Raw genomic sequence first — 141,831 nt, forward strand, 5'->3', positions numbered from 1 at the left:
TCTGATCTCAAACAGTATTAAAGCAGCTGAATTGTACTGTCAAGCTTGGGAGAGATTCTGTTTTCAAAAAGAGAGAAGCAAAACTGTGTAGAGCCGCATTCTCTCTTTGGATGTGGAAGAAAGGCCTGTGTTTCCTTGATATTTCATATTTTATAACCAGTTTCCATTCATCATCTTGCTCTTTGGTTGATCATCAATTTGGTCTGCTGAGACCAAGTTGTCACTAACAACTTTTGGGTTGAAGGAGATGAAATACAGGGTAGGCAGATAAACATCATGTAGTGGTAACACAAGCAGCACTAGGGGGCACTCTGACTTTTCTGGTACTGGAAACCGCCGAGTGCCACACAGGGGTGAGTGTGTTCAGCGTCTGTCCACATGCGAGTGTTCGTGTGTGTGTGTGTGTGTTTGTGTGTGTTTGTGTGTGTAAGTCACAGCGACCACAGGGAGTCAAGGCTGTGTGTTTACATGGCTGAAGTTCCCATGACAAATGTGGTCAGAACATCATCTCGATTTGGGAATGTGCACAAAAAAGACGCCTCTTCTGTTAGTCACTTTACGAACATGTGCTTCCAATCACTCAAAACACTCAGCGCTCTCTTTCTTTGCAGTTTTACAATGTCATTACCAAACAATGTTCTTTGTTTTGCACATTAGCTATGAATTAGAGATCCTGCCAATCTTTGTGCCCGTAGAAGATTTTCTGATCTGTGGAGTCGCTCGCTGGGGCCCAGCTTTCCTCCTGTCAGTGCGAGGGTTCTTTCGCTGCTGTTATATTTCAGGCTGTTATTGTTGGCCCTCCAACAGCCCCGGTAAGATCTTTAGTCCTTTTCCCAAGCGATATAACCCCCACACACATCACACAGTATCTGACCCCTGTCTCCATGACACATGACAGGTCCACTGTGGTGCGTGTGTGTGTGTGGGCATGTGAGCAAGGAGCGCTGGGTGTGTGCTTTTATGTGGGTGCGTTGCTTTCATGGAAATGTGTTGTAAATATGTGCGCCCCGCACAGACATGTGTGCAAGTGTACAGAGCATATCTGGCACAGTATGTGAGTACTGAATATGCTAAAACAATGAGGCCACTTGTCACATGTTCAAAGTCGCACAGACATCCCACTGTGATCTCAAGCCACACACACAGATGTTCCTAATGGGGCTAAAGTAGCATTCACATTCCTGTGGATAACCAGCGTGTTTATTTTTCTCTCTAAACCGGAGTGGATTGCCACTTTCTCTGGTGAGAAAAAGGATAGAAGATGATAAAAAAAAAATGTGCAGAGGCTGATGAGAAGGCTCCCGCCAGAGCTCAGACCCCCAAAGCCAACTGTCAGTCCTGCCGCACCAGCAAACCTCCGCGCCGGTGATTTACGGGTGACAGTAATGCACTGTATAATAGAAGCTGATGCCAGTGTGCAAATCCTGTGCAAGTTAAAACCGCCGTTGTCTTAGTGAGCTCGGAGTAATTGTGAAGGGTTATGTTTATGAGTCAGGGTGTTACAGTAAATCCTGTTGCTTAATACATGGGCAAGAAAGCAGTCGCATACACGCAGAGAAACCCACACAGGTAGGCTCAAGTCCTGAGAGCATCTGCTCCTTTACAGCCAGATTGAATTAGCAATTACAGAGAGTAAAAACCAGAACAAAACATCTGGAGCTGTAAGCAGCAGAGGTTATAAATCTGCGAGAGGGGGGTATGAAAATGAGCCAAAGTGAGATTCTCAAGGACAGTGTCTCTGATTGGCCCATTAACATGCCAGGGGTGTCAAAAAGGACCTGAGGCAATGGGAGAAATGGGACAGAGCAGAGGGCTTTAGAGGGCATAAAGAACACCAGTGAACGGAGAGGTACGGCGTACAGGGGAGAGCGCAGCAGAGAGCCACAGAGATACAGTAGCCTTCTGTAGTGGAGTGAAATGCAGTTTTAGTAGATAACATAGCTGAGGAGATATATGTTGTCCCTCCTCGCAGGAAATCACCCAGATAAGCAGCGAGAAAGCTGTGGAAAAGCCGAGGGGAAGTCGGGACAAAAGGCCCAGGGGGTTTTCAGGACAAGATCTAGAGCTGTGTGGGTACAAGAGAATTAAGAAACGGAGGCAGGAGATCGCCACCGTGCCAAACCATAATTAAGTCCGTTTGGACAGTGAAAATGCTGGGTGGGGGTTCACGAATGTACTTTAACGATTATATATCCAGTTTGGTTTAGGTCCATATAAATGCGAGGTTGGAAAGCCGCAGTACCATTACCACATCTGTTTTTGCTATTATTGGCACAATAAATTACGTAGGCAATTTGTTTGCGCTGTTGTTAGAGTAATAGAATCAAATTATCCCATGTTAGGGAAATGATTATGTACGAAGCGGAACCCATCAGGGATTCACAAGGCAATCAGTGAAGTAAGACAGAGCTGAAATGTTGGCGCTCTTCACATCTACTGTTCCAGGTCCGCTACGTCATTTGAAAGAGCTTCTCAACATTTGATAGGAGAAAATTGCACCGGGTTCATACAGAAACACTGTTTTACTCGCTAATCTGTCACTGCCGAGAGTGCTAAGTGAATGCACGACCACATTGTGCATTCACAGTGCACGTGTGAGGTTGTAGTGAATCTCCAGTACAACATCAGTCCAGTGCAGCCGCATGAATAAGCAGTGTGAGATAGGAGGACAGCCATAATTGAAAGAGCCTGACAAAAATGAGAAGGGTTTGGAATGAAGGACAATATCAAATGAGCCTTATCAATTAAAAGCCAGGAGACAGTGTTTACATTCCCTCCATGGCGAAACACTGGGCGGATGTTTCAAATAGGTCAAGGTTGAAGTGAAAACAAAAGTTGGTCGATTAGCAGTCGAGGTGCAACATTCCTAATTTGTATGCTAATCTGGGCGGATCATCATATCATGTAGGTGCTGCCTGCGATTCTACATCTGCACGCGCTCATTTAATTATCCAAACACAATTCACAAAAGTCATTGGAAACAAACCAAACCAAAATAAAATAATTTGCATATATTTAAAAGAGCAGATAAAGTCCCCCGGGGTTGGTTAATATTTCAGAGGCATAATAATAATATGCTAAATCATTCACATTTTATCCAGCACCAAAACAAAGTGGCTTTGTCGATGTAATTAGGGTGTTTTAGAGTTGAATCACCCTGGCAAATGACCATGTTTTTCTCTCTGGGAGACCAGTGTGTGTGAATGTATCTAAGCCGCTCTCTCTCTCTCCTTCCCCATATGTATGTGTTTGTGTGAGTGTTTGCGTTGTATTGTCAGCGTTCCTCCATGTGCGCGCAGTCTTAGAAAAGGATTGATTAAAGGGAGAGTGTCTGTCTCAGAGCAGTTAATGAGGTTTGGTCCCATGAGCTGTGAGGTTTTGGCTGTGTGTGAGTGCACGCGCATGTGTGTTTGCGTGTGTGCGTGTGGACCTAGTGGAAGACGTTGTTAATTGGCTAAGACTTACTTTCAGCAGGGGGATAGTCAAGGGCACAGTGCCTCCACGTTTGTGGAGCGAACGCGATGATACGCTCACTTTCTACATTAAATATTATTTTGAGGGAGTGATGAGTCAGTAACGTGCTGACATAAAGAAATATGACTGCAATTATACTAGAGGAATTTTGTGTATTTGCGTGTGATTTAGATTTTGCGTTTGAAACAGCTGGAGGTTTGTGTTTGAATGATAAAGAAAACAAACTGAATGGGGGGCGGGAGATGATATTTTGCTGTTTGGTGTCACCTGAGCGCATCTGTAGATATGAATGAAATTCCTTCATTTTGCTCTCTGGGGACAAAAAGAAGAAGAAGAAGAAGAAAGATAAATTGAAAGAGGAAGACAGAGGAGGAGAGAAAGAAGAAGAAATAATAAAGGAGAGAAAAGAATGATGCACATAGAGAATGACAGAAGGAGGAAAAGAGCCACAGAGGCAAAGAAATAGAGATATTCCACAAAGGCCTCGATGGATACAATCTCACCTGCTCTGGTCTCCATACAGACCTGTCCGTCTACATGTATATACAGACCTGTATGTTCTTTTGCAGCTCAACACACAGCTCGTCTCAAACAGCAGGAAGCATCGATGCTTTCATGTGGAGCACAGCCCAAAGTAGAGCAAGATCACAATGCGTGTGTTGTGTGTGTGTGTACGTGCGTGCGTGCGTGTGCGTGTGTGTGTGTGAAACCCAGGCTTTTCCCCCCTTGGGACCTGCACAAACACGCTTCCCATCTTTCCTTTGAGTTTCACATTCAAAGGTTCCACTCGTTCAACTGTCAGTCATTCTCTCAGCCAATCAAGTCCCTTCATTCTCAGTCTGTTTATAGATCAAGGGCGGTTTAAGCGTATGTATGTGATGTGACTGGAATTTTTACCATGACTAATACTAATACTGTAAATATTCATATTTTTTCACACATCACCCGTGGTGTCAATCAAAATCAACGCTATTGTGCCGTGCTGCGAGCGGGCTGAAAGTCTGTAACAGTGTTTATGACTGCCGGGGTCCTGGAAACCCACTGTTGGTACTTGAAGCATTTGAGAAAATTCTAAAAGAAATCTGGACCAAGAATAAAAAAAGGTGTAAAAATCGTCTGAATGGAACTAAATAAGTTCATGGATGCATGCAGAAGGGAAGAGGCATTTCTTTAAAAGACTCACAAACGGAGGTTATAAAAAAAAAAAACTGTCTAGTGGCTAGTGTGTTTGTGTGTGTGTGTGTGTGTGTGTGTGTGTGTGTATGTGCACAATATGCATGCACACGTGTTATCAAAACACATCCAGCACTGTATAGAAGCATTAAGTGTTGTGTTACAGGGCTATCGCAACCCAGATATGTCATGCTTAATTTAGTGGCTAAGAGTACAAGAATAAAAGGGAGGAGAGAAAAAAAAAATACAAATTACTGTGAAATGTACAATATATCTGCAAGTATGAGTGCAACACACAGCAACTGGGCTTGTGCTCGAACAAATGATAGAGCTGAGAAGGCAGGAGAGCTACAGTGAAAGAGAACGAGAGAAGCTAACAGACGGAGCATCAGGTGACAGCAGGCGTTATCAGACCTCACCTCTGATTGCCGCCTATTATGACGGAACAATAGTTTCCTGTGGGCCATGCTAACGACCTGTGTGTGTCAGCAACAGGGGAAATTAACCCAAGCCATCCTGAGTCTGTTTTATGCCAGGAGGGAAGCTGACAAAAGGAGACCAGGAGAGAGAAGAATCATTCACACACCTGTTATTTAGTGATAGACAGCTGCCATATGTCCATACCTGCGTTATGTGGGAACCACGGTTGGGGTTGAGTCACCAACAGAGGGCAGCAGAGGGCTTCTGCGCTGACACGTCCCTCAGAGGCCAGGCCACGAAGCTGTGCTCCGGACTGGCGTTGAACCACACCGTCGTCTAGATCTGCATGCCACCTCAAAAAACGTCCACTCAACACTCAGTTTATAAATTATTTAAGTAGCTGCGCTGTTTGCATATGAAGCAGTGATGGCTTCACCTCTGAGCTGTCATGGTGAGACACTTGTTTGTTTTTGTCAACTTTTCCTGTTTTTTTTTTTCAGCTGAAATAAGGCGGGAGTGGGGTTTGAACTGCAGGGCACGGGTAATGGCGGAGCGAGTGTTCTACAGCACGTCTCAGCAAGAAACTAGCTCGATCTATTCACACTACATGCAGAGCCGTGGCCTCCAGGCTTGAGTTCCTGCTTCGGTAATGACTCTGTTCCCCTGTGGAATGTAGAACATTGTCTTTCCTCAAATGAGGGAAGCACACAATCTCTCCTTCTCTCTCTGTCTCTCTCTCTCAGTCTCACACACACACACCTACAAACACACACAAGCATGCACTTCAATATGCATGAAACACACAAGGTTGTAAGCATATACCGACAAAACAGTTCACACTTACACATAAATACACACATACTTGCGCCACACATGCCCACACACACACCCCTCTCCCTCTCTCTCCCCCTCTCTCTCTTTCTCTTACACCCCAGTCTCAGAAACATTGATTGGGCCTCTTCTCTCAGGTTTGCTCGGCTCTCCCATGATCAATCAGCGAGTGTATAGACCACAATGTGTGGCAGCTTGTATTGCTCTTTCTCCCTCTTCGTTACCGATCAGAGAAAATCCCGCTCTATTGCAAGCGCAATGCACATTCATACAATTTTAATGACTCTTAAATTAACCATCATATTTTTGCTCCACTCCTTCACCGACTAAATCGCTTAATATGCATCAACGCTGGCCTCACTTGTGGGTTCGACGTGACATTTTTATAATTCCTTTGCGCAGGCATTGTGTTTATTTATGAGCGTGTAGGCTTTTTTGGCTGATAAATGGCACAATTAAACAGTGCTCAGACACTCGAGCAGGCGTTTCAGGCTGCTGACAGATTTTTAGTGTCCTCTTCCTTGGCTAACGATGAAAGTAAATAATGTCTTAACGAGGTTGCTGGAGCAGTTGTTTGAGGATTCATTTTATCTCTTGCGTTTGCTTTGAGCACCAGCGGTTGAACACAACACAAAAGCAAGGTTCACAGCCTAGATTTTGCTCTTTGAACATAATTTAGTAGCTTGTTAACAAATTCCTTTAAAATCATTACCAAGGTTACAAATGAAACTTGAAATCATTTCTGAATTTTTCAGGATTGTTTTAGCAGTCTAATTGCATTATTCATAACACGTTCCTCCTCTGTTTCTGCACATCCAGCTCATCTTTTTGCAGTATTTTTAGGTTTTAGTTGTCTATTTCTGTCCATTTGTTTTATTTGTGCCACATAGCAGGGTCAAATAAGACAGATAACAGCGGTGCTAAGCTGCAGTCTGCAGAATGCCACGGAACTTGAATCATCTGACTTCCTGTATGCATTATTCAAGGGCCCCTATTGGCTGCTGTGGGTTTAGTGATGAAAGCAGCCTGACGCAATACTCGGCAACAGTGTTTTACAGTATTGTTTTACAAACTATTGTGAGGCAGGGTTAGAACAAGGGAGAGTATTTGCCAGGCCCTGGGAGGAGGGTAGCTTTATGAGCCCTCTGAGGCTGGCTGCGGAGCGCCTGGGCTCCTGTGCATTTAAGCAGTCGGCTACGGCACTACAAGCTGCCCCTACATTTACAGAATGCCCTTGGACGGAGGATGTGTGTGTGAGAGAGAAAGTGTGGGGCATGCATGCTCATGGGCTAATGAGTGCATGTGTTAATGCCCGCGTGTGTGTTTGTGCGCACGTTTGAGTGTGTGCGCGGACGAGATGTTGTTGGGTTGAGTCAGTCTCCAGAGGAAAGGAGAAGGACAAATGCTCCTTAAAAATAGCCCCTGGGCAGCTGGTGTACACAGTCTATCAGCAGTCCGTCCCTGGGGCCAAAGAGGGAGGGAGGGGGGAGATGGAGAGAAAGAGAGAGAGGGAGAGTGTGAGAGAGAGAGCAAGAGAAAGACAGGGGATGGATGTGAGAGAGAGAAATGTGGAAAAAATAGGGTAGAATATGGGTGGAATGCAAAGAGAGAGAAAAAAGACGTGAAACTGTAATAGATATACAGTATGGTATAAAAAAAGCTCACCCGCCTCTCCAGAAAAAGTGAAGAACCAAGAGAAAGAACCAAAAGTCAAAAAGAAAAAGAGAACAAAGTGAGATAGTCAGCGAAAGAGAGACGGCGAATGATGGAGAGTGCCTCCCAGTCCCAGTTGTGAATGCTCCAGAGGTCACGGTGGAGGGATAGGGTTTTAGAGAGAGCAGATTTGTCCCTAGACATCTTCGGTTACTAATATACCAGTGTGTGCTTCGCTAAATCGCTCCCAGTCGGCGGGAGTAGAGATCCTTGAGACCCACTGAGACCCTTTATGGAAATAACTCTACCCCATTTGCTCTCAATAACTGGCTGTAACTGTGCGTATGTACTGTACGTGTGGGTGCTGGGAGGAAGGGGCGGGCTGCGTACATGTGAATTGAAGGTGCTCATTGAGCATTTGCACGCGTAACTTTAATGGACACGCACATAATGGATAGACGGTCTTTACAACTGTTCAATCTTCTGGGAGCAACAAAGTCATCAAGCTATTAGATATTTATGGCATCGGAATGGATTTTTGAGGCCGCGTGTTTTTGTCATACTGAAGTGAGCTCAGGTATGCCATTACCGCATACCAGAAAAATTAGATTAAACCCAGAAATAAGAATAAAAGATTTTCAGGAGGAATATCGGCTGGGATACGGTTCAGTTTGCAGCGCGTGACTGGAAGGGTTTGTGGGTGTATTTCAACTTTAAATGAGATATAAAGAGCTTGAAGACATTCTATGGTTGCCTGAAGGATCCCACACTCTCACAGTATCATCAACACACCAATTAGAGCCACAGACTGGGAAAGGATCAATGCGATTCTGAGTGTGTGTGTACGTGTGTGGGCGGTATGTGTGTGTGTGCATGGATAGATGTGTTTCGTTAGTTCCTCCACTGGGCTAATTGAGCTGTTTCTCCTCAACAGTTGGGAGCTCTTAGGCTGCGGACAGATGCCCTTGGGCACAAGGTGTGTGTGTGTGTGTGTGTGTGTATGTGTATTTGCAACGGTGAGCATGTGTTCCATCCCGCCTTAGTGATTGCGAGAGTTTGTTGTTGGTGCATGCCAAAATGAAAACGTGTGTGTGCGGGTGAATGGCATGCAGGCCGTCGGTCTGTCAGTGGCGTATTTAGCGGTCTCCAGGCGTCATTAGTTCACTGACTGTCACATCGGGCAGTCTTAGTTGAGCTCTTTATAAAGCTTTGTTTAGAATACTCTGGCCACATGTGCGCCGCTGCGACTGATGAGCCCTGAGCGGGTGCTGATGGAGGGTGTGCGCGTGTGAGCGTGGAAGCGGGGTGGTGATGGAGCGAAGCCGTCCTGACAGAGATGTTACCCAGCAGCGGCAGGATCCCGCGCCCCACCCCCCACCCCCCACCAATCCTCTTGGCTCACACACACTTACACATCACCTAACTCAAACAGCCTGCCTCTCAATGTCAACGTTTGGGTCATGTTTAACTTGAGAGAAGAGGATATACTTTGTTTATTTCAGGGAAAGGACAGTTGACCATTCCTCACATACAGGAAATGCAGCAAGTATGCACACTATATGAAACAACAATAGTCATGTTACACGGCAGGAAAAGAATCTGGAGAATGTGTCTGCGATGCTAGAGGACTTTTCTCCACTGTTATTTTTATTTTTATGTCTCTGTATACTTTTATACATGTATTTTACGCATCTACTCATAAACTACCTTGACAGAGAAACAGCTTACTTTTTATTATCAGATTGGACATATGAAACATTTTCTGAGGTCCATTGTTATTAAAATGAATTTACCCAACAGTATACAAAGTTAAAATGTGCTTAACCTTGACCACCCAGAAGCAGGTGAGGGCCTTGGCACTTCTTTCAACATCTAACGGCTTCAATTTAAACACCTTTCTGAAACGGACGACCCGAGCCGCACACGCATGTGGCTGCAGTCGCGGAAGTATAAAAGTAAAGACGACACCTTGAAAGAAAGACGCGCTCTTACCTCTATTTGTACAATCATGTCACCAGCAAAGTCCTGTCTTTGTAGTGTGGCTGTTCAAAATGTGTATAAACTTTTTTTTGCTTTAATTGTTGTCGGAAAATTCATCACTACTTTGTCCTACTTTGCTTCGAGCATAATGGGCCCTTGAAGCTGGCAATATTTTATATTTTGTCTTACTGTCAACAGCTCTCGTGAAAAGGCTCTAGTCTGTCTCTCAATAGTTTCCACTGTAACTTCTCTAATCTGTCTTTGGAAGCTTATTTGTTTATCCCAAACATGTCAATCTTCACCAGACTCACAGCTCGCTAAAATATAATATGACGAGCTGGGCGCTGCAGCTTGCACTGCAGAAGTTGCTCAAATGGGAGTAAATAGTGCATTAATTGAGGACTATTTTCTGCTGCGGATGAATACACATTCAGTGTTATAGACAGTCCCATGAAAAAGTAATGGACATTGATGTCTTTTTTTTTTCTTTTTTTTGACATATTTGGAAAAGCAAACACTTGATCCTCTTTGAGCACAGACAAAGGTGATCTACTTGAACAAGCATGTTTAATAATTTATTCAAAGACATATCAGCAGATGGAATAATAAACCCAGCTTTGTCCCATGTAGCAGAAATAACTTTTTTACATAACTGTCTCCGTATATTGGCTTGCTCAAATCTGTGACTGCTCTTAAATGCAAAATTCCTTCAGCTGTGAGATGTTTGAGGGTTTTCTGGCCTTTCCACCACAAAGCTTCACAGCTGGCGTGAGATTCTTCTCTTGGAAATCCGTCTTCGTTCTGAGCCAAACATGTCTACTGTTACTGTAGCCAGACAATCTATCTTTGATTCATTTGTCCACAGCGCAGTGCTCCAAAAGGCCTGGTCTTTATATGTTCATTGGCAAATTGTAATTTTGCCCTAATGGTCTTTTTGGAAAGCAAAGGCTTTTTCTTGGCACACCTCCCATGCAGGAACCAACAGTTGCAAGAGTTACCTGCAGATCTTGTGATGAAAGTTTTGGGCTTCTTGGAGACTTCTTCTTGCATCAGTTTGCTCTTGTGCTGAATGTCCTGGGTCAGCCAGCCTTCGACAAACTAGCACTGGTTGGAAATCCATGCCACTGTAGATGATTTCTCTTACAGCGAATATGTTTTTATAAATTAAATTACAAAAATAATTACAAATGAATATATCACAGAGACACCGTTTTAAAGAGGATCTTGTTCAAATATGTCCATTGGATATACTGTCTATATGTATTTAGGACTGGCTCAGAATAAATCTAAGTGTCTGTGGTCATAATAATAAAGGAACACGTCATCCAGTGCAACTCTCTTGCTCATTGATGCATTATTGATGAGCTTTGCACCACAGTGGAGTTCTACGGCAGAGAGGAATAAACTTAAGGTGTTGTCTACTATGATCCAGATTAACGTTTAGTTTGGTTTATGAGGAAAATACAGAATCTCTGCAGCCTGATTAAATGCCGCTGTGCTCTATTAACAGTTGTTTAGTGGACTAATGATAAAACTGGTAAATAGCAGTGGCGGACCGTGCATTTTCCGCCTAGGCTTTCAATGACCTCCAACATTATTCAAAACACCTCTTAATACGATCGTTATGACGCCACTGCTATAGAAACCATCAACAACATAGGATACGCAATAAAACAGTCAACCCAATAAAATGGCAAAAATATACATAAAAGATGTAAATATAATTCATTTTACTCACCAGAAGACACAATTTAGAGTTCTCCTCTGAGCCTGTCAGCCAAGAGTAGCGCTCATTTTCGCTGTCCTGAAAGCTTTCCTGGTTGGGTCAGGCTAGCTAGCTCCAGGATTGGGCGGTCTTCCCTCACAATATCCAGCTTTTCCTTCAAAGTCCGCCGTGACTTTCTAAGAAGATCTGCAACCAAATCGATAGCCTAATTCCTTCCGCCATTGTGATTTCAAAAAATAGCTATCAAAACGTTAACGGGGACGATTTGCTTGTGCAGCTCGCAACAGATGAACATGAGCCACTGGCTTTGGCTTAAACGGATCTGATGACACGAAAACGCTGATGCTACCGTAGGCCACAGAGAAGGCCTAAGATAAACGAACTTGAAATGTGATTGGTTAAGGGAACAGCGTCATTACAATGTGTTTCAAGCTTCTGCCGTCTGCACTTTTAATTGTGAAGGCCCAGGCAGACTTCTTTGACACTGGCAACGCGCGACACACGTGAAATATGATTGGATAAAAACTCTAATGCAAAGTTACACTACAGGAAGACAGATATAAAATGAAAAGAATAGGCTGTTGGGAAATATTTAATAAGATTGAAGTCAGTGATTTTGATAAAGTTTGAAAGCAGAGAAGGCTTTGCTGGCCCTGTCGGCCCGCCACTGGTATAAGAGGTAATTTTTTTTGTTATCCAAGCATTTTTTGCTGCAAGCATTTCTATGCTTCTTATTTATTTATTTTTTTAAATGCAGGACTCTTACTTGTGAAGAGCATTTCTGCATCGTGGAACTTCTGTAAAGTAATAGGATCTGCATACTTATAATACTGATACGTAATAGATGTAAGCAGCCGTGGAATCAACAAGTAGTCGATGTTATTTTGAAGAAAACTTCCCTGCTTCATCTAGCTGGTGCTAGTTGTCTCTCCTCACCTCGGCAGCTGCCTGTGATGGTTATCTCTCATTCATTTTCAAACACACATACACACACACGCACATGCCCATAGCCACGCACGATTGCGCACCCACTCCTGCCTCCACGTTCGCACGCGTTCACACACTCGAATGTGCTTGTTCTTCTTCTCCCCTCTTTCTTTTTTCCCGATAACACAGCTTCCAGCTTAACTTGCAGCAGAAGTGCACCACTCTCAGTCCTTCAGCGCAAGTCGTTACTTTGAGCTACTCGGGAATACAGTCTAACTTTCTAGTATGAGACTAGTCATTGAGTTTTTCTCCAGGGACCCCCGCTATATAACTTATACTCACTTTACAGGACTTCCATATCAGTGGAAGGCATCTCTCTGTGAAAGCATTGAGGCAGGAGTTGGGATAAAGCTATTTGATGTTTTGTAGCAAACGCATCTGAGGTAATGGATACTGTGTGAAAGGGTACGGCTGTGTGAGCGAAGTGACAAAGTTAGTTTGGGCCTTACAGATCTTTAAATCCCCCCGGATCACTCAAGCTGCCCCCTTCTACACTTACCGCTCCGCTGATTGTGTGTGTTTACGTGTGTGTGTCAGATGATTGGTACCTGGGCTAACAGAGAGGAGTCCCTCAGGTCCTTCTGTGGAGGTTCTCGGGTCTGGTCAGTTAACCTCCATCTCTCTCTTTGATCGCTGCGGCTCAGACGACCCTCTGGGAAAACACAGCACACTCGAACCGCGATCAGACCTCTCCCTGCAGATACGCACACACATTCATCCGCGCTTATCCACAGCAAGACAAATGGACTGACACGAGAAAAACTTGCACATATGCCAATGAATACACCCCCCCCCCCCCTCCACACCCATCCACATATCCACACACTTTGCCACACAGACAGACCGAGGGGTAATGCTATACAGCCAGTGTCAGTGAGAGCAGGGTACTTAAGGCGCTATTACACTCCCATTACCTCTACTCTCATGTGCAATCAGGGAGAGGTGATGGCCTGTATTCTGGCAACACACACCCTGTTTCCCCTTCTGACAGCACTGTGGACAGAAGCCCGAGGCACTGGGCTCCAGGATCGTACGGTAGGTAAGACGAGAAGATTTAATCTGAAGGGTGCGTGTCAGATCTGGTAGACGAAGGAGAAAGAATGTATTGAGTAGCAGCGGGGCTAACGTGGATAAAGCTCACACTCCCGTTTGCAGATGATGATGACAGATATGCAGAGTTTCAAGTGTTTGTGAGTCTGTTGTAATGAAAGGCATGATAAGAAAACATCCACCCCCCCCCCCAGCCCCCATTTTCTACCTGTTTTTTTGTGCCCTCTCTCTCTTTCTCCTGCACACACACACACTCGCTCGCTCGCTCGCTCTAGCTCAGCTGGCCCCGGATAGTTTTGCTCTTCCCCCAGCTCCTCTGGGACCCCTTCTCTGTGTCGTTAATCAGAGCTCCTCAGCTCAGCTTCTCCCTCTCTTTCTCTCTCCCTTTTTCTTTCTTTCCAACCAACACACACACTTGCTCGCGCACACGCTCACACACACACACACACATGCACAGCCTTACAGTCTCTCTCCCCTCCTCCCCCATGCATCCTCAGCCCCATCCATCATAAAACAGCAGTGGGAAGGTGGGGTTGTGTGTAAGTGCAAGTGTGTGAAAGTATGCGCTTCAGGTTCTGCGTGTGTGTGTGTCTGTGTGTGTGCGTGTGTCGGCTCATGTATGTGCGCGCCATTGGAACACATCTCTGTGTCTCCTCAGCAAAAATGAATTGAGACTTTACAAGAAGAAAAGCAATTAGGCCAGGGCTTTGCCCTATCATTCACTGGCTAATGTATCAGAGGCAGAGTGAATATTATTAACGGATGGGGAGGGTAAGGCTATGTGGGTTTTACAGCCAGAAGGTAGGACAAGAAAAGACTAATGATTGTGATGAAGTAACCCCGAGTTGAAGGGTTTTAATCACTTGTAGGCTTTGTGGCTTCACAGTTGACACGCTCTTTATGATAACTGCATGGCTTCCAGCCCTCCGTCTCCGTCATCCACGGAACACCAGTGGGAGAGAATCAAATGAGCCATTATCGAACATGGACAAGGATGGCTGAGTACAATGCAACAAGATTACTCATTCATCAGGGTGTGTGAGCAGAGGGCCACGGGGCTGTAGGGAGCGCAGTGAAAACAAATCGTGAGTCAGAAAACTGGAAACCGCGACGAACAGAGGACAAAGTGACAAATTATGGGAGGAGAGGAGGAAGAAGGGCACATAGACAAAAGTGCAAAGGAGGAGAGGGGCGAGGGAGGTGGAGCACTGATGGACAGAGTCAAGAAGGAGCAGGCAGGGAGGAGGTGAAGGAGCAGCGTTGGGTCAGTGATGCATAGAGGCAAACCATTTGCACCTCGCCTGCAACTGAGCAGAGTGCTCTTGACTTCTATGTGTGTGTGTGTGTGTGATGAGCCCGTGTGTGTGTTTTACATCGGGTTGGAAAAATCTGGGTTCAAGTGTAGGATAGGTCACACTGTAATGGTGGCTTTTTTAACAGCATTTTTTTGTTTCACATGTCTACCCGCGCTCTTAAATGTCATGCATTTTGAAAAGTCAGGCCTCTGCAGGTCACGCTGACATTGATGTGTGCGCTTTCTTCAAACAGAAACCTTCCTCTTTGTGATTTAAAGCAACGTTTTATGCTCTCCAGTTACGTTTGTTGACATCGCCCAGCTCTTAACAGCAAATGTGATATGATAACTCAATCAGGCAAGACGCTAAATATTGAGATAAGCCCATAGTGACCCCGAAGAAAAATATGAGGCCAATCTGTTCCAGACTGTTTCTGTGTTACAGTCACAATTACTGGAGATTACAGCCAAATCACTTCCACATGGGCTCAATGAAAACTTTACAATCTCTCCCACAATACACGATGAGGTGACTTTGTTTGGACTTAGACCAAGAGAGGAAAGAGGAGAGGAGCTGAAGGAAGTAAAGCAGAGAGAGAGCCTTGGAACGATAGGTCAGGAGGGGAGAGGTTTGAAGGATAGGTGGTGGATTTTTTGCAAAGAGCTTATTTTTGAACCGTCATGCAACCGTCAGTTTCTCTCCCAAGAATTTCTGTTCCAAAATCAAATGTCAAATTGGAAACAAATGTTGTGGGTGAGACCGCACGAGAAATAAAAAACATTCTTGTTGTTTCACAATCCACCACCAGAAAAGAGCTGGCTCAGAGGAGGAATAAAAGAATGAGCAAGCGAGGACAAAAATCAAAATCAGCTTCAACATCACAGCGAGCGGAGGAATGCTCCGAGACAGGCCCTTTAAAATGAATTTGTATTTTAAAAAAAGAGACAGGCATAATGAGGGACTGTACAGAAATTATTATGGGGGTCAGAAAAGCGCAGGGTTGTGTAATTTTTCTCTTTGATTAAGGGAGGGTAGTCATAATTCTCTGGGAAAGCAGAGGAGGATCTTTTTTCTCATTTTAGATTTATACTTTATTTTATGATATTCTTCCCTCCAGAGATTTTTCTTTTGTGAAAATGATCATTTCAATAAAGGGTTTATCATCGTGCCCGCTATAAAATCTTCAAACTGGTGATGGACAGCTTAAGAAGGGGAATGAAATCAGCTGAGCAGAACCAGGGCGGCGTCCACTCATTCAGAGTAGGCACAATTCAGCCTGCACAAGTTCTGTCTCAGATGCAGGTCGGTTAGTGGCTGATATAGCTGCAAGCTGCTGGCCTCAGAAATCCAGTAAGTTCATTTATTTCTCCCTGATTTATTTATTTTTTTCATTCTTCTTTAAAAAAAAAACAAAAACTCCTTAGGCCCCAGCCAGTGCTGACTCACATGACGTCACTTTTGGAATTTATCAGATTTCACGCAGCTCCCTCTGGAAGCAATAAACGGTTTTGTGCAACTTACCTACTACCTTAATTAACAACACTACGCCATCTTGACTTTTGCACACATCTGCAGTTATCGTGCTTACACTTAATTTGACAGTAGTTTGTGTGTCTGTTTAATCCAAAAGGAGCGTCCAGAAGAGAAAACTTAGAAGCAACTGCGGTGGGCTTTGCTTTTCTATAAAGTCAGCCCCCCTCCCGACTCCGATCATTTTTGAGCAGTCCCTAAGTCGGTGAAAGGAAGGGGGCAGTTGTTGAAGTCATTTCTAGTTTTTCCCCTTTTCCTCCATAAAGCGATCTTGTTGAAATGTCCTCTTTGTCCAATGCAGCTCCTTGGTAAAACAATCTGGGGTAAAGTCGGAGCGTGTGGTCGTTAACTCAGGCTGGCATACCAGCCTTGCTTTTATAGGTGGCAAAAGCCACTAATCCTTCAGTCCAATATTTACTTAGTCCAAGTTATGCTTTCCTGGACCCTAGCTATGCATCTCTCCTGCTCCCTGCTTATATATTCCTGGCCCTTGATGTATTCCTGGCTCAGGAAACAACTTTTAGTGCCCCGCAAGGGCTGAGTGAGAATTGACAGTGTGTGCCAGAGTGAGAGCGAGAGGTAGGGGGCCTGTTTTAGTTCCACTGTGTTTGTAAGGTCACTCAGAGTACATCTGTATGGAGTGGGAACTCACTCGCTTTCACTGTCACAACCGCTCACAACAGCCATCTGTAATGCTGTTATGTGGAGCACTGTGTCCCTTTGTCCCCTACACACACACACACACACACACACTTACATGCAGGCAGCTACTCACACCCTCACACCAACATGTGCGCGCGCACACACACTTTTCAAACCCCGCGCGCACTCTCACGACGTAACCTTTCACACGGCGACAAATGAACCAGCGCAAACACACATTAACATAATGCCGGGTTCTAATTGCGACAGCATGTGTTTCTAATGAAAAAGTTGTTTTAGGGTTTTATTCCGCTCGGCTGTCAAACAACTCACCCGTGTTTTGAAATATAATTGTGGGGACTGTAAGAGTTTCGAAACCAAACCAAAACATTGCCGCGATCCTGGTTTCTAATGTTTCTAATTTGTTAAAATATGCTGAGTGAATGACAAAAGTAGAAGTCCGAGCTGCCAAGAAAAACATATCAGAGGCAGGGCCATGTGGAAATACAGAGACTCTTTTAGAAACATGATCAATGTAACCTTTGTTACAGGAAGGAGAGGGAGAGTGAGAGAGAGAAGAGGGGGAGGAGAGTGGGAGGCGAGGAGACAACATACAGAGACAGTAGGTTCATGTTTGTGTACATGTTTATTTATCACTACATCCACAGCGCAGAGAGCATACAGTAAGAGCAGGCTCAGGAATTCAAGTGGACAGTTTCATTCTGCTGATACCACACACTGATGTATATGCATTGTTGTGGCGAGCGGGGTGAGGTGTGGGGGGGTGGGGAGGGGTTTCTGTGTGCAGCGGATATGTTAGAGGGTCGTTTTCACAAACTGTCAAATGTTGCAGAAGAAAAGATTTTAATCGTTCGCAGATGGAAAATATATCTTTTACCTCTCCTCTTTTTTTTTGCTCCTGCTCCCTCAAACCGGACTGGAGGAGGAGGCGTAACCCCTCCCTCGCCCCCTCCTCCTCCCCCCCGTCCCACACTCCTAGCCCAAAACTAACATACAGCCTGGAAGTGGGCTGAGGAGTGTATGCATAAGTGTGTGTTGGTGAGACGGGGAGCAAAAATCATATGGCTGCAGAGCATCCCTCTCTCTCTGTTTTTTTTTTTTTTTTTTTTTTTAATTCCCCTCCCGCCCGCTGCTCCCTGCCTCTCTTTCTCTCTGTCTCCCCTTCCCACCCCACGTATCTGTTTCTCCGAAGAATAACATACAAACCCTCTGTGAAAGGATTCATGGTTTATTAAACCAGAGGTCCTTTTCCTGTTTCAACACTGAGAAGAAAAAATAAATACCACAGTTTGTTTTCTCTCCCTCTAGCTTAGTCCCCTATCTATCTCTCTATCTATTTACATACATTTCTCCATTTCTATTTTTTTTTAAGTCTGCCATCCTGGTGCTGTCAGTCTTTACATTTTTTTTCCGTACCCTGAACTTTCCGCGTCTACTACTTCCTCTTTCAAGCCTTTTTCATCTCTTGGACACCAATCAGACCCACAGCCCATTAAAGTGGAGTGTGTGACCGCTGAATGGGTCCCACTAGTTTACACCCCGTGTCTGCTCAGTCAGTGTGTGTGTTACAAAGAGGGCAGACCGGGATAACTCAGGGTAATGTATTGTCCTGGGCGTGCACCCTGACAGTTCCCCCTGCCGGTGCCTGGTCATTCATTACTGCTAATTTGACATGTTTACGGACCCCCCTCCTAACATTACATACTTAAGGCAATCGACTGACCTTAAATGGAAACACCTACAGCCGCCCGGCATGTCAATACCAGATGAGGATGTTTGTATCAGTGTGCTGTGTGTGTGCGTGCCCTCTCTCATGTGTGTATGCGAAGCAGTGCATCAATACCGAGTTAGCGGTTAATCTGGAGGAGCAGGTGAGTTATGTCGGCGGGGACGGGTCCCAGCATTATCTGAGCGAGTGTGCGTAATGCGGCTAAGAGGTGGACAATTCAGAGTAATTCAGGAGCAAAAGCGGGGAAGCGAGGTTGGGCCGAGCATGGGTGAAAGAGAAGAGATTAGACCTTTAAGAGGAAACATATCTGTTTTGATTTCAGCCGTGGCCGGGCTCTAATTCCACCTCCCCTCCCCTGTTTTCTGTTTGTGTTTTTACACATTCAGCACTTAAATACAGTGTTGTGTCATTAAACGGCCAATCTTGCGTTGTCTCTCACTGATACACAACATTAATCACCAATTAGCTTGTCCTGTGACTGGCCACCTCTCTCATTAGAATATGATACAATATAATGGTACTTAATGATGCTTAGGAAACATAATTAAATGAGTGAGCTGTAGAACATGTGGAGGAGCCGCGGTGCATCAATCAAAGACGACCCTGTCAATCCAGCGCTCGTCGAGGGTGCGAGGAGAAGGGTGGGCGCGCGTGTGCCGGAACCACTGGCCTCTATCGTGACCTCATTAGGGAGAAATGAAGGGTGGACGTGTCCCCATCACAGGATACCGTTGGTGCTTCAAAGTGTGAATGACATTAATATGTGACTGTCTCTGCCTCTGTGTGAATGTCAGTCGGTCCGTCCGCCTGCACTGGAACAGATGAGGGAGGAATGGGGGGAGGAGGAGGAGGAGGAGGAGGAGGAGGAGGAGAATAAAAAAAAGGCCATCTCTCTGAGGTATCTGCTTTCTAGCTCTAATTAGCATGTGAATACATGGAATAAATAATCTATATTATTTATGGATTTGCTTTTATCATTAATCAACATAACAAAAAGCTCGTCTAATGCGCTCGCCGCAGTCGCCACTGTACCGTCAGCTGAGGGGAGGATGGAGAGTGTGGGGGGGAGGAGGAAGAGGGGGAGGGAAAGCAGGAAGAGGGGGAGGCAAATAGCTTATCTTTTGTTTTGTGTGTGTGTTTTTTTTTTTCATTTTAGTAGAACAATAAAGATAAGTGTTCTACATGCTTGCTTAACACATACAGTTCGCAGGCCTCCTCCCCTCTTCCCTCTCCCTGCCTGGCAGTGGTGAAATCCATCTCTCTATCTCTATCTCGCTAACATCCATTACATACCCCAGCCCCTCACCTCCCTACTCATTAGGCCAACGCACAGTAAATTAGCAGCAGCAATTACAGGGAATATAAAGCATGGTTCTCTGTCGGGCTCCCTCTGACAGGTACCACACAGATCATAGACAGACACCCACAGTCACCGGGATAATTACTGTGGGAAACGACCACACAGCCTCGTAAGCGAGAGCGCGGACCCGAATGGGAGTGCACACTCATCCTGCCTGCGCTCAGATGTATGCTCAGCCTCGCTGCCGCGTTCGTGCACACACACACGCAGATGCAGAAAAGGCGACTTGTGTGCACCTGCAGATCCGAGCGCGCACATTAAGCGAGGCCAGGAATGGAACTCTCTCCATCTCTCTCTATGATGTCCACTGTGACTATTTTCCAACTCAGAATATTATTAATATTCATTCCTCCTTTCCTTGTGTTTTGCTCACTGTCTAGGCCTGCCTCCATTCTGAATACCCTCCCCTCCTCCCCTCCCCTTCACACGCTCCCATCCTCTCTCCTTTCCATTTCTTTCCTTTCCTTTCTTTATCCGGGATCCCCATGGGGACTCCTGTTTTTCTTTCAAATACGCCTCTCCGCTCTTCCTCCCTTCATGTGTCCATGCAGGGAGGAGAATGAGAAAAAGAAGGAGGTGGAGTACAGGAGAGCGAGGAATGTGTGCATTAATATATTTCATTAGGATACTAGTAGCACAGAAGCTCCTGAACAGCACCTCTCTTGATGTGCGGAGGCTCTGGCGGCTGTATCCAGTGAAGTAGTTCTCCAGGAATAGCGTCTTTAATGTTATGTCTCCAGAGGGCCGGGGTCTGCCGGCTCCACGCTGCCCTCGGCCTCCCACTCCTATTGTCCTCCTCCCACACTGACCAGTCTATCTGGGCCCGAAAAGCTGCTGGAAATAAAGAGCAAAATGGGTTCACCTTTTGTCTGCGCGTATTTATGATTTATGAGCGTGTGAATGTGTGATTCTGTGTGTGTGTGTGCTGCACCGCAAGACACATTTGGGGGGGAAGCTGAATCCCTGGAGCCGCTCGGTGCAACAACAGCGCTGGTGCTCGGCTGGCTAATCAAAAACATTAGGCTCCAGGACTCATTTTCCCCAGGACTAAGTGTGCAACCTCCATAATTCAATAATCCACCTCTTACTGCTAAATCGTACACGCTGCCACCCACTTTACTGTTTGTCAGCAAACTATCAAGCCCGTTATTAGATGCGCTGGAGAAAAAAAGAAAAAAAAAAAAAGCCCAGCGCAGTTATGAACCTTTGGGCAATTAAGGAGGCAAACACGCGCTGTTTACGAGTTCTTGTTTCATCAGTACTTCCAGGTCGTCCCACTCCTCTCTCTCTCCCCCCCCCCCCAGCGTTGCGGAAGCCTCCAGTTACCGTGGAGACCCTGGAATACTTTGAGGTCAGCAGAATCCCGGGATCCGCTACTTTCACGGGCTAATCCAATCGCGGCCTTCTAAATTAGATATGCAAAAAGTAAAAAAAGAAATTAATTTTCTGCTGATGACCGGGTATGCAAATGATGACTCAATTATGGTGGGCTGGTGCCTTTGCAATTAATAACCTTGGAATCATCATTAACTAATATGTTTAGGAGGAAACTTGTCAGGCTAACCATGTTCACCATGCCATCAGTAATGCATTAATGAATTAGATTCATTAGAGAAAGGAGCCTAGAGGGGGGGGAAGGGATGCAGGCCTGTTTCTGACCTGTGGAATTATACGTTGCCAGTCGTCTATTCTTAGTCAGCTGCCTGTCAGCTATTTGGAGGAGACATTTCCAGTCAAAAAAAGAAACTCTTCTTAATAACCGGTGCTCGGCTGGCGGAGAGGATGACATTTTTGTTTGCTGATTTGCGAGAAGTAAACCACAAACGAGGCGCATTACACAATAAAACGACACCCGACAAAGTCACAGACAAGAGGTAACTTTAATTCAACATTGTGAGAGTCCAAAAGTTATCTTACAGCTCAGTTTTCATCAAAAACAATAACAATCTATACAGTAGAATTATTTTTTTTCTTCCCTTATATCGTAGAGCTGTTCAGTGTATTTGCAGTCAAAGACAAACAGAGGAAAAAAATAGACACCAGCTATTTGGTTTGCATCTTCTTTTTTTTGTTTTGTTTGTTTGTTTGTTACCTAAATACAAAACTTTGTCACCCATTACTGATATTCACGCTCGGGATGGAACTTTTGCGCACAAAGATGCCATTGTATGACAACAGACCTCTGTAGTTCATTTGAAACAGATACGTTGCGGCCCCTCCCGCCCCGGCCCAGACCGGCACAGGCACACAAGTGCCTGAAAAACACTCGTCTGTCAGCAGGCGCCTCTGTTAAAGCGGTCCTTTCTAGCCACTCAACAAAACCAGGCTCTAGAAGAGAAAAGCGGAGAGAAAAGCCCTATTCTCTGTCCAGCAACAGCTTGAAGACACACGGCAGACACAAAGAAAAGACTACAGAAATGGCTGATGGGCCAAGGAGCTCCCTTTCATGCTTCATCGCGGGTTCTTGTTCTGTTTAGTTTGTAATGAAGCTGTATTGTCCAAATAGAGGGAGAGAAGGACTGGAGAAAGAGGGAGGGGTGGGGATCGGCTGTCAGATACTGGAGTCAGACCTACGACTCCATGCCGGAGATTAACATTGTGCTGTGACAGTGCCTGTCTTCACCGTGCGCCCATCTGCACTACAATTAAAACAGCTCCTCCGTGCTGTCGTACTGTTACCGCTATCCTCTGGTTTGTGAGAAACGTTGCCGTCGTGTTGTTGTTCACTAATCGAAAAGAAGCTACATAATCGCTACACTTGAAAATGAAATAAAATAAATAAATAAAAGACACAACCGTGAGCGCTAACGTGCAGCAAGCACAGCTGAGACAGGCCACTCCGACCGTCCTTCAAAGCGTGCCATCGCCGTCGCATTATAGTACATCGGGGTGTGTGATTTTTTTTGAATTATGGCTCTTTGTATTCTAGTCTGGCTTCACCGCCAAACAGACTGGGTTTGTGCTTTGTCCCCAAGTTCTCATGAATTCCTCTGTGGCAATAGACAATTGTGGTGAGGGTAGAAAACTGTACACGTGATTGAATGAAGAATGGGTTTGCATTGTTAAGGCATCTAGACTGCTGGTAAAGATTACAGTGACATAAAATAAAAAGAAAGAGTATATAGATACAGTATGTAAGCAGGCATAAATAACATAGGAAAAGAAAGAACAGAGAGAGGAGGGGGGCGGAGGGAGGGGGGGAGAAAAAGAGGAACACAAAGAAAGAAAAACTATTTCTCTTGGTTTCCGCGCACACGCACGCACGCACACACACACACACACACACAAAGAAAAAGAGTCACTCAAGAGAAAGAACCCATGCATATTATCAGTTCAAGAACAGTATCAATCTGAAAGCCTCAAACAAACAAAAAAAAAAGATATAGATTTACAGTATATATTAATGTGTGTTTATATTCTTAAAAAATCTACTTCAACCAAATAACTCTGGATAAGATGCTACTTTTTTTTTTTTTTTTTTGCCATACAATAAACATTTTCATAAGGAACAAAAACTGATTTTTTTTTATTAACTTACAAATAATACAAAAATAGACAATGGCATGTATTTGAATCAACAAATGAAAGCATGGTATACCGACGCAAAAACAATCAACGTACAAAACGACGACCAAAAAAAAAAAGAAAAAAAAAAACAAGATAAAAAAGTCACATTTAAATAGTGAGAGACAACAGCAAATAATGAAACAAAACACACGGCGAAATATGTTCACTTACTGTATTAAACTTACACAACACAACTAAACGAGGGTGAGAGTCAATGTACAAATACAAGGGATAAATACATTATTTATAGGTATATTTTACAAGAATCCCCCTTTTTGTATCCAAATCCATCGTGTTTAGCAGATGAGATATTGACAACACACAGTAAATCTATCTTCTGCACCGAGAAGCTGCCTTAAGACATTTAATGTTTACATTTCAAACTATAGCTATCGCCAGAAAAAAAAAAAAAGAAGAAGTGTCAAATGAAACTATGTTTTTTTTTTTTTTATATACAAAAATATATCACATATATCACGCATTTATTCTAATTTGATATTCGCTAGACTCCTTCAGTACAGTGCTGGCTGGACGCACACATCCTCTGGCTTTTCAAGTCTTCACTGAAACGTCAATTCTGGCTAAAACCCTCGACCTTTTCTTCACCAGACAAAGCAGAAAAGCATATTGCAAACAGCTCAATCCTCACAGTTTTATTAAAGATTCAAACGGACAAAAACCAAATGAGAGAAGATACAAAAAAAGAAAAGAAAGGAAAAGAAAGAAAGGCATGGTTTCTGATGTTGAAACAGCGTAGGGCGATTTTGACCATTTTTAGATTTATGGGGTAATTAGCAGCAAAAAATCATCGAGTTTGTTCTTTTCTGTCTGTCTTTGTGTTGTTGACCTTCGTTCTGCTTGGCCACCGTGTCGTTATGTTTTTTTATTTTTTTTTTTCCTTTCAGCGAGCCCCGGCTGAGTTTCTATTGTGATAGGAGTTATGTAAACTTCAAGGCCAAACCAACACTTCACTGTTGTTTGTGCGAGTTTCCGGATTGCGAGACGGCGCGTGGGGGCCTCCAGTAATCAAACCCAAACCTTACAGGCATAAACATAAAGATAAATAAATGCTCTTTTCATGAGGTCAGTGTCACACTGTGGGCAAACTATCAGTCTCTATACACTCCGTCCAACGCGGCTGTCAGAGAAGCTACACTAATTCAACCAATAGGGAAATAACATCACAAAGGTTCATATTGTCCCCCTTTTTTTTTTTTTTTTTCCCTCTCCCCTATCCCTTCAGATGAAATCCCAATGGAAAGGCCTGAGTTTAACAGAGTCCCGCGTCTTATCTTGACTTCCTTCAGTTCAGCTCCGGAGCATAACAGAGGCCCGCCAGACTCCACTACTGTGTCTTTTCCTCTCAACATTCCCAAATCTCCAGCTATCCCAGATCCTCTACATGGGTGGAACGATCATCCCGGGAATCGCTGTTTTGTGGGAAAAGAGGGGGAGGAAGAAGAAGAAGGAGGAGAAGGAGCGAATGGGAGATTGAGGGGTAAAGAAAGACACGGAGAGAGAGAGAGAAACAGAGGGAGAGGTCAGACATGTGATTGCTGGGTTTCATCTGTCATCACAACAGTCGCATAACAGAAATGTGTTCCAGCATCTGGCGAACAAAGACGACTCTCCGTCATTATCTCTTCATTCCGAGGCCACAGAATCAAAACTTTTCCTTTTTCTTTTTTTTCCCCTTTTGAGCCGTTCCGCTAACTCGCACCGACAGCAATGTTCGACTTTTCGGGGGCCCTCTTGCAAAAGCGCCACGCTGGGAGCCGCCACTGTTAATTGTTATCAGTTAGACATGGCGAGCCAATTGTGCGCCGCGGAAGCGTAATTGAAACACGGGAGAGAGAATGCATCGACGTGGGATGACGGAGGTGATGAAATTAGGCTCGGACATGGAAATGGATTCTTTGTGCTTGTAGCAGGCGGCTTTGCTCGCATTTTTACCCTCTTATATCATGGCCTGCCTTACGCCACCTCCTAGATACTCACCAGCTACCTCCCCCATCACCCCATCTCGTTTTTTTTTCTTCTCTCTCTATACACAGAAGCCATCACAGGGAGGAATTTTTCATATAACATATTGGCTCCCTATTGATTCCTCTCTCGCTTCCATCCACTAATTCCCAGGTTATTTCCTAAGTGTCTCCGGCTTGTTGGGATTAACACAATGGTGTGTGTGTGTGTGTGTCAGTGGTGTGATCAGCGCACAGTGGCCACTGGCCCTTGGGTCACCGTGGTCAGCGCTCATCAACGCCGACAGAGGAAGTGAGGAAGTGCTTAGCTCGGGGCTCTGATAAAGATTCCCATCCATCATTTCTCCCTCTCAGGATCTCAACACCATACAACATCCTGCCTAGACGAGCACACCCCGCGCTCGCGTTCGATGGAAACGGGAGAAGAGATTGACCCGCGGTGGCATAACAAACCCCCGCCCACCCCCGCCGACCCTCCCCACAGAGACACCCACCGGAGCACGGGCAGGAAGCAGGAAGTGAAAACAGGAAATAGAACACATATGGCGTTGCATGCTGTCTCTCTGACAAGTCAAGAGTGACAAATAAAAACAGAAAAGAGAAGGAAGGGTAGGGCAGGATGGTGCAAATGAGCGGCCTGGGATAACGAGGGGTGGAAAGAAAACAGAAAAAAAAAAAAACGGAGAGAAAACGAAAGAGAGGGATAACGTACTTCAGGAGAAGGCCAGGCCCTGCAGAGAGCTGGCTGATGAGTACTTGCTAGAGTCCACAAAAGATTGATCTATAGTGGGGAGGGAGAGTGGAGGGGGTTCAAGGGAGGCAAAGGAGGGGGGGAAAACAAGGAGTGAAGGGGAGGAAGAAACAGAAGAGAAGTGGGAGTAAAAGTGAGAAATTGTTATTGTAAGAGGTGAAGAAGAGCAGGATTAAAGCTTCAGGGATGAACATATTGTTTTAAAGATTAAACGTCAGCTGTGCACATGAGAATTCAGGAAGTGAGGCGGCCACTCGCGTCGGAGCTCACCTTGCAGGCTGTTCGCGTTAGCGCTGGTGCACGTGGGAGGGGGGGAGTTCTGGGGCCGGACGACGGGGGCAAACGCGCTCTTCTGCTTGACGGCGGCGGAGACCATGTTGGCCGGGGAGAAGGAGAAGATGCCGGAGGAGCTGCTGCAGTTGGAGGGCAGGCTGGTCGACGACGCCATGGTCGGGCTGGACGGGACGACTGGGAGGAGAGAGACGGGTATAGGAGAGGGGGTGTTTAAGGGAGGGCGGGGTTGCATGGCGGGGTAGAAGGACAGGGAGGAAAGGTGAAGACGGAAAGGGGGGTTAGAGAGAGGGCCGAGGGCAGAGGACAGGCAGACGGGACGAACAGAAAGGGACTGGTCAATGGATGATGGCAGGAGGGATAATAATTTGGACTCAGATCAACTGGCTCAGACTTATTTCGCAACCTCTGGTGTAGTTCAGCAATAACCTGGCAATGTGATATTCTGTCGCTAAGACAAAAAATGTGTTTAGTAGGAAACCGAAAACACCCCAAGGCCATTTTTTCCTCCCCTCTGATCAGTCTGTTTTGATGACTCATCCTGCGCTCAGGGTGTGCAGTGGGTTGATAAACATCTCTTCACCTACTCAGGGTGCTATAGCCGTAATTTGTTTTCAGGGCAACTGACAAACAAGGCTCTCCCACATCACCTTTATCACAGATAATCATGGAAGAGATTTCAATCAACATCCAGAGCCACCGGTTCCTACAAATTGAGACAAACGAGCCGACGGTATCTGCTTGACGGCGATATATTTATTCGCCGGTTTATTTGTGTTTTTCGCGCACATCAAAGATACTTTACCACCGTGTCACGCTTTAATCGACTGTTAGCCAGCTGTAAGTTAGCAATAAGTCAGAGATTGTCAAGATGGCTCGCTATTGGACAGCGGTGCAAATTCAGAGATCAACCAATGGACGTGAACACAGATCATCGATTAATTTTGAATTTTCTTCAGTTTTAAATGTGAATTATTCAACCTCAGATGCACATAATTAGACTCACATGTTTAATTCTGCTAAGATTTCAAATGCACAAACTCCTCAGAGCTTTTTGAAATATTAAGATTATTATTTTTAATGAAAGGAAGAGCAAGGCAACTCTGGTAAGAAGCAGAAAGTAACAGCTGCCTGCCCAGTAATCGAAGGCAAATGCGAGCTAGCTTGTGGCTGGATTTCACGCGGCCCCCGTAAATCACAGACAAAAACGGCCGGACGGTTATCTTCACAACTCAAGTCCTGTCTCCCTCTGACATCATCCCATCCATCCACTTCTCCAGGGTTTGTCTTTTGTCTGCTAATACACTAAGAGCATTTTCCCCCTCAGTGATTTTACAATCAACTGAGCCGTATTTCACCTGCCCTCTGATATCTGCTTCTGCCTTTATTGTTGTTATTATCCAACACTTAGCTTTTATGGCTCTTCCTGACAAATCCCTGCAATAAAGTCATAATCCATTTATGAAGGGGCCTAACTAATCAATTAATGAAAATTGGACCTACAAAGGCAGGCCGAGGGGCCATTGATTGAAAGTGTCTGTGTGGGGCCGATGAGCCTGTTAAAATACTTGTTAACACCCAGGAATCAAAGAGCTGAAATGGAATTGCTTCTCTAGCAATTAGTTTATTGATTTAATCAAGGGTCTTTAATGTAGAGGGTGAATGTGTGTGAGCAGAGGTAGTGGGGCGCGCGTGTGTGAGTGTCGGGGCGGGGGTGATCTGCTCCCCTGGCCAATAAAGTGGGGATTTGCGTTTGACTCTATTCTTAAAGAAACAGATGAGCCAGCTGAACCGCAATACTTTTTTCCTTGTGTGTCACTTCTTGTTTCCATCTCTGCTCCTCAACTCGCGTCACAGACTAATTCTATTATGATTCAATCTTTTTGCCTCCCGTGCCTTGATTTTGTCACCCCCCCCTCCCCGGTTTTTCGGATCTGGGATGTGGTGCATTTACTCACTAGCATAGGGCGAGTTGCCTGCGGATCCATTGAGGAAGTTGGGCGAGGTGCCCAAGGTTGCCATGCCAGAGTTAGCGTAGCCGTTCATGCTAGTGGACACAGAGCTGTAGCTACTCTGCTGGGGAGTGGAGCTGGGGACATAACCATGAGGGGACACACTGCTTGTACTCCTACTGAAACCTATGGACAGGGGAAGAAAGGGAGACGGGGGAGAAACTAGGTGTTAGAGATATAGCAGATGGCAGACAAAACAAAACGAGAAAGCCTACATGCAGAGCTGCCAAGTACTCTTTCCCATACCCGAGCGATGGACACAGCATTGTAAAGCCAAAAGAAATTTTCGGGAAAAAAATCTTAGACAGCATATGGCAGAGCGAGAAAGCAATGAGCAGAGTGCAGGGAGAATGATATGAAAGGGATCTAGCAGCAATCCAACTACTGAAACAAGAGGCCTTTAACCTTATTGGCTCCTCTCCAAAATTAGATATATTGATAAGGCAATTAACACTAAAAGGCCTCTGCAGCTCTCGTGTAATTTATAAAGAATGAAGCCAGTATTCCTGACAGGACCTTTCGCTCTTTAATGCTTTACAGGGGCAGCGAACAGAAGGAGGACAATATAAGGAGGAGGGCTATAAATATACATCTCAAGTCCAACATGCTGACACTGGAGGAAAAAACAGCTGGAACCGAACATCAGGAATTGCTATTCTCTAGCGCAACTATGGCTGCTCTTCACTGCTGCTGCTGCTGCTGTTCACCACACTCCTCTGCCATAATTAGGTACCACCAACTCCCGATTCTCATTTGCAGTGAATTGGAAACTGACTCTTAAGTAAAGCAGCTGCTGTCAGTTGTTTTCTTCACGTCTGCAGATGGTCCCACATGAAGATGAAAGGTAGGAGGAAGCTCATTGGAATTATTGAGACACATCCAGAAGCTGGTCCATCCACTCTCCTCTCGTTCCCCTGATACACGTGATGAATCACCGCTGACTGCACCCACATCTCTCTCTGTCAGACAGGGGCCGACCCCAGTCTAATATACACACCCCTAGGACCCACTCATATTTCTCCATCGTACTCCATCCATGGCTCTCTTTTTCTCCATTCTTCACTCTCTCGCTGGTCGTTCTTTACTCCGTTGGAGTTTTCCCCGTTTCTTACTGCCTCCTCCTCCTCCCGTCCTCCTTTCCTCCTTCTTCCAGACTTTCTTATTTGCTCCGCGCTCTTAAATCACCCTCTCCGAATTTCCCACATGAAAAATAAAATCTCTATTGCGCTATTCATTTTTACTGTCCGTCCCGAGAAGCCAAAATAAAATAAATCACGGCGACTTTTCCACGTGATAACGGGCTTTAATCGTTTCCCCCGTTTTTTTTTTTTTTGGCCCCACTCACCCTGATTGGCTGTTTGCGCCACCTCCGACCCCGTGAAGGAGTTTACGGCCATCATTCCAGCGTGGACGGAGCTGCTGCCAAGGCCGGCTAGCTGGTTGTGCCCTCGTGGCACCGTCGTGTAGAGGGCCTCCGCGATGTCCGCTGCTCGTTTCAGAATCATCTCCTGGCAATGAGGAAGAGGAAAAATAAAACACCGGTCAGCAATGAAGAGAAGAGAAGAGAGGGCTCTCCACATCACAACTGCGCTAGATCTCCACTCTAGATATCGCTCATGTAAACCTAGCAGGGCTGAGTGGTTTTTATCAGCGGTCACTGGGAGTGGTGGGATCGGTTCCAGTAAACGGAGGAAAGCCTCATTAACAGACTCATCAAATCTTTAGCCTCCCTCTTCCTCCCTGCTGTCCATACTCCTCCCTCAGAGTCGGGCCTTAATCCCACTTCTCCTCCTCCTTTCCTCATCTACCTCAGTACTCTTTCCCTATTCTCTTCTCCACCCTCAACGTTTAATTCTCATCGTACTCCTTCCTTCCTCCCTGGTCCCGATAAAAGCGCGAACGCATTCCCATGTGCGTGTTTGTGGGTCCCAGATCTTGCGTGAACACAGCGGGGGCCAGCGTAGAAGCCGCCTTTGATGCCGTCGGCGGTCCATACCACGAAACATAATTTTATCTAAGAAGTTTGTGTGCTGAAGTGTTTTTTTTTGTGTGTGTGTGTGTGTGTGTGTGTGTGTGTGTGTGTTTACCTGGTTGTTGTGAGGCATCCCGTACAAGGCCTCTACCAGGTCGGCGGCTCTCTTTAAAATCACCTCCTACAATCAAGCACAGAAAGAGGAAGGGGATTGATCGTGAGTGTGACGGCTCAAAGAGTTCAGTCTCTTTTATTACATTTCACTTCTTGCATTATGCTGTGAATGCAGAACAGAGAGCGAAGGGAGAGAGAGAGAAAGAGAGAGAGGAAGGCAGAGGAAGAGAAATGGGCCTATCCCAGCACTTTGTTACTGGCTGGGCAGTTCGGGGAGAGCAGAAGGAAGATACTGTTATCTGTGAATAAAACATGAGCCCATATCTCTCTATCAGTCAACCATCTTCTACGTCTTCTCCCTCCCTTCTGTCACGGCCGGATCGTGAATCCGCCGCCCATGATCACGCATCAATCTCATTTAACACAACATATCATCAAGTTGACGGCTATACAACTCCCCTCGTCAGCTGGGACACACCCGTCTCCTGCCCTGTATTAACCCTGGTAATGATCCGAGTGAATAGCCCCGCATCCACTTTGTGTGATAAATGTAGAACATCATTGCTCAGGTGAAAACCGCCGAGCGGAATTTCCCACATCAAACATTTATCCTAACGCAGTGTTGCCGCTTCTCCGCGCTCATTTTCTACCGCTTACCCTCCTTTCTCTCCTCTCTCTGTCTCTATTCTTTTTTCCCTGCCAGAGTGTATGAGTGTGTGACTCCAGGCAGTCGTTACATGCGTGTGTGTGTGTGTGTGTGTGTGTGTGATGTAGACACCTACAGCCCTACGAAACCCTTTTTAAAAGTTAATGTGCCGGGGCCAGGATATATGCTGGAGGCGCGACAACCAGAAAATTGCAGCCCCCTCCCCTCCAACCTTCTCCTCGTTTCTTTCTCTCCCTCTTTCTCTTCCACTCGCGCACACACACGCTGTGCGTTATACTCTCCTGAGTGTATCCCTCGCTGTGAACAAGCCCCGGAGCATGTGTGCTCTCTGTTCCGTGACACACCGCCTTTCAATCAGACCTCATATCACACACTCGCGCGCGCGCGCACACACACACACGGGCGCACACGCAGCCCGACGCACATGTGGAGGCTGTCGAGCACACCCAGGACATGACGAGAGGGTCAGCAAAGCAATAAAGATTGTGGAGCGCTGTCCGAGGTGCTAAATTCACTCAATAATGGGAGCGCTGCCTCTGTGTTAACCTCCCATTACTAGCACTATCTGGGGGAGGCAGAGAGGGAGGCAGGGGGGAGGAGGGGGGGAGACGCAAAGAGGGGAGACCAGAGAGGAGGCCTGCTTGAGGTGATTGAGAGATGTAGAGGCCCTAGGAAGGTAAGTGGTTCTTTAGTATGTATGCGCCGCTCCTCGCTTCCTCCTCTCTGCTTTTCCTCGACGCCACATGCCTCCCAGGGATTGCTAGATAGGTAGATGGATGGATGAAGGGAAGGAGGAGGAGGAGGAGGGGGAAGAGGAGGGGGAAATGAGGAAAGTGTGAGGCATTAGGACACAAACAGATCTGCAGATGGAGTGTAACGGTGTTCAGGGAGGACACGTGAAACCTCAGTCACTTAATTATTTTTTGCCTCCCTCCCTCTCTCTCTCTGCAGCTCATTCTCCTTAGGGCCTTACCGTTCACAAACTGTTCCTACTGTTTGTGCATCTCCTCCGCCAACATCTCTCTCCTCACCTGTGTCTCCGAACTACTCCCTCTCGTCTCCCTCTTTTTCTTCTCCTCTTCCCCTCTCTCTCTCTATTAATCACTCTCTCGTGGTCCTGTGCCCCGTCTGTACCTATCAGTCTCTCGTTAGCAAAGGGATCTGTCCAGTGGCTAAACGCGATTAGGCAGCGCTCCAGAGTCATTCTGATAAACAGATAAATGTGGTTAGCGCCGTGCTGCCTCCCTAGCCCTGCTGCTGTAAGGGGAGACCATTTCCTGGGCGCAGGGTCTCTTCCCGTAAAGTCAGGCCCCGCAGAGACGTCAACAGGAAGGGGAACCTGATCCAGAGCAGAGCCTGGCCTCGTCTGGCAGGGCGGCCACTCATTAGCCGGCCCCAGACCCCCAGCTACACCACAGCCTTAGCTAAACACCCTGCAGTCTGGCTGCCCAGCGCTCCCTCCTCGCTCTCGCCGCCTGACTATTAGCTACAGCACAGTATGGGGGCTGTTTTCAGCTGGACACTGGATCATTACAACAACATACAGAGATGGGAACAGGCATCGGCATATGTCCTGCTTGTTCTCCCCGCAGTGTGCGCGCGCAGTTAGGTTAAAAGTAGGTGCCACTAGAATTAAATACATTATTTTCCCAGTCAGTTTAAAAAAAAAACTGACTGGTAAACAAAAAGAGGCTTTGCCGACGTAGCCGTGAACGGACATTTGCAACTCGGGTGGTTGCCAGTTTATGCCCCTCTCCTGCCCCTCTCTAATGATTGAGGCCAACAGTTGAGAGAAGTGTGGTCAACAAACTGTTATTACCTCAATAAAGGCACAAATCAATAGAGCTGAAATGAACAACCGGGCCTGCCAGCAACCGCTGTTCATTTAGAAGAGAAAGAGACACCGCGGAGCGAGGGAGGAGGAGAAGAAAAGAGATGGATGGATACAAAGATATTTAGAGAGATACAGGGGGTTGATAGGCTAAAGACCAGAACTCACCGGGACAAGTCTTGTATCCACCAGACATGACACACAGCGAGGACAAGTGATTTCTCTATCTTCCTTCTGCATCTACCTGGGCTCTCCATCTCTGCCTCGCGGTGACTTCCGTCCACCGAGTGTGTATGTGTGTGCGCGAACAGGCATGGGGAAGTGTGTACGTGGGTTTCCATGAGTGTGTGTGCGTGTGTGTGTTGCTTTCTGGATGTGTGTGTGTGTGTGCTGGAAGTAATAAAGTCCACCCGGGGTTGACTTCGATCCACTGACCCAGCAGGAGGTAAGACTGGACAGCTATGATGGATCACCTAACCTGCTTCTGCCTCCCTCTTCCTCTCTCTCCCCTCAGCCTCCCTTTCCTCCCTCTCTCCTTCTTTTCCTCCCTCCATCTATCCCATTCCTCTCCCACATTGCCAGTCTAAATGACCTTATGCTCAGTGGAAGGATGAATAGAGTTGCTTGTGCATTCGCTGCACAAATAAAGAGTTAGCCCGAACAGAAAATGACCATGAACGTGTGATTAAATGTTTATGTGAAGACCGCGTAGTGTCATGTATGGTCTACTGTCTCTTGCGCACAGTTAATCCTCTGTGTGTGAGGTCATGCTGCCCTTGTGCCATGTATATCTATATGTGCTATGAAACCCAAGAAGTTGTCAATAAATCTCCGCACCGACGTAAGACAAATTCCTACGGAATAATTGCGCTCGGCAGCTAACGTGTGCACGGATACATGAGAGGAGCCGCGACACTGTACCTTGGGTAATCTCTCCTGGTCTCCGGGGTGCCTGGGGATGACCTTCTGTAACCTCTGGAAGCCGTAGTCTATGGTTGGCTCGTTCAGCGCTAAGCACACAAACAGAGAGAGAGCGAGAGAGAGAGAGAGAGGGGAGAAGGAGAGGGAGAAGTTTATTGCTCGATTCTTAATAATTAAAACACCTACTGTTCAAGAGCAACTCGGAGATACAGTAACGGCAGATGGGACTGAGTCGGGCGCTGTGTTTTTACATGAATATTTCAGCGTTGAACCAAACCGGCTGAAAATGTGGGTGTTCTCCATTAAGTCTGCTGTGTGTCTTTGTTTGCCTGTGATGTAATGAATCTCTCTCTGTCGCCCGCTTTGGTGGTTAATAAAAAGACTGTCAGGAATCAGGGGATGTGTGTTTGTGTGCATGCATGCGTATGTGTGTCCTGTGGTCTTGCGTTGATCAGCGACTAATATAAGCAATTACAGAGCTTGGTTCCAATATAACAAAGGCTTGATCGCTCCGGGGGAACGAGCTAAACACACACACTCTCACACACACACTGTCAGATCATCCAGGCAGCAGGGAGAAAGCACTCTCTCTGCATGCTGTGGTCGCGCTACGGTAATTGAATATGAGAAGATTTACCATGAATATTTAAACATTAGAATAAATACAATGAAGATCTGAAGCTTATAGTACAAACACTTCAGAGGAGGATTGTTGGATAAGTGCTCTCTCCACATAATTCATTCCTAATGTACTGTCTCTCCCTCTCTCCGCTATGTTTTACCCTCCTCCCCCCGTTTTGCGGGATGCCTGGGGAGCCAATGCACAGTCTTGACTACTTTTCCGGGCTGCAGCCTTTAAGACGCTGCTTCTGCACAGAGTTTGCGGCCACGCGGGCGGCCTTGCTTTGACATGTGTGCATTTGGCGCTTGTCCGTGCGTCAAAAAGACGCGAAAGAAGAGGAGCCATTATGCGTGAGAATCGACTCTGTGTGTTTGTGCCGTCCGTCTGTTTCCCCCGTGGGTCGCAGCTTGGACGTTTCCTGAGGGCTGGAGCCCTGCTCGCCTCACATCTGAGCAGCCAGGCTGACTAGGCGGCCCCCAGAAAAAAAGGCCCCTAGAGGCTATGAGTACAAGCTGTCCTGCTGGACCTCTAGTGACTTCGCCATGGCGCCTCCTGAGCCGCCCACTCAAACACACAAACCAAAAAAAAAAAAAAAAAGAAAGAAAAAGAAAAGGGAGCACAGGAGCAAGAATAGGTGATGCTCTGTTTTGGCAACACAAACGTATTTAGACAGCTCTCCCAGTGGACCGTTCCAGTAATCCATAAGAGTGAATCAAAGGAAAGGTGAATAGCTAGAAGCAAAGACGGTGCAGAGAGGGGAAAACTAGAAGTCGGGATGCCAGAGGCAGGCTCAGCCTCCGAAGTATGACACACATTACAAGCCAGCTGGTCCACTGATAAAATAAGCCAAAACAATGAGATGATCACATGCAACAAATAAAGTATGAATTATTTCTGAGGACAAATATTTGACATTACTTTCCTGTTCTCTGATCTCTCTAAAGCCTTAAGGAGGATTTGCCCTGGATTAGGCCTGCAGTCTGAGGAGGGGATTGTTTCGACAACATCCTCTCTTTCGTCTCAAAGGCTTTTGTTTTTATGATGAATTTTTTATCAGTTCTCCACAATGTGCCAAATGAGCCTCGAGTGAACAATAGCATAAAAACCCCAAGACGTACAGCGATACCCCTATTACAAATAAAGAGCCAATTTTGGTAATTGAGAGAGGAAGCGATATTGTCTCTGCTCGTTTTCAAGGACCATAAACCAGGAGAGGAGTATGTGGGGGACAACGCACATCACTAACTACCTGGCTGTGTCTCTTCAGGGATTATCCTGGCTTTTTATGCTCTTATATCCATGCTCAATATCTCACATTTCACACCAGGAATTAGTGCTGGAAGAAAAAAAAAAAAAGAAAAAACTCCTGCCTCGAAAGAGGAGTGGTGTGCGGCTACACTCCAGGATTCAAAGCACACTCTCCTGTACAGGTATATTTATAATCCTTAGCTGTCGCTCTCCAGAAGAGCAAATCAAAGCCAGTAAAACATAACTGCCATAAATAAATGAATAGATGAGCAACAGCCCTGGACTGGAGGGATTCACCTAGCAATCACCCACATCAGATCAGATCAATGCTCATGGAAATTTCATGAAGCCTAGAATCCACATCGCTTCATATTTCACTATAATAACCCACAGAGCCGCAGGGGGAGTGTGTATGAAGGGGTGAGGAGGGGGCAGGAGAAGGAGGAGAGGGTGGACGGGGTGGAGGGGGAGCAGGGTTGCTGGAGGTATGAGGTTTAGGGGTGGAGTAAAAGGGGGGGGATGTTCGGGGCGTAAAGAGTCGGAGGTGGGGAGAAGGGGGGATAATTGAGAGGTCAGAAGAGTGGAGTTGTCCTGGAAACACAGAAGGGTAGGAGGAGAGGAGGAGGAGGAGGAGGAGGAGGAGGAGAAGGAGGGGAAACTACAGTGAGCGTCCAGTTGCCCTGTCTCCTTCTCCTCCTGTGTCACAACATTGTGTGTGTGAGGAGGTGAGTGGGTAGTGTACTTGCAGGGTTAGGTAATTGGCTCTGAGGCTTGATGTTAACACCTTAACAGGCCCTCAGACAGTGGGTAAGGAGCTGATCATATCACAACCTTCTGTTTCTCTCTCTCCCGCTCCCTCCCTTTCTCCCTCGCTCTCTACTCCTTCGCCTCCCCTCTCCCCCGTCATACCCCCCCTCTCCCTCCCCCCTCTCCCTCCCCCTCTCCCTCCCCTCTGCAGTCTCCAGTGCTCAGGTGTGATCTCATAAGCGCTGCCTGGCGATCGATGCCGCTAGTGGCAGGGGGTTCAATAGCCCTGAATTACGGCTTCATTTCTGCCCCCCCCCCACCACCCCACCCCAACACAGATGAGAGCCGGCCCCCCTCAGCACCACCAACACCATACACACACACACACAGACGCGCACACACCGCACCCCCACCGACTACTCACAATCCAGATCAATACCTTACAATCTAATTTTTATCCATTTTTCCATAAACCCTGAGATTGCGTTTATTTGCAGAATCCGACAAGCTAAATAAAGCATCGCTTGAACATGTCATGGAGACTAATGCATGGCTGGAAATTCATACACAGAAAACAGATGAGTGGAGCTTTTTGCTCCTAAAGGAAGGGAAAAGCGGAGCCTGAGAGAGGGGGAGAGGGAAGGAAAGATGGAGGTGGGGGTGGGCGCTTAGCGATTCTACAAATCAATGGAGGTGTGGATGCTACTACAACCTAAGCTCTAATTATCTGTTGCAAAAAGTGCATGTCGACAGTTAACAATACCTGACAGCACGGATCCTCAGCGGGAGAATGCAAATTCGAAGAAATCTGGATGAAAAGTGTGCGCTTGAATTAAGATATAAGAAAACACAAGAAATCATTCCCTCTGGTGAACGCTGCTCATTTCAGCAGGGTATAAAATAATCTACATTCGAAATTCATTTACATCATCATCATCATGGAGCAGATGCTCCCGTAATAAGAGCGGAGCATGCTAAAGAGGGAAGACAAGCCACATGGTGCAGAAAATTAATCTCAATCTCAAATAGAGGTGTGAATTTCCTCGCAGTTAGGACTGTGTGCAGTAAATGTGAATGTATGCAGCCATCTCAGCTGGCCTTGTCTCCAGCTGTAGACCGGCCGTTTTAATCAACAGCAGGCATCCACCCAAGCTCAATAAAAGACAGCATTCACAAATAGGAGCAAGACAAGTAATTGACCAGCTCGTGGCTGCACCCCACTTTTATTGCCAGATGACTACATGCTGCATTTGTGCATCTGTAATGTGTGAATGTGTGTGTGTGTGTGTGTGTGTGTGTAGCTGTGTCACATGTCTGTATGAATGTTGAATATATGTGTGAGTCTGACTTTATTTATGTAGAAAAACATGGAAAAGATTTGCTCACAGGTTATCACACCAAAATTAGAATATCAACTCATACCTACAAAAAAAAAAAAAATACATATACCATAAAAAAAAAAAAAAAATACATATACCTTTACTATTTAATCAGATCTTTCTCAATATGTGTGTGACGGGAAGAATTAACCACTGCAGGGATCAAAACTTTTACACGGCATGTTCCCGCTCACAAAACTTACTTTGTGTTTCACTCCTGCCTCTGTAGTGTATAAAATGACAGACAACTGACAGTCCTTCCTCTACTCCTAAAACTAATTTGGAGCACAGATGCGGGCACACAGAGACATAGAGATAGATGTCAGCAGCAGCTGGTTTAAATTCTGTTCTTGACTTTTGTCTTTTCCCTCGCTGTTCCCGCTTCTCCTCGCTGCAACTGAGTGATGTTTCCTACACACCTAATCTGCACTCAGTGCTGAAAAACTACCCCTAATGTTTGTGCGTGCGTGTGTGTGCGGATGCGTGCCCGGTGTGCACGTTGCTAGCCTTAATGTGAGCCAGCAGAGCCTTTTAATATCAGCAGAAGCTGTAGTGGAAGCACTAAGCAGACAAGGCTGCATACTGAGGAGGGAGGGATTGCCTTTTGAACGACAAGGGTGATTCATCAACTCCCCCAATCTATGGCCAGTATCCCTGCGTCACACACACACCCAGAAACACACGCACACACAAGCATGCATACACGCAGGCCCTACTGGTGGGGTATTATCACTTTATATTGCATGGAGAAAAGAAAAGGGAGAGCTTCCCTGATGAATGTTACAAAGACAGCAATCCAGTAAAAGGTGATGCACAACCAAACACGGAGATGCATTTGTACAGCGGGAGAAGAGGAGGAGGAGAGGAGGAGGAGGAGGAGGAGGAGGAGGAGGAGGAGGAGGAGGAGGGTGGGCAATGACCTGATAATGAGAAAGAGAGAGGGAGAGAGAGAGAGAGAGAGAGGAAGAGAGGGAGATTAAGGGGAGCTCAGAGCCCCCAGAGGTGGGTAAGGCAGAGGGCAGAGAGAGGAACAGAAGGGGGATAAGGGGATAAAAAGACAGAAGAAGAGCAGGGAAGGGAAAAAAAAAACACAACATTCTTTTATTCTTATCAGCGGATAGCTTAATTGCCTTTGATGAGTCTAATTGGAGCTTTCTGAAGTCTAATGGCAGAGGAGTCCTCAGAGACAGCAGAGGACACATTACTGTAATAGCTTCTCTGAGAATCTCCTCAGCACCGAAAGTCCCTCGCTTGTGTCTTCTGTCCGGAGCTGCAGCTGAATTCTTTTCCATTTAGGTTCTGGAGTATCAATAGGGTGGGGGCGAATAAGCCTATAGATAGGGCTGTGTGTGTGTGTGTATTGGGTATGTTTGCAAAGCAGCAGTAGCAGCAGTATTGGGTATGTGTTGACTTAATTAGGTCTGTGAGCTGCTCGCTTTCCTCTCCTCAGCAGAAGTTGATTAGCAATGCCAGCTGTCCCCAATGTAATTCAGAGCGTGCACGTGTGTGTGTGTGTGTGTGTATGATCGCGCATGCACATGTAATATACAAGTATATGCATGTCTGCTACTGTGGGTTGTGTTGATGTGAGTGTATGCGCTAGCTGCCAGCTGCCACGCAGCGCTGCCAATCCTCCATGATTAGTACCCACTGGCAACTGGGCTCAAACTGGTGCCAAACAGACCCAGGAGGGCAACATGGCCCATGGTAATCCTCCATCCCTCTCCCCTATCCTTCTCCTCTCTTTCTCCTCCACCTCTCTGTCTCTCCACTCAGATCAACTGCTTCTTTTTTTCCTCCAAATGCTCTGCTCATCCTTCCCCCCCCGTCATTCCCCGCCTCTCATCCAGGATACCAAATGTGAGCAGGTTCCTCCACGCTGGGAGAAGGTAAGAATGATAAAAAAAAAAGGAGCAGTGTGAGAGGTACAAATACCCACTGAGGGCACATAGCAGCGGCTGAGGCGAAGTCTGTGAAAAAGTAGAACTGGGATCTATGCCTCGACACGGTTGACTGTGTCACTGTGAAGATGCCAGCGCTTGGCAATGTGTTCGGCTCCCAGTGGATGACCTCTTGCTACCTCTCACCTGTTGAGATTCTTCCTGTGTGCCTCCAGAGGAGCCGGGAGGCGGAGAGAACGAGCAAGAGAGGGATGAATTCATTCAAAGGAGCAATTTTTGAATAAGTGAATGTGACAAGGTGAAAGAGTGGAGGGCTGGGAAGCGATAGGGCGTTTATGCATACGGTTCCCACATGTCTGGCACATTAAAAGGCTGCGTACACACACATACACACCTACACACACTTATATACACACAGCTCTATGGGTTTGGCAGACTGTGGGCTGTTGGACAGCTCTGGCATGGCAAAGGCTGCCCACCCATCTGCCCTCTGTCTTAGTAATGCAGTTACTTGTCAACGTGCATGTGTGCGCTTGGAGTACATTCACACATACGTACAAACAAACAAAGGCTTCCTATGGCAGCTTTCTCATAAGTACACAAACAGAGTCATAACTGTGACACATGGACATGGATTGCTTCCATGCACAGTAATTAGGACGCGCACAAGATGCAGAGAATGCATGCTGGTGACGTGACGCACACGCTTGCTCTCAATTGTGATTTTGTCAAATGTTGGCAATTCCAGCCGGGGCTTACAGCCTAAGTCTATCAGTGGTTGAGATTACAGACAGATTTATGTGATTCGCTGTCTCCCAGAGGACCTGTGGCCCCGCATTGGTTAATCACCGCTTCACATTCACTCTCTCTGCCGCTCTTTTCACCGCGCGGCTATAACTCTGCGCAGATATGCTCTGCTGGAACACTCCAGCTATTCATGCGCCCGCACTCCCAGTCAAAAATCTCGCTCTCCGCGCGGTCCTCTTCCTTTCTGAATTATGCCTTCGACAGGGTTAATTCTCAATAATCCCTCTAATCAAAAGGTTAAACCTCCCCCCCCGACCTTCACCTGCTTCATAAAAGAGGGCAAATACTTTCCCTCCTCTGATCAGCAAGGCTTTTCGCTGAATTATTGAGTCAGGTTATTGAATTTTAAATTGTTTAGCATGCATGTTTTTCCCTCCAGAAGCAGAGGAAAGAAGTGGCAGCTTATAAACAGTTTACCACGTTGCTTTTACCAGATGCAGCGAAAAAAAGGGACCTAATAAAAGTTAAAGCTAGTGCGTGAAGAATTTTTACGTGATAGTGGTGTTTTTTTTTTTCTCATACTTTGCTAGGTGCATATGTTGTTCATAGAGTTAAAAGAGTGTGGAAGGAAACTGCATTAGAAAAGGCAGCAGGTTCGTCGACCGCGGCTGCATTTTCTCCTTAGACTGCACTCTAAATTAGTGTCATTAGTAAGTGCGCACAGTTGGTAGTACCTGTGTAGATGAAGCGTCCAGGTGTGCCTTTGCAGAACTGTTTGGATTTATAGGACAGTGTGACCTCCACCACCCCGGGGATGTGTCTGGGTGGAGTCTGCACACGGATGGCGTGGGGGGTGATCAGCTGCGGAGAAGCAAGAAAGAGAGAGAGAGAGAGAGAGAGAGAGAGAGAGAGAGAGAGGGCAGGCCCGTTAATGGAATGAAACTTTGCATCTAAACATGTGCTCGGGGGACTATTCTCGGCCCGCCCCGGACCTTTTCCTTTGCATCTCCGACTTTCTTTCTTTGTATAATAAGCCGGAAAATGATGCGATGTCAGGTGGCCCCGTAGCCCAAGGCAATGTCACTGTGAGGCTTAGGATGGTTATCGGTGCTGACATGGGCTCTGTAAGAGGGCTTCAAAAGCAGTTATGTGTTTATGAATAAAACACACTTGCCTCTGCATACGTCTATTGAACAGCATAAGTAAAGGTATAATATGCTTGTCTCCGCTGCCCCTGTCTCTGTGTCTGTCAGCTGAAGCTGTCTAGCCGCCGTTAGCCACATTAAAGCGCCGCTGCGTCTTAAACAGGCTCACTTAGTGCGGTTGATGAGCCCACTCGCCGTGCATGTGTGTGTAAGCTGAAGGGTCTTTGAAGGGAAAATGGCAACAAGAGAAAACACAGATGAGACCTCGCTGCTGAGTGCTCGTTTTCTGCACGCTATAGTCAACTAGCACTCAAAGCTAGCAGTGCTCAAAAGCTATCAATGCTGCCGCCAGTGCTTTGTGTGTATATATATGAGTGTGTGTGTGTGTGTGTGTGTGTACTAACTCTACCTTTTATTGCTCACTTAGCTAGGCTTTCATTCTACCATTGTCTGGCCCCACTCACCTCTCAGCAAGATAATATAGGAGCTTTTTATAGAATTATTCCTTTACTAAAGAGAAAGCTGTTTTGCTGCGCCGCTCACTGACCTTCACTTTCACACATACACTGCATTTACATTTTAGTCATGTGGCAGATGCTCCTTACAAAGGGATTCATACTGTACGATGTGCACATATTTCACGAAGGCAGATACTAATATAATAAAAGACAGGAAGGGAGGTGAACGGGGAGATGACAGAAATAAGAGCTGCCACGGAGAGAAATGAGATAGCAGGCTGCTGTTCAGATTGTAAAATATTTCTGATATGCACTAACAGGGCTGCAATTAATTATCGCTGTCATCGGGAATTAATCCGTTTAATACCGTTTCGAGTAAGCGATTGCATTCTGAGGACGTTGAACCCCCTACCTACAGTCGCAGGTTTAAAAATAAACACGACCTCTCGCCGTCTCAATCATGTTCGCGCACTGACCCTGAAACTTTCGTCCGCCATTAAAGTTTTTGGCATCCAAAATGGCTCATAATAAACCGTGTGCGCGCTGTCAGCAGCTGTTCAGAATCAACTGGGTCGCAGAAATCCTTTTAATGTGTGTTCCCAGCATTGCTAGCAGCGTGTCAAACTGGACCGCGGACATCCTGAGAATAGACCAGGAAATGATTGGGATATTTCCACAGGATAAAGTCTATCAGCTCTTGAAACTTTCTCATGAGTGGACGGGCTCGATATTATCTTTTTCCACAGTCAAGGAGTGAGAGGACGACCCCATTTTGTCTCATATTCTGTATTTTCTTAAGGAAATGTGTATTATTTAGTGTGGGCATTTTTTGTAGGATGAAGGATTACAATATATATATATATATATAAAAATGATTAAATTACCACGATGTGAAAAATATTTTAAGAAACAGTTAAAAGGGCTACTAGTTAATACTTTTAGATGAGGCCAGATTCCATACATATGCTCATCTGCACACACATATAAATATATATAACAAGCTGGTGACTAACCTCACTCCAGACGAGCATGGTTCCAAAGATGACTTGAAGGCCGTCAAAGAAGTTGTCCCCGATGATGATGACCGTTGCGCCCCCTGTGGTCCAGCCTTCACTGGGGCTGATGGCTTTGATGCTGGGGGTTGCTGGAAAAAAAAAAATCACAGAAATAATAGATTAGATGCTAACTAACCTAATGACAGTCCAGAAAGGTCTTGGCAATTTGGCACCGTGTACAGTCCCCTCTTCCTTCCACACACACAGCCACACATGCATCACCTCTCGCCTCTCTCCCAGGGGTCGGGGCCGAGCGAGGAATACTAATCAGAGTGATTATACGCACCCCGTTATTAAACATCACCCCTGCCCTGTGTGTGAGGGCAGCGGCGGTGCACTTGTTTTATGACACGTGGCAAAGCGTGCGGGCGTGTAAATGTCAGGTGTGCTCAGCGTCTGATCAAAGGCCACGCGACCGGGGAACAGAGCAGAGCCAACAGTAGCTCTGCCCTCTGAATACTCTGCCTTCATTAACCAAACACTTAGCTCCCGCACAGCTGTCTGTTTCACATATCCGGGTAGTAGCTATCTCAGCGGCTGGCCACGGAGCGCGTGGGTCCTTTCCAGCTCCTGCTTGGTGTATTTGTAATGCGTTTTGTGAGCTTTTTCAGGGTTTTCTCTGAAAACATATTCTTTGCATCTTATCCGGCAAAGTACATGGAATAACAACAATAAACCCCATTTTCAATAACTGGTAGTCAGTGCGCTTTCTGACCTTATCTGTTGGTGTTATGGGCTGGGAGATTACTGGATGTGATTGAAGAAAAGAACAACATAGGGAAAAATACATGTTTATACAAGCTAAATCTCCTCTCCTTAACAGATATGCAGCTTGTCAGACATGCTGTAATTCTGTAAAGCGGCATAATCCACTTTAGACTAGGCCGACTTTTTTTTCCCCGCAGCCTAGCCTTTTGCTCTTTGCCTGACTCCCTGTTCTGCTGATCCTCCCCAACAAGCTGGAATGATATTTAGCCCCCCGACACGCCTGCAGAGATCAGCGTTCACCAAGCAGCAATCTGTGGCCGTAATCACGGCCTAAGATGCCTCCTTTTCACAGCCGCTGATATTATGTGCGCTCAGTGTGTATGTGTGGATGTGTGTGTATATATATACGTGTGTGTGCGCGCGCTTGTGTGTGTGTGTGTGTGTGTGTGTGGATTAACCAGATGGTGGAACGTGAATCCATGTGATAGGATTATACTTTGGGGTGTTCCTCGGTGCCATCTGTTCAACTATATGCACTGCTCATCTATTACCGCCTGAAATGGGCCCCAAAGTTGTGTATCCTGCACACAAACTCAACACACACACTAGAAAGGGAAGGGGAAAGGAGGAGGAATAAAAAGAAAAAAAGAAAACACTGTCTCCTTTCTTATTATTTCATCTTTTCTTTTTACTATCAGGCCCTTGTACCCCTACATCTCTCCATGTCCCCCTGTGTTCTGTTCCGTTCACTCCTCTCGTTCCTCCTCCTTTTAACTCCCGTCACCAGGAGAACAGAAAATCAGAGAAGAGGAAATTCCCAAACAAATCTCTCCGACACAGGGAACATCTGTTAGCGTAGCGTGTACTCTCCTTTCCGTCTAAGATCCAAGTCCCGCTGACGTCTCCAATATGTCTCGTCTTTGTGAACTTTTCTAATCGTCTGCGAGACCAGTCGCAGGGACAAGTGGTCCACCTTGCCTCTGGAGGATAGTCATTAGGCAGACTTAACCATAACATTCAATCTTAATGCAATCTACTATAGGCCATCATGTAAATCCCTTCTTAGTTTTTTTGTCATTATCATCCCTGAGGTTGACTTTCCTCAAAGAAAAAAAAAAATATGTTTCTCTTATTCAATGTCTGGGAAATCGAAATGAGAAAATAACTGGATTAGGGACTTGGGAATCAGTGCAGGCTCCTAAATCATGTGCACATGTCATTATGAAGTATTAAAGGTTTGGGTTTGACTGTGCGTGCGGGGGTGCATATGTGTGTGCAGGGGCTTTTCAGTGTGTGCACGGGTGTGTTTGAAAACCTGAGGGATGGGGAGTGATGGAGGGCTGGAGGATAAAAGCAGGTCTCCGAGGAAATAAAGCCAGTGTTGGCTTTAAGCAGAACAGACCTCATAAGACACATAGTGCTTATGCGAGGCAGAGTAGAAGGCCCAGAGGCAGAGACCTGAGGGGAGCAAGCCACAAGGGAGAGACAAGAGACTGACTAGCTACCACTCACTCCTCTCTTAGCTCGAGTTAAAAACCCTACAAGCGAGGAAAGTGAGAATCCGGGAGGAAACAGGAGAGAGATAAGAAAGAAAGCGGGTTTGAGTGGAGACAGAAGAGGGGTTGAGTGTGGAGCCAGACGGGTGGGAGGGAGGGGATGAGAGAGAGAGAGAGAGAGGGAGGGAGGGAGAAAGAAAGTAAAGAAGACAAAGAAAGTGAGGAGAGGGGAGTCTGGGTGTTTTGTTCTGGCTTTTAATACCGTGTTCCAGGTAGGATGGCGTTCCTTCCGAGGGGTCCAGTCTCCGAGCCCGGCGCCCGTGTTTGGAGTTGTTGTGCACAAACATGTTGTCGGAGACGGCCAGGACGTGGCCCTCCACGCTCACCGTAGTCGACACAACCACCTGAGAAAGGGAATACCAACACAAATGAAGAAAAAAAACATCCCATTGATATACTGCAGATGCTGACATGTGCAGTAGTTTGCATGTTGTTGTGCTTAGAACAAGATGAGTTCTTGTAAAATCCTATGTGGATTAAGCGCAGACTTCTGTTTTCAAATAATCCTGTGAACTCATTTGATATTTCCTATCTGCCCTATGTTTTGTGGAGATTTATTAATATATATATATATATTTTTTTTATTTTCTTGGATAAAGCTGTTGCAATGTACAAACACTTCAGTAAAAGGGACTGTTCTGCATCTGTACAGGAAGTTTAGGTGTGTGTCATGACCCGTACGCGTTGCACCCAGTTAGCATTACTTCCTCTTTTTCTTCTCGACTTTTGCATGTGAAAATTTGTGCATTTTATCGGTTTTGTTTACTTCTTCTGTTTTTCATAAAGTGACTTCAAACCCGGAATAACAGATGATTTCTGCCACTTGAGAAAACAGCTGTTAAAACAAATGTTAAGCTATGACTCCAGAGATGATTTCTCTAAAATGTTGGCTAACATTCACCTGTCCAAACGTCCAGCATGCACGGATCACTTTTGAGTTGAGCTCAGTTTTGGTCACCACCAACTCCGGAGAGAAATGTCAGGCTTATTAGCTGCTAAATGCTCCGTTAATGTTCACCAGCTAGGTCTTAACTGTGGACTGGTGTTTGGTTGGTGACAGGCAGTTTTGAGAGTCTTTTTGAAAAAGGCTGCTGGCAGAAATCTTACAGTAAAGTGGTGAAAACAATAAGCAGAAAGATGCTTAAAAGCTTTGTAGCACTGTAGACTTGTGCAATAATACTCTATGGGTTATTCACTACAAGTGCTGCCCTTTCACATTGCACATCAATCCATTGTTGCTGCAAAAAACATTTTAACAACTGTAAAGTGAATTTAAATTTATGTCCGGGTGTTCATGCATGTATTGCATTGTTGAGTTCATGTTGGCTAGCACGAAGCATATTGTAGCTTTGTTCGTGGTTGTACAGGGAGGCACAGACAGGCCCTGTGTACAGCGTGCTTTGCTTCTCAACACGTACAGGTTTTTAGATTTACACATTAATATATTTATTCTATTACTGGCCATAAATAATAGTTGGTTATTTGTTGGTTTTGGGACAGTTTTGTTTATATTTTGGTGATTTTGTGAACGTATTTTATTTTACCTTTTGACTTTTCCCTGGAGAGACACCTTGTGAACAGCGTGTTTTATTTCTACGAGGGGAGCAAGGCTTTGCTGTGGCTGTGTCTGGTGCAGTGCAATAAAATGCTGGGAAACGGTATACAGGAAGTGCGGTTCTCGTCCACTACACACACACACACACACAGTGAGGCCCGCAATATATCATCACCTGAAAACGCCTCATGTCTCGAGGGTTCCCTGCATTCTTCAGGCAGTTCTGGTTACACTTCAGGAAGAACTTGAGGAAGAACCTGCACATGCGGAAACAGAGAGAGAGAGAGACGGAGAGCGGATCAGATATGAGGTGCTGACAGAACATCAGCGAGTCAATGAAAGTACGGCGTGAGCTACTTCAATAAAACGCAGAGAGCAAACAAAGCAAATAAAACAGCAGCGGCAGACAAGGTTCATACACCATCCCACCGCCATCCATCAGCTGTTTATGACAAAGGCAGTTTTGTATGTAAAAACAGCTCCGGGATATTGAGTAAGATGCTGCCTTGTATATCCATCTCCGAGCTGCTGTCACAGCTTGCCATAAACTCACCGGGGCAGACGCAGGCCAAACCCCCCAACCACCACCACCACCGCCGCCGCCGCCACCCCCACCCTCCCAGCTGCACAGCCGTGTGACGGAGGTTGTGCTGTAGCTACTCTGCAGCATAGTGTTGCCATTCCTGCCTCTCTCAATCTCAGTGTGAGAGACCACATCAACAGCACCTGCCATGCATTATTAATAGGCTGAGATGGCAAGTATGGCTACCCACATCAATACTTAATGAGGGAGGGAGGGAGGAGGGAGGGTCGGAGGAGTAAAGGGGAGAGTTGGAGGGGTGGGGGGCTGAACAGCAGAAAGGGGACGGCTGACAATTTATTCCCGAGCCCCACCCCAAGGCTTGAAGCCTGACAACTTCTTCTTCTTCTTTAACTGAAACTACAGTGGTGCACATCTCCTCACTCTCCCCTCCGCATCGTCTGTCTTTCTGGTAAGGAAGGGAAAAAAAAAAATAAAAAAAATCAAATCAACCGTGAAAATAAACAGCGCCGTGTACAAATAAACAGGAACCCTCAAAAGGGGGAAAATAAAACTACAACATTTCCCACCCCTTCCAACCTCCTCCTCCCTTTGAGGTAGCTCAAAGAAGTGCTGACAGCTGAAACTGCTTACAATACAGATCTCCACCAGGCAGCGAGAGAATCACTCCTTTGCTCAGCTTTTCTTTCATATGTCTTATTTTCTCCCCTCTGTTCATTTGTTATGGCTAGGATTCTGCACTGGGCAGCGCGTTTGGAGCCAGCCGCCTCAGATATAATCATGCACGAGCAAACGCCCCATGCGCACACACACACACACGCACAAAAACATGTCAGGAGAAACACGGTAAGCAGCGGCATGCCTTGGACAACTGCTTCATCGAGGAAAAAAAAAAAAAAGCGAGCAAAGAAGATAAATGGACAGACCGGAGTTCTGTCTCATTTCAAGGGCCGGCCCACTGCTGCGCGCATTACAAGCGTCTGATGTAACACAAGAACTGGCGAATTTATCCCTGCAAACTTTTAAATGCGTGACAGCTGGTTAGTGGTAGATGCTCCTCTTCTTGGAGAAAAGAAGAAAAAGCCTCTTATGATGTGAGCAGCAGTCTGTATTTCTCTGATGCTCTTGTTTTTTTTTGTGTTTTTTTTCCCTCCCTTTCGACTTTGTTTGCGCTCTGATTTACGATCCCGCCGGCGCAAGAGGCCAAATCTGAATGGGAAAGGGGGGAGAAGGAAATAAAAGGGGGAGGCAGAAAGTGAGAGGAGCAACTGATAGAAAAGATAGACAGGATGGGGTAGACGGTATGTGAAATCTGAAAGGAGAGACAGACCACCCTCCTGTATATTTTAGAAGCTGTAGGCCAAAATCTCAATAATTCATGAAGCAGAGAGATGGAGTTTTTTTTTTTTTTTTTTTTACAGTGGCTGTTAGACCCCACAGGCTGAGGGTCTCCCAACTTTCTTATCTCCTCGAGGTCAGGGAGCAGCCTCCCAGACAGCTGTGGACTACATCCACTTGTCCAACATACTCCACCTTCCACGCTGCACCTCCTGTTTAATTCATTGATTCCGCTCTTTCCACTCCCCCCCAACCCCGGCCGTCCTTCTCCACCTCCTCTGAGGCGCTCTTGATGGACGGATGATGGATAAGTGCGAGGAGGAAAGTTGGGGTCACCGGGAGTCGGGGGTGACCAAATCAGAAGGTTAAACATGAGGGTCCGGCGGAGGAGAAAGGAGTCGGAGGTGAAAGAGAAAAAAAAAAGCGCCGGCGAGAGAATGAGGAAAGAAAAACAAAACAGCGCCAGTAAGTCAGCGCGCCTGACTCGCCGCGCTATATGTCAACATGTCCTCTCAATCTCTTGCATGTGTGTATCATTCGATTCATTATTTATGTGACTTAAGGTGTCTGGAGTCAGCCACATGGAAACACTACAAAACTGCAGCAAGTTGAATCCTCTGTGCTCCATCTCATTTCCCCCCGGAGCCGAGGGACTGGAATCACCACTGCACACATTTACATGGATCAACAGAGTGTGTGTGGGTGGAAGGAGGGGGAGGCGCACTGAGCACCGTGTGTGTGTTGATATGTAATTTAGCGAAGAGATTACCATAAGGATTTATGGATAATCTGATTGACAGCTGACCAGTAAATATGGACAGATAGCTGACGATAGCCTGTAATTCTCCCTGTTGCCCGGTTCGGCTCCCTGTTAAGATGTTTTCTTCCCATTTTGGTTTTGTAAAAACAGCACATTTATTGTTTGGCAATCGATGCTCCGTCTTTCCATGATCCACAAGCCACTGGAGAAGTATGAACCAGAGTTATGAGAAGGATGGGAATCACTGCTTTACACAAAGGCACAGTAATCAGATTTCAGAGTCCAGCTGGTGAAATAAATGGAAGGAAATTATGAATTTAGACATCTGAATCAGGACTCAATATCCATATGATCATAGCCATGGCTACTAGGGTTAAGGTAGCTCTAAAAAGTTTGGAGATTTTAGTCCTATTTTTCAACAACGTGGGAAATGATCTTTAGTTCTAAGGCCATTTCCTTTCCTCAGTATTTCTATTCTATATTCACGGTGTTCTGTGCCGGCACATGACGTTTTCCGTTACTCTATAGGCGCTGTTGTAGGCTGCACAGTCTCTCGCTCTGATTATTGCCTCCTCCACCTTGTTTGTATTTGAAACCCTCGCTGGTTTCGAGCTGTTTTACTGTGCTCCGACTCCTCGGCTCCAAATATTACTCGTGCAAATTGCTGCACCGGCTGGATTAAATGAAATAAAACCATTTTGCTCTCACGTAATTACCCCCAAATCCAGAAACGGCTGTGGAAGTGAATTTGTGTAAATAACTGCTTGGCCTCTTGAAGCCTCGTGGCGTAAATTTGTAACAGCGAAAGGGAGCGAATAAACACATGCAGCCGGTCGCCGTAGTAATTTAATGATCTCGCACTTTCATCATACCGTAACGGGCATTATTTGTCACTTTGGAGCAATTAAACACAAAATCACCCTCTGCCCATAAAAAACAAAACAAGGAAAGCAATTATAACACAACTTTTAAGTAATCCCTGTAGCATCTAAATATTATTATTGTGGTGATAAAGATTGTCAAAGCGATTAGCTAACAGCAAGGAAGCCTCCGAGGGACAATTCTCTTATATTTTCTAATAATTTTCCTACATTAGCCACAAATGAGGTAAAGAGTTGGTTTCCTTGTCAAATCTAACGCGGATAACTTCAGAACTTTATCTTTCAGGAGTTTATTCGTCTCTTCAGCCTTTTGTTACACATCCTGCTTTACGCCTTTGTGCCTCATTTCTTCGCCCCTCCTCTCCCTGCCCTCCCTGTTTTGTTCTGATGCCGAAGCGCTGTAAAAATGGCTGTGGGTGATGCCATAACTCAGCCTGTACAGATCATCTCCAGAAGAAAAGCACTGTGTCTGGCTCCTAATATGCTTCATGAGGTGTGTAATTCACTGCGCTCCGGAGGGGAGCCATTTGTCTCGGGGGTTAACTAAGTGACACAACAGCACTTCCCCATGCCTGTTACCACCGTGGGACATGTTGAACTAATCTAGGCAGGTAGAAGGATTGAGGATCCCGCACTTCGGCAAATAAGCATTAAGATTTGTTCAGGGAAATCGATCCTAATGCAGTCAGAGGCGAGCTCAAATTAAGTGTAAATATTTGTAAGCAAATATAATGTTACAGCACCAAAAAAAAGGGCGTAACAAATAGGAGACTAAACTAAAAGTGAAGTCCGGCGCTCTCACAGAATCAAACAACTCCTGTTTTGTGTATTTTCTTTCCCTCCCCTCGTGTTTCATTTCTCGTTTTCTTTCTTTTACCTGCAACTCTTTCTTTCGCTCTCTCCGCCATGCATCACTGACACTTCAACCAAGAGCCTGACTGGCTTGTTTTCGTGGTGACCTGTCTCTCTTCCTGCGGTATACGCTTAAGAATGGAAGCACACTCGCGCGCATGCACACATACACACACTAATTTAGGGAGATTTATGAGGGGGGCCTTGCACCAGGAGCCATGTAGGCTGACCCCAGGGGTGTAGGGGGGCACTAGGTGGGGGAGGGGGCCCGGCTCCACAGGGGGGGGACATTAATAATCCAGAACCAGGTCTGTCTCTGGGCCTGGCCCTCAGCCTCGGACACCAGGCTGGAGCAGGCTGCAGTGGCCCAGTTTCGATAGACTGGAAGTGAAACATCTAGTTCAACATGCCACAACGTTAGAAGAAGAGATATCTTTAAACCTGACTAAAAAGAGGGGGAAAAAAATCTAACAAAATGTGTAGAAACACGTCGGACACAGCCGGGTAAAAGGACAAAGAGAGACCCTCTCACACGCATACACGCTCCACTCCATTCCTTTGGAGTGCTGCTCCTCAAAGTAGTGGTGGGCACCTCTATATTGCCCTCATGTCTATCTTAAGTGTCATGATTTATTCAAATAGAACATCTCACTGCGCTGAAAAATTCATTTCCAGCTCACTCCGTGCATCGTCCCATCCTCCTCTTCGTCTGCTTGATGTGTGTGCATGTCATGTCATCTGAATTTGCCCCCGTCGTTAAATATTTCTCAGAACAAATGGACCCTGGAGGAGGGAGATGGTGGGTCAGGGGGAATCCGCGGCGTGCCTTCGCCGCTCAGGGAGAGGCCCCACTTGGGAGAGATCGCTCCTCGCTTCCCCTGGAGTCGCAGCTCCAGTCCCAGCTTGGGGACAGAAGTCCCAGAGACACTTAACCAATTGTGTTTCATCCATTTCATCCGAAAAGGATCATTCAAAATTCAACTGAGACATCGTGCAGGGAAAGACAGGCAATGAGCTCTCTCCTGCTTGCGAACACTGACAGAGAAAAGAGTGCCGGGTTCAACAACTTGTAGCCTGATAGTATCGCTACCTGTGGGCCGGCTTTGCACCAGAGCACCGGGGGGAAAACGCGACTAAATAAACATGTGTGCATGTGTGTGCGTATGCGTGTCTGTGTATCAAAGCCATGATGAATAAGAGGCTGTCTGGGTGATGGACAATCTTGGCAGGCGGCGCTGATTGAAACACTTCCTCTGTCGGGCCTGGGCCATTAATCTGACGGAGACAGAGACAAAGAGAGCGAGGGAGAGAGGCTCCAGGCCCCCAGACCGTGGGAGTAATGAAGGGTCCTGGTCCCTCTCACCTCAGCGCTGTCCTGCCATGCTGGGACGCTCTGCTACCCTGTCCAGCCCAAACCCTGCCCTCGTGGGACTGACCAGTGAATAATGGCCCTGTCATCAGCCTGGGTAGACACCGCCGCACAGCCGAAGGGTGTGTGTGACCGCGTGTGTGTGTGTGTGTGCGACCGTGTGTGTGTGTGTGTGACCGGGTGCTTGTGTCCGCCTGCGTACCTCCCCGCGAAGCCATTTACCCTAACTGTTCTCCTCTCTGCCTTACTTGAAGACTGATGTATTCATATTGAATAGTGTTGATTTAAGCACATGTTAAACTTAATGCATAATGCATCGACTATATATAGCTTGATAAAGAGCATTGTGTCAGCCCGCGACCGGCCCCATACATTGTGGGGATGAATGTGCCGCTTGCAAAAGTTCTTTCTTTTTGTTCCATTTAAGCACCGTATTAAATCATAACTATGACTGTGACTGTACACAGGCTCAAGGTTATGTTTCTAAATGCAGCAAGATCAGAAATCAGAAACTTAATTAGTGTGCCATGTTTGTTCTTGGGTGAAAAGTTGTTCCCACCAATGGGTCTTGAGGGAGGAATATGGAAGCAGAGAGTGGGAGAGACTGAGAAACGGTGAGTGTGTGCGACAGAGGAAAGACAGAGAGAGATTGATACTGAACAGAGACTTATGGCGTCCCACAGTGCTTGTGTGTGCGTGGATGTGCACTTATACATGTGTGTTTTGGCCTCGCGTCCCTCTGTGTTTATCAAACATATTACGGCTCCTTCTAGATTCCTCACCTGCACACCCCCAGCCTGCTACATATGGCCCACCAATCACAAAATAAGGAATCATGCATACATTAGCATAGCTAATAGCCTACCCTCTCCATTTAATATGCAAATTTCCTGAAACATTACTGAATGCCGTCTGTTCTAAATGAATAAATTTGAATCGCAATTAGAATAATCCTTTATAATTAATGAAAACTGTCAATTTTGGTTCATAAGTAATTTGATTAAAGTGGTGATGGGACACTTGCGAAGTTCATCGGGCTGCGAGGAGTGCGAGCGCGCTCTCCTGCACACGCGTGAGAACACACACGCGGGCTAAACAAGATGGCCATCAGCTTTACGGATGGAGAAGATTAATAAACTTATGAAAGCGGTTGTCACAAACCAATTTATTTGTATATTTTTTTTTTTAACTCAACCCAACTTCTTTACTTTACCATCGAGGGGGAAACAACAGATCAATCACGCCTTTCTGCTGCCTGACAGAGGGAAAAGTGAGGGAGTGATTGAAGAGGTTTCCCGGCCTCGTGGTGCTGTGTCAGTGGCCTGTCTGTCCGGTGGGAGACACTGATGGACTGTCGGAGCAGGGTAGAGAGAGCTGCACACACGCACACACACACACACACACACGCCAAGTCATTACAAGAGGCTGGGATGCTTCCCTGTTTGTTTCTCGCTGGAATATGCTCCTGTTTGTTGGGCTTTTCCGTGCCGAGCTATGTGTAGAATACAGCTGAGGAAGAGGGAGGCGCGGTTCGAACTCTTTATCAACACCCCCGTCTTCGGCTTTAACTCGCTAATGCTGTGCTACGCTGCTGTTGAAGCATATAATGGTGTCACTTAAATTAGGGTCACTCAACTGTGGGAAATTGTCGCGGCGTGTACCAGCATGTGTACCTCCTCCAGTTGTAAGGTATGCATACGCGAGCTCGGTGTTTGCGCGCCGACTCGAGTGTGCGTGCGTGCGTGCGTGAGTGCGTGAGTGTGTTTGCATGGCTTCAACCCAATAATAATGGTCCAGATAGTGTAGTGCCTCGCAGACTAATTAGCCAAATCACTGAGAAAATAGCAGCCTGCTAATTAATGGGTATTATGGCATTTCAGAAGTCACTGCTCTAATTGGGAGGGAACTGAGCCTCGGATTTCCATACTGCGGTAATACCGACTTTATCCATCCGTCTATCTGTCCGTCTGTCTACCTACTTGGCATGCTTGCTTTTAAGCACAATCCTCCACAAAATAATTACCCTGCACAAGCCCACATTTTCAAATGGACGCACGCGGCCCGGTAAATGTACATCGTGTTTACATAAACTGCCAATTTTTTCCAAATAAAGAGCAACTGCGCCTTCAGTCCAACACATTTCCATAACCTCTGACCCATTAGCTTATATATTTCCACTGATTAAATAGCTTTATATTGCTTTGAGAGAAAAAAAAGGGCCCGATGCAAGTGAATTGGTGAGTAATGTAATCCCTCTGAATAATTCCCTTATTGTGTATGTGTGCGTGTCTCAAAGCGGCTCTCTGATACACATGCATATCCCCTATAGAGTCCTCTTAACCCTATCAGACGGTGAGACAATCAAAATAGATTTGCATTCAAATGCCACATGCTCGGTATCAAATATCAAATCAAGCTTGAGCCGCTGAGACAGACAGACAGTCACCTCCTCCCTGCTGCCTCCGACTCCCCTGCAGCAGCTCCTCCTCCACCTCCTCCTCCTTTCTCCTCTCAGGGTCCCAGGGACTCCCATTCTCCCCCGGACGAGTTCTATCGAGGAGTGACAAGCTGTGGCTAGGGCTTGATTGACAGCCTGTTGATGCTTCTTTTTCCACCACACACACACACACATCCCTCTTCTTTTAAACGCACACTCTCCATTCGCCTCCACCGCCTCCCCCTGCTGGTGCACTGGTCTGGGTGTTTGTGATAGCCCCTGGGCTAGTGCCCCGCAGGCTGCACACTACTATACATACAAATCACAGCGTGTCAGCCTTGTGAATGGGCCCATTTTGACTTTGTCCTTGTAAAGTCAGGCCCCCCTTGAAGCGGGCTGCATCTGTATCCTGCCTCTTTCTTTACTTTCCCTCTCATTCTTACATGCACACAGGCAGATGCATGATGAAAACCCACACGAATGGACCGGCAGTAGCGCGTGTGCGCACGCAAATGCAGCTACGCACAGGAAAATGGCGTATTTAAATGCGGCGCTAATGGGGAGCACCTCACAGGAGCAGGGTATAAATACATCAGCAGCAACACAACCACATAGACAGTCCGCACACACACTCCATAACAGCCAAGACCTGGGGCCTAATCTCACACACTCAGCTAGTACACCTGGTTAATGTTAAGAGGGCAGTTATAGTCAATTACATTCCCATATAATGCATAAACCTCCACCCTCCCAGTGCCTGGAGAGTAATTGAAAACAGGCGCAGCAAGTACCGAGGTCCAGGCAAAAAGTCAACTTCCCACCCCCGAGTCCGCCATTCGCCGTATGCGCTGTCTTCCCATGCAATATTCTAGAGTCCTGGGGGCAAATGCAAGAGGGAAGAAGGGGTGGGGTTGCCATTTGGATATAAGGCAGCGAAAGAGCAGGAGGATATGGAGTCATATGAGGTGGCGGAGGAGAAGACAAAAGGAGTAGGAAGGGAAAGACGGTGAGAGCTTTTGTCTCCCAGGTGAGGTCCAATGGAGGAGCAGTTAGGGTCACAATAAGAGGGGTGGTGGACGGTTGGCGGCAGTGGCGATGTTCCCTGTGGGTAGGGTGGGGGGAGCTGTAGGGGCCAGCGGTTGTAAGTAGGAGTTTGAGACTGACAGGTGACATTACCCTGCGTCATGGCTGGAGGGACAGAGGGACAGAGGGCGCGATGGTTATCCAAGCAGAGAAATGTCACTGTCCAGACACCGCTGTGACACGCACACACACAAACACACGCAAACAGGAGCTGCACAGACATGCACACACACACACACACAGGCACACAAAAAGCACACAAAGATCCAGGACAAAGGAGTCTGGAGTCTTTGAGAGCAAAAAAGGCTGGCTACAGTGGGCAGAGATGAAGAGATTACATCCTCTCCATTTAAAAAAGGTGGAGATTAGAAAAAAAAAAGAAGAAGACAAAGCAGAAGAAAAAGGCTAAGAGTCACTGACTACACTATTACGAGTCAACAACCTTGCATTTATTCATACTGTCCGCTTCCTAAACACAAACCCCCCTTTTGTGAAGTTGCCGCTTTCTTCGCATTTGTCCCTTTTTCAATCTGCTGCTTTCATTAAAGCCTAACCCAATTTTTGGCAAAGCTTATAAAATGTCCATATTGCTGCTCATTCGACCCCATTGATTTAGTGTTTGGTTAAATATTCACGACTGTGGATGCAATTAACATGCTGTTAATGAATAATTGATCGCATCTTAAGCGGCCATAAAACTCATGCATATTAATTATTGAAACAGGAAATATGGAAAAAAAAAAAAACAGCCTTCCTTGTTTTGCCTCAATCAACCTTCTTTCATTTTATTTTTTATTTTTTTAAAGTCAGGAAGGCACGTCGAGAGTATTTGTGGTGGAAAAGTGCAGCTTATGAGTGTACGTGTGTGTAAAAGGAGACAGGAAACAGAAAGTGCTCTGAATACTATGCAAATGCCTCCCATAAACAGAGTTTTAACAGCCCTTATATGCATTTAAGCTGAGTCTGAGTACATCCATTTCCCTCATACGTACATATACCTTGTATTTGTGCTTGTGTGTGTGTGTGTGCACCATTCAGCTCGGTGTGATGTGGAGTACAGTGCGGGTAAGCGTTGTGTTGACAGCCTTAGTGTGTCAGAGGTACTGTAGTAGCTGCCTGTTATGAGAGGCAAGTGTTTACCACGAGCGAACAGAACAAAAAAACAAATCTAGCGAACATGGGAGGCTTGTCAGCGAGAGACTGGAGATCAGTCAGCCAACAATGAGCTTTCCTCTCCTACTGTGTCTCTACTAGTTTATGGTTATAGGCTGATGTCGCCCCTGGCACCTCCCTGGATCTTGGTGGGAGGAGAACAATTGTGCGGAGAGGGAGGCGGGAGGCGGGGGGCGGGGGGGTGGGTGGGAATCGGCTTGAAAGAGCCTCGTATTAATGCTGCGTTGCACCTGTGGTCAGGTAAACCGCCGAATCCCTTCCCCGCGTGTATGTACGAGAGCATAACTGCGCGTTTGTGTGTGTGTTTACGCAGTTTCGGGGGTTAAATTCATTACCCGTACATCCTGCACTCCTAAACCACTCTAAAACGCCTTGACATGAAAAATACATCCCAGGAGCAGCCGCACACTCCAGGAAAACACCAATTTACATCCTTGCTTGTTATTTATTTAGCACACAAAAAAGCTCTAGAGGTGTGTGTGTATGTATGTGTGTGTGTTACCCCCCTCTGTCTCCCTCTCTGGCACCTAACTAACTACTCTGCGATGTTGGTGCCTCGGAGCTAAAAGTGACAAGCCGTCAATTGTGTTCCAATATTAACCCCCTCTCAGTGTCTGCGTGCCCGTCTTCTTCTCTGTGATGTTGGCTTGATCAAAGACGCGGCACTTTGGTAAAAATAACCAGGGAGAGTGAGACGGAGGACACCATGCTGCTCGCGGACTGATGAACGACGGCCAGTCACTCAGCAAAAAACAATGTCCCCCCTCTTCTTGCCTTTGTCTCCCTTTCTCATTATCTCATTCTTTCCCCGTCTCGCAAAGGAGCATGTTTCAGTAGCTTCTGCACACAACCAGGCAGTAAGTAGTAGTCTGTGCAGTGCACAGTATACAGTTTTTATGGAGAGAAAGAGGCTATGATGGAGCTTTTTATACGGAGAGGAAGACAGCAGTCGGCAACATTTTTTTTCCCCCTCCCATTTTGTTCTAAAGAGAGACTGGGCGGGGGATGAAAGAGGGAAGCAGACCACCAGAGAGGCAGAATATGATAGAAAGATGCCCCGTGTCTGTGTTTCATCTCATGTTAGCAGGTTCACCTAGCGGTGAGATTCCTCAAACGCACCTTCAGTCATCAGCGAGGGGTGGGGAAGGGGACGGAGGGAGATAGAGAGTAAAGGAAAAAAAAATAAAAAGGAGAGAGAGAAAGTAAGCGCACATACACACACACACATAAGTGAAGACGGAGAGAGAAGGAGAAACGGGAGGTGGATCTCTCTGTGGCTAATTCTCTGGGTGTGGGAAAGCAGAGCACCTAACACAGGTTGGCCTGGTTTCAGTAATGAGTTTGATTCTTCTCTCTGCCTCCTCAGTCTCACTGGGGACCAAGACTGCATAATAACATCCTTCACACACACACACACACACACACGCTCACACACACTCACACACACATGCAGGCACAAACAGGTCTATGGGGAGCTAATTATTCTCACCTGTGTTAATTATTGCTGTAAGCCAATCAGTGGACTCTGTGCTAATTAGGCAGTGTTAGGTCTGATTAGTGTTTTGCAGCAGGCCCACTCAAACTGTTATCTACCATACTAGTCCCCTCAGGCAAGAAAGGGGAGAGGAGAACAGGTGGATGCTTGCCCTGCGTGTGTGTGTGTCTGTGTGTGTGTGTGAAGGAGAGAAAGTGTGTATGTGCTCATCCTTAGTGATAAATAACTGAAGGACAGCTTGCATTCACAACAGAACAAAGTCGCATCAGTTTCTTTTCGAATCAAACTTCTGCCCAGCGAAAACGGCGCACGCCGTCGATTCGGCCTCTCTCTGCCCTCTCAGTTAATTGGCCCTGGTTTGGGGTCATTTCTTTTATCTGGACAAACAGCCCCGGTGCCCTTTTAGTTAATGAGGGCTGATCCAGGATCAGGTCTGTCACTAATGGCCTATTTTTATTTTTTTTTGCCAGGATAACCCCCCGAATTGATCGGTGCATCGCACATGCAACCCCCACAGCCGACCCAGGAGTGCTGAGTGTAAGGCTGAGAAGCTCTGACGAGGAAAAAAAAAAAAACAGAAAAAATGGATAAATGTGTAAATGGAGGGTCTTTGGGTGACCTCCCAGATGAGGAAAATGGACAGAAGAAAAGGGGGAGAAAGAGGAGAAAGGATGAGAAGAGGAGGAGGAGGGGAGAAGAAAGAGGGAGAAGGAGGCTGGAGGAAACCTTCCTCTTATGACACGATTGATTTTCTTTCAGAGGCTTGAGCCTGTCACTACTGAACACTTGGTCCCCCAGTCGTCCACACACACACACACACAGACACTGAATGACTCACACACACATGCACAAACTCTGTGCCCTGACCTCCACGTGTGCCTGCTGGTCCATACTGGGTCTAATGACACCGGGGCCTCCCACAGATCAATACTAAGCTGTCACTCAGCTGGTAAGCGCGCACACACACACACGCATGCATGCACACATGCACGCACGCACAAAAGCGGTCGGACAGATGCAGACACACACATACACACACATGCAAGGCGTTTGCACATTTGTGTATGCTGGGAGCAATGTTTTCTACAACCTCAGCAGATGCCCTCTTCCTCCCCCCCTACACCGAGACCCCCTCTCCACCTCGCCCCACAGACACACACACATGCACACACTCTGGACCAAAGCCACATTCTCTCCCCTCAGCCGTTTTCTCACCCTCCTGCTCCCTCACGCTGAGAATCTGGGTCCTGATGTAATATTGATGAGCGGGGACGGAGGCCCCTATAAAAAGTGATAGGTCCTCGTGATTGGAAGGTCAGAAATTGCCGCTGATTTCACGTTGCGGCACAAACGGGGCCCATCAAAACTGACACGCAACTGCTTCCGCCCCAAGCCTCATTCCACGTCACTCACCGCCGTCTCTTCCTTTCTTCTTTTCACCCACCCCACCTAACGCCCCTTTCATTCGCTCTCTCTCTCTCTCTCCTCCTCCTCCTCCTCCTCAACAATCTCAAGCACCCATCCGCCTCTCTCCATACACATCTCAAGTGCCACTTAGAAAACCAGACTGGGGCTTGAGCCAAACTCTACTCTCTGCGGTTCCGTGTTTGTGCGCCCGTCACTCTCCCTCTTTTTCTCTCTCTCTCTCTCTCTCTCTCTCTGTGTGTGTGTGTGTGTGACTTTTGGTGTCTTGGAGTCAAGATCACAGACTAAAAACCCCCTTTCATTTTCCCTTAATTCCGGCCAAACGAGATAATTTATGTCCGACTGGAAATCTGTTGACTGTGAAAAGCTGCGCGAGGCTCTGGCTAAAAAACATTTGTTTGTCTCTGTTAAATCACTAATTATAGCCTGGCACAACACGGGGCAGATGCGGGCTAATTCACCATTAGGCCGTTTGGTGTTTATTAAACTTTTATAATGTGATCACTCTGATAACGGTACAATTGTTTCCCTGGGCGTGTGTGATTATGGTGTTGTACCCCTCTGTCCCCTTTCTAATGTCTCCCGTCGAGAGTGTGTGCGCTCATGTGTGTGTGTGTGTCTTGGAGCTTGCGGAGCAGTGTTTTCCATTTCTCATTAGAGTGGCAGAGACTCCTGCTGCAGGGTCAGCGGAGGGGGGAGAGGGTGTGTGTGTGTGTGTGTATCTGTTTGAAGGGGAGTGGGGTGGTAATGAGCGCAGGAACATAATACTACGGCGTCCATTAATGCTCTGAGGCAGTGACATTAGGCATACTTAACTAATAGAGCCAGTCTCTGCAATTACCCACTGTTATCTCTGCAGCTTTAGAGGGGAACCGGCTTTAATAAATGTTTGTAGTAATGTGATAAATGCCAGGTTTGCTCATTTGTAATCTACACTGCGGGACAAGGGGAAGCGGATGGATCTAATTGTTTTCCTCCAGATTCGAGAACGTGTTTGAGTTCAGAGAAGTCCTCTATAGAAGAAAAAAGGAAGTCTTTCCTTTTCAGAATATTTTTTATTTTTTTTGCTCCAGGTTCCCTTTCTGTTGTCTGTCTATCTGTCTCTCCAAGTCTCTCTTTCTGTGTGTGCCTCGCTCCCGGCTCTCAGTGGGGTACTGTTACAACTGTCCTCCTGTCAAACAGGGAAACGCAGCCCGTACCCGACGCTCGCTATCACGTCTCTGCCTCCTCTTTTCCCTCTCCTCTTATCTGTCTTTCATCTCGGCCCACATCAGAGGCGCCGCCGTGATTGTGTGTGTAAACATCTTGTCATGCTAACATGGGCGTCATGACAGAAGAGAGACTCGCTTCATTAACGCTTGGAAGTTTGTGATTGTGTTTTGAACGTGCCTGTCTGGGCTATATGTCTGCCCACAGGAGCGTGTGTGTGTGTGTTAAGAGAGTGTATATGTTGAATTTTCCAGGGGTCGGGGGTGGAAATACAGAAGATACAAACTGGGATCTTTGTTGTACAAATGTGGCACAAGCTAAGGGCTGCTATCCTACAAAGCTGAAGTTATCCGCTCAGAAGCTCTTCTCTGAATACCCTAAAGGAGAACTGTAAATTAACAAGCAAGCAATCACTTGCTACAGAAAATACACCAACTGTTTTGCCTCTCACACCCTTCATTCTTTTGGCAGTAAATCGTCTCTGTTTGTGCGAAGACAATAGCCAGAGGAAGAGGGAGGGAGTGGTGTAGAGAGAGAGAGAGAGAGCGAGAGAGAAAAAAGAAGGAGAGAGAGAAGCAGAGGAGAAAGCGGTGCCGTTAATTGTTTTCCCCCGAAAAAGGTTGCGAAGGTCTGCGCGTTTGAACTGAATGTCACCTCATGTAAATCACAACTCCTGCGCTGGAGGAGCCAATAACCGGGATAATTAGCACGACTCCTCTCCCGCGCTGCACACAGAGATCGAGGAAGAGCACGAGGAAGCGCGTTCAAACGCGGGGAAGATTCCAAGTGTGATTAACCGAAAAGTCTTCAGAGTTAAATCTGGAGTTTTGAGTGGGAGGACCAAAGAAATAAGGCACATAGACGGAGGGGCAGATAGACACTGAGAAAGGGAGGAGAGGAAGAAGAGAAGACACATGGATGGAGAAAAATCAGAGAGAGGCACACACGGAAGGAGACGCAGAAGTAAAAGGAGTGAACATTCCTCTGAGCGAGGTCAAGCCGCTCGGTAAACAAACAAACAAGCAAACAACGCGAGCAGTGCACACATGAAGGGGGTGAGGCGGTGTAAAACAACAAAGTGTCTCAGTCGATTGCCTACGCCTTACTTTGTCTCCCCTCACGAGTTACATAAACACAAACAAAGGCCTTTAAATTCAGCTCCCGGCTTTTTGAAGTGGAACAGTGACATGTGCTCGGGTCTCATTTGTCGGTGATTAATGCGAAGTAAAAAGAATATATTAGGAACGTAGGAATATGTCGTCCCTTTGATCGAACTGTGCCGCTGACCATAATTGTCTGCACGCTGACGTCCCGGCTTTACGTTTAATTACGGCGGAGACGCTGCCTTGAAGAATTTCCTTTTGTCTCTTTAACATTACAGTCGAGCTCAATGTCACAAAACTCGTATAGAAGAGGAGATTTGAAGAGGACGAACTGAGAGAATGATGTGACAAGAAAATGGCCAATATGCTTTTTTCCTTTTTCTTTTTTTAAAGACAATTAAAAATCATCGTGTGGGGAAAGAAAATAGGAAAATCTCGCATAAAATAGATTATGACTTAAATGCCATAACTTTGTTGCTGAATCTCACCACCATTATCACACAACACATCTATCCCACCCTGTCTCCCCCCATGCCGTGCAGGTTTTCCTTCCATTGTGACATGTGAAACTGAGAGCGCCGCTCACAGCGCCTGGCCAGCGATCCATTCTTCCTGGGCAGATTGATGGAAAACAATCAACAGACTATACATCTTGCTCGGGCACAGCGGGTCACAAGCACTCATCCTGGACACCTGGACTTACATCCTGGGCTACAGTGCCGTGTTAAAATGCTAGGGGAGGGTGTGGGATGGAAACTAGCTGATAGGAAGTGAGACACCAGTTTGGGGGGTATGAAACTGGCATGAAGCATACTGTCTGTGTTCTCACTTAGCACAAACAATCAGGAAGCGATGAATCATCAGCGAGAGCTGAGATCGGGGCAGCTTGGAGCCATGCAGCTCCATGACTCGCCGGCTCAGCCTCAGCTAGGAGAGAAGGCCTGAGTATCCTTCACAGAGAGGAGCTGGTGTGTCTATTCAATTAAGAGCAGCGGCACAGGCAGCCGTGTAACACATTGGCTGTGTGAGAGAGCACTTAGTGGGCCGTGTGCTCGACTGTCCACACACATCAGAGCGCTGAGAAAACAAAGCCCCGCTCGTGGCGCGCACGCACACACACACACACACACAGCCATGCACGTCCAAATGTATAGCATCACACCGAGAGGCGCACACTCGTGCTCTTCACGCCTCATTTGAAAAGCAAATTGAGCGCATCTTCTAGGGCGAGTCACGGACTAAATCCTGGAAAACGTTACTCTTTCCTCACTCGCCGTACCACACACGTTCGCGCATGGGACCTTTTCCGTATGGTAAATATATCTCCATTCTATTTCACTCCCGTTCTATCTCTATCTCTCCAACCTGCAATTTCCGACACCAAAAATGTCTTAAATAGCTCTCGGAGAAGTAGGACGCTACTCATTTGGGTCAGCCCTGGCCAGCAAAACCCCTTCATTCTGGGACAGAACAAACACTGACACAAAGGCAGAGGGAACAACCAAGGAGAGTGGCCAGGTCAAGCAGGGAATGTCAAGCAGTAATGACAAAGCAGTTTGCAGTGAAAATAGAGCTACAACAGTGCTATTTACAGTAGCTCCAGCCAAAAGAAAAAAAATAACTCATGTCATGAAACCCAAAACTTTTCACTGTTATGACATTAAATTACCTTTTATATGCCCTAATAAACTGGCTGGTTACCTGCATTCAGCTGGGGAGCATTAGCTTAATATACCTATAAAAGTGTGATACCAGCTCTGTTTAGTTTATTGGGGAAAGAATTAAACAATGAACACACACAAACTTAACATTAATAAAAAGCGCTTATGTCCAACGCGTTCCTAATTGTTTCGTCACCGCAAAACAAATAGGTATATTTCATACTGACAAACCCAAAACAAACCCCTGTGTGCATTCTGGGAATCACGCGTACATTTTTGGTGGGGTGGTGTTTGCAAGTGAAAGCGAGCCAGTTGTTGGGGGTGAGAGGGCTGAAGGTGCAGTTGAAGGCGCTGTTTTAGAGGCTCCTCGACCTCCAAACTCTCTGCTGTCAATCAGCGCAGCCGCCCGTCCCTTGGGGACGCGGTTTCCTCCAACACTCGGAGGGTGGAGGGGGGCTACCGCAGGGGGGGAAAAAAAAAAGAACACAACCAAACAGATGCAGAAAGCTGCAGGTCAATGTGCATTTGTGTGTGTACGTGTGTGCGCTATACTATATTTTTGCACGCCTGTGGATTCTCACATATGCGTGTGTCCCCTGTATGTATTTAGGTTCTCTGCGTGAGTTTATTTGTGGGCAGGCATGGATTTGTGCCTGTGTGTGCGCGCTCTTCACATGTGTGTGAGGCAGATTTGTGAGGCACCTAGCACCTGAGGGAAGGCAGTTCTGCCTGCATATCGATGAGCCAGCAACTCTGCCTCTCTGCCCCTGAGCCCCGCACGAACACCAGAACCAGCTCAGGGCCAGTCCTGTTCAAAGCCTCTCATAACATCTAATGCAGCTGCTCCCCCTTAAGACTGCACAAAAAAAGAAAGAGCACATCAACATCAACAACAAAAAAAAGTCTTCTAAAGAGGAGGGCTGTGTGTACAGTGTGCACCTCCCCACCCTGGGAGGAAAAGCACCAAATCAAGCAAAAGCGAGATCATACAAGTTATAAAAAAGGAGCACAGTGGATACTGTAATCCACCAAGAAAAGTGATGTCACCCCCAGGGTCACATGACTTTCTATAGCTTCTTTTTGTCTCGGAGGGAAATGTCAAGCCACTGATAGGTGGTCAGAGACACAATAGAAACCGACCGTGAGAAAGAAAAAAAGCGGGATAGAATGGAAAAGACAATCCTGCCTAAAATAAAACAGACCCAAGATGTGGCAAAGAAAAGCAAATCTGGATGTTCAGGTGTCAGCACATGCAGGCAGGAGAACGTAGGATAGCTGTACAGTAAGTGTGCATTCACCTTCTCACTAACAGTCATGGATATGAAAATGAAACTAAGCTAAGGGGACGGAAGGCGCTGCCAGTAAACCGCATTAGCATCAAATGCAAATGAGAGGGGGGCTAATGGCTGGACAGGTGCAGACTGGGCCTCTAAATGACACACACACACACATTTTCGCAGGCACGCACGTGCACACACACACACAAATGAGATGGATGAATTAAACATGGGTGGGCTCCGCTTGGGGGGCTGGCAGGGCTGACATAAAGTCAATGACATACATTATTCACTAGTGCACGTTAGCCCAACCAAGGCAACACACTGACCTCTCACCCCAGGAAGTGCATCCAAACATAACAACCAAAACAATAAGGGGGTGCCCCGCAACAGAGAGACAGTGACCAACAAGAAAAAAAAACATTAGCTTGGAAAATGTTCAATACACTGCCAGCCGTGAAGTTGCATTTTCTGCCTGCAGATGTTCTAAGTGTTCCGGTGTGACGCCAAATCACGTCTGGAACTGCAGCAACCAAAAGGTGAACCAAAACCTGGTGACCGATCGCTAACTACCCACCATGAAGCTGTGAGTCGGCCCGTTCCACTTGCTCAGAGAACAGGAAACCGTCGGCCATGACATCATCCTCCCCGGGAGGAGCACTTCCTGCCCGACATTCTTCACTCAAGACACACACACACTCGTCAGGAAATGGCCTCTATCAACACACACACTCGCTCCTGGGGAAATGACCAACATCGATGCGGATACACAAGCACAGACACGCATGCGAGGAAATGGGCCACATCAACAGCGGGCTGCAGGAGTGTGTGCAAATGCAAACACACACAAGCACCACTCAAAAACAGCAATAAACCTGAAATAACATTGTCTGTGCATGTAAACTTGACACCCCTTTGCCCCCCCAGAGCAATGTGAGTGGAAAGGGGGATAGAGGCTATGCAGGGCTAACCAGTGGATCCTTATCTCTGGTCACAGAGCATTTCTATTCCCCTCCAGAGAGGCTCTGCTTGCCAGGGGGACACCCTGTAGCAGGCCTACGGGAACTGGGCGAGCAGGAAAAGGGCCACGGGACACAGGTGGTAGGAGGCAGGAGAGGACACATAACGCTGGAGGGAGTGTCATATCCACGACAATTATTAGTGTGTGCCAAGTTATTTAAAGAAAATAGTTCGGTGTGGAGGAAATGTGAAGATATAGAGAGTTAGCTAAGGTGTGCACGGGTGGGAAGGAAATGTGTTTGTGATTTGAGGGCCATTCAGACACACGATAGACTGATCATAGGCAGTGGCTGCATATGATTTACCCCACGCTTACCAGGAGCAATGGAGAGAAGTGGAAGTGGAGGTTGGAGGGTTAAGGGCTCCCCCCATATTATCCTGTCTCTGTAAGAGGCTAAAGTGGACCACACATGTTTCCCAGGGGGAAGAGACGCACGGGAGCGTCTCACCTTTCAGCTGCTCCTCCTGCCCGGTGTCAAGCGCAGACACAAAATGTCACGCCAAGGTCCATCTGTGAATTTCTAAGAACTCACCACCGCGGAGGCTAAATTCATGCAACATGGCACGAGCTGTCTTCATCTTCTGCGCTGACTGATCCAGATGAGAAACAGCTGGAGGAGACCGTCAGAGATGACAGCACGTATTCTAAAACTGAACGCTCCTAAACCAAAACAGCCATAGAGGAGGACTGTGGTGAGCGATTCTTTCCGCTTCGGTAGAAACCCAAGAAATGTTAAAGCGCTTTGCGCTATCATAGCCTAAACAAATATGCCTCGTAATTAGGATCCGAATCGTATTGCTCCTTGTGGACGTGTTAAAGCCCAAACAAATTCTGCCTTCAACCGGAGGCGAGAGCGATTCTCCCGGTGAGCGAGTACAGTACCCAGAGCGCCGCCTATCCACACTGTACCAGATTTGTTCTCCTAACAATCAAATAAGTTTCTCATTAGCTGACTTTATTTTTCCTCATTCCTGCGGTTTTGCTGCAGTGGCCTGTTTCTCCCGTCTTAACGAGAGAGAGCTAATTAGGCAATCAGACCCATTACTCTTCCAGAAGAGTTAGAGCTAGCCCAGCTAATTAGGGCTGTAAAATCTAATCATCTCTGCGAAACAGCAGAGGGCTAACGAGCCCTTATTTAACGAACTAAATAACTTCAAGGGTGGAGAGGGGCTGCTGATGGTATTTCTTTATGAATTTGAAGGAGGGGAACTCATGGTAATTGAGTCAGTTTCAGCCTCAGTTGTTTGTTTGTTTATGAATCCCTGATTATTACAATTGCCGAGAATATATTGGTACTAACTGAGCAAACGCACAAGCCCTCTGCTCTCTCCTCGTTCTCCTCCAGCCCCCGCCAACCCCTCGCCTTTAAAACTAGCAATCACCCACTCACCGACCACTCTCCGCTCACCTGACCTATTTTCCTGTCCAGAAAGAGTGTTCACTGGAGAGGAAAACAGAGATATTGCCGTTGTTTTCCCTCCCCCTGTTCTAATTTGTTGTTCGTTAATGCTGCCCTCACACCTGAGCCATCGGGCGTCGGGGGAATACCGCCAGCGAGCGGCCACAACACATGCTCGGTGTGGGAAAGCTGTTCCCCCAGCCTGCCTCCACCAAGGCGGCTGCGCTCAAACTGCAGCAAACTGGAGGGAAAGTTCGGCCGCGGCGAGCCAGGCCGGCGCCCCGGAAAAAGACGGAGCGACAGAGCGCACAGATGAGAGATTCAACAAGTATGCACACGGGGGAAACAAAAATCAGAAATGTGGCACAGAGTGATGGGCAGGCGTGTTGTCTGAGGCCACGTGGTGGGGTGCAGCTGTCTCAGGGAGCGCTGAGGTGAGGCCTTCCGCTTCGCTGGAGCGGAACGAGGGTGGCGCACACACAAACTCACACACAGATATGCACACACATACATACACAGGTAAAGAGTAGCTTTTGACAGAGCAGCAGCGAGAACAGGACAGCTGTGTTCATCAGATAGCACAGGTCACTGCCTCATTAACAGTCACGTAAATACACTCAAATGTGACAAATTCAAAGCAGACATAAAATAGCCCCGCAATGTATTTCATGTAACTGATGGTGCAGCCGCTGTAGACCACAAAGTACAGTCTGCAAAAGTCAAACTGTGACGCTTTTGTGGAATATTTAGTTTGTAAGGACTTGACTTGAGTCCTGATCAGAGCAGGCTCAACTCTGCACGCTTGATGAACCGCTCAAACAAATACGGTCCCTCGCACTGTACCCCCAGTGTGCCGCACACACGCGCATTCGCCAGAGGTCGGGCAGTAAATCTTGCAGGCTTTTATTTTTCTGATTGACTGTAAATCACGGAAGGCGCTACATCGGTCAGAGGTAGTTTATGACAGCAGGAGAAAGGGCCACACTCAAAGAAATGTGCGAGTCAAGGAGCGGCTAACAACTTACAGCACCGCTCTCGTCCAAGAGCGAGATTTATTCACGGGAACACACACCAGACTGTAGCTGTAACCCTAACTGCTCATCAGCTAAGTCATCAGCACAACCACACAAACACTGTTTGACCACACTTGAAGCAGGGCTCCTCGACCGCTCTGTGATTGCTCCTCCACTTCACACACATGCCGCTGGAATATAATTTGCTGCACTTTCACGCATTTTGCCTGCACGTTCAATTATGGCTGTTGAAAACCAACCTGTGGCCTGCTTTATTAGGCCCGCAGGTCACATGTTCCTAGACAAACGGCATGTCAGAAATTGCTTTCATCTGCTTGGCTTTTGGCGTCTGCAGCGACCGCGCTGCATCACGTCGGCCGAGGTTAGAGGGAGAGTTTTGCTTACCTGTCGATGATGACAGGGTCTGATGGGGTCTCGTTCCTGTTGCCACAACTCTTCTTATCGCAGCATCGACTGCAGGGGGACGAGAGGATGAGGGGGGGCAGAGACAATGGGGAGTTAGTCACCATGATGTGAACAACAGAGAGACCAAGATAACGCAGAGCTCAGAGAGGGAGAGGAAGTCGGATGAGCATACAGGAAAGAGGAATAGGAGTAAAAGGGCGTGAGACTTTTGTGGAGTTCAATCAGAAGCACGAGCTGGATTTGCGTTTGGCTCGTCGGGGTAAGACCGGGGATCTCGCTCTACGGTAGGTGAGATCAGCATGGGGTGAGTTTTGGAGGAGAAGAGGGGAAAAGGCAGTGAACTTGAATGGGGCTGGATACAAACTTGAATTAGCCTCCAGGGCTCAGGTTAGCTCCATTTCTGTCAGACATCACACAACCAGACATCTTATGTTCTCTATTTTTCCTCAGTGCTCGTCTCCTCCCTCTATCCCGCCTCTCCCTCTCCCTCGCTCTTTCTCTCTCTCAGAAGTGGGTCACAGAGTGGTCCCACTGGACCTGGGGAGTAGTGCATGCTGGGTAGAAGGGGGTTGCATACTGATGTGACGAGCCCTTTCTGAATCATTTGACTGCAGCACAATGTAACAGTGTGTTGTGTGTTGTGCCCCCCACCCCCACCCCCCAAAAAGTATCACTACGTCTACCTTTTCCTCTCTGTCTGCTCGTCGGAGTGTCTGCATGTTTGTGTGTACCTGTGTCTGACTACATGTGTGCATCTACTGTATGTGTGCGGCGAGGAGATGGAGAAAGACACCAAAGCGAGTGAGAGAAGGGGGGGGGAGAGATTGACCCTCCCCCTACTTTCCCGAGTCCCTCAGGACAAGAGGCTTGGAGAGCCAGATCAGATTTCTGATCTCCACCGTTTCCTGCAGCATATGAAAACAAGTGGTCTAAATTGCCTTGTGTGATAACCAGGAAGTGGCTACACTTTGCCACCAGCCATTTCTCTACATGCAACTGTACAGATGACTGGCTTGTAAGAAGCAATCACACGCTGTGTGATGCCTTTATTGATTGTAAATGCACGCGGCGGGCTTGGGAGTTTTGCCTGCTTTCGACTTTTGAGTGAGAGTGTGTGACTGTATTTTATGTGTAATTCGAGTCTGCCCCCTCTGCACATAGCTCACTGTCAGGACACAGCAAACTGCATGTATTACACAGACTGAGGAGGATGGGTTTGAGTAATGAGCTTTTCCTTGTCCTAATTAGCTGAACATGAGAGGGATGTACACACACACATATACACAGAGACATACGCACACAACAGAAATAGGCCAGGGCCCATCTCCCCAACCCACTTTGAGGAAAATGATAAGATTTCTATTGTAATTTAGCAGAGCTCCTCGTGTCTTTGCCCCCTCTTTACACCAGCAAAGACACATCCAAAGTGAGAAAAGCATTCGTCTTCATTTAGGCTGTGAAACACAGGCAAGAAAAAAAAAAAAAAAAAGAGAAAGTGTAACTCAGTGTGGTTTGTCTTACCTGCACATGATCTCATGGGTCAACAGGACCCGACACATCTCTGGATTTTTATCCTGGCCCTCGTAGACAATCGCCTAAAAATTGGGAGGGGAAAAAATTACAATTTTAAATGACGTATATTTATGTGAGTGCCGTGCTGAGAGAAAAGAAAAGCCAGCCACAATGCAGGGGCAAATAAAAAACAGAAAAGTGTGTGTGTCTTTCATTTGGGAGCAGTGTTTGTCTATCTGGCAAATGTGTGTATCGTGGGAATCCAGTCCTCCTGAACAGGAACGCTCTGTTCAGACAGAGACAGTAAGGGGAAAATTGTTTGTGTATATGTGCGTGCGTGCGTGCATGTGCGTGCTACTGCGTGTGCATATGTGTTTGTGCATGCACGTATGTTTATGTGCGGTGTACAGTGAGCAGTTGGACTGCCAGACTGGAGTATAGTGCACCATCTGGTCCATACAGCACAGCGTCCAAAAACCTAGTCTGGTTACCCCTCCAACCCCACTCAACATGCTCTCCAGGGCTGTGATCACCCTGCACACACACACACACACACCGATAAACGTGCAAACACACACGCTCTCACACAAACAGCATCTCCTCCTACTCTTTTCATTCTAAAGCAAACTCTCTTCAAGCCTAATGGCACTAGAGGCAGAATTGGCAAAACAAAAGACCTGATATCAAAACAGCGTTGAAGGGGTTTACTTTCTTCGTTGTCTAATTCATCCTAACGGAGAATTCCCTCAGTGTGCACCAGCCCACATGTGCTGCTCTGTATTTCTTTGTGTGATTGAATTGGCCATAACACACTCTGGGATAGTTTGTTCTGTTTCACATTGAGGAAATGAGGGTCAAGGTCCTCAAAGAGTGAGCTGGCATGCATCACTGTCTCTCTCAAACACTAACACACAACTGCTTCTGCACCTCACGGAGATATTCACACACTATATGCGCACAATCACACGCGCTCACACACATATATACGCCGCTTGATAAAAAAAAAACACACACACTATCCCCACTTACTGGCTGCTGTGCAGAGGCAAAGTATGAGGACACATGTCCTCTACTTTTCTGGGCCTCTGTAAATGTATTCCACAGGTAAGACAGGTCATTTATCAAGCTGGCTGTGCTGTGCTGAAGTTGAGGGTCTCAGACACAGGCATGCAGCAGGGCGCGGGTGGGGGGAGTAGGAGGAAGAGGAGGAGGAGGAGGAGGAGGTGGTAGGTGGGGGCCGCATTCAGACCAGCACACACAACCAGCGACCTAACCTTACTTTTTAAAAAAAAAAAATTTTTTGGAGCTCATAGTTGAATTCAGAACCTCTTACCTGTTTAGTCATAGAGTCAATGAGACGAACGTATAAGTCCTGCTCCGTCCTGATCCCTGCAGCAGACAGAGACGGAGACATGTGTTAAAAGGCAGGTTTCATACTCTCACATCACATCAGAAAGGAAAGCGTTACTCATCTGGGGGGGGGATCCTTCAGATCACAGGTTTCATTCATTCTGATACCCCCCTCTGAGACTTTTCACAGAAACTGAGTCCAAAGTGACATTAATGGCTCTCAGGATCTGCTGCACGCTGTGAGTTTGAACTTGAAAATTCAATTTACTCAATGTTGATTTTATCTCTATAAACATTTGTTAGAGGCTTAATGGTGAAAATGAGCACAGCAGGAAGAAACCCACGAATTTCTAAATCATAATTAATATACTTTAATTATTAATTTCAGGCACCAATAATATTTCAAAAAATAAATAAAAAAGTGTGAAAAAAAAAAGGAGAGATTTTATTTTAGAGTTGTTAATAACTGCTCTCAAAGTAGGCCGAGGAGGATAGACATTATATTTACAGGAAGAGGCAGTGAAGCACTGCAACGACAACTAAAAAATAATAAAAATAGAATAATAACAACAGCACATTATTACATTTTTAGTTTTTAAGGTTTTGATAATGAATACATTAAATAAAGTATTTCCTTTTTTTAAAAAAAAGCTGATCTTGCATTGTAAACTATTTAATAAATGGGGAGAAAACACAATTAAAATGTTTTAAATAAAGATCAGCGATGTGACCTTCTAAAAAGAGTTATTTCCGGGTATTTCCTTCGCTTTGCTTTGGCATATCACTCACTCGCTGTTTTTGTTATTGCTCCATAAAAACGATGGGAGCCAAACTCACCGTTACTGTAGAGGAGCTGGAGTCTATAATGGATCCCATTGTTGGTCTTTTCCCCCGTCGTTTCCTATGAAAATTAAACCAAACACACTCGGTCAGAGCGAGCAAACCATCTCCTCCTGGGACTTTTTTTTTTTTTTTTTTTTAACTGCGGCTCCACAACTCGATATTTTTAGACGTTACCTATCTCTGACTGGAATCAAATTCCCTTCGTCTCTACCCTCCAACACAGCCAAAAGATACTAAATAAGCACCTGAACTTGGATAAAGTTACACATTTCATTATTTGACAAAACCGAGTAAACTCAACCCCTTAATAATTAGAAAATAAAACATTTGTTCTGGTCACAACTTTATTAGCAGGCATATGGGAGCTGTTAAAACGCTCCTGTGGGCATTTAACGAGTTTAAATAAATTATAATAACCTCACATACTTTATTTCCCCCTTCAATAAATCCCCGCGCAATATTATAATATGTTGTTATTGACCAATAGAAGGATCTAATAAATTATACACAAGCCGCAATGCTGCTGAGTGCTAATGAATGATAGAAATATTTATAAATTTTTAACACCACTTGCAAACTGGTCAATAAGATACTTGATGGACATGCCACACGCTAATATTGATGCTTGTTTAAAAATATAAAATATCTTCACTGACAGCACCTGCAGGAATAAGGGCTGCACGCTGTGCTCAGCTGTCAGATAAAATGCAAGTCAGTGGCATAATGTGCAAGGGAGTATAAATAAAAGTTGATGGTGAATTGGTGAGAAATTATTCAGAGGTTTGGATTTTGTAATTAAAGAAAAGAAAATGCACTAATAAACAGGAGTCTGTGCAAGTTTTTTCTTCCAGGAAACCACATGTAAAAAGAAAAATCACATCAAGGAAGCCTTCAGGACCAATGATCCCTGCTGTGTGCGTCTGGCCACTTTGTTAACACACTTCTGGTAATTTATCACTTTCATTTTACAGGTCAGTTCCACCCAATATTTATTCATCATGCTTTTATTTTGAAGATTTTATTATATGCTAAAAAAAATACAGATTTATTTGTTTGTTTTTTCTTTTGGTTAAATTGCCAAACTCACCTTTTCTTTCTCTACAAAGTCGACGTAGGTGGTTCTCTCTATTTCCACCGGCTGACCCTGCCTGTCGTACAAAGCCAGGACGAAGTGGAAGAAGTTGGACTTGCGGAGGTTGGAGGGCGGCTGTTTCTCGAAGTGTGCCCGAGCAAGACCCACTCCGCTGCGGACACAAGCACAAACCACGCAGCGCCCGCAACGACGGCAGTTAGAGTCAATTCATTCGGGGAGAGAAAAAAAAAAGTGCAGCACAAGAGAGATCTGCCTTTAAATTCAGACCTACAGTCCCCTCCGTCTCTAGTCTGATTCTATTTAAAAAATAAAAATAGCAACGACGTGCAATTTCATTTAAAAAAAAAAAAAAGCTCTGACCAAATGCAATTTACTTTTTAATCAATCATAATTAAACAAGTGAGTTAAAATATTAAGTTATTCATTTAAAATGGTTGTGTTTACGCTTTCATATCACGCCATTATTTAGAAAAGGTCAGATGCTTTCATAATGCCGGGCCTGTCATCTAATGTGATTAATTTCACTTTGGACTGATCCAAATTGATTAAATCCAAATCATTTTATTTTATTTTTGCAGAAATTCTGCTAATTAAAGAATGAAAAATACCAACGCATGCAGAGTTTGAAAAGTAACCTGGTCTGATTCAGACAAAAAAACAACAAGTAAAAAGCCCAAACATAAACTCACAGCTCACTTTTCCACTCCAAACTTATGCTAAGTTAATATTTAAATCCTAAAAGAGCTCTTAGCTGGCTGTCTCTCTCAACCAGGAATGTGTTAAACCACTTTAAGCCGTACACAGCGCATTGTCAAGTCGGAGTTTTAGCTAAAAACTTATAAAGCCAGCGGGAACAGTGGTTATCCCACAACCACGTCCTCTGGGGACGCATGCTGCCCCAAGTGATGCAGCCGCTCCGTCTTTAAACACCCGCAGATCTTAAACGCGCTTTCTCCCCCGGTCTCCACGCCCCGGTGTGAGCGCAGCGCCAAGGCCGCCTCAGGCTCACCTCTGGGCGGCTGTGTTGGCGTCCAGCACTCCGGCGCCCTGCATCCATGTCCGAACCGCGTTCATCCCGGCCACCATGGGCTCTTCTTTCATACTACTCCCACTCCTCTGGATGCTCTCGTGGATGCCAAACATCAAAACGCACCTTCACGCCGTCTCTCTCTCTCTCTCACTCTCTCTCCTCTCTCTCTCTATCCTCCTCTCCTCTCCTCGGCTCCCTCCTTCTCTTTTCCCTGCCTCCCCTCCTCTTGCGTCTGTTTGATCGCGCTGTCAGAGGAGCAAAGTGGCGTGGTCTATTTCACTTGGCGTTTAGTTGCGCGCGTGTTTCTCAAAGTAAACAAAAGATGCGACATGTGGAAGGAAAGAGGGGAGCTGTCAGCATCCAGGGTTAGCTGCACCTCATGTCAGCGACTCCAGAAGAAAAAGAAGGGGGAAGCGGCAGCTCTGAAGATGAACAGCGTGACAGCGATGAAAGGGGAAGCGCAGGATGAGAGGCTGCACTGAGTTGGCGACAGTCCCCCGGATCAAGGTGCAGCTGACAAAAACACAAGCAAAATGTCAGCTTCTGCAACAAAACAGTCCAACGGTGAGAAAGAAAGCCGGGGAGATGAAACGCGCTTCGCCCTCCTTCGCTCCGATTCCTATTATTTACAAAGTCTTCTCCTCTGTTCTGGTGAATGAAACGGAAGATTACGCGCAATTAAGAGGCAGTCCCGGGCAACCGCGGCTCAGCTCCTCGTCAGCTCCTGCTCGGGTGATTTGCGCTCTTTTCTTCCCTGAGGAATCACTTTGGACCATCTCTGGGATGCCAAACAGCAGAGAACTAGTAGGTGAGGGAGGCGTGGTCTGCGAGGCGAGCGGGAACGCCCTCAAACACAGTTAATAACACGGACAATCAGCTGTCCACCAACCCGACCAGCACGCTGCCCGCCCGCCTGCCTGCTGTCCCCGCCTCGTCCCACGCAGCGTCCCGCCCCGGCCACTTAGCCAGAAGCTGTGCTCGGTGTGTGTGTGCGCGTGTGTGCGTGTGTGTGTGTGCGCGCGTTCACGTGTGCCAAATGCGTGTGTGTGCCCAGTCTTTTGTGTGTGTGTGTGTGCGTATAGAGTTGACAATTAATACGTTCACCACAATCAAACACAAACTCATGGGAGAACATTAGTTTAATCCATGCAGTTTGCATACTGAGACTGAAAGGGCAGGGTGAGGGGGGCGCTTGTGGCATCTCTCGCCCGTTCGCTGCGTTGTCACTTGAGCCGCAGCAATGAAAATGTGCCCGCATCTGTCTGCAAAACAAGCCGAAACAGAATCCGATCAAATGTTCAGATGAGATTCGGATGAGTGATTTTTTTTATTATTTTTTTTTTAGTCTCATTACTGTGCGACAAAAACATGTACAGTGAAAAGAAGAGACAGTCCGAGTAACTGCACCACTGGCGTGCAGATGCAATTGTGTTTACTTATGTGTGTCTGATTATTTAAACATCAACAACTAACAAAAAAAAAACCCCAGATTTTAATCGTCCGCATTATGCATGCGTGCGCCTTGGAAAGCAAAATACAAAACGACTTTACGCAAACATTTAAAGAGAACTTTCAGTGTTTGTGTTTTCAAACGAGAGCTGAATCAACTGCGCTGAGCGGTCCAAGTGTTCGTTCAGAGTATCAGCTCTGGAAGATTATGAGCTTAAGAAAGTTTCAGCTCACCAAAAAGCCTGGCAGCCGCGACGCGCGTCATTATTAATATTTCTTTTTTTTTTTTTCTGTTGCAGCCCGGTGGTTTGAAATTAGCTTTGATTAGATGCATTACACAAATCTTGCGGGACTAAGTGCTGAATCCAACATAAATATGAGGATTACAGCTAAACTGCGCCGCGTCCCGCTGTCCAAAAAAAAAAAAGAAAAAAAAAGTGCAATGAATAACTGCTCAGAAACAACAACATTAAAAAAAAAAAAAAAGTGTAACAACATGTTTTTGCATGGTTGCTCACAGAAGCATGAAACTGCACAGTGGGCTCACATGCATGAAACCTCGCCCCATGTTCCTGGCTTCCCCCCTCGGTCATTAAGAGTCATTTCTAAATTGTCAAATTGAATTGTCCGAGGGGCATCTGTTCAATAAGTGCATGTTTGGTTAATTATAATGAAATGAAAAGAATGACATGAGTCGGTTTTATCAGCGGGCTATCTCTGGAAAAAAAAACGAGATTTTATCATGAGCTGTTGAAATGAAATCCTCTTACACCACGCTTACATTTTTGAGATAAGGCTCAGGGAAGAAAAAACAAAACACCGTACAGTAAAATGCGCTTGTTTTGTGTTATAGAATAATACGTGTTTTGTAATTCTAATAATCTAAAACGAGTTTTACTTTCATTTTTAGCCGTGATATTACTTTTAAGGGTGACATGTACGTACGTGTATGTATATCTCCATGCTGAGCAGCCAGCAGACTGAGCTGCGCAGTCAGATAAACGCCATAAACAGTCAAGGTTAGACGCCAAATGGAATCGTGTCATCATTGTCTATAGGTGTTTATTTATGTGTCCTGCTGTAGGAGTCGAAATGTGAGCAGCCCACCACGTGAGTACACGATACAATAAACAGTGATAAATAAAATCAACGTGGGATAAAATGTCTCTCCCACTCAGTGTGCTTCAGTTTTACGCACACACACACACACACGCGTCCAGATCTATCATTCAGCACGTTTGTTTGATTGTGGTCGGCTCTCTTGCCATGATCTGTCTGCCTCGGTCGGCATGCGGGCCAGCGCGAACACTGGAGGCCTCTGGGGTGGTATATATTTATATCCAACGCACACTGTTAGTCCAAATATCACCGTCTCGGTGTCCAAAAACAGAGATGTCAGTTGTGGCCCGATGATCCAGCCATGTTAATACAGCGATTTGCTAACTCCATGGCTCCCAGACATAAGGTTTGCAAAATATCTCTGGTCATTACGCACAGGGGGGGTATGCGCACGCTATGTAAACGATTCAAAGGTGTGTCTGCGCGCTTTTATGTGACTCGTGTTCGAGTGTCTACATACGGGAGGGCTATTAAAATTCCCTGCGTTATAACTCTATTAGACATTTTTAAGTAACTGATGAGAAAGGAGTTGTAGGCGCTGCCGTCAGCCTCCTGCACAACTACCAGATGTTCTCGTAAATCAAAAGGTTGGGCCGATGATAATAACGGCCTGATTGAATTGAAGACTCATAAAAATCACTGGCTGTAAAAATCGGGCATATGTTTATGAGAATGGGCCTTATGTCTAACAATATGCTCCCCAGTCGACATAAAAGGAGACAAATATAGATGTTTAAATGTGTGGACGAGTTCATAACAAATGTTCGCCAGAAAAAACAAAACACATTTTCAGTTCTTATCTGGGAAAAGGCACTTTTATGGTGGCAGCCTTAAAGTTGCAATTAGGGATTAAACATGAGGGATATTGCTGTGATAAATGAAGAGCGATTTACATTCTTCTGAACTCCTTCAGGCAACACATCTCTGGTAATTCCCAGTCCCATTTCACTTCAGGTCAAGACCTCTCGAACACATGCATATCAGGTGCAATGTTGCCATCTAGTGGCGATAAATAGACATTACACGGTAAATATTTCACAGCTTTCCTCCAAGTTGTATCCTCAACTGTAACACTTGAATATTAAGCAGAATGGAGACAAACGCCATCTGCCCAAATGCTCATTAATTAACATGGTCAACAAATGAGGACAAGGTCAGCGAGACTGTGGATTCATGAGAATAACTGGTTAATGTAACTGACCTTGGAGGCGAAATCAAAAGATAAACTGTTCCCATGCGAGTTCAGTTTACCACCCCCCCCCCCCCATTCAGAGAACCAACAAGAGTCAGATGTGACCAGAACTCAAATCTGTTTTTGTCTTAAGAGGGATTTGCCCAAATCTCACATCATTTCTTGATTTTGTTGTTAAATGTAGACGAGTCAGCTGGTTAATGATGAGAACTAACTTTCAGTTTTCATGGGGAAAAGCTGTCCAGCAATATCCATGAATGTCAGAGGTATACTTCTCTCTTTGATTTCTGAGTAAGACCCGGGACATGTTTAATTGCACAATGACCAAAACACGTGTTCCATTACCGTAAATGTGTGAAACATGATAATAATAACAAGAACAATATTTAATTATTGTTATTGTGCAGTGAATGGTCTAAAGTCAGTTTCTGCATAAATATATTAAAAGTGTTCAAATTGCTCTGTAAAAAAATAAAACAAAACAAAACAAACTAAACAAAAAACAATAGGACCCATCCCTTATTTTGCTTAAAAAACTCTATGGACATTTGTGTGTCTGTTTTATTTATGTAACTGCTCTTGTTCGTTAATGTAGACTTTCTATTAAAAATAAACTGAAAGAAATGTTAGAATTGGTTCTTTGGTACACAGTAAAGTGTGCCAAAAGTTAAACTGGAAGAATTTATTTATTTATTCGAAAGCCAGTGGGCACTCAAGTAGGTATCGGGACTATGAATGTCATGAGTCTGTAAACACAATTAACATATATTAATCAGATACATACCATGTGGCTCATGTGAAGCACGAAGCATGGTCATGATTACTGTAACTGGGAGTTCTAATTGCTTGTAAAAGTATTTTTTCTACTGTATTACAGGGACCCCCAACCCCATAGCAATGACACTCCTTGATGGAAGCAGCCATCCCCAACAGGACGCAGCCTGACACAGGCACACACAAAAAAAGGGTTTAGGAACAACACGAAAAACAGCACAAGGTGTTGACCTGGCCTCCAAATTCCCTATATCCCAAACTGATCAAGTATCTGTGGGATGATCCACAGAGGCCCCTGCCCTCAACCCATAGGACCCAAAGGCCCCCCACTAACAACATTCTGTCACCAGACACCACAGGACACCCTCAGAAGGCCCATGGTCATTCTCTGATGAGTCACAGCTGTTTTTGGAGGCACAAGGGAGACCTACACAATATTAGGATGGTGGTCATAATGTTATGCCTGATCAGTGTATCTCTGTTGTGTGACAGGCAAAGTTGATAGACAGTTTGGGAAACACTATTTCACCTTTGGCTAAAATCAGGTTTAACTCACTAAGTAACTTACATTTCAAAGTAAAAGACCAAACGCTCTGCTGCCTACTCTTTTATAAATGTAAAGATTAGATGCCTCTCTTTGTCTTGTCATGTAAATTTAAATATTTGTTTTTTTGAAAAAACTGATTTGACACACTAACATAAGTTAGTGTCAGACTAAAAACCCACTATTTAAAATTAAACTTCACTATAAAACTAGAAAATCGTACACTGATGCTATATCAGATTTACTAAAATGTCACCACCGCCACGCAGTTACAGTAGATCACAGGACATCACTTTTAGTTTTGAATTGAAATGAAATACACAACATTTCCCAAAATGTGTCAAGTGCCCTCAAACAACCCAAAAATCAAATGTCAGGGGTGTCGGGTCGAACCTTTGTGCTATAACAGCTCTGAAACTACTTACATCACTTAATCTCTTCTGCTTTTTTTAAACGACAGGGAAGTGAAGACAGTGTCGACCGCAATCTCCTGACTAACCGTGTTACAGACCAACAATGAGAATAGTGGCTTACTATTCTCTCGGTGTCATGTTGTTTGTTTGGGCTTTTCTTACATGTGACACGGAAATTTGGTAGTAAATGCATTTGTGTAGTCGCTTTGTTAATAATTACACTGGAATTTCAGGTGATCTGGATCTTTTCTAAGCTACGAAGGACAATTCATTCACGTGAAATAATGGTAGTAGTGCAGTTCTGTTTTCACACATGTAAAAACCCATCAAAGCATTACATTTTGTGTTTTTATCATTTTGTCATTTTCTAGAGATCACATGGGGATTTATCTGTCTCTGATTTATTGTAATACACAAATTATATTTTTAAAAGGCCAGTAAAGAATCATAATTATATGATATGGGATATATATGATGTATGATGGGGGGAAAAAGGCTTATTAATTGTTCAGAATATACTCACGAGACGATCCGGACGGTGCTGAATAACAAATGAATCCCATGACCTACACACAAAAAAAGGAGATAATACTTTACTTTAAATCGCTCCAAATTAAAATTTGTAATCAATGTATATAAACAGACATTTAATAAAAGGTTTTCAACAACTATATTAAAGTTGAAAGAAGGTATTATGAATTCATTTGTTGCGCAATTTCAACTCCTTGATGGCCCATCAATGACAGAAAATCAAGTTAGGAGAAGTTAAAACAGTAAACACTTAACAGATGTCCCTCCATAATATGAGTGCAATAAACCATTTATTAATCATTGCTACCAAAAGAAATATGCTCTTTATCTGCTCTAGTATTCGCATGTGAATTATTGGGCTCTTGTCTGAGAACATAAAATCCCTCACGACTCATTTCCAAGAGCAAGAGCTCATAAATTGCTTCATTTTACTGTGTAAATGCTGAGATCCATATGGCTGGACTGACCACGCCAAAACCTACTAAAGCTACACCGAGTTAGACTGAGTGACAGTTCCTTCAGAAAGGCAGCGGAGATGTCAGCAGGAACCGCTGCTAACTAACAGCTTCAAATACCTTTGCCCCATCTCTTGTTTAAAGGTCAACGTCTTGCTGTCACACATCAACACGCTGTCCGTGGGCTTCCTCTCTTAGGGATGTTTGAAACAGAGCGCATTGAGGAACTCTGTGTGAGCTCAGTTTTCATATTACTGTATGAGGTAGCAAAGAGATTTTTGAGGTTTGTCATTTGATAACAGGCGCGGTATGCAAAGAGGATGCTGGATCGTAACGGCCCCACGCACCGACAGCGAAAGTCACCCTCGAGAGAGAGATAGGAGGAGGGCACCGCGGAATCACGGGTCTCTTGGCTAAGAGCGCAGGAAAAAACCACATGGGCAAACAGTTAGAAGTTTAACAACAGTTGTGTGATTTGTCCCAGGGGGTTTGGGGAAGTTTCTGCCACAAGCCACAACCTCACCTAAGTGGTTAGGGAAAAAGGCATAAAACTCTGAGCACCTGATAGCCCCTAAACCTTCTGTTTATTAGTCAAATAGAAACAACTACTGGTATTTTTGTTCAATACAAAAAGCACAAGGTGTGTGAGTATATATCCCAGACCAGATCAAAGACTCTAAACTTCTGCAATATACTGTACAGTCTTCAATCCCAGTATATTATATAATATTGTAGTCAACGTACTATCCAGTAATACCTTTAACATTGTTAAAAGCCTCAGTGCCATTCAAAGACTCGCCTAAGAGCGCTGCATGTTTACTCTGCGAGTTACTTAATTTTGTTGTCTCTGTACCTGTACCTTGACAGTGACCATAAGTCTAATATAAATTAAACTAATTTCAGTCAGATCACGTGAAATGGTTACACAAAATGCTGGTGCGATGGCAAACTTTACACAAAAGCACAAATTAAGAGCGACACACTTTAAACATTTTAAAAGATTTCTGACTTAAAACGAAGATGAAGCCACTGACTGTGAAATACTAGAGACCTGTAAAGGTAGTGATTAAATGAAAAAAAGGACCAGGTTCAGTTAGATTATATTTATTCACTTTATCAATAAGTTAAATATTACAAAAGTCATGTTAGTGGATGAGATAAATATAAATATATAAAAACACTGCTTGGGATGTGCGGCGTTGGAATTCTCCCTCCCGTTACGCTCGTTTTTTGTTCTTGCTTTTGTTCTTCCTGTTCCTCCTCAGTCTGCAATGGAACACAAATTGGAAATTTATTTATTTATATCGCATAGAGGCAAACAACAACAAAAACAACAAGCCAGACAGGCATACAGCGGCAAAGATTTACAGCTGCAGGCCTAGGGAGAGTCTTGTGAGAGGCGACACGTGGGAAACCACTGAGGACAACTGGTAAACATTATTGAATGTCCCGCGTTGCACCACTGAGAGGCACTAACCTCACGTGGCTCCACTCGCTCCACTGCGAGTTACAGAGAGCGTCCTTCGCACGGACACACACAGTCCTGGCGTTGTGCTTCACTTGAAACTGACAAATGTCTGTAGAGTGGAAGGTCAGGCTCTAAAACAATCAGAAAGCAGATGACATATTACATCATTGAAGTCATGCAACCTTTTGTCCTCCCTCGTCTTCTCTTCCAGTGTGTGGGATTACTTGTCATTTCTTTCTCTCTACTTTGCTTTAATTCGTCATAGTCACATGACAATCTGTAAGTTCCTCTTACCTTTAAGGCTTTGGAGTCAGTGCACGGGTTGCTACATCGTTTGCATCCACGCCGGAGCTGCGCAATTTGGAAAGTGAGAGGAAAGTAGGAGTAGGGGCTGCTCCAGGAGCTTGGGTAACTCCACTCTATCAAAGTGGTGTTGATTTTACCAATCCTCACCTTGTCTGGTTTTACTATCGAGAGTGGAAGTAAAACACAGAGTGAGGTGAAAGTAAAGGCAGAAAGGGAAAGAGAACGTGCGTGGGTGTGTGCGTGGCGGTAACATTCCCCGCAGACGTGCCTCACCTATCTCTGACAAGTAGAAGTGTTTAGAGTAGCTCTCCACCAGAAAGTGCTTGGTCATGACATGGACAGTGATGTGTATCTGCTGGCTCTCCTCTGCAAAGGGGCAGTGCTGCTTGTCCAGGCAGGAGATCCCGTCCCCGCTCGCGTCTACTGAACAGCTGAAGCTACTGTGACGCGAGGAGCACGTCCAGCGCAGGCCGTCGGCATCCACAGAACACTGGGTGTGATTGTCGTCAGAAAGACTGCAAAAAATAGTGACAAGATCTTTATTCGGATACGCCAAAACAGTTTCATAACGGTTACTGGTAAAAGTATGACAAAAGGACAACATACATCATTTATGAGCTCTATTATTTGTATAAAATCAGACGCCAAGACACCACTGCCTTCCAAATACATGGAATCTACTTTGTTATGTTTCCTTTCATAAAATATTATTTATAGATATGGCTGCGTATTCTCAGCTCTGACATGAGTCAGGAGACTGTGTTGTTACTGGAGAGCAAAACAGAAAACATTTCAGCAGCTTGCGAGCTTACCGCTGAGCTTTGATAAACGCTACTTTGCCAACGCGACTGCTGTGCCAGGTCCAAGAGCAGTGGAACTCTCCGTTGTAGTTCTGAGCAGAGCACTTCAAGTAATCTAATGATAAAAGTCACAGAAATAGAAGCAGTTCAGCAGCGTACATACTTTAAAAGTTCCCAAGTTCTAGCAGTCTTATCAAGTCCATAAACGAGTCCATACCTTGGTCAGTTTTCACGAGAATCTTCCTCCGATCCGTCTGGTCCTCTTTGATCAAGACCACGGTGTGATTAAGGAGCGATCCGTCCTTGCCGTGGCAGGAGTAGTTACCCCCTCCTAAGCTTTCCTCTAGCTGCACCAGATAAGAGTTGCCGCTCTGTGCTTGGTCTACTCCATTCTTCTTCCAAAAAATATCTTGGCTCTGGTTGCCTATCCTTATAATCTCCTCTGGCGATTCAATGCAACTCAGGGGAAGCTGGCCCACGGTGCCGTCCACCTCCACAACCAGAACTAGCAAGGCACACACGCACAAACATTCAGGTTACAGAGGAATTACTTGAACTCGGGCGCTTGTGTGTCCTCATACAGATCAAACATACTGTGCGGCAGCAGAGTCCAGTGGCTTCTCGGGTTTTGGTAGGTGACTTGTAGGAACGCACAGATGATGCAGGAAAGAAATACCTTCATCTGAAAGGCAAAGAGGGATAAAATGAGGCAGGGACCGCGATGAGAAGGTAAATGAGGACACACGCAAGGGTAAGCACTATCGGTAGCTACATATTTATACTAGGCTACTATACTTTAAAATACTATACTTTGACACTTAAAAATTTCTCACTGCAGGATCAACAAATTATTTCCTCAAAGGTGCCCAAACACATTCAATCTGCATTTAAAAAAAAAAAAAACGTAAATTTTTTCCCATATACTCAAACTAAAAAAAATAAAATAATCAGGAACAAAAGCTTTAGAAAAACTGCATGCACAGATAAGAAAAATATAAGAAATCCTAGCTTGGTTTTTGTGATACTAGCCTCTAATTTCTACTCTGTTATTATAAAAAAAATAAAGATCAAAATACGACCAGCTGATCATTTGAACAGTTGTTTTACACCTGGACCAGTGCATTCCTGGCTACTCACATCACGCTGACCCCACGCATTTGTCTTTCAGTCAAGTAAAACAAGTAGAGAGGAACAAATCAAATCAAACATCCTACCTTGTCCTTCATTTGCAGATTCAATGGCCATCCTGCGACGCTGCCCGACTTTTATACGAGCAACTGACATTTCATGGACAAATTTCCCCGACATCGCCTATAATAGAAAAAGTCCAGAGGAACTTCGCTTTCCATGTGTGTTCATCAACAGACGAGCTCAGATGTCTATTACTCACTTCCACCTCACCGACTGAAGAAATGTGTTTAAATGACTACCCCAAACACTGCACAATATCTCCTCAGGGGATTTGTTCCCTTTAATATATTGTTTGATAGCCGCATTACACGTTTGTTTACTTTCTGGCTGGCAGGATATTTCCTGTTTAATTTCATTTTCATTTCGGTCGGGATATTTTGTTTTCTTGATATCAAAGGATTCTGATATAAGGTTGCGACCTACAGCGGTTAGACGTGAAATACCTCAAATCCCGCTTGCACTGATTTACCCTTTTCTGGCCTCTCTTCACATACGAACGCTTCATTTTCTCTCGCGATAACAGAAACCTTTAAAAAAAAAAAAAAATAGCTGCAACCTAGCACAGGTATGTCAAACAAAGGTAAAATGACGCAAAAGGTGTAATTACGAAAAATTACATCACCTGCTCACTGTAATCGGATAAGGCATACAAATGCCGTCGAAGGGAGTTTCAGGAAATTCATGCAAACAAACGTTATTTGGCAACACTTACTTAAAAGTTTACCTGTTGGGGTAGGGTCGAGTTGAAGGGCCCTATCTCATCTCGCGCCCACCGGATTTTAATTACGACTTCCGGCCCTAATCCTCCATAATAAAAGACCGTTCGTTTTAAATAAATCAATAAATAAACAAATGTTGTTCCCACCACAATTTTATCACATATTCTATTTTTTCTTGTATTTGTCTGCCTGTACTAGAGAAGGTCAACAATCCCGAACCCAGAAATGGGGGAAGGTTGGGCTTGGAAGCAGCAACCCCAACTCCAAAAAAACATACATAGGCCTATGCTTCAGAAACAAACACAACAGAAGGTAAATCCTGCCAGGACATTTTGAGTCTAAATATTTATTTGCTCAAATGGCTAAATTCTAATGTTTAAATCAGAAACTCAGATTCAGGACACAAAAATCTCAAATTCTAGAAAATCCAAGGAGTCATTGAGTGAAAGCAGGGTGAAAGGTTAGCAATTGGCACGGGACCTGAAATGATAAGACAGATGAGTCCTTCAAAATAACGCAGGGAACTAGAAGATAGGTTACACTGCATTGCAGGAATTTCCTTGAGAGACTGGACAAGGGTGTTTTGGATATAAAACCCAAGAAATCTCCGTCCTCCAGTCAACCTTGTACCTTAACTGTATAAAACTGTCTCAAGATGAATCATCCGTGACGGTAGAAGGGGTCTTGAGAAGGGCACCAGTGTGTTCCTTGGCAGAGGGAAGCTTAGTCATTTCAGTGTGTCATTTCAGAAAACCAGTTCAAATTACTGTGTTACCTGGGGATGGGGGCAACCCGGTGAAAAGGTTCATTTTCCTTCTTACAAATCATGAGTGATTTAACATGCCCCAAGGGCACGCTAAGGTACTCAGTAGGTCCCGAGAAGCAAAACAGTCTTCCACACACCTCCCATGTGATATAAACAATGTGATAGAAACTCTTGAGATGTAGTGAAAGTCTCTGCAAACTCTCAGACAGAGAGGGTACCCTCTGACTTACATCACTGAGGCCCCAGTGCTTAATGGAAGGGCAAACATCTGCCCTTGACCTTTCAGACACGGGTTAATTGGGTTAATTTACCTCCTGCTGAAACATTTTCAAGGACAGGGCAGGACCTGGTACACTGCCTGGATCAAGGACTGTGGCTCTGTCTACCAGAGATATACACGTATGTTATTCTATACAGATCCTCTCATATTCTACTATTGCACTGAAGTCCTCTAAAATTAACCTCTGCAGCTTGCCACTTTATATGTTGGTCTAGCAGTGACTTCCACTTCTTTAGGTCACTCAAGTCCTTGTACTACCACCACCACCATCGTCATCATCACTGGGGCATTTCTTTCTAATTTCTCTACACCACATAGACAAGCAGTGACTCACAGTATCCTTACCAGAGCGGACTAGCTTTGATATGATAGACTGGAGTGGCAGTAGAAATTTGGTTTCGGTATCTTGCTCCATACGTCAGGTAAGTTTCCACACCGCTTGGTGTTTGCAAGGGAAAGTGGTGTACAAAGCCTACCACAGTAAACATTGTCCCCATAGGAAACCACAGATTAGTGTTCAGTGTGAAAATGTGTGTACTGTGAATACACTATATATTATAGTGCGTATATTATTTAGTATTTCCTCAGAATAAGAAAATGTATCTGTTGTATATCCTACATTACATTAATGTGGCATTCACTCTTCCCTCAGCATGAAGTCACCCATGACAACATGGTAGTCAAAATGCCATTTAACAGGTTTGACAACCCCGTTTTATTTATAGCCACTGAAGATTCTACCAAAACACCAGACACAAAGCAATGAATAGGTGATCTATACAAAACAAAGGGCGCCAGGATACAATGGTAAATCAGACAACAAACGGGTCAGTGTTGGTGTGATAAGAGAGCTGAAAAGAAACATGAGCAGGTCAGAAGATAGGACTTAACGCAACTAGGTAAAAAAAACAAAAAAAAAAGCTGTATTTTCCCGAGACCTGTGCCATTGTGTTATTCATCAAATTAAGCCACCCCAACAGGCCACAGCTTTTCTTCATGAAAGGATTTATTACACAAATTGCAAAAGAACTTAAACAAAGCCACAGACTTAGACAGACAATTTGGGAGTTACCCGCATCTCCCAAAACACGGTTTGTTCTGTGTAAGCCCGGTTCTGAGGGTCAGATGTTATAATATTCATCTACTCTATCGCTCTTTTTGTACTTTCCCATGTAGTGGATGTACATTCTAGCTCTGCTACTCAATATAACTGTTATTGTTGCGCTTACGGTCATTGTGCAGGAAGGAAAACCCAAATGCAGACAGGCAAGGCCGAAATAATTAAGCCTGACAGGAAGGCTGGCTGGAGACGGACCAGATACAGATGTGATAATCAAAATGAGGTGTCTGGATGAGTAAGTTCACAAGAATCAAAATGTAAATGACGCGACACGGGATTTAAAAACACCAATGAGGAAACTGGGAATGGTGTGCGAGAAAAGTCAGGTTACTGAGACAACAGGGAAAGTCCATGAGCTGGATTGAGGATGGCAGGTCCAAGGCTCACTGGTCAAGATATACAAGGAAGTACGCCATTAAAAACACACAGTACTACACACTATTTACAACATAAACGTAATTCTCCCTTGTAATATATAGTGAATGGTCATGTTTAATTGTACCACATAATAAAAAATGACCTATTGTATCATGGGAGACGTGAGCAAGAGCAATGAAGGCACAATCGTGAAACTTTTGGTGCCTGTGGTTATCTTTATGAGGTAGGTTAAATATTAAAAGATAACAGAGGACAAACAAACTGATGTGTGAATAAATAACCCTTAGTGTAGTACTTATATCTGACCACTAGATGTCCTCAGAGGGTCACAGGTGTTCTTCCTGCAACCTACAGTTTCCATTAGAAAACAACCTAACAAGTAATATTCACAAATGAATCTTATTAAGTCTTCACAGTTTGCTGATTTATTACATCACCCATACCGTGTCACAAGTGCGCCTTTTTTCAGCACGGATTCGGATTTAATTGAGTGCGGCTGGTGTTCTTGCTCAAGTGTCATAACTAGAAGTTCTGCAGCTGTTGAGAATTACACGGCTGGGCAAGAGGCTCTGTATGGGCTTGTGATCTGTGTCTGCGCACTGGAATGTTTCCCAGATGCCCCCAAACCATAACAGCTGGAATGAAATCAGTGCAATGATCTCATTTAAGAGGGATGGAAAGTGGAGAAACAAGAGTGGTGGTGGTGGTGGTGGTGGGGAGATAATAGTGATGTAATGTGAGTGTGAATGTGTGTCCACGTGTGTGTGGTAAAAAGAGATGAGGGGAACAGCGTACGGAGATGGTTCCTCTCTTTTTGGCAGAGCACTTGTGCTCCCGAGCACACAGATTTGTCGTCTATCGCAGGCTGACCTCTGTGGCATTTAATCCGTTTTCTCTCTTGAAGCGTTACTGTAAAGCAATTGCCCCTTGGCAGTGTTTATTGCCGCAATAATTGCAGGAAGAAAAGTGTGTTCACATTCACAGATTCGTGGCACCTTCTGTATCTGGAAATGTCAAATGCGGTTCCCGCTCTTGACATTCCTCTTTGCAGAGAACTGCTAATAATTAATACTAACCCGGATCACCGCGTTAAAGAAGTCAAACAGTCAAGTGTGGAATTTTCAACACTGTGAGCGAGCCTGAAAATCAGAGGAGATTTGACTACAGAGAGCTGAGGAAGAATCGGCAGAGAATTACAAATGCTTCCCAGTGAACTGTGCTTGACTCTTTGATTCGTTTCTCCCTCCTCGATTCTGATCCCACACACATAGTGGGTGACATTTAAATGTTGTGTCAAGTGTTTAAGGGTTCATTACACTTTAGAAGAAGTTGGCCTTCATGTATTTCTGTTTTCCAGTGTCATTCTCAGTCTATTTTTATTTTGAGCCATTCACCCTGAAGTCCATTATTTTTCATTCTTCCTTATCATAACAACACAAAACTAAAGCCACACTGTAAGGTCTGCGGTGCAGAACTGAGCTACACTTTGTTAATATTACACTCTTTAAAATGCAGCAACTCGAGTGAATCACAAATTGTTGCTGAATGATCATTAACATTTGCTGTCGGAGCCCGATTAAGCCGGACTGGCAACTGAGAGCACAGCTGATTAAAATCTGAACATAATCCGATAACTGTCAAAAATAATATGCTGCTGCTGAGCTATTAACCTTATAAACTGTTCTTAAATAGGCTTTTGTACTGTACTGCAATAGCTCGGGCCAGCTTGGACCGCCCGACTGAAGACAGCATTAATCAGCCTAAATTTAGCCTGCACGAACGGTGACGCAAAAGAAAAGAACTGCACTTGATCTGTGACGTGACTCCGTAGGAAAAAGTGAACTAGGCACGTACGACTGCTTCTAATGACGACGGGGCTGGCTGATATTTCTGACGTTTGCCATGGTCCCCATCTTAGTGTAGTGTGTTAGCATGCCCGCATTTGCTCATTAGCGCTACGAATAAAAGTATAGCTGTAGATTATTTGATGTTCTAAAACTACAACTTTACCATGGGTGAAATTCAGGGAATCCCCAGAGCCAGTGTACGGTTCAGCCTCTGGGTGACCATGACCATCCGTCCTATAGTTGCGGATATATTTTAATCTGCACAAAAATTGCCAGACAGCAGGTTCGGCGGCCAAAAAAATAAAAAACATCACAGCTATGTCCTTGCTACTGGCGTGGCTGAAGAGTACAGAGAAGATGTTCCTTTATCATTATAGTGGCACCTACTAGGTTTTACTGTGTGTTTAAAAAAAGCTCCCTCTCAATCCTACTGCGTGCATAAATCATCCTCTGATGGGGGCAGCAGTGACCTAGCGGTCTGAGAAGCGGGCCGGAGAGCGTCACCAGTTTGAAGCCCAGGACTGATAGTTAGAAATGTGGAAGCCTTCCCCTTGGCATCTATGGCTGAAAAGTCCTTGGGGAAGACACCTTTCTCCCTGAGCTCCCTGGGCGCTACACTCCGCTGCTCACCACCTCGTGTGTGCGTGTGAACTGATGGATCAAATGCAGAGAGACAGCCTTCTCTCCACAATTGAACGAAAAGGATTAGACAATACATTTGCATGCGTCACACTGAATCATTTCCAATTATTACCCTACCAATTGTCCCTTGTGTGTGGGATCTAACAAGTGGGCGCAGCTTTGTTAAAGAACAGCCGTGACTTTTTCACCCCGTGTAACCAGCCTCCTCAATGAAGTGCTGAAAAATAGAATATTTCCTCAAAAGGCTAATGATTAAATTATCATGACTGTGAAACATGTTGGTATTAACGTTCAGTCAAATCAAAAACCCTCGACTCGAGCCAGTTTCACTTCAGATGGAAACACCCTTCGACAGAACCACAGCAAAGGGAACAAACACCAGAAGCCCGCACGAGAGTTCAAAGAGTTCAGTTCGAGTTCTAATGCGAGCCGATGAAGAGTTATTAATGAAATCGACGTCCCACGGTGCCGCAGCCTCTATCATTCGCTCTCAGGAAAAATGTAGGCTGGTGCCTCTGCGTTTATCGGCCTCCGTCAGAAGAACAGGGTCAGTGAGGGGTAGCCTGCTGGAGAGAAGGGGTATGTGGAGGGAATTTCTCTTCCATTATATCACCTTTTACCAGACTGCCTATAAAGTTTTTTTTCTCTTCAGACACTAAAAGCGAGTTTCACTCGTTTAAGTTTTTAAGTCTGGGGTCCAACTTTCACACCAAAAAAACTTGTTGGAAAAGAAAGTGTTGATCAAACGGCCTTGCGATTTGGCTTTACAAAGGGGCCTTTTGTGCATTTTCTTTTTTTTTTGTCCCTCTCAAAAAGAAACAGTGATTTTCTCAGCAGACAACAGAAGAGGAAGAGAACAATCAATCGAAGAATACAGTGATTCCAGAAGATGTTTAGGACATTGATTTTTTTCCTATTGTGTATTTTTGAATTATGGGGAAGTGAACACCGTGTCTCTGTTACAAAGACAGGAGAGGTGTTCATTATCCCAAGACTGATATCTTATAAAGGGCTATAAATTGTAACTGGTGTTTTGAATTGCTATGAGGAACACGAATGAAGACAAAGCTAAAGCCTTCCTCCCTTGCACGTACTGGTGCTCATTAAAGTGTGCAGGACTTTAGTATTTCGGCAGAAGTCATTAGAATAGTTCATAATTGGAACTTCATTCTCAAATTGTAAGTTTGGGATTATTCCATGACTGCCTTTATTAAAACTTGCAAGATTAGTTTCAGTGTCTTGCACAGGGCTAGAACTCCCAGGGAGGGTAGTTTTTCTTTCCTAAGAGCCCTTGGTGTGTGGGATCGAGCTTTGACCTTTTTTTTTATTATTTATTTATTTATTTTGACTCAACATGTGGGTGGTGCTGTACTTTTAAAAGGAGCTGGTTCATGCACAAGATGTTGTTGTTTCTGTCTGACAACTTTATCAGACTGTCTCATGAGGTCAGCGACTGTCGCCTGTGTCTGTGCGCGTGCATTAAGAGCCCATGCTTACGATCAACGAGGACAAATGAGTTAAGTGACTCATCACTTCTCTCTAAGTATTATTTCCAGCATCTGCATGTAACAGGGACTCCAGCTGTCCAAATGGGCTGCTTAGAATGACTCAACCTTTGGCCCTCCTGTTATCTGCGAGAGTTAGGCGAGGCGCCAAGCTCTACATGAATATCGCTCTTTCCCTTTTCTCTGTAATTACCGCGTTTCTTCCTGTGCGGCTGTCTTAACAGTGGCACAGGACAAATGTCTGAACTCTCGTCGGGGAGCCTGGCATTCTGCCTGGGAGTCTTTTTTTTTTTTTTTTTTTTATCAGCGAGAACTGAAGCCAGAGAAATCGGAGACGAAATGGGCTAATCCGTCCTGCTATGTGCAGCGTAGTACATCACCAACTTCTCCATGGCAACGTCAACTTTCTGTTGCATGTATAGTCATGATAATGAAAGGGTGACAAAAAGACAAAGGGAACACAAAGGTCCTGTCAGTTCTTTAAAGGCAGTTACACTTAAGTGATTTCCAGTTGAAGCGTCTGACAAGGTTGACGTTGAAGTCATGTCGTCCGCCGGCTGGGATTGTCTTACCTTTATTTGTTCACACACCCGTGAGCACGCACATAGACAGACAGAACCCTTTGTCATCCTACGCCTTTGTTCTTAAATACTTTATTTTCACTTTCTCCTTAAAGTACAAGATATTTATTTTGAATATGCCTGGTCATGTAAGAGACAAATACAGAAAATATAAATATTAGGAGTAAAAGGACCTGTTATAACCCATATTCGGTCTTGACAACCTGTCTAGAAATGTGCATGAAAACACAGCATGTACTTATGTTGTTTGAAGGAGCAGAGTGGCACTTAACAGTTGGCGTAACTGTGCAGCGCATGCACCTATTTTCATGCCAGCCAGACTAAGGAGTCTAGATGTGTTTCTTTTTGACAACCCCCTACTGGCTTACAGTATATCTGTGAATTAAATTATGGCCATTTCACTGTAAAAGCCTCAGAAGCATACAGTCAGGTCCATAGACGCCGATCAGCCAAAACATTAAAACCACCGGTGAAGTGGGAAAAACGTTGAGCATCTTGTTACAATGCAACCTTTGGTCCTGGTATTCATGTGGATGCAACCCTGAGCAGGACAATGCTGCTTGCTACGCCACAAAAACTGTTGGTTAAAGAAAATGAAGCAAAGGTGTTAGCCCAGCCTCCAAAATCCCCACATCCCAAAGTGATCAAGTATCTTGGGGTGCAGCAGAACAAGCCTGATCCACAGAGGCCCCTCCCCTCAACCCATAGGACCCAAAGGCCCCCACTAACAACATTCTGTTACCAGACAACACAGGACACCCTCAGAAGGCCCTTGTCCACTCTCTGATGAGTCACAACTGATTTGGAGGCACAAGGGAGACCTACACTTTATTGGACATCTGGTTTAAATGTTGTGGCTGATAGGTGTATGTTGTAACACTGGCATAGTTGTTCTTTTAGCTGTGTGCCAAAGTATACTGAAGTTAGTTATAGAATAGATGGTGATGGGCTTAAAGTGTAGACTCTCAGCTTCATTTGAGGAGGATTCACATACAAATTGGAGGAATGGTGTAGGCTCAGAAACGACTGAACAAAAGAACCGAATCATCTGGCTTCATCACACAAATTAAAGACAGGCTTGTTCGGTTCATTGGGAATGCTAAATTGACCATGAGTGACGATGGCTGTTTGTCTCTATCTGTTAGCTTTGTCATGCTGCTGCTGGAGCCTATACCAGCTGACCCTGGACAGCTGCCCGCGACCCTCTAAGGATAAGTGGAAATATATAATGGATGGTTAAATAAAATATTCATTTTAAATATTTAGTTGGGGCGGCACAGTGGCGAGGTGGTTAGCATCGACAGCGTGGGTTCTCTCCGAGTACTCCGGGGACACATGATTCATTCTAAACTGTCTGTCTCTCTGTGTTAGCCCTGCGATAGACTGGCGACCTGTCCATGGTGTACCCCGCCTCTTGCCCGATGACAGCTGTGATAGGCTCCAGCAGACCCTGTTACAGAAGATGAATGAATGAATGAATATTTAGTTGCAGTTGTTCTCGTACCAAACTGTTAATTTTGGCCGCAGCTATCTCCGATGGATTTGTTTTAAGGCTGGCCTGTTCCACCTGCATCTAGAATTCCTCTGTTTCGTGCGGTTTCACAACAAATACAAGAGTCACACTTGGAATCAGCTCCACAAAAGTTATCTGCTTAACCGAAGAAATAATGAATGTCCATTAAAAACATCTTGTGAGTCAAGAGTCCTATCACTTCTGAGTGCTATAGATTAAAAAATCCTATATCTTTCCTTCAATTTGGATGTGAATACCTTCAGATTATAGCCCAGAGTCAGCCCATAACTGGTTTATATTTTGTTTAATAGTTTAAAAAAGAAAAAAAAGTGGACCTGACTGCTCATGGCTAGGAAGGAAGGGATATGGTCTGGCTTCTTAAACCTTCAGAAGCTAATGTTGTCATTATGCCAAGAATATGGGCTGATTATATAAACTGTTGTACACTGTGTTATTCTTGTCAGTCAGACCTGTTGAGTGATGCTGAGCAGGCTGGTTGTGTCTCTGGAGAGACAGTTTGCCACGTAAGACGGCCGGCATGAGAGAAATCAAGAGGGGTCTACGGTATCTGTTACCCTTTACATTTGATTAAAGGTTGTACTTCTTCCTGCAGATGCATTCAGGTGCACTTTTGGATCAAAGAGTGTGATGTGCAATTAGCGGTGGTGCGGGTAACGACAATCAATGTAATGGACTATTTCGGTCTGGTCACATTGTACTATCTGGGCTTCACAAGCTGATATGGGGGAGAAGTGGACCTGTGATGCTGTGCCAGTGGAATGTCAAACGTCCAACGAGGCAGCGCCTTCAAAGGCAGGGTCGTGCCATGCCATTGTTTTCTCTTTCTTCACTTGATGAGTAGCTGCAGCAAGTGCAGCGTGAGAAAGACTCAACAAGAATCGGAGCAGCTGGTGGATCATGTCTAAATGCTAAACTGTCCAACCTAAACGCTGGAGCCTATGACAAAGCTTTCAACATGTGTATATTGTCATTACGTATTATGTGTAAAGAATTACAATGACATCCACAGGCACAGTAGTAGGATGAATAGAAGATCTAAGAACCCAGGGCCCCACCGTAATAGGAGGAGGGCATGCAAGAATCCTAGCAAACCACAATACTTCCAGTCACCAATCTCACCTACCCAAAGGTACTTTTGCTGTACCAGACAACCACATATTAGAGGCTTCATGTGGACACTGGGTCTGCACAAACCCTTGCAGACTATGCAGATAACGAAATACTGTATACTAATGCTCTCATTTTGGAATTCAAAAAAGGGACATCTGTAATAAAGTTCTGTAGAAAGTCCTGTAGTATTTGTTCTGTCCAGCGACCATAAGCATCATGTAGCTGACATCATGGATACTTGAGTGAATTTGGGAATAATGCTCAAAGTAGAAAAAAAAATAATAGATATTTTTAATAAAAACAAAAAAAAAACAAAAAAAAAACATAAAAATGCAATGAGGACACGGATGTCGGGCGACAACAAAGACAAATATGTTCCCATGGTCATAACTCACGCCGCTTTGAGTTAACTTATTTTCTTGTCTTACGTAACTCTGGTGTTTGGTGTTTCAGCCAATTTCCACGTCATTATCTCCTTCCTGTCCAGCCGTTTTTTCAAACTATTCATCTCTTTAGATGTGTCCGAACTCCCTTCACCCTGTGGTATCACAATGTGGTGGTAGAGCTTTGATAAAAAAAAAAAAAACAAGAAAGAAAAAAAAAACCTGTCGCATTATTCACTTTCACTGCTACAAAGCTGACAATGGCAAACATTTTTTCTTTCTTTCATTCATACATGCTTTGTTTACCAGCACCACAGCGATCATTTTAGTGTGTTATCTTTTCAGCATTTTTTAGTCACATAGCTGTTACATACAGCACATCCAGATACACTTTTATGTGTCAGTACCTGGTAGCGCTTATTATTTAATCAAAATACAAATTCTTTGCTGTGCAAAAAAACGATTAAAAGCATAATAATCGGGAAAATTTAGACGATAAATGGGGTTCACATGGTTCATAATGGTAGCTTGTGTGCATGTTTACCCCATCCCCCCCTTTTGTTACTTGAAGGATTATCTGTGCTCTGCTCGTTTACGCCAGCGAACATTGTCTTGGCAAGAGGACAGAAAACAGCTTTATCTTGCATAAGGGCATAAAATCCAGGTGTAAAAGCATTTTGTGTCCGTCCGTTGACGATGCTACATCGCCTTGTCGGAATATGTCACACTTGAATCAGTGCTGTTTTGTTAATCTGCTGAAAGACCCAAAGCACTCGCAACTTAGTGTCCGTCTGTAAGTCTTCAAATGTTTATAGCTTTCAGCCGTGCACTTTATCAGAGACAGCTTGTCTTATATCACCCAGACGAACAAGTTAAATGAGTGTGTTGCTGAAACATTCGTCTAAAGCATTATACGGTCTCTGTTCCTTTGTATTTAATTTAGTTGTGTTTTTTGTAACTTCTGTTTTTCTTATATGGAAAGTCTTCTCTACCAGTACGTCTGTCATCTTGCTGCTATAGCAACTGCAGTCAGTAAGAGGCTCACATCCAGTATAATTTGTGCATGAAAAAAAAGAAGCATGAATTTAACATAGCCCTTTCCAACAGACAGTTTCTTATCTCTATTCTCTTAAATCCAAAGATTTACAATAAAACTCTAACTCTTAGAAATAAACTCTTATAAATAATAATAATAATAAAAAAATGGCATGCAGGCCGAGAGGCGTTGTTCTTAAAGGTAAGATAATTCAATTTCAAGTTCAAAACTGAGTATTGGTCAGGTTCAAAGGCTGCTAAAGTTGACATCAGTCCATTCAGTCTTTATAATTAGATGCCTCGTTGGATTGAAAGGATAAACAGGGAAAGAAGAAAATGAGGCCTGGAACATTCTACCTCTTCCTTCCAGGGTCTTTGGGATGCAGTTTTGTCTCCGCTAAATATTCCCATTTATATGCAGGTGAGTGAGCAGGTGGAAGCCAGTCTATTATCCCTTTGATTCGAAATTTCGTAAACAACACGTCAGAGATGATGTTGGAGATGGAGAGCAATCAGATTCTATAATTATATCCACTTGCTTCCGGAACACAAGGCTAATATTAGAGATTCTGCTAATGCAGGTTTCAGTTAAATTCTGAATTAAAAAGCTGCATTATTCATCACTCACAACCTTGGCGCAGAAACCTGGCTGGGAAACTGAAACCTACCATGCATTGCCTGATCAGTGGGATTGAATATACCGAGGCGCCTTGAAGACTCTCCTTTGCTCATGTCGTTGGAAAATTGTTTTAAAAATACATTTTAAGTGTTAGGTGATAGCAGAGAAAGCAACGAGAGTCAAAGGCAGGTGTACACTGAGGGTCCAGAATGTGTAGGACTTCTGCAGACGAAATGCCCTCTCTATCACCAGGGTTGAATTTGTCTGGGTTTCTATAGTAACAAGGCACGCAACATGGTGTGCTCCCTGGAGCAGGACCTACTCCTTATATAGACGGAAAGGTCTCATTCCAAGCTCACAGAAACACACCAGTTTGTAGTTCAATAAGGAGAGATCAAAGTGAAAGTGAAGAAAGAATGTTTAATGGAGGGAACAGGAACACGAGGGAACAGGTAAAAGTTTGGCGGTTAGACTCCAAGTTTCATTAAGCTGGATCTCAGACCGGACTCCCTTACTGTCTTAACAATAGACAGTTAAAACGCTGGTGGAGGCGGAGAAGGAGCTAAAGTTGACAGGTGGCTGAAGGCGACCTCTGGTGTAGACTTGTAGGATGGATGGCCACATGTGAGGATGGAGTGACAGAAAGGCAGCGACTTTAAAGCACAGGGACGAGGAAATAATTGGTCAGCTCACTGGATGGAATTTGTAAAGTAATAACTGAGGATGGACTGATGTTGACACCGTGGGAAAATGGAAGACATGAGGAAATAGAGCAACCACCGGAAGGGAACGGATCGCGAGGGAACAGATCTTCCTTACTGAACTTTTGCCTATAAGCTTCATTTACAGTGGATCATGAAAACATAATTATGATGTAAATTAAGCGTCACGATCTTACACTGTACATCGATTCAAAAACGAGTTGTTTTCAGTGTAAATGGCCCATTTGACTTACCTAAATATCACATGCCACGTCTTTATAAGAAACTCGTCTTTACTTAAGTTATTTTTAACGTTGCAGCTTTTAGGGTAAAGAGGATAACAGACATGAGCTACGCGAACACTATGAATGTTTACCTGCACATGTAATAGAAGAAGATTTAAAAAAAGAGCCACGGTAAGACATGTTACAGTTACGCTCTGTCAGCCTGTTTAATGATGTTTACATGAGCATGTTTGAAACCATTTTAATATAATGAATGTATACGCTGTACGTATACCGTATACTGTGTAGTAAATCATACTTAACCGTACTTAATATATGGGGTTGAATGTGAGAAAAGCCTTCAGTGAATAGTTTAAGTAAAGCATCTGGTGCATGTTTAGCTCAGTATCCAAAACACAACTGCAGGCCACGGCTTTGGATTCTCCTCTGAAGCTCCTTACAGTCTGACGTAAGATCAAAATGTGGCAACGAAGGTTTTAGGTTTCATTCATCCCAGCATTAACAAATCCTTCATTTGAGCTTTGATGGAGTCAGCGGCATGTTAACAGTGTTTTGTGGTATTTTGATTGCACGCCTACACCGAGCCAAGCGCTGAGCAGCCGGCGTTACGTTCTGGAGCGGTTCCTACGTTGGCACTTTTTCAAGCGAGAAAGGATTTGCAGATGTGATGAAAGTTAATAACGGTTGCTAGTTTGTTCACTGATGCAGTTCTAATATAACAGTTGTTTAATTGCTTCTCTGAAGTTGTCCACGTGTGCTGAAGTGCTGAATTAACAATTTTTTTTGGCTATATGGAAACACCAGGCAAAGACTTAACGTGCACATTATGAGCTCTCAAAATCTATAAATACATTGACATTTAAATACATAGCTGTCTGAAACTGTTGTTTTTAAACATCAGAAAGTACGTAGAACGGGTAGATTAGAGTAAATGTACGCAGAATAAGAACATAGTTCATATATAAAAACAGTTATGGTCGTTACGCTGGCAGATGAGGAGTACAAGATGTTTTAGTGCTTTTTCATTAAGCAGTGGTGCACAGCTGCACATTCTGCACCGCTAACCTGGCCCAAGCAGCAAGGTCACGTTGATCATTTGGATGTGAAGGGACAGGCGGTATAATGAAACAGCTCCTCGCTGTTAATAACGCTTGACTCCGCTTATCTGAGCCATGAAGCAGAACCTTGCTATCTCCCTCACGCCCGGCCCTCCCTCTGTCTCGTACCTTTCTCCTGCACACGCGACGTGCATATGCACTCGTGTCCTTTAGTAATATATTAAAGGCGCGGTGGCGTTACCACGTTGTTGCTACAAAACAACTTCGAGAGAATGAAAGGTTTTATGATTTAACTGCTCAACCTCTGAGGTTTCTTGGATCGTAATCTGTTGAGGAATGAACTCAAAACATGGCAATATATTGCCTTGGAAAGTTCAGCGAGCTGTATTATCAGAGAGAGAGAGGCAAAATGCCCACAAAAGCTTCGACTACTGTCTCATGTAATCTTAGTTTATTTATTTATGGCACCATTTTAAACTCACGCCATGAAGCGTTTCACACAAGTAACAAAACAAGCCAATTATATAGTCCAGTAAAACAATGATCCCACAAGATAGCTAGTGATTAAGAGTCAAGATACAAGTCGTGTTTATTGTCACATCTTCCACAATATGTTAATAAATATATACAGAGGTTTGAAATTCTGTTTCTCCTAGTCTCATTGTGCTACATATATGCATATGTATCTCAAAAAGAGGTCTCTAAACTACCTGCTGCAGCTACAGTAACACCTGCACGTGAGTGGCGCTATATCACGCTCCAACCTTCCCTAATGGTGGGGGGCCACAGGGCTCGTGCCTGCTCTCACCATCATCCTCTTGTCAGGAAGCTCATATTTGAAGAGCTTCAGCTCTAACTCTGGAGAGGGGGCACCGTGAACAGCCCAAATTCTGTCATCATGTCACAGAGTGGTGCAAAAGTGTCTGCTTTTTGGTTCGGCTCCTCAGTAGCAGACAAGCGCAGCGTGTAGTCTGTACCGCTATGAGCTGGCCTAAAGCGAGGCTCTCATGTCATGCAGATGTTATTTACTGCTGTGAAGCTAAGGAGGGCCATGCTGGGCACACGGTGGGAAAGAAAATCTTCAGGAGCATGTGCTGAGGTATAAACCCAATAGTGACAGCTCTTACAGGGCTACACTCGTTTTCATAGAACCTGGGGTTATGGTACGAAACCACCGTTATTGCTACAATAAAGGCTGACGGGGCAACAACATCACCACTATATTAGGTCAGTTGCTTAGTGAAGTGGTAAACTTTAATGATTGTTTACAACATTACAACAGGCCTTGTTTTCTTTGCCAAATAAATTTATGTGTTATTGTTTCATGTACCATCAGACTTCTGATTAGCCACATAAGTGCAGCAATAGAGGCCAGAAACAATAGATAGAATACTCAGATTGTCATGGGACGAAATCATTTTGTAAATAACCCACTGCTGTACACTGTGTCCTCAAACAGTGCACTATTTGTGAGTGACACATTTTTCTGTTTTGTCTACAACGCAGTGAATCTCAAATCAAATCACGGCTATAATTGTTAGTGTTGCTGTCGATAGAAATGTTGCTAATACTCCTACCATTCATCAGACAGATAGGAGCATGGCCCCCGTGATAAGGTCCTATTTTCCGGGCTTTGTCGGGGCTCTAATGACGTCTGTTCTGCATAAAAAGGCGTGTTATGCAATGTTCAAAAGTGGCACTGCTCAGCGGTAAAAAATGTACAAATCAGAGGCTGCTAAGCCTTCTGGTCTGCTTTCATTTCATCACATGGACTATGTTTGACATTGCTGTATATCAAAGGAAATGTAAATGTCTGGTTCATCAAGACGTCGCTGCCACGTACGCTGCCTTGTATTCTATTATTCTTAATAACAGCCTCGTCATGGGTCACAGCCTTTTAAGGCGAAGCGGCAGCAGGCACAGTGTGCTGTACACACAAAAGACACTCAGAACCAGTTTAGTGCTCACACCAAGAGATGCTCCAAAAACAATTTCATGAGACTGATTATTACACTTTTGTCAGTTTAAAGCTGGAGGAAGGACTTATATTTTGAGAATTTTAAGTGAACAGATGAGAAGACAGTCGGGCTTCTATGTGTTAGAGAAATAGTGCATTTGTGTTCAAGCAGTTGCCTTGAAAATTTGGAATCTCTCAGTTAAAGAAACCCACTCTGTGTCTATTTCTGTTCCTTGGTCATTTAGGTTTGCAACCTGATCTAAATGGTTGAGTCAATTAAGTTGTTACCGGGTATTGCTTCATTTTCTGTAACCACTTGTCCTCTGCAGGGTCATGGGGTGGGCTGAAGACTAGCCCAGCTGTCAGTGGGCAAGAGGCAGGACAGGTCGCCAGTCCATCACAGGGCTAACACAGAGAAACAGACAACCATTCACACTCACACCAAGGGCCAAATTAGAATCACCAATTAACGTAACGAGCATGTCTCTGGACAGCGGGAGGAAGCTGGAGTACCCGGAGAGAACCCACACAGACACAGGGAGAACATGCAAACGGCCCCAGTCAGCCAAAGGATTCAAACCCAGAACCTTCTTGCTGTGAGGCACCAGTGCTAACCGCCACGCCACTTTGCCAGTTACTGGGTATTATTTTCAGAAATTTGAGCTGAAATGCAGGATTGGCATTGCTTTCAGTGGTTTGGAAATAAATGCTGGCCCAAAGTATTTCCCAAACTAAGAAGTGCCACATTATAGCTAGTATGTCATCTCCCTGCTTCACCGCTATTACTATTAACAAAACAATGTGGATACAAGAAGCAATGGAACAAACAAATTTTATAAATCCAAGGGTTTTCATATTTGTCTTTAATTCAATTATTTCAAACCCCTTCAATACAGAAAATAAGACAATATTCAACCCTGATGAGTGCAACGGTTCGACTAGTTTTCACTCGAACTTTGAAGCGAGGTATTGATATTTTGGAAGTATCTCCCAGTCTTGTGCCTTCTGTTGTCCATGGATTTGATTCTCTTAAGTAAGACGCGTGGAGAGCCCTGGCTGCACATGTACTTACAAGGTAGCCAATGTTCTGTGTCTGATCAGTTAATTGCTACTCTCCTGGGATATGAATTGAAAATGAAAATCATTGCGGGCTTTTATAACCAGTGGTAAAAAAAGGAAAAAAATAAAGCACTCACAGACTGCTTTACCCAGTGGTGCCTTATTTCAAGTAAAATTGTACACATCAAGACATGTCAGAGGGAGTTAGAGAGCAGGACAGTGCTCAATTATATTGGGCTCATTGTGGCAGCATTTAAAAGAATATTTCCATACTTTCAAGTAAGGGACAAGCTCTTTCCAAGCCGTCCGCTTGGTATCTTCTCCGCCCAGGGTGTCTTTAATTGTTGCGCTTTTGTCATTTTGCTTTTTTAGCTTCCCCACGAAGCAAAAGACAACAAGAGCTTGCCAGAGCTTGTGTTTTCCTAACCTTCTGCTCTCTGTTTGCATCTTTGTGGTCATGGCAACCAGGCAGAATAGCAATAAAGGTGAGTGAAAAAGAGTAGGGGTGAGTCATTCGCATCCACAACCGAACGCACAAATCAATTTAAAGAAAAAGCTTGAAGAAGTTTTTTTTCCCCCTCCATGGCAGTAACACAGGCTACATCCCAAAAAACTACACATTTAGGACGCTTGTAATCCGGTAACATGCTTTTTGAAAATGTAAGACACAGTCAGTGTTCTTGAATTTACCATGTGTGAGTAAAAAAAAAAATAGCACAATTGGGTCCTTTATGTCTGTTCTAGAAATCAAGAACAGTAACGCCAGATGACAATTTATTTATTTCATTATCTTGAGACACCCAAGCCGGTTTTCTCATGATAATGAGCTAATTATTTACACTATATCGCAAGAATGCAAAATGTTGTTGCCTCTTGCCTGCAGCCAATTACTTCTTTGCTCTAATCATGTGTCCACAAAACTGCACATTCATACCATATTTGTTCAGTTATGGATTCTTCTTGACATCACATGATACGACAGTCATCTTAAAGACAGGTATACTCCAGTATAGTAGACACCTATTTTTAAGTTCTCCATAATTCATCCCTTGATCTCAGGAAAACCATTTCTTCTTCTTTTACCTTCAGAAATCTGACTTCCATGCCACTGTTGTCATGAATAAATGGAATTAGTTTCTAATTTGTCTCAAGATAAATATTACATTTTGTACATTTCTCGACATCTCACATTACACACGCATAACATGTGTTCTATTAACCTCCAAAAAGGGTTAATAATGTTTGCAGCGTGTTAATAATAATATATGCAGAAATTAAAAATAGCCAGAGGCTGGTTTCCCTCATTAAACATCTCTTCTGTTCACTCATGCCGCATCTGTAAAGGTGAACACTACTCTATTTGGGTGACTTTCTTGCTTTAAGTTTTCAGGTTCAGGACGCTGTTTTCCCTCATTCTCATTCGGTGAACTTCTAGGCCCTGCTTGTTATTAAAAGAAAAGTTCCCGAATGGAAATGTGAGCAATTTAAGGCTGCCTTGCTTGCTTGACACCTGCAGGAAGTAAGATAGCATGTGGTAAAGGAGCATCTCTCTAACGCAATTACCAGAGCACTCTCCAATTTAAGAGCTTCGCTCAGGCACCCGTTTGTTGTTGGCTTCGTTAAATCCAGCTTTCCCATGCAGCTTTGACTTTAAACTTAAAGCTGTGATCTGCTTCTGAGTTGGAATGTTTGTTGCAGATTAAGTGCCTCGACCTCGGCCCTGCATGTGGACTACATGTCATGAGCGCACGGTTGAATGTTTTAAAGGTGTAAGCTACTTGACGCTTTATGTTAGTACTTCACAGAAGGGGTTCAGGCCACAAGAACTCAGCACAGCAGACAGGCCAGACTTGTCCACACCTTTCTATTCCTGCCTTCTGGCTCCTCACATAGTGTTCTCGGTCATAAATACAGGAAGCGGTGACTGGCGAATGCATTGACGCCAATAAAACATAGAGGTATGATCGCTGAAGTCACACTATATCGGTTGTAGAAAAACATATTATTTCAAGTACGTAGGCGTGAGGCAAACAGTAAAATGTGTCACCTATTGTTCCAGATTGCTTTCATCAAACAAAACCTTTGCAGCCTCTATGCAAAACTTTTTGTTTCTGTTTATATTTAAATATCTCAGCCTTTTCATCTTTGCTTTTGTTGTCAGTGGATGAATAAGGGCGGCGAATGAGTGCATAGCTTTTAGAAACATAGTCAGAAAGGACAAAGCGCATTTCAGTCACTGAAGGTCTAGCTCTATTTTTTTCACCCTTTGTTATAAATCTGAACATGAAAAGCTCGACCTAAAAACCTGGGACTTTGATTATATTTTTAGATTATTATTATGATTTTTCACATTTTAGGTTTAAGGGAAACCTAGGACTTCAATCATATCTTACTTGTACTTAAAGGTCATTGCTCTTTAAAGTGTAGAACTAGCATAAACACTGTGAAATATTATTCCACATACCCAGATATTAAAAACTTGAGAAACTACTGATTGTAGTTTCTCAAGTACCGTCATGTGATAAGAAGTAGCCTATGGTATAAATAGTCCGTCTGTCCCAGAGTAATTTTGGCTCCATGCTGCCCCGGTCTGAACTGCCAGCTATCAAGAACACTCAGGGGTACAAGGTTTCATTTGGTGGAAATGCGTATGGTGTCTGCTTCCGAGTAACAGGTATCATGTGTCCAGGAACAGGGAGATAAGGTGCAATACACCACTCAGACACAGGCATGCAGAGACACAGACATACCAACACCTGAGCAGGAGTCAAGCGTGAATTAAGAATTTGCGTTGGCTGGTGCGCGCACACACACACACACACACACACACACACACACACACACACACACACACACGTACTGAGTGTTTGTGAGTTTAAATGGCGCTCTCGTGCTGCTCAGCCAACGCTTTTCATGCAGCATTCGCCTTCAGCCTCGCCTCGGATTTCAAACCTTCCACCGAGCAACGCCATGTGATCACGAATGTTGAATACACACTTTGAGGCAGAACCTTGAAAGCATCCAGCATCGAGTCATATGACATCAGCCAGGGTGTCGTACAAGCTTGCACTGAACGTACAAAGTCTGAACCTAGAAATGAAGAGTCTCTTTATAGTGGATGCACAATATTCTTTTTATGCATCGGTGCAAATCCGCTGCTCCAGAGGCATTGCAGCAGAAAGCATTGCAAAATGAAACACTGCCAGTGTTGTATCTCATCATGTGGGTTCTAGGAAGAAAAAAACAGTCAATGGTAAGATGCACTGTGTAAACTGAGTGGGTGTAAGCGATGAATAGTAACATGTCTGGATGAGCCTGCCACACAGTTGAAAAGTGCTGAACTCAGTCCGGATCAGTTCCCCAGAACAAGTTCCTCTTCCTTTAAAACACTGAGCTGGCACACCATAATCACTCCGCTTCCAGGAAACGAATGCGCAGTGTTTGCCCCCTGCATCTCTTTCCCTCTCTCCCACTGTCACTTAACAGTGCTTCTTTCTGTCCTCAGCTGAAAAAACCTTTTTCATACTAAAATAGGTCCCTTCACCCCTCATTCAAGCTCACTACGACTCCCTGGACAAAGCCCATTTAGAACCCGTGGGACCAGAACAAACATTTAAAGCTGCAAATCCATCTGCCTGCTTGTCATGCCTCAGATGCCACATAGTTGTCATCAGAAGTTCGCCTCGAGGTCCGGGGTCCAATAGCAGAAGAAACTGCAGCATATCATCCCTTCTGGTCTTTGTAGACTCACCTCTTTGTTCTGTCTCTCTCGCCCCATGGAGGGTAAAAGAACAGTGTGATTCATGGTCTCAGCAGTGTATCAACATAACCAAACATAGCAAGGGGAGCAGAGCGATTCACTTCATCGACCAGACCCTAATCAGTTGCAGACTTTGTATTTTTTGCCCTCATGTAGATAGACATTTAGGACCCCTGCTCACTTACTGTACAAATGCGAATGGGAGACATATTTTTTTTTTGCTTTCCTGTTCAGGGTTTGTGTTCCTGTAATGATTGCCAGCCATGGGAAACCAGCGTCACAGAGGGACCTGGCAAGGTATTCAGGGGTCAGTTGAACACTTCCACTAACAGCCAGGGCTTCTGTGATAATTATATCTCCAGCAGGGACAATCTGGAAAGGTTATTTCCATCGGCTGAAAGGTTTGTGGGTGGGCTTCCGCTTGCGCCTCGTGGTGAAAAATGGTTCGAAGAGAGAGAGAGTGAACGATTGGACCACTTTGTAGAAAGACTCCACCACCAGATTCTTCTACACTAAATAATCAAGTCTGTTCAGTATCTTTACGCATTCCAGGAGTTGTTTTGTCAGAAAAGCATTATTTATTCAACCAATCCACTCGGTATTTACTATAATTCTCAGATGATAAACCACTCACTCAAATTAATAGCTGACCAGATGCAAATAGGCACATCAGACTGTCTAAATTCAGAATTCTCAACATGCAAAACAGTGTGGTAGTCAGTGGAGTGTGTTGTCATGTTTTCCAGACTAAGAATTTGGCACTGTGTGTTTAAGTCACGGGTGATAGCATTTCTGGCTAACTTACTTACTGTCATCACTTGTGGTAGTGTTCCTTCCAAGGCCAATGGGGAGAATGTAATTAGCGTGGTGATTACAGAACAATATGTCTTTTAGCCTAGAACCCGCTTTACTTTTGGTCATTAGCTGCACGATAACGTGTGTCTTCTGCACCACTACATTTCTGCCCCTTTTTAGACATGCAAGGAAAAGATATATCATCACCTTTAAAGTTGATATGGTGAATTTATTTGCAAACAGTTGCATATGTGCGCATCCAGTAGTTGTGCAAGTCCAATATTCAATTTCTTTTTGGCCCTGTTTTTAATTTCTTCCTGTTTCTACTGGTAGAACTGACTTTTCAGCTGCTAAATGCTGTTCATCTACAGTAAATATGTGATTTGTTGCTGACAGGGATAGGGTTGTTTTTAATGTTAGCGTGAAGAAGAAGAAGAATATATATATTGTCCTTGTTTATTGTCCTTCACCCACTTGGAACGCCTCTGCATTTTACACGTGCATTTGTACACAAGTGGTGAGCACGCTCCGAGCGGTGGATGTTGGAGAGAAAGCGGCGCTTAGTCATTCCATAGTCACATATTTGATTTAATTAGCCACAGCTGTCCCATTTTAAATCAAGGAAGAAGACGTTTTGAAGGGCAAATCTGTCAGCATGAGCCTAGTATCTTGACAAACGGGTAGTGCAGGGGCTTAGTCACAGTGCAAAGGTTCCTCTATGTGCCTATATACTTGAAATATGTGTTTTCAGCTGTATTGTTTTAAAAAAAGCACAAACTTGTGTAATGTTTTTAGTTAGATTTGAACAACACTGCAAACTTGCAGATGTATTAAAAATCCTTTTTATTAAGAGCACATACTTAAATGTGACGTTAAGACCAGTGTTTTACAAGGTTAAAGTTGTTTCTGTGGAGATTTCTAGATATCCTTTTATAATATTGATGTCATGCAATTAAATAATTTATTTACTCTGTTGTTGTTGTTTGTTTTTTTTTTGCCTTTATACCTTTTTGGTTCGATGTGGTTTAGTGTAAAACAGTGTCAAACATACGGCCCCGTGGGCCAAAACCGGCCTGCCAGAGGATCTAATCTTGCCCGTGCCATGAATTAGGAAAGTGCAATATTCGGAAATTAGATAGAAGACTACTGGTATTTGGGAAGGTTCATTAAATATAAGGAATGCTCTATTTTCAACATGGTTCCTGAACGCACCATGGCCTTGTGTTATAAATGGTATGGACTGGTGTCAATCTGTTTGATTAGCCAATTAGTGACGTCTAAATTAACCGACCGAGTTTCCAGGTGTGTGGGGCCGAGAGGAGAAAGACGGAGCGAGAAAGAAACAGCAAAAACTTCGTTCAGAAAGTTACAGTGTTTTAAGTTAGTGTGATTTAGTTGCGTGCCAGCCTGCACAGCTTAGTGTACTTGTTTGCTGGAGAGACTGGTCGCTCAGTGGGAGAATTTTTCCGTGGGGATTTCTACTTAATTGATGCTAAACCGTGACCGCACCGCGGGCTGTTGCTAGTTAGCTCCTCGTGCTAGCAGTATGAGAGACATGTGTTTGGGAAACGCTTACTGCACCAAGCTGCTGAGAACCTACTGGATGCTTATGAACGTGGACGGAGCCTGAGGAAGTGTTTCTTCACCACAGTGACGCGACACTGCTGAATGAGGGTTTTATCTAATAGCACACTGAATCCCAGGAACTGTGAGTACTGTTAAGACACTGTGAACTGGATTCAAATGAGCTCCAACATGCTGGCCACGGGTTTGGTACCATAGACTAAGAAGCTATTCAAAATGTATTATTATTATTATTATTAAATTCAAAGATAGGGGCCACCTGTTCAAAAATAAATGTTATACGTGCTTCTAGAAATACCTTTGTGATAATGTATTTCCTGGTAATGAGTGGGGAACTATGGGGCCACAGTGGTTTTGTTAATATATGGCTGAGCGAGCTCTCATGGGCAGCATATCTACAATATGAAGCTAACCAGGTCTCTCTGCACCCTAGAAAGAATCATACATTCAAACCGCATTCAAAATGTTTTGTAAAAGGATAGCTCACTAAATGTGACCGTCTTCATAATGTACTTGTACATACAGTACATCATAAACATAGAAACATTTAAAATTAAAAAAGTACATTTAACAACATTTCACTTTCTAACAAACCTCCTACCATCTTGACTTACCTAGTTATAACGGTTTCTTTTGGAAGATCTTTGGGATGCTATTAGTCTTCTCGTGTATTGACTGTTTCCTGTATCGCTGTGAATCCCCGTGCCGTGACATTTGCTGTGAGTCTGGTGAAAAGGTTAACGATATATGGAACAAATGGCACTGTACTTGAGGAGGTGCGGCCGTTTGATTTGTTGTTTCTCTCCCTCAATACAATCAAAGCTTTGGAGAGGAGGATAATGTTATGAACCAAATGCAAGTCTTATTTAGAGTCAGCATTACTAATGCAGAAGAAGGAAACCCTTGTTGAGTTTTTTTTTTTTCTTTCCCCGTTTTACATAAACAGATGTTATCTTAGATTAAAAGAAATAAATTTGTTGGTGGTTCAGTTTTCTTCCATCGACGCTGTCATCATCACACGCTTCCGCTTAAGTGTGAAATTGTCCTCACAATAACTACACTTGTAATTATATGTATCTGATGCAATGTTGCAGCTTGTAGGCAACTGAGTATTATCGGCTACATTTCCAAGAACATAGTAAGCGCTCTGTCTCAGTACATCATGTTCATTCATTTTGGACTTTTAATCAGTTAGTCAGAGCCTACGTAGCAATTACATCACCCAAGTCCAATCCAACTTTATTTATAAAGCACTTTTTTAAAAAAAAACACGAACATGAACCAAAGTCCTGTACAGAAGCAGTTAATAAAATACATTAAAAAAACATGAGTAATAAAGCAACAGTCTGATGTGCGCAACTGGGGAGCTATGAGCCCCCATGAGCTTCTGTTTAGTCTTTGGCACACTCAGGAGCCGCTGATAAGATGACCCGAGAGAGAGGGTGGGTGTATGAAAGTGTACAGAGCGGGAGGGCAGGGCAGGGCGAGACCGCTGAGAGATTTAAAAGAAAATTAACTAACTTTAAAATGGATCCTAAAACGTACGAGCAAGTCAGTGGACTGAGGCTAAAATGGGGGAAACGACAACAATCGTGGCTCTCTTAACTAACGAAGAGTAGCTTCCATATCTGTTTTGTTTTGTAAAATCTCAGGAAACTTGTAAACACTTCAGTCTTCATACTTTAACTTACATTTTAAGTGAGCAGGAGTTTAACTCCCATTCACATGTGGCCAGACAGGAACTGTTGTGTGTTTGGGCGCGTACGAGGCGAAGGCCAGGAAACAAGAGAAGAGGGTGGGTCGAGGAACTGACCCATGGCATCGAGGAAATAAGGTTATGAAAAAACAATGAGAAAATGGTTGGGTTTACAACAAGGTGAACACAATTAGTCTATAATAGCATATGCTACACACTGTGATGACCTTGAAATATTTACATTTCACCACTAACATCTGTTTTTCTGCAACATCACTTGCAGCCCTTCTAACATTTTAAACTTGTAGATTGTAACTCCGATTGACTCATACTGTAGCTTGATTTTTTTTAACTCCAAATATATAACTACTAGCTAGAATTTTGTATATTATTTTTCGACTTATTTTGGCTGCGTGTGGATGCAGCAGGTTTTTGCATGCTGTATGTGCATGTGTGCATCAGTCAGTTTTTAAATTTGAGACGTGGTGTTAGCCTCTAATCTGTGAAGATAGCGACACCTATGAAAGTGATTTATTGTGACAGATGAGTATGCAGCAAAGAGTTTGTTCACATGTGTCTGCTCTGACAGTTCAAAAGTATGTGTCATACCTGTGGACCATGCGGACAGAAATGCATGTCAAAGTGAAACAGTAGCCTCAAGGTTTCGATGAACCATCTAGAACAAGAGCCACAAACATGAGCTGTGAAATCATTGTGGACTCTGCCGGTTAATTTTCTTTCTTTTATTAGTTTTATTGGGAATAGAGGAGTTCAATTGCTGTCAGATTGGGCCAAAAAGGGGAAAAGCAAAAAAAAAACTTGATTGTGAAAAATGAGAATGATGCAGAGAACAAATGCACTCAAAGAGTATGTGGTCACAATCTTACGAAGCTATTAAATTAAGCTTTAATTATTTTAACATTAAGCTAGCTGTTTCATATACAAAAATACTAAAAATTATTTTGAAACGTGGCATTCTATGGGCAACTGTATGCAAGATTAAATAAAGTATCAGCGAATAAATACAATTTATAGTAAACAGTTTACTTTCAATCTAACTTTGCTAGCAAGCCCCTGTAAAGTTTAGCTAGTTCATGTTTTGTCTGGAGTTGTTTCGTTTGGGTTTTAACCAACTGTCTTTAAATAAATATCCATGGTCTAAAAGTCAAGATCACAAACATCGGGTTTTAAAAAGTGGTGGTAACGTAATTTTTTTTATTATTGAACTACACAAATAGCTTTTCATACTACGTGAGTTGTCCAGGCCGTTTTCCCGGTCAGGTTAAATTGGTACAGAGCAGGTGAGCGACTGGCGTGTGTGTGGAAGGTCTTGGGTCAAGGACACTATGGGGAGGGGAAGGAGGGGGAGATGCTTTCAGGGGCAATACGAAAAACAACACAAGCACAACGTCGTTGGAAACCTGCAAAAATATTTCCGATTCATTATGAGACCATGGTGGAGTAAATTAGACCCTGGCCGGCTGCCATGGTATTAACATTGTATAGATAAACACTGCCTCTTTTGCCTTTTGTATGAAGCCACTCAAAATGGTAAACCTTACACACCTTTGCATATTTGTTGTCTAGCATAAAGAGAAAGAAAGAAATTGAATGTGCAAACCTACAGGCTTGCTTCTGAATACAGAAACTAGCAATACAGTGTTCACATACAAGCTGAACTAGCTACAGTAGTGTAGCACTCAACTCATCAGTCTTGACATTCCACAGATTTGTAACTGATGTCCTAATGCCCTCATTGTGAGTGACAATTAGGCGTGAGATGGCATGCTTGGATTGTATGTTTTCCTTTTAGAAATGTGTACTTGAAGGACCTGCTTCAGCGGAGTAGTCATCTTCCCAAAAACAGTCGTGTCACTGTGCTGGTAGTAGCTTCGTAGTATCAGCTTTACAGCATTCCAAGATTAAAACAGGAAAACAATCCTTCCTTTTTTTAATGTTTTGGGTTCCGTTAACATATTTGTCCTAACGTGTAAAATAACTAAGACATGCTAGCACAAACCCATCTACTCATTCCAGCTCATAAATCTGGAACAAATGTGGCTACTGATTTGTAAAACAGCTCCTGCGGTCATTTATGATCGAGATCAGTGCTCTGACCAATCACTGAAAAGGCCTAAGCAGTGTTTGTAATGAGGAGAGATGAGTTTAGTAACCGGAGAAGGGAGGATAAAAGGCCAAGGTATCTGATGCATGGTTTGGAATCGTATTAGAGCCGTGTCTCATAGAGCAGTATTGATCTTGTCAATGTAAACACAGGCCTGGGCTGTTCTTTGTAAGACCAAGCTTGCATTTTAATTTTTTTCTCCACCCTGTACAGAGCAAGGTCAGAGGGACTAAACACAGAGTAACAGAGGTCACAGCTGGGTCGTGTGTAATTAGCTAAAGCTACTTTTGTTCGGCCTTGCTCCGAGTGACTCCGGAGTGATTTTTCGTTCTGTAAATTAGTTTCCTACAACAAATCATGGAGGACACACATGTCCCAGATTAGAAAGGTGGTAAGTGGAGAATACTCATTCATTCATTCTGGAGCCCATCCCAGCTGTCATTAGGCAGGAGGTGGGGTTCACCCTGGACAGGTCGCCAGTTTATCGCAGGGCTAACCCAGAGAGACAGACAACCATTCACACTCACATACACACCTACGGCCAATTCAGAATCACCAATTAACCTAACAAGTATGTCTTTGGACAGTGGGAGGAGTACCCGGGGAGAACCGGGGACGCAGGGAGAACATGCAAAGTGGAGATTGCTGTCCTGGAAAAACAAAAAAACAAGTAGACTGGTTTGCCTACTGCTGTAACCAGAGCATTGTTGGATAAAACTCTTGGTGTTCATTCAAGCAAAAGAACTTGTCATACGGCCAAACTGCTTTTGAAAAATATACCTAACACCCCTCCAGCAACAGAATTTGGATACTAATTTCTGCAGCTTTCCTGACAGACTGACAAGCATACCGATGTCACAAAGTGACTTTTAGCTTTTTTATTCTTCAATAGAAAAGCTCTCACTGTTTTGTGTGTGTGTGTGTTCACCAGCGTAAATGCCCTTAAGAAGAGACTGACTGAAAGCGCGTGCCATATCCGCAGACTTAAATTATTATCCTGCCTCTTATCTTGTCCCCAGCAACCGGCTTTTCACCCTGCCTTCGAGTGTGATTCAGCAAATCTATGAAAACATTTGCATTCCAACATGATTTGTAGAAATTTAGCACCAATGAATGAACAAAAATACCCCGACCTTTAGTCATAACAGTTTTTCATCTCATCTCTACATCAATGGTGCTGTTCCACAGTGAGGAGGCCATTTGCTTATTAGCCTTCCACCCAAAAAAAAGATCCCTTTTTTTTTCCCACATCTAAAATGTAAATTCTCCACTGTTGCATCTATGCCTATTTTTGAGTAATTACTCAAATCAAATCAATAACTATAATCTATTTCTTCTCATTATTGATGAGAAATTCTTACTTGGAGTTGAAAAGTTCGAAGTTTGCAACCAGGACCGGTCAACTAATCAGTGAAACACAGGAAGTAAACTTTCAGCCGTTAGTAGGAGCTCAAGTTACAGTGCATAATGGTGCTCACTGAGTGAGTTTGGCTGCTGGTGTATGTGTGTATGTCATCATGGCAAAATGTGGTCCTGGAGACACCGACTGTAGTTAACTTCCTCAAAGGCGGCAACAAGTGGAAGGAACAAGTGGAAGTCACAATTGTGACACAACGATGTCACAACAGCGCAAGATGCAGCCACAAAACTTGTACAGGCTGAATTAAAGTGGCTCATCAAAATGAAAGCCATAGTTGGAGATAAGAGTGGGCGGAGAACTCATTGCTTTTGCAGCCTTTTGCAGTGTGGTAGCATTGCAAGATAGGCTCTGGTTTAATGTTGCCCTTCAGAATGTGATGAATTGCTGGTAAACAATCAAAGTTCATAATTAAATTAAATTGTTGTAACAACCAACAACATATCCATCATTTTAACAAGTGCACATAGTTTACATTTGACTTTCATTATTTAGACTCTCCGATGACATCCTGTTTCAAGTATCACGCTTTTATTAGGATCAGCTCATCACCTGTTTGCGAGTAACTTGAACACTGGGCGCTAAGTGTTTGGGATTAGCGTGGAGGGAAGATGAGGTGGTGATGTAGTAATATTTTGCATTTAAACAAGTTTTAGGCTCCCAGGAAAATAAAGGAAATTACTGAGTGTCTGGAGTTCCAATTCAGAAGCTGTTCTGAAAAAAGAAACACAATCATGTGTGCAAGACTCTTCAGTATTAAATCATTGTTCTGTGAAGCACCTTGTATTTTCTACAAGATGAAGTGCGCTACGTAAAAAGTTTTACTTGCTCACTCAGGCTGCATTACAGCTGCTATTGCTTGCTGAAGGTGTAAAGAATACAACTTAAGGACTGAGTGACTGTCCTTCTCTCCGCACCAGAGCTATCATTAGTAGCTAACTGTGATCCTTGGGGAAGGATTTACAGCACTGTGTGTGTCTTGGCAGATGTCTGCCCATGTGTGAATATTTCCAACTCCCAGGCACGTCAGCATTTGAACTAACTGTTGCACGTCACTTTTCTTCTAAATGAGGTTTCCAATTACCCAACCGGTTGGCTACAGATGAAGTTTCACGCGTGGCTGTATCATACCCTCTCTCCCTCCAAACAAGGACAATAATCAATGCTGTGTCCAGCATGGTAAATTGAATACACTCTATGATGAGAACAATAAAAAGGTGACTGTACAGAAAACTATCACCACATAGAGGACAGTGTTCTTCCCCTTGCCCATGGAGTAAGGAACTAAATCCGTCACGTCTATACCTCTGAATGTTGAAATCTGGCGTGAGGTGGAAGTTGCTTTTGTCCACTTCTGTACACACCATGAGGCTTAAATACAAAGAATTTGAGATTGTCACTGATCAGAGAATGAGTAGTCATGCAAAATTAACGCCGTAGAGACAGAGACAAAATAAGGGAATCAAATGGCACACTCTGTCAGTACTGATGAGATGTTCTACCTTAACGAGAAGACACTGAAGAGAGAAGCCGTCTCTCAATCTGTTGGTTGTGATTCTGATTCTGAGGTTTCTGTACCTTTTCCGTGACGGAATTGGTACAAACAGTCCATGGCCCGGGTGGGAGGGATCTGCAGCTATCCGGCTGGCCCTCTTTTGGACCCGGTTCGCGTGGACAGAGTCCAAGTCTGGGAGAGGACCCCCCACAATCCCCTGTGCAGTTCTTATCACCCAAGCTACGTCCCCCCTGTCCTCTCCTGTGCTATGCAGCTCCCATACCACAATGTCACAACGTGAATAACTTCCTTTATCCTTGGGCAACACTTGAAATCTTCATCAGCAATGTGGGAACTGTCTCTCTGACCTTGGTCTTTCACAGTGGAAGTGGAATATGATTACATCTCCATGTGGTCTGTAGCTTATAACAAGGGCTTGTAATGTTATGTTTGGACAGGTAGTGACTTTACAGCAGAAATGAACATATTTAAAGCCCGTTACAAAGCTCCACTCACTCTAATGTTTTTTTTTACCCAGTTTTGAAAGAGTTGTAAGTAAGGCAAAGTCAGGTACTGCTAATATGGAGACCTACAGAGTCACCACACTGGGCTTCAAAAAGCAATGGGCGACATCACAGAGGGTCTGTCCATCATTATATGCAGTCAATGGTTTGTATATCCAAAGTTACTATAGTCACATAAAAAAAAAATGCTATATTAAGATATTTTGACCTTTCATCAGTTATCAATTTTTAAGGGACCAGAAATACAAATTAACTCTCTTGCAAGTTGCAGTATAAGAAAATGAATGTTTGTGTTTTGCATGAGAGCTCAGTGGTATGCCATGGCTTTGTTCTTTACCAAGTAGAAATCATGTTTATTTTGGGCGAAGAGCACATACTCCAGACTTCAAACAATCCAACTGTATTTTGTGGGGGAATGCTTGGTATTCTCAACAGAAATCCTTAAGAGATTCAGAACAACAGACACCACACTGTCTTTGCATTATTATTCTAACATGATCATGTCCAGCTGCATGAATGTAGAACTCAGCTTTTTCACTCTGCAGTCAACAAAACAGGAATGACTGACACTAGCCAAGCTATAGCAGAAGTCTCTGACCTCAGGTTTTGGATCCTAATTAGTTACGCAACTTAAATTTGCTTGTTCATCTGATAAGTGCTGAACATTGTGTATCTTGGCAGCAGCAAAAAGGAACTAGAAGCGAAGGCAAAGCAAAAATAACAGCACACCTCCCAATGGCATGGGTTAGCAGCCTAAGATTAGCAGTCAACACTTCCTTTCTGAGCCATTAGACAGACAAAATAAGTTCTCTTTTTTGTCAGAGCGCATCAGTACTAAAGATTCCCTTTGCATACACACAAAGAACTATATATGATGCCATCATATCGGACTGCACAGTACACTGCATTTTATTTTTGTAAACCACACTGGCAGGCTCTAGGGATGGTAGTAGTAACACATCAGTAGAAACTAACAATAACAATAAATACATCAGTGCAGTGAACAAGTGGCTAATACAGATATATACCGATCAGACATAACATTATGACCACCTTCCTAATATTGTGCAGGTTTCCCTTGTGCCTCCAAAACAGTTGTGACTCATCAGAGAATGGACATGGGCCTTCTGAGGGTGTCCTGTGGTGTCTAGCAACACTATGATGTTAGTGGGGGCCCTTGGGTCCTACGGGTTGAGGGGAGGGGCCTCTGTGGATCAGGCTTGTTCCAGTGCATCCCACAGATACTTGATCCGTTTGGGATCTAGTGAATTTGGAGGCTGTTTTTTTAAGTTAAACTGTTTTTGTGTGTCTGTGTTGGGCTGCATCCTGCTGGGGATGGCTGTGTGTTGTGACAGTGAAGCCAAAGCCTTTATTTTAAATGCCTTGCTTGTGAGTTTCATCTCTTGCTTTTCTCCACTGATTTGGGTCACGTGTGGTTTACATGCGCTCATTGCTCTTGACTTGACATTTCTCTAAAAATTAAAATTCCACTGTTAACGTGGAACAAAACTGAGAATGTGCAATAAGGATATTTCCACACCAGTGGTCTTCAGCTACATGAAATATTTTCAATAATTTTTCTCAGTGTTTTCTCACGTGCCATATTCATATTTCTCACGGTTCCAATTGTGTTTTTTGCTCAAAAACAAATGCTGTAGCTTTCTCTGCAGGCGTGTGTGTGTGTGTCTGTCTTTGGGTTTCTTGTCCGATAGACAAAAATGGGTCACAGATTTATTGATAGCATCAATGATAGGAAATCAACATGTTCGCTGCTGTGCTTGTTTTGCACAGAGGACCAGCCTGACAAGGAAATGAAAGAACTGCATGTTTTCAAACAGGAAATATTAACATATATTTACCAAAGGGGCAAAAAAAACAAAAAAAACAAGCCCTGTCTAGTTTAACCTGTGGGTTTGTACAATTGCAAGGCTTTGTAATTGTGCCATAAAGTCATTACTGTGATAATGACCTCTAATTAGCCTTATCCTGAGGCTTTGTACCATCCTTCTCAGACCAAGATAACAGACCCTCATCACTGGGAGAAGAGCAAAGTTACATTTATCTCTATTACATTACTTAGACAGTCAGTGAAGTGAGGCAGGCTTTATTGGCTGCTCAACAGTATCCTCAAAGGCAGTAAGAGGTTGTTGACCTGCAAAGTCGGGGTCGCGATGTGTGCTCATGCATGTTGCTTCAGTCGATTTTGACCCTCTCTCGCTGCTACTTTGAGCATGAACGTACACAGTTGCGGTTGACCTCGGTGCAGAAGCACATCTAATTGGTAGTCAGCAAAGCACAAACAGTTGGCGCAGCAGAAACAATACCGAGATAAATTTCATACTCGCACCTGTAGAATAAACCACACAAGATGCACAAACGCAGGCGGCAGATGGTTTGTGACGACAGCCCTTTTGTCTTGCGTCCCAACACTAGAATGCATGTTTAAAAATAATTAAATATTCTGGTCACTCGGCTAGTTTTACAATCTTAATGCCATCATTTAAATTGTGTCTTTACCAAGAGAGGGATTATTCGGACGTCACTCAGAAAACGGAGCCACAGATGACCAGTCACCAGGATGAGTGGCCATAAGTGTACGTGGAAAAACCCAGAGGCAAACTGGGAGAGTATAGTTGATTTCACACTTTGCTGCCAGTGTTAACCCCTGCTCAGCCCTGAAAACAGAACCTTTTTCAGATTTGACTTTGTCCAGTAAATAGATGGATTTGCATATGCATTAAAAACTGATCAGCAGTGAGCAGCAACTGGTGGAAATGAATGATTAGTATAGTATGGTATAGTATATATTGCTATTGCCAACATAGTGATTTAATGATATAATTATTTCATGCGCCCTGCGATGGACTGGCGACCTGTCCAGGGTGTACCCCCGCCTCTCGCCCGATGACAGCTGGGATAGGCTCCAGCAGACCCCTGCGACCCTTAACAGGAATAAGTGGGTACAGAAGATGAATGAATGAGTGAATTATTTCATGCAGTCATCTGTAAACCACCTACAAGGGTGCGTAGTTAAATGGGGTGGGAACAAATATAAGAGGGTGTGTGCAGTCAAATGTAACTATAGGTTGTAACAAGCTGCTTCCACAGACCTGCAGATGTATATAAATTCAGTCGCCATGATAAAGTGAAACGTATATGCATACTTCTAGCCACCCCAGTATAAATTATAAATAATTTGACTAATCAGATCAGTAAGTTCCTTTACTCTTCACATATTCAATCGCTCACTCTTCACAACTACGTCTGATCGTCACGGTGATATTCTCAAAACTCAGGAAACATGCTCAAAGGGAAATCTCCTGATCCAGTTTTGATATCAGTAGTTTGAAGTCAGATTTTGCATAAACAAACTTCAGAGAATCAGACCAAAACTTCTGCTTTTCCATTTCGGCAGCTACAGACTTGGACGTTCATCTGATCTAAACGCCAGACTGGACTGTGACTCACTGGTAGTAGCAGCTCATTGTGAAAAGAATGAGTGGAAACAGTCTCGTACTGGCAAAACTGTGAGAAATCTGATCAGAGGACACCTTTATAATACTCCACGGTCTATAAATTTTTCTTTTAGCCTTAAGATAGAAATTTTTCTGTAGTGATATAAACGACGCTGATCTTTCATACTTTGAAATATCAAACCAACTTTGCAGGCAAGAAAATAGTTGCTTATCAGAAGACACACGTGAGAGTGAGTACATCTGAGGGTCTCATGCTCGTCTGTTGACCAGTTTGTGTATCTGTGCATGTGTTTGTGCTTGAGGTCTCGAGCAGTAAGTGACAGTTGTTTTTCCATCTCCACCAGAATGTGTGTGCGTGGCTTCCTTGTGCGTTTCCTTACAGCTACGATGTTGTTCCATAATGAATACATTTCCAAACTGGCCAGCGGAGCAGGCCAACGCACAGAGGGGGGTAAAAACTTCCTTGTCTTGTGGCTAACCTCTGTCGCTGAGGCTATCAAGCTCCAAAAAGATTTAATGAAAAATATTCTGTTCACTGAAAGATTTATAAAGACCTACAAAGAAAGCTAATGGCACAATATGAACATAAATCCAGTAGAAAGCAAAGCACTGGAGAAAAGACAATAACCCTCTTATTCACTAACTGAGTCTTTTATTCTAACCTCCATGCTCAGTTTTGGGCACAGCTGTTGCAAAAGGCATTGCTCCATATATCACAAGACAATGCATCAGAGAAACACGTTTGGAGATTCTTTAGAAGCTTTAATTATCTGCTCTTGGCTTGCTCTGTAGCCTAATTGCTGAAAGTCTTGATTAAATAATAGATTTGTTTGATGTTCCTGACTGTACAGCTGCAGTGTGCGTTGCATTGTGGCTGGTCTGAGACGGCTGTGCTTGCATGTCCAAAGCTGTCACTGCTGTTGGCTTTAATTCAAGTATGTAACGTAGCCCAGCAGGATGGCGGGACAGTTTTTAGCACGTCAAGGCAAGAAGACTGCGATCAAACCTGCTCGCCATCTGTATGCTTGCTGTGTGGAGTTTGCATGTTCTCCCTGCGGGCTACGGATTCCTCCTGCAGGTCAGTAACACGAGGGTTCGGTTAACTGTAAATTACCCTTAAGTGTGAATATCAGCGCAAATTATTGTCTGCCTCCAGGAACTTCTCCTGCACCTCGTTGGCCCTCAAGGATAAGCAGTTACCGCTTACGGATGGAATGAACAGAGCAACGGTTTCTTCTAACAAAGCAGCCGACTGTTTAAACTAATCAGATGATGTTACTCTTTGAATGTGGTTTTTCGCCTTCGGTTTTGCCTTTTATGGAAGACATTTTGTGCGAGGACCACACAACCTTCAAAGCGTGAAATAATTTAATCAATAACTTAAGTGCTGCAGAGATTACTCTGTGTTTTTCTTTTATTATCTAATTCACCAATTCATTATGGTAATGTCACATTTGTCAAAAATGTCAATGTGTGATGTCACAGGCAGCTTGTGGCCAATTTCAAGCTTGACTGCAATGACATTCAGAGTCATACAGCATAGCTTTACTGCAAATAATGACATCCAAAGTCTCCTGACTACTACTACTGTGGTGCATATAATCGGTGTGTGATATATTCTATCACGATTCAGATGGGGATACCCCTCAAAGTTCATTTTGAGTCCCACATGTCGCATGAATACTGAAATAGAGTAGATCTCTTTTTTTGTTGGTGCATATCTTTGATCCAGACTCCATCTGGTCTTTGAATCACTCACAAAAATGTGCCTCTGCTGGGCTGTAATTGTTTCCAGAAAAGTAGAACACAGTAGTAAAATACACTCTACAGTATATCATATCTAAAAAAGAAAAATAATGTGTCGGAGCAATGATAAATCAGTTTGATAGCTGCATCTCCTTGGGCCCACAGTTGAGGCAATACTTGTCTCAATTTTGGCGTCCAACATGTCTGTTCGTGTAGCTGTCACACATATGGCTTCAAGATCAACTCTGCAGGACCTTTTCCTGATAACAGACTCTGCTGTTATGCAGGCCGATTTAGTACATCCTGCCTACGGAGTATCAGATCACATTACTGTGACTACGACTTTTCACATAATCATTTATTATTTCTAAGAAAGGTTAACATGGTTTACCATGCTTGATTCTGATTGGCTGCAGGTTTGAAGTTTTCACTGGCTTCGCATATGTCTGAAGTTGGTGATCATAACAAAATGCACGCAGTCAAAGCCTTTGTTTCCTCTGTTTTTGCAGTCTGGTCTGCAAACATAAGCAGGATTAACACAGCTGTGGGTACCTTGACGTCCACTAATTCCTGATAATGAACACCTTGTTGGCCATTATCCTTTCCTTAATCTCCAACCATCACTGCAGAGCTCTCTAAGCTGGTAAATATGTCTTGACTAGATTTCTAATATGCAAGGCATAAATTCACCTACATGCTTGCAGCTGCAGACACACAGACACTTATGATGTGACATCATAAGATCATCTGGGGTCATGCGCTGAGGTGTTAGGAAATCCCCTCGAGTTAATTTTATTTTAATTTTTTCACTTATTGGGTTGTTGTGGTCTGCCACTGTGATCCCAATTTAATAATCTCAGGCTGTAAACAAAATACTAGCCAGTTGATTGTGGCATCTCAGTTTATTACTAAAAATACCAGAACAGTCCTTTGTGTGTGTTGGGTGTGTGTGTATGTGTGTGTGTACTAAAGTCAGAGAGATGGTTGGTACATTCTGATGGAGCGCTAAATGAGTGATAAATTACTGAGCTTGTGGTGAGTGATTCCATTCAAGTGTTTGCAGTTTACGCTGCCGAAGGAATGGTATTATCACCGAAACATAAAGATACCATCACACCTGGTATGTCCAGTTGGTTTCACCCTTCGTAAACGCGTCTATTGAGTCTACTCAACTCATGGAGAACTTGGAGACAGAATTATACAAGACGGCAGCTATTTATACAAGCTGGATGTCTGCCAATTATAGAGCACAGAACACAACCAGAGATACTATAGTATCTCACATCTCCTCACTTGGTTCAGAACCGGTCTAAAATGGATAGTTTTCTTTAATTAATCGCTGTAGCTGTGGTTTTAAGGTGGCACAGAACAAATGGAGCAGGATGTTGTTGCTTCCTTAAGTGGCAAAGAGAACGAAATTTTCCTGCAGCCTGTTTATTCGCACATTAATCATTGTGGACATGGGAGGAACAAAGAACTGTAATTCCACGGGTCGGCCCTGTTCCCAGTTGTCTCAGTTATGCGGATTTGTGCACCCTTGGAGATGTAAAGAGTTCTTAATTTAGTTGAACAAATGAACACAAATTCTGTGCAGAAATTTCACAAGTGGTGGGTTACAGCGTGTCAGAATCCATTATTCCATACAAAGAATGCAACGTCTGAGCGAGCTTTATAGTCGGACTGCTACAAACTGACTTGGGCGTGAAGAGAAAATAGCTTGCATCCTTATTTCGATTTCATGAATACTAAATGGCATCAAAATATTCACATAGATGGTAAATATTGTTGGCAGCAGCACAACTGGCACTCAAATACATCGGGTCCATACAGCTGTTAATTTATTTATATCTCCATTTACTTTCAGGGCTTAGATGGCACCAAGACCTCAGAGTAATAAATTAAAAAAAAATAATAATAATTGAACCATTAGTGAAAGATTTAGAATTTCAGTCTTTTTATTTGTAAAGGCTGAAGTTTTTTTTTTTTTCCAAAATAAAGATGGATTTTAATGTCGTTCCTTTGCTGAATGGTTTAGAAACTACACACACAAATCCTCACAAGGACAACAGTGCTTTACTGCTGTAGAATCCTTGTCTTCCAGCAGCACATTCTGGTAAACCAATAGGTCATTAGGTCATTTCCGGCACTCAACCTTTGACCTTCTCAAACAAAAGCCTAAGACGGTCGTTCACTGTTTCTCTTTCTGTGTCCTGATCAATAAGACGGACAACAAAAGAGACTCCCATGAGATTGTTTCTCATTTTTCTGCTAAACAAATAAAGAATTGTGCCTTCTGTCACTGACTTACAGTAGAGCTTACTGTGCCTTGTCATGTGTTTCGTTTTTATCATTACATTCCCATACAGGGAAGTGTAAAACGTAGGGGAATTCCCACTTGAAAAAACTGTAAAAACAGTAAATAGTGACAGCATACTGTAATACAATGAGTTATAACATTATGACCAATATTGTGTAAGTCTCCCTCGTGCCTCCAAAAGTTGTGACTCATCAGAGTCATCCCACAGATACTTGATCAGTTTGGAATCTAAGAAATTTGGAGGCCAGGTCAACACCTTGTGCAGTTTTTCATGTTTTTTGAGTTATTCCTAAACTGTGTTAGTGTGTCAGGCTACTTCCTGCTGGGGATGGCTGCTGCCATGAAGGAGTGTCATTGCTATGGGGTGGGGATGCCAGGTCCAAAAGTTTCTCAGCAGAACATTGTATTGTCACAAGATGGTCAATGTTATTCACTTACGCTGTCAGTGGTTTTAATGCTGTGGCTGATCAGTGTATATATGCATAAAGACTTTTTCCTTATGATTTTTTTTGTATGTCCAGAGCTCTTTCTGGAAGCTATGGCCCTAAATTTGTTGAATAGAACATTCATTCCTTCATTCATTCCCTCCCTCCCTCTAACCGCCTGTCCCTTGAAGGGTTGCGTGGGGTGCTGGAGCCTATCCCAGCTGTCATCGGGCGAGAGGTGGGGTACACCCTTGACAGGTCGCCAGTCTATCGCAGGGCTAACACAGAGAGACGGACAACCATTCACACTCGCATGCTCGTTAAGTTCAGTGGTTTAGAATCACCAGTGAACCTAACCAGCATGTCTTTGGACAGTGGGAGGGAGCTGGAGTACCTGGAGAGAACATATGCAGACACAGGGAGAACATGCAAAGTCCACACAGAGAGACCCCAGTCGGCCCATGGATTCAAATCCGGAACCTTCTTGCTGTGAGGCATCAGTGCTAACCGCCATGCCACTGTGCCGCCCATGATTAGAACCGTAAAGTGTTTTTACAACCTCTTCCTCTGTCTGAACTGAGTGAACAATAACTTGTGTGACTGGTCTTTGTATGTTCTCATATAGTCAAAATATACAAAATAGCTTCGTCCTGCTATTTCTGTTCGTCTGAACTGCACGCAATACCAGCGTGGATACTTTCCACTTGTAACAAAGGACCCACTGTATTGGCATGGAAGTGCAAACTGCCCTGACGTTTTGGTATTTGGTGGCCATAAACCCATTTGTTGTTGGGTGGAACTCACCCACAGTCCCATAGGGGCCTTTACCATGGAACCAATTAGCGGCCCATGCTTTGGATTGGTCCCAAGGGGAATGTCTTTGTTCCACTGAATTAAAAAAAGACATGACTGACCTGAATATTCCTAGAATCAGACAGGTTAGACCAGAGATGGATGGATTAGACATAACAAAACAGAGAGCAGCAGACATTTATTTCACATCACTGCAATGTATTGGAAAATCCTTTTTCTTATTCTTTTTTTATAAGAAACTGTTTTTTTTTTTTTTTTTTTTCCCCATTTTATTTTTGCAATTTGAAAAACATATTACTGGTGAAATAATTTGACCTTCAAGCGAGCAAGTGAAAGACAGAATTTGAACTCTCATTTCCTCCACATACACTTGAACCCTTTCCCTGGAGCAACAATACCTCTCGGCATTGTTCATCACAGATTACAGGAAAAATATAGTGGGGGGAGGTGGGAGGAGCATGTTGGGTCATGGGATCAAGATCACAACTTTTTACAGTTTCAAAAAAAAGGAAAGCAACCCCCGAGGGGATGGTGAGGAGAGGAGAAGGATTTATTCTAACAGTGTTTGACTAAACAGAGCGATGCACAATATCAAAGTGCAGACAGGATCCTAAACAGTTAAAGGGTCATTCACGTGTGAAGCTGTTCTGCCTGGGAGTGACAGGATACAGGAAGACAGATGTCATACACTAAGGAAACCAGTCGTGATTAATCGAACATAAGGACTCGCTCTTTCCAAAACAGAACACGGAACAGAAAATACATTTGGGTAACATATAGGGTATGGAGGACTTCTCTGAACTGATCACAGTACTTTTATAGAGGAGTTAAAGGCTCAAAACCAGATATATCTTAGGTAATGGTAGGTATGTTAGGTAATTATCCTAAGTATTTATAAAGTTACGCATAGAATTTCAGCAGCAACTTGACAAACAGACGTATTTAAGGTCTGCTGTGTTTCATGTTCCCTACATGCATATTGTGAGGTTTGAAAGGTTCTTCTGACACAGGCCAACATATGACTTATCAGCAGTGGTGGGTTTGTCATGCATGTTGTGAAAGAGATAAGGCCCTGGGGTTCACTAACTGAGGTAAATGAGTACATGAGTACAACAGAGAGCTTATCTCACAGCATTTTGTTTTTTATGCAGAAAGAAAGCTCAAGGAGTGTTTACAATGGAATGCCTTTGGCCAATATGGAGAAGAGAAAAGACGTCGGAGCAATATGTGCATACTATTTATTGTGGAAATTTCAGCCTTAAAGTAGCACCAGAAGATAGATGGTCATCCAAGTTTCTGAGTTAATTCATGCAAACCTGCTTAGATATTGGAAGATGACATGGAAACAACTCAAAAGTGTCAGCAGAAATCGACAGAAATCTTTCTGTAACTTCTATGAATGCCTGCAGAACATTTTATGACAAGGTAGGCAGTGAGCCAATGACTTCTGTGAGCTAATTGGTGAATAAAAAGGGCCTAGTTTTTAAAAGTGTAGAATAAGAAATGATAGACGGAGAGAGAGATTGGCTGTCACACTGGGTCGTTTATGTTAAATGAGAAGGTACAGGAAGTCATTTTAGTACCTCGGCATTAATATGTACACATATGGATTTTGTGGTTGGCTGTGGTCTTGCGTCATCAGTCATATGGACATTTGTAAGGGCTCATTGTGGATTACGTGGTTGATGCACAGTGCCTGTGGCATCTGCATTCAATGAAGGGCAGAGCTCTGGAAACCATCATCACTTCCCTCAGTGAGCTTGGCTCAGACCTGTGCACACGGGCGCACACACTGAACTGAAACGGACTTATCTCAAAGGCCCGTTTGTTGTCCATGTTCTATCATATGGTTGTGTTGTTCAAAAAACGCCCACTGCACTGTAGTTCCACTAGATTGCCTCAACTTGTGACCATTACAAGAGAAATCCTCCAAATTTTTTGTGCAACAAGTCAAAACTTGACTTACGTTATCTTCGGCGGCACATGCCTCTTAGTATTTGGTGACTTTAATGGTGTCTGATCTGCCATTTGTTTTGACATGCTGTGTGCAGTTTTTGAACACGCAGCTTAGTTCTCCAATGATCCCTTTTGCCCAAACGATCTGGAAGTCATCAGTGCCCTCGTTTTACATGGAAGATAAACTTGCTTACTGCCTAAAACACATTACCAGTTATGCTTGAATAGGAAAAGTAAATGCCTTCACATACTGATATTTCCTTAGTGGGGAGACGCCACGCTGTTCAGTGCAAGCAGAGCTGAGACACAAACTCCAGGAAAAAAAAACCTTTACATCCCACGGCGGCTGATCTGTTCCCAGCCTCTGCCTTTTTCATCTGTCTCTGGCAGAGTTTTGGTTCCAGTGGAGTGCACAGTGTTTGTTTTGTTACTGTAACACACAGATAATGCATTTCATCCTGGGACAGAATTTGAATAAGATTTCCCAACTCCGACAGAGACCTTCTATTGATGACCTCATTTTAAAGTTTTTGCATGGACTTTGTAATGGCCACATGTAATGCAAATTTGTCCTGGATCCTAAAATCATTTTTTTGTGCGTGTGTGTTTGTTTTTTTTTCCTTTGTGATACAGTATTGCGTGACAGTTTGTTAATGTCAGACAGACTACACGCTCAGGCCCATGGGTACAGATTGACAGGGAAGTTTTTCCCCGTTTAACCTTAATACATTTATCCTTGTAGTATTATACTGTATAAACATGAGTGGTTTTAATTCAGTGTATCTGCAAGGTCTCAAGCACTCTCGTTTTTTGTTTCAGCTGAAGTGCATATTTATGTAAAACAAGTAACCTCTCCAAGGCTTTGTCAGAAAAAGAACAGTGGTAAAACTTAAACCTCCTAACAAATAAATGATCTTGGTTTAACTTGCCAAATGGATAAGCTGTGAAACCGACACAAACGTTATAAAGACTCAGAAGAGCTTCAGCTGTTTTTGATATGATCCAGAGTAAAAGCTTCTACTGAATGCTTTGACATCAAATACAGTGCACATCTACTGAATCCAATTCAGGGTATTTTTTTTAAAACACAAACAAAATGAGGAGTCTGCTTTTGTCTCATGCAGCCCTGCAGCAGCGACTGCAGGGACAGTGTGTTCAAACTCTTGAGAGCGCTCAGCACCCTCCGCGGGCTGGCTGTCTGATTGGCTGAGCCCTGGCCATGATGTCATCACTGCATGTTATAAGGGCTCTGACAAATAGCCTGGGAGACACATTAGAAGAAACACTGCTCAGCCGAGGGACTGAGTGAGTGAGTGAGCGAGTGAGACACACGGAGATTAAAAAAAAACAAAAAAACAACAAAAATACAGAAAGTAGGACATGTGACACGCAGTACTTTGCAGGAACTATTTGAACGTGACATTGTTACTTTGTATGGGAGGCAGGAAACACAACAACTACCTGTGGAGGTTTGTACTTTTCTTTTTGTCTGGCTTGTTGAACGTGTTTTAGTGCTTACTGGAGCCTTACAGGATGTAATGAACTTGTTTTGCATTGCTGGTGCAGTAGTTTTAGTTCTCCTTTTTTGTCAGCGCTGTCTTTAAATTGACACATTAGTTCTATAAATGCTCTTTTCTTTTGGTATTTCTTACACTTTTTACATTAGTGATATTCACATCTTTGTGTTTGTGTGTGTGTGTGTGTGTGTGTGTGTGCGTGCATGTTGCCCACATATGGTCTCTCCAGATGGAAAGTACAACCGCCCCTGCGTATCTGAATATGAGTGCAGACAAGATCAACTCATCACTCTCAGCTGACGACGAAGACGTTTACAGCGGAGCAACAATGATCCTGCTGGGCATGATCATGTCCTTATTGGTTTTGTGCACCGTCTTTGGCAACATCCTGGTCATAACGGCGATTGCCCGCTTTCAGCGTCTCCAAAATGTCACCAACTGTTTCATCACATCCCTGGCCTGTGCTGACCTGGTCATGGGCCTCATTGTGGTTCCCTTCGGTGCCTGTCACATTATCTTCAACACCTGGCACTTCGGTAATTTCTGGTGTGAGTTCTGGACTGCTACCGATGTGCTCTGTGTGACTGCGAGCATCGAGACCCTGTGTGTTATAGCTATCGACCGTTATTTGGCCATCACTTCTCCCTTCCGCTACCAGTCGATGCTGACCAAACGCAAGGCTCGCGTTGTGGTTGTGCTGGTGTGGGTGATTGCCGCCTTGATTTCTTTCCTGCCCATCCACATGAAGTGGTGGATATCTGATGATGAGAATGCTATGGAGTGCATGAATAGGACTGACTGTTGTGAGTTCAACACCAACACGCCTTATGCCATCACCTCCTCCATCATCTCCTTTTATATCCCTTTGGTCATCATGGTTTTTGTCTACTGCCGTGTTTTCCAGGAGGCACGGTGCCAACTGAAGAAGATTGACCAAAGCATTGGACGCTTTCATAATAGCGATAACGGCAACCTTAAATCTCTGGAAGAAAACAATGGCCGTGGTTACAAAAGGGCAAAGTTTTGCCTGCGGGAACACAAAGCCCTAAAGACACTTGGCATTATCATGGGGATCTTCACTCTATGCTGGCTGCCTTTCTTTTTGCTCAACGTGGTGGTGGCCTTATCGAAGGTGGAGAACACCGATCTCCCCTTCAGGATACTCAACTGGATAGGTTACGCAAACTCTGCCTTCAACCCGCTCATTTACTGCCGGAGCCCTGAATTCAGATATGCCTTCAAGGAAATCCTCTGCATGAAGAGGAACCGCCTCAGCAACACAGGACCCGTGAATGGATACATCTACAGCAGGCACAGCTGGCATAGTGAGCAGCAAGGGAGGAGCAAAGGGAGCTCAGAAGACAGTGATGCCAATGAACGATTTTTGGGGAAGTTAGCAGGTGTCTGCAGAGTTGAGGACAAAGCAGTGGACCCAAATGGGAATTGCAACAGCCTATCAACTGTAACGACTACCCTGTGAACTCAGAGCTCTGACCTCTGTCAACAGGGAAATCCACATGTGTTTACACTGCTATCATAAACTTATTTTTTTTCCAATTTGCTGATGAAGGTAAGGCCAGACACAGTTACTGGCAAAGTCTCTGGAGACTGCTTTAAAGAAACTGTAGTAATCATATTCATCTAAGGAAAGTATTGCTTTTCCTGAATGGTGAATTAATACTGTTTGTAGATCACCTTTTTTTGTTACATTTATCATAATGACTTTACATCTACCTCATCACATCCTACAATATTTGTATCTTAACTTCACATCCTCTCTGTCCTTTGGAGCTACTCGGGCAGTATCTCAGCTATTTATTTACTCTACTAAATGGTCTGCGGATTGTATAATTGCTAATTATCTGGCTTCAACTGAATTTGTGGGTATGCTGTTTATCCCAGAGCTCTTGGAGAAAGATCCCACAGTTTTTTTTTATTAGCATAAAATGTTTTTAAATTTCAAAGTCAATGTTGTTGGAGGACTTCAATCATATTTGAGCATGCCAGTTTGGCACAGACTGCAAGTATTTCCATCGGGGAATGGACGAGGTAGACGGAAGGGGCTAAACGTAATACCTCCGTGGTGCTTTGAGTAATACATTCCAAATCAACCAAGATGATAATCTGGCATCCTTAGCATTTTTATTTTTTATTTTATTGTTTGAGTGAGACGATTAACATCAAGCGGGGCAAAACCTGTCTCTCTGGCTTCGCGTCTCCTCACTGCTCAACTATGCCGTGAGGCCCAGCTCCCTCTTTTACAATCATACAGGTTGTTGCACTTCAGGTTTCTGTTTGCCAGCAGATAGCACCAGAGATATGAACGTTTGCAGTTATCTACATCTCACTGGCACAAGCTGAGAAATCTCAGTGGGCTTCCTATGTTAGTCATGTGATGAAACCTGCAGATTTGTTTGCTGTGTCGGGCGAACTTCCCTGTCAGACTCAACTAATATCTTTCAGTGCAAAGCTGAGGGCATTTTGGATAATGTGGTCGATGCTCAGCATTGACATACAAAGCTCACACCTGTTACGTGTAACGTCCAGTATAAATCTTTTTAAAGTTTGCCACCATTCGGTCCGAACAACTTGCGTTCTGTCAACTGTCATTTGTGTTAGATATTAACTAGAATTGGTACATTGTGTAGCTGTAAGTATGAGAAAAAATTATTAGTCCTCTTATCCCTTCCACGCAACAGTGACAGTTGTCCCCTTTGTTGCACAATCCTTGTTTGTTTATTAAATTTTGTGGTTGCTGTGTTTCAGCATGTACAGTGTTTACTGAAACCAGAGTAGCCGTTTCCTTAGTCATGGCACAAGGGTACACACCACACATAATAATAAACAGAGCGTTGAAATAGCCAAGTGATAACAAAATTCCAGGCCCGAGACGGGGTGGTGTTGAGTACTCAGGCCAATGAGCAGAGATGAGAAATAGCAGCCAGTATTCCTGAATAGCGCACCTTGGTCACTCCTCCCTGACATTTCCCAGAGTCTCCTCCGTATATACAGTGTCTGCATCTTCGTGAAATCAGTCTAACATTCAGTTGGGGCACGCAGGGGTCTAGAGAACAGTGCCGCAGCTGTTCCAGTTGTTTCAATCAGTTTCAGTCAGCCTTGAGTTTCCAGGAAACGCCCTGATCTAGCTGTGCCCAGCCCAATAAACACGAATAAATACATTAGCTCTGCTGTTTAGCTGAATAATCCTTCCTTAAAAACAACACAGAAATAGAGTAGAAGATTACAAAGTCTACACTTTTCAATTTGTGATGAGATCCAAGGAGCCAACCTGAAAGGAGACTTTTTCTTATTAGTCTTTAGACCACAGGCTCTTGGGAATGTCTTTTTATTTTATTTTATTTATTTTTTTCCTAAGGCAGGCATTAATGGACGGTGAGCACTTTAGCATGCAGGTCTTAAATTGGAGGAGTCGCCCGCTTTTCCGACTCTTAAGTGGCTTGCAAGTACATCGGTGCGGCTAAAGATGTAACCCCTTTCAGTTTGGCAGTCACTAGTATGTTTTGATCAAAGTGACAGCATGCTAAATGTAGATACTGAAGGCAGGAGGGGCGGGTTCTCTGCCAGTCTAAATCGGTGTTAGTGACCTGTGTTTTAGTGCATCTAGCGTTGCCTCTGCATGGAAAAAGGTCAGACGACACCGTCAAAACTGTGAACTTTGTTCCCTCAGTGGAATCTCTATGTACTGTATCGCTAGGTTTGGTCAGCGCTGTTGTCACAGACCTTAGGAATAGACGTAAATGTGGTGTCATCATACGTCAGTGTTTGCCATGTGAAAAACAAGCTTTCCAGTTTCTTGCTCCTCTTCTGTTTTCCTTTTATTGGATTTACAGCTAAGTAAATGCAGAGGTTGAATGTCACAACAAATTCTCTACAGGATTTTCTATGTATTTGGCATTTTCACTGTACCGCATACACAAAGCACAGAACAGACTCCAGACCAAGTTTTTGATCCATTTTAATTTTTTTTAATTCACTCCCCATTCATTGCATTAGCACCAAATTCACAAGCCCCTGATGGTTTAAAAAGCTTTGTATCTAAGACATAATTTGCAATTTAATAAGCACTACACAAGTGATTTGTATGCGTTTGCATGTCTGCAGTGTATTAGTGGTGATGTGTTTGTGGACGTTTGTGCCATTTCCTTTCAAAGTGATCTGTCTTAGCCCAAGTGGAGTATATTGTGAACCGCAGTATATATATCCACACTGCTCCCTCCTGGCAGTGCCCCATCCTTGCACCTCAGCTGTCTAAGAGTTATTAATGGTTATTGTTTCGTCAATAAGCCTGTATAATAAGGAATGTAATCCATGCCTTCACCTCCTCACTGCTGGAGGACACAACACTGTTATGTGCAATGAGTCTTGAATGATTAGCTGACACTACAACATTCCAAGCACAGCCGACGGTTTAGAACCATATACCATGTCGACTGATGCATGCAATGTACATTCAGTTCTCCTTATCTCGTCCTAGATCACCCATCTTACTCACTGCTGTGGTTACAGTAACATGGGTAACACAAAAGTTTTTTTTTTAAAGTGAATTATACATATAAAGTCTTATAGATACATAAATGCTGTGTGCACGCATCAAACATGTTTTCTGCATAAAAGAAATACAATTTATGTCTTGGATTGATCCAAGTTTAGGTGCCAATGCTGCCCTGACTGATCCACTTTTGTTCTTATTGAATAAAATTGCCCCACCACAACAAGAACCCCGTGATCTAGATTAACACGTCCACTAACTTTAAGCAGCACTTTAAAGCACTTTCACGAAATGTTGGTTTGAACAACTGAATACATATTTGAGTTCATGAACTATAAACAGTTATTGCCCATTCACCATAATATTTTTGTGGAAGTTCACTTTCCTGTCTGCAAGTCAAAATAAAGAGCCACGAGACAGGATCGCTGCAGCGTCTCTGCACAGGCGTAGTACAGGGTGTCTTTATTCTGAGAAATTGGCGTATGTAAATGTGAATTTTCTATGAAAGTCGAAATTTGCTTCCGCCGCCATACGAAAAGTAAACCTATCATATGTGAACTTTTTATTATTATTTTTTTTGTTGTTGTTGCAAGAGTGAAAAAGTAATCACTCAGCTGAATGTTTACTAAATGTTTGCAAGCTATTTTCGCACAAGTTCTTGTCACTGTTTGTTAAGGTGTTGAAACCTGTTACAAGATGTGTTGTCCTGTGGTATTTATTAAAAAAAAAACAAGTGTATTGCGATGTAAAATTGTATTGAAATAAATTATGTATGTGTTGCATGTAATGTCCTAATTGATGTGTCCTCAGTGATCATTAATCAGTGGTTCAAAAATTGAAGAAGAAGGTGGTTTGAGCCTTCTGAATGCTTGGGGCTTGGAAACTGACAGCCGATAAGTCTATTTCAGTATGGGAAAACCATTAGCATGTGATCTGGACTTAATGGTGGACAGGAAGGAGATGGGGATACTATGAAAATGTTTCCAGTCTCCTTTTAAAACTGCATGCCTGCCTAATGTTTCAAGAAATCATAGATTATACAGAGCACCTACTTCTATTCCAGAAATCCAAGGGAGTAGGACAGTAGAGATATATAGAGCCATAAAAATGTCTTGATATCTGGCACTTAGTCGGAGTGGAAAGCATTTTTTTCATGTTTCTTTCAAACATAAAACATGTTCATTGGCTAAATGAAGATTAAAAAAATAGTTGTCACGGTTGGGAATGTGTTTTGTGTTTGACCTTGAACCAAACTACACATTGTCACTAATGAGTCAATATGTTGAGTGGTGAACAAAAAATGAGAAAAATAATACTTGCACTGTTTTCTCTTTTTTTTTCATGTGGCAGAGTAGCGTGCAAAATAAAGTAATTTAAGAAGACATCCATTATCATATCTCTGATATGATACGTTCTTTGTATAATTTACAAGTTTTGTTTTGAAATATATTATTTTTATCTCTGGTACCGGGAATATGCAAAATTTACAGGCAAAAGATTTTGGTACTGGAAGCTTCCTGGTTTCTATTTATATTTGTTTGGGTTTTGTGCAGGCAAACAGCCACTGTAGAGAGCTGAAGTAGCATTTGTCCAAAAAACACCTTAAATAAAGCCATTGTAGTGATTTGAGGTAACTGAGTTTAAACTGCTCGAAGACATTGTCTCTTAGCTCCAAAAATCATTCTTGTGTCTCAAGTTTCTAATCAGGCTACACACAGGGGGCCTTGATAATCACCTTTGTATCCGGATAATCTCTGGCTAGGTCACATCATTCATTCATTCATTCATTCATTTTCTGTAACTGCTTGTCCTTGCGGAGGGTCGCGGGGGACTGGAGTTTATCCCAGCTGTCACTGGGCAAGAGGCGGGGTACACACTGGACAGGTCGCCTGTCTATCGCAGGGCTAACACAGAATGACAGACGATCATTGACACCTACGGCCAATTTAGAATCACCAATTAACCTAACTGGCATGTCTTTGGTTGGTGGGAAGAAGCCGGAGTACCCAGAGAGAACCCACGCAGACACAGGGAGAACATGCAAATGCCACACAGAAAGGCCCCAGTTGGCTGACGGATTCAAACCCAGAACCTTCTTGCTGTGAAGCATCAGTGCTAACCACCACACCTCACCTTAGGTCACATCAGAACCTACACTGGCTATTGCAGGTAGAGTCACCAGCCGATAGCCAGTAGATGTTTGCTCTAGAGACAGCTTTTTTTTTTGGTTGTGAATTTATAACATCAAACCAGTGTGCTTGCTGCGTGAATGGAATGAGACAACTCCACATGGTATGCCCACTATCTTACTTCCTACAGTAATAACTGAGCCTTACTTCCAAAGATGAAGAACACTTAGTACTGCATTAGCTTGTGTGCTGCAGGTTAAATCCTCTCTCCAGACACAACATGCCACTGCGATTCATTTCCCATTTCCCCCGTTGCACATGTAGGCTTAAATAACAGCTAAGCTCTTCACTGGATATGGACAAGTCATACTCTTACAGAAGCACTTTGCTTTCACAAAAAAAAAAAAAAAGGGGGCCATGTTTTGTAAATTTGACTTGTATTTAAGAGCTGCTAATTCATAATCACAAGATTCAACATACCCCTGTGTGTTTCCTGCCTTTAGGATAAGTTGCACCGCCCTGATGTGTTCCACCTGTCTCTTCAGCCAGTGTGTATATTAATATATATTCAATTCTGCCATAACTACTCTGCAGGTTTTATGTTTAGGCCTTCATCTTTTTGCAGTGGTACTATTATTTTATGTTATAGTTTAGGACATTAGGATTAAATGTTAGCTTTCTCTGTCAACATTACTGTACACTTGGGGCTATAGTTTTGCAGGCCAATGTGTTTATATTTGAAAGACAATAGATGCTGTTTTAAGAATTAAAAAAAAGTGAAAGACTATTTCGGAAAAAATAATATAACAACATTGAGAGCAGTGTTTTATTTTAAACCTGTTTGGTAGGGACATGTTGCTCAAGTAAGCTATGGAGCCAAATAGTTATTTTAGCCAATCTTGTATTTTACTAGCACTTCATTCTGAAACCGACCAAAATAGGGTTCTGATTTTGAAATGAGCCAGCTGGAAACAATAAGATAGTGTTTACAAGCCATCAAATGGAATATGTTAGCTGAATTGCTAGCGACAGCTGACAAAACAATTGCAGCTAAGTAAACTGGTTGTAGTGGAGTAAAAACAGAAGAGACAGGTCCTGTATATAGTCACTATATTGATCACATGGGAAATTCAAAATCCCAGAGGCCTACTGTTTCAGATATAAATTTGAAATGTGTCATATGAAACTTTAAATGGTATTTGACAATAAAGGGCAGGGCTTAGACGTTGAAGACAGCTGAAATGTCCTTTTTCGTACAAGCCATTTATCAAAGTATTTTTCCTGTCTCTCCCCTGCAGTTGAATTTCGTAGGTAAAAATCTGTTCTGTTGAAGAGCCATCTTCCGTATAAACGAATCCACTTCTGCACACTCATCCCCGTAATCCTTCAAAACTCGAGCTTTTCTCCACAATTCGAGTTTAACGTCATGTCAAGCGCTCCATGACTTTCTGGGGTTTAGAGGTGCACTGAGGCCGATCCCCCGGGATGTGTGCAGACATAAGTCTGTGAGATCGGGCCGCATGCTCTCTGGAGCTTGATGGTCAATTTTCCATACAGACTAAGAAACCTCAAGAAATCAAACCCAGTCTTTTCTGCCAGTCCTTCAAATAAGTCCATGCATGGTAATCATGCTTCAGAGACTCGGATCTTTAAGAGTTAGATTAAAAAAAAAAACAATTTTCCCATATCTAGACCTACCATGTTATCTGAGCCACAGTAAGAAAATAAGAAAATAAATTTAAAAAAAAACATGAGGGAGGGTAAATAGAAAAGGCCTCTTTTGGGAGAGGATGACTATTTTTTTCAGATATGTTCATCGTGGCAGTGACATACTGCATGCAGGGTGTGGGCATGTGTAAACATTGTCTCTGATAGATCGATAAGTCCCCTGGTACTTTGGTGACTGCAGCGGCCGAGGCACCACAATGTCTGCATGTCTGCAGTCCCGTCCTTCCCAAGGGCCTTGCTAGCATGCGTCTGTGCGTATTTGAGAGCGCGTGGATGTATGTGGACGCATGCGCATCTCGAATCTCAGTTCGCCCCCTTCTGAAAAACCAGCTCTAACCGACCTGGGGTTACGAAAGCAAACATGACCTCAGAAGATGTGTTTCAAGGCCAAAGTAAATGCTATAAAACACATCTCTCCAAAAAATTAAAAATAACCTTTCAAACATGCTATATGCTACTAAGATACTAATGTCAATGCTTTCTCCCTGTCACCACAAACTGAGTGTAGTTATCCTGTAGATGTTCTCGTTCATAACTGTTAAATTAGTTTTTCTTCCTAGCTGCACTCCATCTTACTGCCGTGTGAAAAAGCACTGTCAGCACATCCCATGGAAACTGTTGGCTTTTTTGACATATTTAAACAAGCATTTGATCCGTCTGTTTCATAATTTATTCAACAAAAATATCAATTGATGTAATATTCTTCAATGAGAAACATAAATAAATGCCCCTTTTAGCACAACTTATTATTTTGTATAGTTGTCCACCATTAATCTGACTAAAAAAATAAAATAAAAAATGACAGGATGCTTTAGGATTTTCTTTCATGTACTGCTTATATCACCCCACAGCATTTCAATATAATTCAAATCTGGGCTTTGAGTAGACCATTCCATGACCTGCAATTTCCTGGTGGATTTATTAGTGCGCTTAAGACAATTATCCTGTTACTAAATCCTCTTCTGGTTCAACTTCAATTCTCAGACAGATTCACATTACCTTCAAGTGCAGGATAAACGACCCCGAGTTGTCCAGTCCTGAGCTGTGACTACAAAAATTTGTAAAATCCCTTACTGATGCAGCTCTTTGACACAAACCATTTCCTACAGATCCTGAGAAGTTTGGGGCTTCTTGAAAACTTGAATTACTCTGCTCTTCGGATGAGTTTTCTATTTTTCCCCGCCCTGGTGAAAAACTGGCAGTGGTATAAAGTCTGCACCACTTGTAATTTATTTATTTCAAATCTTTTGCAGATCTTTTTAAATCCCCAGCCAGACTCTGAGGCATCCCCAGCCCCCTTTTATTGTGAAGACTTTAGAGAGCTGTTTATATCCTGGCATGATGATAAAAAATTTTTTTATGTCTTTAATTACGAAGATGACTACAAATAGTAAATTGTATGAGTATGTCGCCTTTATCTGTAGTTACAATTTCGAAAAGGAGAAACATTTCCTTGTCAAAAAACAAAACAGCACTTTCCATGGAATGGAGTTATTTTTTTACTTGAATGTAAGGTCAGGGTTTAAGAGATTCACTTTCTCAGTAGATTTATTCATTTTTCTCTAAGAGTCAAACCTTGAATGTGGAGGATCTGGACAGCTCTTTTTCCTGAGCCCCTTCTAAAAGTAATAGGGTCTTTGGCAAGGAAGCAAATCCCAGGTTTAAGAAACAGATCCATCATCATATGACTTGTGTTGTTAATCATTTGGAGAATATTAAGATATCATCAGTGGGACAGTGACAGTACTGATGAGCGGTATATCCCAATAGAGCATGAGATCAAGGGTTAATCACTTAAACAATGACACCTTAATGTCTCTCTGGGACACATGATGAACGTAAGTTGTACAGCAGGCTGTTATTTCTTTTTCTGGTGGGACTGCTTACCACCAGGATATGTCAGGGATTAAGTAAGTCATTAAAAAAATTAAACCATTCAAATGTTTATTTAATATTTAATATACTTGGACTATCACCTACAGTCCGATAACTGCCTGTAAACTATATATACACCAATCAGCCACAACATTAAAACCACTGACAGGAGAAGTAAAGAACACTGACCATCTCGTGACAATTCAATATTCTGCTGGGAAACTGTTGGACCTGGCTTTCGTGTGGATGTTACTTAGACATGTAGTTTAGGAACAACTCAAAAAACATGACAAACGGCACAAGGTGTTGACCTGGCCTCCAAATTCACTAGATCCCAAACTGATCAAGTATCTGTGGGATGCTTGCCTGGACACAAGTCTGACCCACAGAGACCCATCCCTTCAACCCATAGGACCCAAAGGCCACCCTCAGAAGGCCCATGTCCATTCTCATGAGTCAAAACTGTATTGGAGGCAACAAGGGAGACCTACACAATATTAGGAAGGCAGACAAAATGTTATGCCATTTCTGGTTTACTGCCAGAAAATAAAAATGATGACGCATTATTGGTTTTTAAGTTCAGTAATTAATTTCTTCTTGTCTTTCTTCTCGATCTTTTTATTGTTCTTCCTTCTCATGCAGCTTTACCTTTTAAAGACAGTAAAGTGGGCCCCCAGAGGGGGTAACACCAACGCTGCCCAGTGCACCTGTGCTCAGTATGTATGAGCAGACCTGGCTGTAGGTACTGTAAGAACACACTGGCTACAAACTCAACACATCTGTTTGTGGTTTTCTAGGATGAAAAATGCATTCTTGCTACGGTTTACAGGAGGTCAAACGGGTGGCTTTTTTAACTGAGTGTACAGGTGGCCACATATAATAACTGCTTACAGTGTTTTACTACTTCATTTCAAGTGTCAGCCTGTTATTTCGGAGATTTATTCTTCTCTCTCTTGCTGTGTCTTGCGACTGGCACACTGATACCGGCCACAGTGGGTGCAGGGTAATAACAGCGGTTGAAATGTTCTTCACTTACTCCCCTAATGGCTCAATTATCTGACAAAATAACAGTCATAATTTGCTTCCAAGTAATCAATTTGACTCTGAGCCAGCTCCAGCGTATTGTGTTCTCAATGGCAAGCAGTTGTGTGTGCGTGTGGCTTTGTCACGTCTCACCTCTACTGGCTTTAAAAAGTCAAGCCGTATGTAATGCTGCAGTAGAGTTCTGCTGGTATGCGGTCGTGTCGTATGGTGCCATGTGTAAGATGCAGGAACTGACTCAAGCAGCAGCCTCATTGCTGGACGCTACAGTCATCGGCGCGACTAGTACAATGAAAAGACTGCTGCTCCACGGGCGAGATTGATATGAGGACAGTCGATGTATATCGGTCTTTGCCAAAAACTTCTCATCGTGTTAAATAACTGAAAAGCTCGCAGGTTCTAAATCACACAAAACAAACACATGAAGGGCAACGACTACCACATTTTTTAGTGTCTGAAAATAACACTCCTGCAGTAATCCCCAAGCAAAGACGCTTGTCAGTTGGACGCCTAATATGGTGCTGCAGATATGGCTATAGTGTGAGGCTGGCGTTCGGCTCGTGGCCAACGAGTGTTTGTGTTTATCTGTGTGGTCTCACAGGCTCATGGTTAGTGTCCAGTGGCATAGAAGCATCCAGCAGTAAGCCGCGGCTCAACTGAGGAGCGCGGCGTGTGAAATGGAAGCTATGCATTGTATTTAAAACACATCACAGGCCAATAGTAAATACTTCCTGTAGTGTGGGCAGTGCATTCTCTCAGAGTCTTGTCAGCAGCTTTTACTGCTTTACCGAGCCAAAGGACACACGTTTGACATTCACTTTTACCTGACCATTTCATAATCCTTTATCTGGTGATGTTGAACATAAAATTGACATGCTGTGTTAACTCATGCCAAGATACTAAGATTAAATTTGTATAAAATCTAAGATCCATCAATAACCACGTTACGCATGAAAGGAAGAATACTTGATGGCAGTCTTCACGCTGCGGTTCATGTGCAAAGGAGCCTACGTTCGTACCAGCTGAAGCGCTGGAACTCGAAAAACCTGTTATTCACAGTAAACCCAACCCAGACGGCGCTTACAGCTTCATATCTGGGTCATGTCCAGTGAAATGAGACAGCTCCTGTCAAGAGTGAACCTCCTCTAATGAAAATCTGTATAGGCAGGGAGTGAAACCAGAGCAAATCCCGCTGGCCAAACTTTCATCACAAGCTGCTATATATTCACCTTGACTTTACTGAGGTTACAAGATGGTGCTGATGGCATGGAAAATTCACTGAGATCATCTTTGCTGGAGCGGACCTTGATATTATAGCAAGCGGGTGCGCTCGCCAATCACTCACGATGGGAGGCACTGAAAAATGATATGCTGTGTGTGTGTGTGTGTGTGTGTGTGTGTGTGTGTTCGTTGTGGACGATAAACTCATTCATTACCAGATGCAACAGTGAAGGAGAATGTAGCCAGAGAAGAGAGTTAATATCCTGGAGGAGAGGTGAGAAGTGTGATGGAGAAGGACAAGACAGAAAAGTTAGAGATGAGTGCGTATGCGTGGCGGTGACCTCAAAAAGATTATTCTGCAAGAGCCATAACTGTTTGACGCCATAACTCTGTGTAGATTGGCTTTATGAACAGTAATGGGTGGCCGTCTGACTCTGTAAATTAAAAGACCTTATTCATGCAGTGGCACCAAGGAAAGTATTTTTTTGTCCATCTCATCTTTCCTGCAC

General features: G+C 44.1%; 3 protein-coding genes across 4 annotated transcripts; 1 reads left to right on the top strand and 2 right to left on the bottom strand.

Annotated features, from left to right (window-relative positions):
* Window positions 1-21,732: 21,732 nt before the first annotated feature.
* LOC311491706 (transcription factor COE1-like) lies at window positions 21,733-76,169 on the bottom strand. 2 transcript variants are annotated; one of them, XM_084549709.1, is made up of 17 exons: window positions 75,371-76,169; window positions 74,356-74,512; window positions 73,263-73,326; window positions 72,409-72,464; window positions 71,085-71,158; window positions 69,543-69,611; window positions 47,276-47,357; window positions 45,748-45,889; window positions 43,240-43,370; window positions 41,358-41,484; window positions 33,980-34,068; window positions 30,562-30,627; window positions 29,820-29,982; window positions 28,421-28,600; window positions 26,442-26,639; window positions 26,133-26,201; window positions 21,733-24,868 (listed from the first exon to the last, which is right to left on the bottom strand). In XM_084549709.1, the coding sequence occupies exons 1-16, from the start codon at window positions 75,502-75,504 to the stop codon at window positions 26,134-26,136; spliced, it is 1,800 nt and encodes a 599-aa protein (XP_084405835.1). In that variant the 5' UTR covers window positions 75,505-76,169; the 3' UTR covers window positions 21,733-24,868; window position 26,133. The 2 variants fall into 2 exon arrangements, with proteins under 2 accessions (XP_084405835.1, XP_084405836.1); XM_084549710.1 differs by lacking the exon at window positions 26,133-26,201.
* A 6,437-nt stretch (window positions 76,170-82,606) lies between these two features.
* On the bottom strand, window positions 82,607-86,019 carry il12ba (interleukin 12Ba). Its single transcript, XM_084550521.1, has 8 exons — window positions 85,657-86,019; window positions 85,037-85,124; window positions 84,660-84,947; window positions 84,455-84,557; window positions 83,916-84,157; window positions 83,631-83,803; window positions 83,346-83,467; window positions 82,607-83,134 (listed from the first exon to the last, which is right to left on the bottom strand). Exons 1-8 carry the CDS (start codon window positions 85,666-85,668, stop codon window positions 83,086-83,088), a joined length of 1,077 nt encoding a protein of 358 aa, XP_084406647.1. The 5' UTR covers window positions 85,669-86,019; the 3' UTR covers window positions 82,607-83,085.
* Window positions 86,020-127,472: 41,453 nt separating this feature from the next.
* Window positions 127,473-134,123, top strand: adrb2a (adrenoceptor beta 2, surface a). The gene is made up of 2 exons (XM_084549645.1): window positions 127,473-128,770; window positions 129,048-134,123. The coding sequence occupies exon 2, from the start codon at window positions 129,048-129,050 to the stop codon at window positions 130,296-130,298; it is 1,251 nt and encodes a 416-aa protein (XP_084405771.1). The 5' UTR covers window positions 127,473-128,770; the 3' UTR covers window positions 130,299-134,123.
* The last annotated feature ends 7,708 nt before the right edge of the window (window positions 134,124-141,831 follow it).

The sequence above is a fragment of the Chelon labrosus genome (assembly GCF_963514085.1).
Source record: "Chelon labrosus genome assembly, chromosome: 8".
Classification (NCBI taxonomy): Eukaryota; Metazoa; Chordata; class Actinopteri; order Mugiliformes; family Mugilidae; genus Chelon; species Chelon labrosus.

Bases quoted from the DNA above. Each gene is read 5' to 3' on its own strand.
- LOC311491706 (XM_084549709.1), bottom strand. From the start codon at position 75,504: ATGTTTGGCATCCACGAGAGCATCCAGAGGAGTGGGAGTAGTATGAAA. The intron at 28,601-29,819 runs GTGAGTGGGGCC...CCCTGTCCATAG, and splicing joins GGCGCAAACAGCCAATCAGG to GTTTCAGTAGGAGTACAAGC. The intron at 26,640-28,420 runs GTGAGTAAATGC...CTCTCCTCCCAG, and splicing joins AGGCAACTCGCCCTATGCTA to TCGTCCCGTCCAGCCCGACC.
- adrb2a (XM_084549645.1), top strand. From the start codon at position 129,048: ATGGAAAGTACAACCGCCCCTGCGTATCTGAATATGAGTGCAGACAAG.
- il12ba (XM_084550521.1), bottom strand. The intron at 83,468-83,630 runs GTAAGAGGAACT...TGATTGTTTTAG, and splicing joins CTGACTCCAAAGCCTTAAAG to AGCCTGACCTTCCACTCTAC. The intron at 83,135-83,345 runs GTTAGTGCCTCT...GTTCCATTGCAG, and splicing joins AGCGAGTGGAGCCACGTGAG to ACTGAGGAGGAACAGGAAGA.